We start from the raw sequence: 144,179 nt of genomic DNA, 5'->3' as shown, positions 1-144,179 counted from the left end.
TTTTTCAACAGGTGAGAGAAGTTTTGAAAAATAGCCCAAAATTCTCCACTCTTCTCCCTGTAATTGCAGTAACACAGCAGAAACAGATGTTCCTGATGTGTGCACTTGCAAAGCAAATGGAGCCGAAGGATCTACTGTGGACAAAGCAGGTGCATTTTGTAAATTCATTTTCAATTGTTCAAATGAGGTTTGCTGTTCATCACCCCAAGGACCAAAGTAATCACTGTTTTCACCTTTCAAAAGATCATATAAAGGTCTGGCCTTATCTGCAAAATTCTCAATGAAATCCCTTGAATAATTCATAAGACCTAAAAAATGTCTCAATGCCTTGTGTGATGTCGGAATTGGTAGGGAAGCAATTGCCTCAATTCTTTCCTGCAGTGGCTGCCTTTTTCCTGGACTCAACAGCACCCCTAAAAATCTGACCTCAGTCTGCATCAATTTGACCTTTTTGGTGTTCAATTTCAACCCTGCATCATGCAGCAACTCAAACAATTCTGTCAGAAGAGAAACATGTGTCTCTTTATCCTCTGTAGACAATAAAATATCATCCACATATTGCAGAATGCAATCAGGCCTCGAAAATCTGGATAATACCTTTGCCAATGCCTGATGAAAAACACTAGGTGACAAACGTGCTCCTTGAGGTAACCTGCAAAACAGATATTGCTCGTCCAAGAAAGTAAATGCAAACTTATACTGACAACTCTTTTCAAGAGGTATACTGAAAAAACCATTGCTAATGTCCAGTACAGAGAAGTATTTGGCCTTTGCATTTAACCTTGCCATCATGTCATGAGTATCTGCCACAATTGGCGCGACATTGGGTGTATGCTTATTGAACATCCGTAAATCCAATATCATTCGATAAGAACCATCAGATTTCAAAACACACCACAAAGGATTGTTACTTACAGAATTAGCCTTTCGGATAACACCTTGATCTAACAATTCCTGTATGATCTTTGACATAGAGTCAATTGATTCTGGAGGCAATTTATACTGACGCTGTGGCGGGGGATCACGCCCCTCCACATTCACGATAACGTCCTTCATTGTTCCAACCTGATTCCTGAACTGAGCCCAAAGAGAAGGAAAAAGCTGTACAATTTCTGTCAATACCTTGTCATCATTAGTGTCAGGCCACAAATGGTCAGATGACACCACATCATTCAAGCAAATACTTCCACCATGGCTATAATCATTAGGATCAATGACTACCGGTTTACAACCATTGGAATCTTTCCAGATCACTTGATTTCCTAGGTCAACTACCCATCCGAATTTCTGCATAAAATCTGTGCCAAGTATATTTTCAGAATCACGACAATACCAGATGTCAATTTCTGTTTTGAAAGAACTAGGTATTTCCAAAGTCACATTGGGAACTAAGGTTGCTTTAGTTCCACCTTTTCCACTGAAACCGACAATTGTACAAACTGGTGAATCTGGGTTTAGCTTCAAATCAAGGTTTGTAACACTTAACTGAGCTCCTGTGTCAATGAGAAATACAACATTCTGGCCTGCTAAACTTACTTTGATAAATGGTCTTCCACAGTCATCCAATGTAACTCGAGTCACAAATTCCAATGGATGTGGTACAGGAATAGTCTGTGATTGTCAGAAAGATGAAGGAGATGGGAGAAGACCAGTGTCCTTTTTAAAAGACCTTGGAATTCTATCCCTTGACTCTGTTTCCTTCACTGTCATCTCTCTGATCTGTCTGATTAATGGTGCATATGGTGACTGTGTTTGTCTGTTGGCAGTATGAGCAGGTGCAGATGATTGTAATGCAGGTGCGGAAGGTGTGTTGTATGATTTTGGCATGAGTCCGTTTTCCCTTCCAAGCTTACCTGTTCCTTGTGTACCCATCTCTGATTCTGCTCTCAAAAATTTCCTGCACTGCCACTTCAAGTGTCCAGGTATACCACAAAAATAACAATGGATATTGTTCCTTTGTGTAGTATTTTTACCTCTATGCTCAATGTAATCCCTGCTCTTGGAGATTACTGTGGCTCTAGGTTTCAGCTGACTGTCTTCCTTCTCATGAACTACCGCTATTTTAGCCTTGACCTGATTTTGTTTCATGGATCTCCTTATTCTGTCAATAAAAACTGTTGCTTCTTGCAATGATGGCTGAGTGTTAGCCAATTGCACTGAGGCAGGATCTAAGTACTTGAACTTCTTTACAAAAAATTTGATCATGGATGCTGGCTCTTCGTGAGGCCCGAGATCCATTACCATCCTATAGGCCTGTTCAAACTTTACCAAAAAAGAGAATGGGTCTTCAGAAATATTTGTTTGTAAACTCCCTAAAATATCAACTGTAGGCATGTCTTCTCCAGTTGTAAACAATACCAATTGTCTAAGTCTGTCTTCTTTTGTACTATGTGCCATTTCATTCTCATCATTTAATCTGGGTGTGGTCTGTAATCTTTTTCCCATATGTGAAGGTAACCAAACTTTGAATATTTTATTCTTTTGCTCATCATTCAGATTGTATTTGTCTGTGTTTGATTCAAAAGTGTCCGCATTATAAAAGGCATCCATCTTATCATTGTAATTTGGAATGTCTTTTACAATTTTCATTAGCTGATCGTGTATTTTCAGATTAATGCGTGCTGCTCTGTCATGTAATTTTTTCCGTTGTAATTCTACTGCCTCTAATTCCTCTACTGAAGCATCTGGATCCTGCATGTTTGGTACAAATGAAGAGGCAGCAACACTGTCCTCCTGTTTACCTGTTGATCTTGTGTTAGCAGAAACCCTCTTTATATCTTGTCGTAATTTAGACAATAACTCTGTCCTGGTATCTATTTGATCTTCCAATTGTTCTATGTGCTCTGACAAAATCAAACAATTTGGACAATCGAAGTAATCCCCGTCAGACTCTTGTGTGTCACCTGGTGTGTCAGTGTGATTAATGTCTTGTGTGACAATGCATGTTTTATAGGTGTTAGGTTCAGTTTTCTCAAAGACTAGGCTATTATACACATGGACTAGCTGCATAACATTCTGAAGTTTCCTTTGTAATTTTCTTACTGAGAAAAACCTTTTGTCAATTTTAACATTTTCTGCCTCACATTGATTATACAAACTAGACCATAATTGGGCATCCGTATGATTATGAACAAACTTGAAATCTATGTTACTTTTCTTAGCATAATCATGTATAAAATCCATTATATTTTTTTTCTCACCTATTGAGAGTCTTTCCCGTCAATGGATGGTCCTCTGTGTCCTTATGCAATCCTCAGATCTCCGTCTGGATGAGACGCATGCAGCTCTTTACGATCCTCACCCGTCGTCTTCAGGTTCAGTGTGATCCTTTGTGCCGTGAAATAGTGGAATTCCTGAGGAAGCTTGTACAACAGGTGGTTTTTTAGCAGAGTTCGTGCTCCCCCCTTGCACAATCGAGGAAGGAATGCCAACCAAAATCAGCACAAAAGATCAGTCTGGCTCAGGCTCGCCAAAATGTAGAAAAATATATATATATATTTTTCTTGCACGGTTGAGAATCAAAAGTAAAAGCAATGTTGAGGATAAAATAAATCTTGTTTTTAATTGTTCATTTCAAAAAGTGATTACAAAAATGAAGAAAAGTAAGTTCATGACATGCAGTAATTATTTGAAGAGAAAACGAGCATTGTTCTTACATATAGTCTTGAGCAGCTGTCCGGGTGTTCGAGAGTCTCAAGGGATATGAGATCTCCTGAACAAGAGTTAGGCCGGCTTTATATACTATTCTGACCTATAAACTACAACCACATATGGTGGCTTGCCACTATGTTCAGAAGTTCTTCCATATTAAGTGAACCGTAGTTATTTTAACAATATGCATACAGTTATTTATGCATTACCTTAGTCTGAGATATTTAAGCCTAAAGTCTGAGATCTTTAGAACCATTCATTATCTCTAAATAGTCACATTTTGACAGCTTTGACTATTTTGACCTATACATTTGACAAGAGAGACAGCTGTGTGAGCCAAGGAACTCAGAATAACTCAGTCACTTCTCTAAAGTAAGCAAAGCCTGTTAGCTAGATTCTGTATGAGAGAATTAATCCATATATTTTTTTATTATAGAAATACTGGTATTTTACAGCGAGACACAGGAGGGGGCAGAATGTGACAGCGAGACACAGGAGGGGGCAGAATGTGACAGCGAGACACAGGAGGGGGGCAGAATGTGACAGCGAGACACAGGAGGGGGGCAGAATGTGACAGCGAGACACAGGAGGGGGCAGAATGTGACAGCGAGACACAGGAGGGGGGCAGAATGTGGCACAGGAGGGCCAGAATGGACATGGGGGCAGAATGTGACAGTGAGACACAGGAGGGGGCAGAATGTGGCACAGGAGGGCCAGAATGGACATGGGGGCAGAATGTGACAGCGAGACACAGGAGGGGGCAGAATGTGACAGCGAGACACAGGAGGGGGCAGAATGTGACAGCGAGACACAGGAGGGGGCAGAATGTGGCACAGGAGGGCCAGAATGGACATGGGGGCAGAATGTGACAGCGAGACACAGGAGGGGGCAGAATGTGACAGCGAGACACAGGAGGGGGCAGAATGTGACAGCGAGACACAGGAGGGGGCAGAATGTGACAGCGAGACACAGGAGGGGGGCAGAATGTGGCACATGGGGGCAGAATGTGACAGTGAGACACAGGAGGGGGGCAGAATGTGGCACAGGAGGGCCAGAATGGACATGGGGGCAGAATGTGACAGTGAGACACAGGAGGGGGCAGAATGTGACAGCGAGACACAGGAGGGGGCAGAATGTGACAGCGAGACACAGGAGGGGGCAGAATGTGACAGCGAGACACAGGAGGGGGGCAGAATGTGGCACAGGAGGGCCAGAATGGACATGGGGGCAGAATGTGACAGTGAGACACAGGAGGGGGCAGAATGTGACAGCGAGACACAGGAGGGGGCAGAATGTGACAGCGAGACACAGGAGGGGGCAGAATGTGACAGCGAGACACAGGAGGGGGGCAGAATGTGGCACAGGAGGGCCAGAATGGACATGGGGGCAGAATGTGACAGTGAGACACAGGAGGGGGCAGAATGTGGCACAGGAGGGCCAGAATGGACATGGGGGCAGAATGTGACAGCGAGACACAGGAGGGGGCAGAATGTGACAGCGAGACACAGGAGGGGGCAGAATGTGACAGCGAGACACAGGAGGGGGGCAGAATGTGACAGCGAGACACAGGAGGGGGCAGAATGTGACAGCGAGACACAGGAGGGGGCAGAATGTGACAGTGAGACACAGGAGGGGGCAGAATGTGACAGCGAGACACAGGAGGGGGGCAGAATGTGGCACAGGAGGGCCAGAATGGACATGGGGGCAGAATGTGACAGTAAGACACAGGAGGGGGCAGAATGGGAGACTCAGGGCAGGATGGATACGATGTAGACAGATGGGGCAGGATCGGGAGATCATATGGGGGCATAATGGCTACTCATGAGGGCAGGATGAGAGAACATATGGCTGGAGCCAGGAATGAGACACACGGGGGACAGGATGGAGGATATTATTTCCATAGGGACTAATTAAGGGATATTATTACTGCGGGGATGTATTTTTTTATTTTTTTGAGGATACTGTTTTAAATGGGGGCGCAATCCTGTTACAGTGCAGAGCGACACTATGTCGCCTTTTTTTCATTCATCTGGTGTATTGTAGAAGTTGGGAAAAAAATAAGTAAAGTGTTTTGCAAATGGAGCTCTAGATAACTGTTATTTCCTGCAGAGACGAGCCCTGGCTGGAAGACGTGATGGCGGTCTGTGCTGGATGAAAGATGAAAAGCAAAGCTGAATGACTTCACCTAGAGACGTCACTGGTGAGTCAGTGTGTTACCTGTACACTGACACTATACACTGTTTACTATATACAGTGGTACTGTGTATAATGTCACCAGTGATCACTGTATTACCTGTACACTGACACTATATACAGAGTGCCTTTGTACAATGTCACCAGTGATCACTGTATTATCTGTACACAGACACTGCATACTAAGTACAGATCTCCTGTGATAGTGCTGTGTTTTTTTTTTTTATTAATGATCAGTATTGTAGTATTCAATCACCATGTGGTGGTAATATGTGGTTTGGACATGGTGCGGTGGTATTTGTTCCTTGCATGTGGTATTATAGGTCACTTTGTGGTGGTAATATGCGGTCTGGACATGGTGCGGTGGTATTTGTTCCTTGCATGTGGTGGTAATATGCGGTCTGGACATGGTGCGGTGGTATTTGTTCCTTGCATGTGGTATTATAGGCCACTATGTGTTGGTAATATGCGGTCTGGTCATGGTGTGGTGGTATTTGTTCCTTGCATGTGGTATTATAGGTCACTATGTGGTAGTAATATGCGGTCTGGATATGGTGCGGTGGTATTTGTTCCTTGCATGTGGCATTATAGGTCACTATGTGGTAGTAATATGCGGTCTGGACATGGTATGGCGGTATTTGTTCCTCTTATGTGGTATTATAGGTCACTATGTGGTAGTAATATGCGGTCTGGACATGGTGCGGTGGTATTTGTTCCTTGCATGTGGTATTATAGGTCACTATGTGGTAGTAATATGCGGTCTGGACATGGTGCGGTGGTATTTGTTCCTTGCATGTGGTATTATAGGTCACTATGTGGTGGTAATATGTGGTCTGGTCATGGTATGGAGGTATTTGTTCCTTGCATGTGGTATTATAGGTCACTATGTGGTAGTAATATGCGGTCTGGACATGGTGCGGTGGTATTTGTTCCTTGCATGTGGTATTATAGGTCACTATGTGGTAGTAATATGCGGTCTGGACATGGTATGGCGGTATTTGTTCCTCTTATGTGGTATTATAGGTCACTATGTGGTAGTAATATGCGGTCTGGACATGGTGCGGTGGTATTTGTTCCTTGCATGTGGTATTATAGGTCACTTTGTGGTGGTAATATGCGGTCTGGACATGGTGCGGTTGTATTTGTTCCTTGCATGTGGTGGTAATATGCGGTCTGGACATGGTGCGGTGGTATTTGTTCCTTGCATGTGGTATTATAGGCCACTATGTGTTGGTAATATGCGGTCTGGTCATGGTGCGGTGGTATTTGTTCCTTGCATGTGGTATTATAGGTCACTATGTCGTAGTAATATGCGGTCTGGATATGGTGCGGTGGTATTTGTTCCTTGCATGTGGCATTATAGGTCACTATGTGGTAGTAATATGCGGTCTGGACATGGTGCGGTGGTATTTGTTCCTCTTATGTGGTATTATAGGTCACTATGTGGGAGTAATATGCGGTCTGGACATGGTGCGGTGGTATTTGTTCCTTGCATGTGGTATTATAGGTCACTAGGTGGTAGTAATATGCGGTCTGGACATGGTGCGGTGGTATTTGTTCCTTGCATGTGGTATTATAGGTCACTATGTGGTGGTAATATGTGGTCTGGTCATGGTATGGAGGTATTTGTTCCTTGCATGTGGTATTATAGGTCACTATGTGGTAGTAATATGCGGTCTGGACATGGTGCGGTGGTATTTGTTCCTTGCATGTAGTATTATAGGTCACTATGTGGTGCTAATATGTGGTCTAGACATGGTGCGGTGGTATTTGTCCCTTTGGATGTGATATTATTGGTTATTTTAAAAATTGAAAAATAAAAAATATACCTAAATTGTAATGGATATTTTAACAAATGTTTAATAGAGTAGGGGGCGTGGCCTAGCTGAGCTGGAGAAAAGACACGTCTAGCAAGCGCTCCTACTGAAACTAAAAAATTATAAAGATTAAGGGTCCCCTTGGCTAGAAATCGTGCACCAGAGGAGTCCGGAGCTCACCCTTCTCTATTGGGAGAGGGAAATTGGCTCCTAGAGAGAACAGCAACTGCCCGGGTTTGAGAACTGGCCTGGCCTCAGGCGCTGCAGTGAAGAGAACGGACGCCATCTTCATAGAGTGTGCGGCTGTGGAGCAAGGACACCCAGCGCCACAGAGGTGCCACGTGTAGACTGTTTAGCGCTCCCTCTCCCCTCCGCACCCCTGCAAAGCGGTCACATCTCCCTCCCCCGCTCGCTATCTGAGGGCACCGGAGCGGGGGAGCTTCTGCAGCCGGACCCTTTCATCTCGCGCCACCCGCCTGCCTCCTCACAGGTGCTGCTCACAGCCCACCGACGGCGCTCGCTGTACACCTCTGCTGGGGAGCGTGATGAATCCCTCCTGTGCTCCTGACTTTCTTGGCGGCTCGACCGCTTCTGAGATATACCTGAGCAGGGACTGGAGGATCGGTGGCGTCCTAGACACTTCCCGCCTGTGGCCGGCGCCATATTGCATTTGGTGGCGGCGCCGGGGTCCGGGGCGGAGAGTGCAGCACTGACAGGCCCTGTAAGATAAAACTGCACCAAGAGCTGTGGCTGGGGGGGGGGGGGAGAATGCAAAAAATAATAAAAATCCGCTGCCATAAAAGACGCAGGAGACTAAGGAGAGAAGGGGACAATACAGTCTGGAGCGTTAACCCTCGCTGACCTGACCCCCACCTTCTTTGAGGGGCTTCTAATCTCCCACCTGTGTTTTTTTTTTTTCCTCTTATTTAGACTTGGGATCTTATAAACACCAGAAATAAAGATCCAGGACATTCTCTCTTTGGAATCTGACTCACTGCTAAGTTACAAGCGACACCCAGCGGCCATTTTAAAATCGGCACCCAATTGTCTCAAAATGAGAGAGGAGCCTATCGTTCTGCACATGCTTTAAAAATGTAATTTTTCCTCATGAAAATTTATATGGGGGGAGAGTGAATGGCGTTAAAATAGCTGCCAGACAACACTGAATTTCAACGTCTAACAACGGTCAAGATTGGTAGATCCACTTCAGTTTCTTCAGGACATAAGGCTTCTCCAACTCAAGTAGACATGAATAAATTCCTTAATAAAAAACAAATTAAAGCCACCGCAACTAAATCAACACCCCCTGGATCAACACTCGCAGGGTGACCTTGATACGAGCGACATGGATGATGATAGTACTATGGGGGACCAGCCTGTCTCTAGATCCTTCATAAAGAGGATTCTTACTAAATCTCTTGAACCAGTGGTACAAGAGTGATCTGACATTAAGCAAGAAATATCTCAACTAGGCCACAGGGTGGACACGCTCGAGGCCTCCAATTCCACCATAATTCAGCAAACCAATGAGGTCATAACTTGCTCCCAGAGTCAAGGGGTACATATCAACCAAATATATTCTATCCTTGAGGACCATGAGAATAGAGAAAGAAGGACTCATCTGCGGATAAAGGGCATCCCTGAATCAGTAGCTCCTGAAGCATTCATCGCAACCTTGATTGAAGTATTTTCTAAACTTCTGTCTCAAGACGACCCCTTGCAAATTGAAATGGTTAGGGCCCATAGGTCGCTAAAGCCACGACCCAAAATGGGAGACCCTCCCCGGGACGTCATTTGCCGTTTTTTGGATTATCGTACTAAGGACTTAATATTAAGACGGTCAAGAGAAGCAGAAGTTGTTACATTTGAGGATTCCCCAATCTTGATCTTTCAAGACCTAGCAACATCAACATGAAATAAGAGACGTCTTCTGCAACCCTTTACTGAGGCTTTACGACAGAACCAATACCGCTGGTGATACCCATTTGGCATTGCAATATCCTCCAAGGACAAACGCATCCAGGCCAGGACCTCGGCGGAAATTCAAGAAGCGTGCAAGGAGCTGGGGATCACCTTGGCAAAGTATCCAGATATAGAGGTATACCATTCAGTCCCTGCACTGTGCCCTCTCGCCCGGCCTGAGCCTTGGAGTATGGCCCAGTCTACAAAATCCACTCGAAACTGACGTAAAGCAGCAAAGCTAAATTCTAACCATCCGGATGAAGATAACTGAAGAACTGGCAGCCCAGGACAAAGACTTGTCCATGAGATAGAGACTGCTTGTCAGTCATGGCCGATCACTAAGGGTAGAGCCATCTAGAGGCCGCTTAGTTTGACTTTAATGTATACCTGTGTTCTTTTGTGTGCTTTAATTTTTGGTTTCAGGTAGAAAGATCGAGCTGCGGCATCGATCGTTTATCTATGGCAGATCCCATGGACTCCATGTGTGAGTAGAGTACTACTCGGAACAATGTATTGCTGTTTTCTCTCTCGGGGGGCCTGCCAATGTATACTGTCTGCAGGTGGGGGGGCGGGCATTGTCTCAGGAGATGGGAAAGAGTTGTTTATTCATGATGCCCGTGACATTGGCGCCATCCTACTCCCCTCTTTTGAAATGTTAATTGTTTCAACATAATATGGTTTGTGTTAAGGCCCTGTCACACTAAGCGATATCGCTATGTCTGATACCTCCGACCGCTCCTCCGCTGGTTGTCGCTGATCACGCGAGAACGTCCTGGACCGTTTCTCGTCGTCCTCTTCCTGCTGTGGAGACGAGCGACGCGTGGGCGCAGGCGGGAGGACGTCAGGATCGCCTCGTCTGACAGGTAAGTAGCGACTCCCGACCCCTGCGCTGTCGCTGGTGAGATCTGCCTGTGTGGCAGCTCACTAGCGACCACTTAGCGATGCACCACCGATCCTGACCAGGTCGTATCGCTGGTCGGGATCGCTGGTGCATCGCTAAGTGTGACAGCACCTTTACTGTTTTTAGCACTGGCCTCGACCAGTGTACTACCCCAGTTAAAGTAACCTTATCACCTTTATACACTAATTACCCCTTGTTCTTATCTCCGTCCTCCCCTGGTTGGTCCTGCGAGGTCGCGCTTCAGAATAATGGCACCCACTCCAACTCGTATGGAAGCTAAACAAGGTACACTAAAATTAGCAAGTTTTAACACGCACGGCCTAAATTCACCATACCAAGAACACAGACACTAAATTGGCTGAAAAAGGAAAATCTGAATATTCTTCTTTTGCAAGAAACGCATTTTCAAATTGAGAAACGTCCCTCTTTTGAGAATTCATATTACAACCAGTGGTACCACGCCACTTGCCCCCAGAAGAGTTCTAGAGGGGTGTCAATTGCATTTGATGATAAGAATACTTCTTTTTTACTATCTGATTTGTTGGTTGACACAGAGGGGAGATAGATTTTTATAAAAGGCCTACTGGGAGAAACCTTGGTCACTATTGGCACCCTATACGCCCCCAACAAGAAGCAAATTAAATGGATTACATCCAAGCTAAACCAATTCCGCTCCTTCTCAGAAGGTATACCGCTTATTGGAGGGGAATATTCCTCTAGACCCAATCTTGGATTCGTCCACGAAAAAATGTCAGATATCATACCAAAATATTATTAGGATAAAAAAAATCCCTACATAGTCTTTTCATTAATCGATGGATGGCGGCACATGCACCCTCATGACCTTGATTACACTTTTTATTCCTACCACAGAATTGACTATGTCTTCCTACCAAGATTAAATATTAGAAAAAACTTTTTGACAGTTAGAGTGATCAATGAGTGGAACAAGCTGCCACAAGAAGTGGTGAGTTCTCCTTCAATGGAAGTCTTCAAACAGAGGCTGGACAGACATCTGACTGGGATGATTTAGCGAATCCTGCTTTGAGCAGGGGGTTGGACCAGATGGCCCAGGAGGTCCCTTCCAACTCTACCATTCTATGATTCTATGATTAAGATCTTTGTTACCGAATCTCTTTAAAGCAGAAATTCTCCCCTCAGTACACTCGGACCACTCGATAGTCGCAGTGCGCTTTTCAACTTCATACCCCAGTCCGGGTATCGCTCGTGGAGACTAAACGACTCAATTCTAATCTCAGACGCTAATAAACAACGAATCAGGAATGCTTTCCTAGACTATCTCAAGAATAATGTCTCCCCAGAGGTGAGATTCCCAACAATATGGGAGGCCCACAAAGCAGTGGCCAGAGGGGAACTAATATCTATAGCTTCACACCTCAATAAACAGCGCAAAAAGAGGATACAAGATCTATATGAAGAGATAGTTAATTTAGAAAAGCAACACAAAAGAACCTTACTACGTCGGAGTCCGGAGGCACTGACACTGAATAAGCAGTCCGCAACGCAGTATATTAGTTGGAGAAGTCGTAGGTTTGTGCATGGAGATAAGGTCTCCAGACTTATGATGTCACTAATCAAAGACAAGCTAAGACCTATGATCACTCCCTGAAAACTTCTAATGGCAGTAAAACGTCTGACATTGACCAGATTTCTCAGGAATTTTTAAAATATTATTCAAGCCTTTATAGTCTGGTCAATCTGACGCCGACAGGTAACGAAAACAAACAGAAGTCCAGTCCTTGTTATCCGACCTCAAGCTCCCCAAACACATCAGAACAACGAAAATCGCTGACTAGGCCCTTCACGCAGGGGGAGGTGCGATCCACGCTGTGGAATAGCCCCTCCGGGAAGGCTCCTGGCCCCGATGGTCTTCCTGTTATATATTATAAAACCTTTTCGGAGATCCTAGAACCCTATTTTCTTATTCGCTGTAATGAAATACTTCGAGGCAAACCCTTCCCTCCCCAATCCTTGGAAGCTCATATCTCGCTCATCCATAAGGAGGGCAAAGACCCAGAGCTTGGCAGCAATTACAGACCCGTAGCATTACTGAACGTGGATCTGAAAATCTAGGCCAGTATGCTTGCGAGGCGCATTGCGGAGTATTTGCCCAAACTGACCTCCCCTGATCAGACCGGCTTCATTAGAGGTAGAGGAGGCAAAGAAAATGCATGGAGAGTTCTGCACTTGATGCAATGTTCTAGCTTACATAAGATACCCTTGGTGCTACTAGGCACAGACGCAGACAAAGCTTTCGACAGAGTGGATTGGATCTTTTTGCAGGAAACCCTCCTTAACTTCAATTTTCCTCCTCTGTTGGTAGAGGCCATATTGAAAATGTATTCACACCCTTCAGCCAGAATTAAACACAATTCCTTTGAGATTCATAACGGAACAAGACAGTGTGCCCTCTCTCACCATTACTATTCATAGCAGTGATGGAACCCTCATCAAAGCTATAAAAATGTGTCAAGATATAGAGGGAGTGAACCTTCAGGGTACTTCGCCTAAAACTATGGTATTAGTCGCCATGACTTGCCCTCATAGAGGTATACCAGCCCTCATGCGGATCCTACAGAGATACGGCTCTCTGTCCAATTTCAAAATTAACCCATCTAAGTCCGAAGCACTAGGCTAGCGCAACAGATGATTTCAAATCTCATTTCCCCTTCCATTGGCCGGGCAATTATATAAAGAATTTGGGCATAAAAATTAGTTCGTCCTTTAACCCCTTCCTGACATGAGACGTACTATCCCGTCCATGGGACCCGGGCCCGTATGACCGTGGACGGGATAGTACGTCTACCGCGATCAGCTCGCCCACGTGGTGAGCGCCGCTGATCGCGGCCGGGTGTCAGCTGATTATCACAGCTGACACCCGGCACAATGTGTCAGGGGCAGTCACGGACCGCCCCCGACACGTTAACCCCTTGCACACCACGATCAAACATGATCGCGGTGTACCGGGGGTTAAAGGGAAGCATCGGCAGGGAGGGGGCTCCCTCCGTGCTTCCCTGAGCCCCCCACGGCAGCGCAATGTGCAGCGTTGCTGCCAGGGCTCCTTTCCTGCAGGCCCCCGAATCCAAGATGGCGACGGGGGCCTGCAGGAAGCTGGCTTCCTCAGTGCCTGCAAAGTGATCTGTGATGTGACAGATCAGCGATCTGTCACAGAACAGTGATGTCCCACCTGGGACTATTTAATAAAGTTAAAAAAAAAAGTGTTATAATAATTAAAAAAAAAAAATCGCCAAATAAATTAGAAAAAAAAAAAATATTCCCCCAATAAATCCATTTTCTGGAAATAAAAAAAAACAAAACAATAAAAGTACACATATTTGGTATCGCCGCGTCCGTAACGACCCGCCCTATAAAACTGTCCCATTAGTTAACCCCTTTAGCAAACCCCTTAAAAAATAAAAAACGAAGCAAAAAATGATTTATCATACCACCAAACAAAAAGTGCAATAACGCGCGATCAAAAAGACGCATATAAATATCCATGGTACCGCTGATAACGTCATCTTGTACCACAAAAAACGAGCCACCATACAGCGTCATCCGCAAAAAAATAAAAAAGTTATAGCTCGCAGAATAAAGCGATGCAAAAATAATTATTTTTTATATAAAATTGTTTTCATTGCATAAAACCGACAAAACATAAAAAAACTACATAAATGAGGTATCGCTGTAACCGTACTGACCCAAAGAATAAAACCGCTTTATCAATTTTATCGCACGCGGAACGGTGTAAACGCACCCCCCCAAAAGAAATTCATGAAACACTGGTTTTTGTTCATTCTGCGTCCCAAAAATCGGAATAAAAAGCGACCAAAAAATGTAATGTGCCCGAAAATGGCAACAATAAAAACGTCAACTCGTCCCGCAAAAAATAAGACCTCACATGACTCAGTGGGTCAAAATACGGAAAAATTATAGCTCTCAATATGTGGTGATACAAAAACTATTTTTACAATAAAAAGCGTCTTTTAGCGTGTGACAGCCGCCAAACATAAAAACCGCCATAAATAGTAAATCAAACCCCCCGTTATCACCCCCTTAGTTAGGGAAAAATAATAAAACTAAAAAAAAAGTATTTATTTCCATTAGGGCTAGGGTTAGAGTTAGGGCTGAGATTAGGGCTAGGGCTGAGATTAGGGTTAGGGGTGTGTTGGGGTTCGGGTTGGAGTAATAATTGGGGGTTTCCACTGTTCGGGCACATCAGGGGCTCTCCAAATGCAACATGGCGCCTGATCTCAATTCCAGCCAATTCTGAGTTGAAAAAGTCAAATGTTGCTCCTTCCCTTCCAAGCTCTGCCATGCGCCCAAACAGTGTTTTACCCCCACATGTAGGGTGTCAGCCTACTCAGGACAAATTGCAAAACAATTTTTGGGGTCCAATTTCTCCTGTTACCCTTAGGAAAATAAAAAATTGGGGGCAAAAATATCATTTTTGTGGAAAAAAATGTTTTTTTTATTTTCAGGTCCGAGCGTTATAAACTTCTGTGAAGCACTTGGGGGTTCAAAGTGCTCACCACACATCTAGATAAGTTCCGTGGGGGTCTAGTGTCCAAAATGGGGTCACTTGTGGGGAGTTTCAATAGTTTAGGTACATCAGGGGCTCTCCAAACGCACATGACACCCGCAGACCATTCCATCAAAGTCTGCATTCCAAAACGTCACTGCTTCCCTTCCGAGCACCGACGTGTGTCCATACAGTGGTTCCCCCCCACATATGGGGTGTCAGCGTACTCAGGACAAATTGGACAACAACTTTTGGGGTCCAATTTCTCCTGTTACCCTTGGGAAAATGAAAAAATTGGGGACTAATTGATCATGTTTGTGGAAAAAATACGATTTTTTTATTTTCATGCCCGGGCATTATAAACTTCTGTGAAGCCCTTGGGGGTTCAAAGTGCTCACCACACATCTAGATAAGTTCCTTAGGGGGTCTAGTTTCCAAAATGGGGTCATTTGTGGGGGGTTTCCACTGTTTAGGTACATTAGGGGCTCTCCAAAGGCAACATGACACCCACAGACCATTCCATCAAAGTCTGCATTCCAAAACGTCACTACTTCCCTTCCGAGCCCCGACGTGTGCCCATACAGTAGTTTTCTCCCACATATGGGGTATCAGCATACTCAGGACAAATTGGACAACAACTTTTGGGGTCCTATTTCTCCTGGTACCCTTGGGAAAATAAAAAAATGGTGACTAAAAGATCATGTTTGTGGAAAAAATACGAATTTTTTATTTTCACGCCCGGGCGTTATAAACTTCTGTGAAGCACTGGGGGGTTCAAAGTGCTTACCTCACATCTAGATAAGTTCCTTGGGGGGTCTAGTTTACAAAATGGTGTCATTTGTGGGGGGTTTCTACTGTTTTGGTACATCAGGGGCTTTCCAAACGCGACATGGTGTCCGATCTCAATTCCAGCCAAAAACGTCAAATGGCGCTGCTTCCCTTCCGAGCTCTGCCATGTGCCCAAATAGTGGTTTACCCCCACATGTGGGGTATCAGCATACTCAGGACAAATTGCACAATAACTTTTAGGGTCCTGTTACCCTTGGAAAAATAAGAATTGAGGGTGAAAAGATCATTTTTGTGGAAAAAATATGATTTTTTAATTGTACGGCTGTATGTTATAAACTTCTGTGAAGCCCTTGGGGGTTCAAAGTTCTCACCACACATCTAGATAAGTTCCTTGGGGGTCTAGTTTCCAAAATGGTGTCATTTGTGGGGGGTTTCCACTGTTTAGGTACATCAGGGACTCTACAAACGTGACATGGCGTCCAATCTGAATTCCAGACAATTTTGCATTGAAAAAGTCAAACAGCGCTCCTTCCATTCTGAGCTCTGCCATGCGCCGAAACAGTCGTTCCCCCCCACATATCAGGTATCAGCGTACTCAGGACAAATTGCACAATAACTTTTGCAGTCCAATTTCTCCTGTTACCCTTGGTAAAATAAAAAAAATTGAACCTGAAGTATTTTTTTATGAAAAAAGGTTAGCTGTTCATTTTTTTTTTAAAATATTCAAAAAAATTCCTGTGATGCACCTAAAGGGTTAATAAACTTCTTGAATGTGGTTTTGAGCACCTTAAGGGGTGCAGTTTTTAGAATGGTGTCACTTTTGGGTATTTTCTATCATATAGACCCCTCAAAGTGGCTTCAAATGTGATGTGGTCCTAAAAATAAAATGGTGTTGTAAAAATGAGAAATCGCTGGTCAACTTTTAACCCTTATAACTTCCTAACAAAAAAAAATTTTGGTTCCAAAATTGTGCTGATGTAAAGTAAATATGTGGGAAATGTTAGTTATCAAGTTTTTTGTGTGCCGTATCTCTGTGATTTAAGGGCATAAAAATTCAAATTTGGAAAATTGCAAAATTTTCAAAATTTTCGCCAAATTTCCGTTTTTCTCACAAATAAACGCAAGTTATTTGAATGAAATTTTACCGCTAACATGAAGTACAATATGTCACGAGAAAACAGTGTCAGAATCACCGGGATCCATGGAAGCTCCGGAGTTATTACCTCATAAAGGGACAGTGGTCAGAATTGTAAAAATTGGCCCGGTCATGAACGTGCAAACCACCCTTGGGGGTGAAGGGGTTAAAGATTTATTCAACTTGAATTATAAGCCAATGCTTAACTTGGTTGCAGACCAGACTAAAGAATGGAGGGCCCCATACCTTTCTTGGATAGGCAGAAAAAATCTGGTTAAGAGCATCCTTTTACCTAAATCTATTTGTTTCAGATGCTGCCTATAGATTTGCCCAGATCAATAGTTCTATCTTTAGGTACATATGGAATAAACACAGGCCGAGACTTAACTCCCATACACTTTCATTACCTAGAGGGAAAGGTGGCATGGGAGCCCCCAACATTCGTACTTACTATTTGGCTGCTGTCCTGTCAAGGACTGTTGATTGGGTCAGGAGGACTGGAGAGAAACCCTGGCTCATTATTGAAGAACAGATGGCTCCGATTCAATTACGTTCTGTTATCCTCTCCTCTATGACTGCAGAGACCTGTGTGTCGTAAGCAGCGCCTTCCCGCCTCCCACCAGTCCCATAATAACAAGACTCCGACAAGCATGGATGGGGTGAACAGGTCGGTCACAGTTTATTAATAAGCAGAGAGAGGCAAGTACAATTCGCAACGGACTCACAGCTGTAGGCCCGCGACCGCTGGGCACGTCGGCTGATGAGAGGTTACGACCCTTGCCCCCCTCTACACTACCGCTGTGACATAATAACCAGATAACATGAATAATAAATGTGCAGAAAATCAAATATGTGTATATATATATATTTTTTTTTTTATAGAAATTATAGATATTAAACAAAAACCGCGCCGCAAATCTGCTAATCTATAAGGGAGGGAGGGTGGGACAAAAGCTTCTAGGTATCAGCCTGGGAGGAAAGAGACCCCCACCCCAGCACCTGAATTTAACCCCTGAGGGTGTGGCCGGACGCCCCTTCCTCTCACTTCCCGTTGGTCAGTGGGGCGTCCTAATTATGGCATCACCTGGGGGGGGAGTTGTGGGAGGGGGAGGCACTGCACGGAGTTCGCTTATCATCAAATCCATGGGGGCTCTACAGTCAGAGGCACGATCCTTATTCAGCACAGTGCCTGCCAGACTGCAGAGACCTGTGTGTCGTAAGCAGTGCCATCCCGCCTCCCACGAATCCCGTAATAACAAGACTCCGACAAGCATGGATGGGTTGAACAGGTCAGTCACAGTTTATTAATAAGCAGAGAGAGGCAAGTACTATTCGCAACGGACTCACAGCTGTAGGCCCGCGACCGCTGGGCACGTCGGCTGATGAGAGGTTACGACCCTTGCCCCCCTCTACACTACTGCCACGGAGGATCATGTGTATGACCTACACAGGACTCTGACCCCCACACAACATCAATAAGGTCTGTTCAACCCCGTCCTGCAAATTAGGTAAAAATATATCTAGCCCGATATCTGTTAGATGAACGCCGTCCGGTCTCAGGTATAGTGAGATGTTTTCTTCCAGGTTGTGGTGGTGAACCACGATGCCGTAGTTCTCTTTGACAAACTTTGCCATCTTTGCATTTATCTTTCTCCTTGACTTGTCGATGGCCTTAAGGTCTTTAGCTCCGTGCCAGACCGTTCGTGATATTATATCAGACCACACCACCACCATATCTGGTATCAAGCAAACAGCCCGCTTTATGTCGGTTTTCATTGTCGTGAAGAGCTCCGCACCTGTTGTCTTGCACAAATCATTACCACCAGCATGTAACACCAATATCAGCGGCCCTTTGGCCATCTTAGAAATTTTTACCACCTCCGGGAAGATCTGCTCCCACTGGATCCCTCTGATGCCTCTCAAGTTGACCTTTAGTTGTGGGAAGTAAAAATTCTTTCCACCCGGGCGTATCTCGGCTCTTTTGCACGCCCAATAAACAAGAGTGACCCAAAACCCAAACTGCGGGCTTCTGACCACCTGTAAGAAACAAGATGTGTTAGAGCAGGTCTGGTCTTATGTATCTTGCAAAGCATGCGGATTTCCAACGTCCCAATCTCTGTACTTCAGCTTCTGCTACACCGGCCCTAGCTTCTTCAGTGGCCGATCCGATTCTAAAAGAATGCGTCCCGTATTCTTTGGGGTCTACACCGACAGCTTGTAGACATTTCTTAAAGATTGTGTGAAATTGATATTTAGTAAGTGGGGACCTGTCGATGTGAGAGGAAAAAACGACTTCCGTGTCTTAAAACCGCGTAATGTTTTACTATTTTGACCGGGCATATGGGGCCGTCTAGGGCCTTGACCAGGACCCACGACCCCCTACCGGTGGGGTCACATTTGGATTTCCGCACTCTAATGCGCAGAGCGTCGCTGCATATTACAAGATCCTCATTAATTAACCCGCCTATTGATGCTGTTTTAGAATGCGGCATCAGTTCACTAATCCGCAGCGCCCCGAAGAATGCGATTGCAAACGCTGCATATATTAGGGCTGACTCGTATTGTGACTTGCATACCGTTCTAGATATTGTTATAATATCATGCAACAGACTTAAAGAAACGGGGCAACGACATTCCTGACTGGGTTGGAGCCTTTTCCAGTCTTTAACGGCTTGCTTTATGAAAAAATATTTAGCTACATCGGCCCATCCCACTAGCTGAAAGAAAAAGGCTACTCCCGATAAATGACGCTGCGCTAATGTGCCCGACGCGCCTCTACGCCTGAGCTGAATCAGGAGTTCTACCACCACGTCGCATCTCGCCCGATCACACATATCGACTGGCCTCCCTTATTAGCGAGCACCACTCTTCCCATGCCTTACCATAAACCTGCCAGGTAGCCGGTGTCACTGAGGCGCAGATCAAGGGCATCAGTGATTGGCCCCTGTGTCCCAGAGGGAGGGAGGACACAGTAGGCCCGTTGGTTCTGCGCTGGGAAGGAAGACTTTGAAGGCCTGCCAATCGGAAGACAACAGGGAGTTAACCATCTTATCATCCACAGTAGACGTCACTCTGGCTCGGCACCAGATGTTGTGTCTAAGGCATAATAGTGCAAGGTGGCGCAACAGCGCAAGAATCGGTGGCGATGAGGAAGACATGCTGTTTAAACATTTTGCACTTCCTGGGTTTTTGATTAGAAAACTGATATTAGCATTTTTTAGTTTATCACCCCATAGTTCGACAGATGTAACTATTGCAAATATCTCCCACAAAACGGGGTTGCGGCCCCAGTTGGCAGAGGTCCACGGGAACGGCCATCTGCTTTTGCACCATTGGTTGCAGTAGATTGCAACATAGTAACACAGTAACATAGTAACATAGTTATTAAGGTTGAAGGGAGACTTTAAGTCCATCTAGTTCACCCCATATCCTATCCTAACTTGCCCTAACATGTTGATCCAGAGGAAGGCAAAAAAACCCCATGTGGCAACAGTAAGCTTCACATTGGGGAAAAAAATTCCTTCCCGACTCCACATACGGCAATCAGACTCGCTCCCTGGATCAACGCAATATTAAGGAGACTAGTGTATATACCCTGTAATATTATACTTTTCAAGAAAGGCATCCAGTCCCTTCTTAAATTTTAGTAGTGAATCACTCATTACAACATCATATGGCAGAGAGTTCCATAGTCTCACTGCTCTTACAGTAAAGAATCCGCGTCTGTGAGTATGCTTAAACCTTCTTTCCTCCAGAGGTAGAGGATGCCCCCTTGTCCCCGTCACAGGTCTAAGAGTAAAAAGATCATTAGAAAGGTCTCTGTATTGTCCCCGCATATATTTATACATTGTAATAAGATCACCCCTAAGCCTTCGATTCTCCAAACTAAATAACCCCAAGTGTAATAACCTGTCTTGGTATTGCAGACCCCCTAGTTCCCTAATAACCTTTGTCGCTCTTCTCTGCACCCGCTCCAGTTCAGCTATGTCTTTCTTATACACCGGAGACCAGAACTGTACACAGTATTCTAAGTGTGGTCGCACTAGTGACTTATATAGAGGTAAAATTATGTTCTCCTCATGAGCATCTATGCCTCTTTTAATGCATCCCATTATTTTATTTGCCTTTGCAGCAGCTGCTTGACTCTGGCCACTAAATGTGAGTTTGTCGTCCACCCATACACCCAGGTCTTTTTCAGTGACTGTTTTGCCCAGTGTTTTACAATTAAGCACATAATTATACAACTTGTTCGTTCTACCCAAGTGCATGACCTTACATTTATCCCCATTAAAGCTCATTTGCCATTTATCAGCCCAAGCTTCTAGTTTACATAAATCCTCCTGTAATATAAAATTGTCCTCCTCTGTATTGATTACCCTGCAGAGTTTAGTGTCATCTGCAAATATTGAAATTCTACTCTCTATGCCCCCTACAAGGTCATTAATAAATATGTTAAAAAGAAGCGGGCCCAAAACTGACCCCTGTGGTACCCCACTGCTAACCGTGACCCAGTCCGAGTGTGCTCCATTAATAACCACCCTTTGTTTCCTATCCCTGAGCCAGCTCTTAACCCACCTACACATATTTTCCCCTATCCCCATTGTTCTCATTTTATGTATCAACCTTTTGTGTGGCACCGTATCAAAAGCTTTTGAAAAGTCCATGTACACCACGTCCACTGCATTCCCTTGGTCCAGTCCGGAACTTACCTCTTCATAAAAGCTTATCAGATTAGTCTGACAGGAACGGTCTCTTGTAAACCCATGTTGATATTGGGTCATAAGGTTATTCTTCTCCAGATACTCCAGTATAGTATCTCTTGGAAAACCCTCCAGGATTTTACCCACAGTTGAGGTTAAACTTACAGGCCTATAATTTCCAAGTTCAGTTTTTGTCCCCTTTTTGAATATTGGCACCACATTTGCTATACGTCAGTCCTGTGGTACAGACCCTGTTATTATGGAATCTTTAAAGATTAAAAATAGTGGTCTATCTATGACTGTGCTTAATTCCTGCAGTACTCGGGGGTGTATCCCATCCGGGCCCGGGGATTTGTCAATTTTAGTGATTTGTAGACGCCGCCGTACTTCCTGCTGGGTTAAGCAGGTGACATTTAATGGAGAATTTTTATCCCTGATCATGTTATCCGTCATGGGATTTTCTTGTGTAAATACTGTTGAAAAAAAGTCATTTAGCATATTGGCTTTTTCCTCATCCTCATCCACCATTTCACCCAGACTATTTTTAAGGGGACCAACACTATCATTTTTTAGCTTCTTACTATTTATGTAGTTAAAGAATATTTTGGGATTATTTTACTTTCTCTGGCAATGAGTCTCTCTGTCTCAATCTTTGCTGTCTTGATTTGCTTTTTACAGAATTTATTTAATCTTCTGTATTTAGTTAATGCCTCATCACTACCTACTTGCTGTAATTCTCTAAATGCTTTATTTTTGTCCCTTATTGCACCCCTTACAGCTCTATTTAGCCATAGTGGTCTCCTCCTATTTCTCGCAGGTTTATTCCCATACGGTATATATTGTGCACAGGTCCTATTCAGGAGGATAATAAACGTCTCCCATTGTCTTTGTGTATTTTTATGTCTCAGGATATCGTCCCAGTTAATTGCACCAAGATCATCTCTCATCCGTTGGAAATTTGCCTTCCTGAAGTTTCATGTCCTTGTAACCCCTCTACTACACATCTTATTAAAGGATACATGAAAACTTATTAATTTGTGATCACTATTACCCAAGTGACCCCCAACCCTTACATTTGATATGCGGTCTGGCCTGTTGGGTAATATTAGGTCTAGCAGTGCCCCCCCTCTTGTTGGTCCTGGACCAGTGGTGAAAGGTTATTGTCTCTCATAGTTGTCAGACACCTATCACCTTTGCTGAACTGCAGGTTTCGGTTCCCCAATGTATTTCGGGGTAGGTGAAGTCCCCCATAATAATGACCTCTCCTTGAGTCGCTGCTTCATCTATTTGCTTTATGAGGATATTCTCTGTAGCTTCCATTATTTTTGGAGATTTATAACAAACCCCTATCAGTAATTTATTATTTTCCCCCTCCCCTTATCTCCCCCCACAGGGACTCTACATTTTCATTAGATTCATATATATTATCACGCAGGATGGGTTTTAAGGATGATTTTACATATAAACACCCCCTCCCCCTCGCTTATTTGTACGGTCATTTCTGAACAGACTATAGCCCTGTAAATTATCCCCCGGTCACGGCTCTCGTCCGGCCATGTCTCAGATATCCCACCATGGCAGAATTATGCTCCAACAACATTAACTCCAGTTCCTCCATTTTGTTTTGTGAGATCCGCGCCCACCACTAGACCAAAGGCGCTGTTTAGCATCTCCTGAGACATGACACATGTATGCCCACTGTAGGATTCCAAGAATGTTCTCCAGACGGCCAAATCCGCTTTCATTGAGCGATTAATTCTGATTCGGTGGCCCGGCTGGGCGATGCCCTTTGTAGCGAATGATAATCTGCGTGAGAAAGCCCTGCCAACTGGCATAACGCGACAGGCAAAGTTGAGTAGACCTAGTAAGGACTGCATCTGCTGGAGGGTGACTTTCTTTACAACGAGGAAACTTTTAACCATTTGGAGTGTTTTTTCAATTTTATCCGCCGGTAAACGAAAAATCATCTCGTTTGTGTGTCTTTCGATACCGAGGAAAGGGAGAACGTTACACGGACCGATCGTTTTCTCCGGCGATAGTGGGACAACGAAACGCCTAGAAATAAATTTAAACTTTTGAAGAAGAACAGAGTTTAGATTCCCTAGGTCCCACAAACAAAAAATCATCGAGGTAGTGGATTGTTGAATTGCTGCCTGTTTCGTGACATACTACCCAGTCTAAGAAGGTGCTGAAAAGCTTGAAATAATGACAGGAAATGGAACAGCCCATTGGTAGGCACATGTCGAAATAAAAAAGCTGGCCCACCTTACAACCCAACTAATGAAAGCATTCAGGGTGCACGGGTAAAAGACGGAAAGCAGACTCTATGTCGGTCTTTGCCAGCAGGGCACCGCGCCCCGCCGCGCGCACAAGCTCAACTGCTCTGTCGAACGAAGCGTAGGTTACCGACGAGTCTTCCGGGGGAATTGCATCGTTGACCGAATCGCCTTTTGGGTAAGAAAGGTGATGTATTAGCCGATATTTACCGGGTTCTTTTTTGGGCACAATACCTAAGGGCAAAATTCTGAAATTTTTAAATGGTAATGATTGTAATGGGCCCGCCATCCTGCCGAGTTCTACCTCTTTTATGATTTTTTGCTGTAAGATCTCTGGGAACTCCCGAGCCGATTTTAGATTCTTAGCTGAAGTTGGTGTTCGGATAAATTTAAAGGGGATGAAAAAACCAAACTTAAAACCGTCAGTTAATTGTTGAGCAGCCTCTTTACTGGGGTAAAGGCTTAGCCGTGGGCCCATGGCGGCTACGCTTACCGGGGTTTTGCCTCGTAGCATTTCCGTTTGCGAAGCGTGTACACCTTGATGCAGGGTGTCCGCCACCGCAGGCTGCGCAATCGTGTCTATATCTGCATGCCGCCTGAAAGCGGCAGTTTCCATCATTGTATAACAGGCAGGCCCCTGGTCTCTGTACGACCACTGAGTTATGGCCTGCGGCTGCTGACAGACTAGTGGCCGATGATGACTGTGGAGACCTGTGTGTCGTAACCAGTGCCTTCCCCCCTCCCTCCAATCCCGTAATGAAACACAGACAATCCTAGGTGGGTTGAACAGGTCGGTCACAGTTTATTAATTACATAATCAGAGAAAGGCAATTACACTTCGTAACGGGCGGCTCGCGCCGAGATCCTGTCCACATTCGACAGGCATTTTGGCCCAACGAGCGGTTACGAACCTTTGCCCTCCTCTGCTTCTACCACTGTGACTTACTAAAGGTAAAAATAGTCAGACATATATTCACATATCTTTATATAATCTACAATTTAACATCTAAACCCCAGTTAGTATGGCCATACACACCCATTAACACTTATGAGGGTGGGACAATAGCACGATCGCTTCCAGGTGTCCACCGGGAGGGATAGAGGGAGTTAATGGCACGGACACCTGGCTTTAACCCCTGTAGGTGTGGCCGTAGGACCCTTCCCCTTTAAGAACCATTGGCCCGCAGGGTCATCCCAATTAGTGCATCACCAAGGGGCTTGGTGTGAGGGGGGGACTGGGCACTGGCCGTATTTTATTGTTAGATGGGCTCCACAGTCAGAGGTGCGCTCCTTATACAGTTCTACCAGACTGTGGAGACCTGTGTGTCGTAACCAGTGCCTTCCCCCCTCCCTCCTAACCCGTAATGAAACAGACAATCTTAGGTGGGTTGAACAGGTCGGTCACAGTTTATTAATTACATAATCAGAGAAAGGCAATTACACTCCATAACGGGTGGCTCGTGCCGAGATCCTGTCCGCATTCGACAGGCATGTTGGCCCAACGAGCGGTTACGAACCTTTGCCCTCCACTGCTTCTACTGCCACGGAGGATCCTGTGTATAGCCTACACGGGACTCCGACCCCCACCCATCAGCGTTAGGGCCTGTTCAACCCCCTCTTGTAAACCAGTCAGAAAAATATCGAGGCCAATGTCCATCAGGTGAACTCCATCTGGTCTTAATAGTCTTGTGTTATCCCGTTGCAGATGGTGGTGACGAATTACGATACCGCCTTTTCCTCTCACAAATTTTCCCATCTGGGCGTTGAATTTCCTCCTTGTGCGCTCTATGGCTTTTTTATCTCTTGCGCCACGCCAGACGGCCCGTGGTATCATCTCTGACCACACCAGTATCATATTTGTGAATAAACAGGGGAGCCGTTCTATATCGGTTGTCATCCATTTATACAGATCCGCCACCTTTTGCTTGCCAAGATCATTGCCACCCGCGTGTACCACCATTATCACCGGGCGCTTTGCCCTCCTTGAAATGTCAACCATCTCTTTGAACACCTGTTTCCATTGGAAGCCTCTGATACCCCTCCAGTTAACCTCTAGGCCCGGGAGGTAAAGATTCCTTGCTCGCGGACGCAGTTTGGCCCGTTTCCCGCCCAATAGACATAGGAATGTCCCACAACCAAAACTTCAACTCCTGCAAGAGACAACATATGTTAATTCAGCAAATCAGGTCTTATGTATCTGGCGAAGCATGCGGATTTCCAACGCCCCATTCTCTGCACCTCGGCCTCTGACACTCCTGCCCTAGCTGCTTCTGTGGTTGCCCTGATACGGAACAAATGTGTCCCGTACTCTTAGATTTGCGCCGATTTTCTCCAAGCACAGCTTAAAAATTGCTTGGAATTGGTACTTTGTCAGAGGGGACCCGTCTGTATGAGTGAGGAAAAATCTACCTGCGTGCCTTATTACGGCGTATCTTTCGACGATCTTTAACGGGCAAACGGGGCCGTTTGATGCGTTAACCAGAACCCATGAGCCCCTACCAGTGGGATCGCACTTGGATTTCCTCACCCGAATGCGCATAACGTCGCTGCATATAACTATGTCCTCATTGATTAGGCCACCTTCCGACGCGTTTTTGACCGTGGTAGTAATTCGCTGAGGCGCAGCGCTCCGAAAAAGACGATTGCAAAGGCTGCAGATATGAGGACGGCCTTGTATTGAGAAGTGCAGACTGATGGGGATACGGAAATAATGTCATGCAATAGTCTCAGTGATATGGGGCGGCGGCATTCTTGGCTTGGTTGTAGCCTTTTCCATCCTTTAATGGCTTGCTTTATGAAAAAATACTTTGTTACCTCTGCCCATCACATTAATTGAAAGAAAAAGGCTAACACCGATAATTTGCGTTGAGCCGACGCCCCGCTTTCTTTCAGCCACGTGAACGTGGCCTGCCCTGAATTAATGAGCACCGCTCCTCCCAAGCCTTACCATAGACCTGCCAGGTAGCCGACGACACGGAGGCACGGATTGGGGCATCAGTGATTGGCCACTGTGTCCCACAGGGATAGTGGGTCGGGCATGACCACCTGATGGAGTCTTGTCCAGATTTCTGTACATGTAGACCTCACTATGCCTGAAATGGTTGACTTTCCAATGAGAAACTCATGGTGGAGGGCGGCATAAGACAGGCCAGTGGACAGGAAGCTGTAGAACAACAGAAATAGTAAAGTTTAGAATGCCTAAAGTCCAAAAACATCAGTTACATGCCGACCAAACTTGGTAGGAAATGAGAGAGAATAACACACACATATTTGGTGGCACAATGACTGAGTGATATGCAGGACATATTAGATGTAACATTCTGCTGTGTCAGGTGAAACATATGTGGAGTAAGATGAGGGCATTAAACTTTGTCCAAGAAGGCAAAAAAACATAATTTAGCCCACACATTATGAACACAGAGAATGTGGTTGTGTAGTACATACCGTATTGTGAGTAGAAGTCGCTCCTCTGCAGATATGGCTTTGCGCATCCTTGTGTCCTGAAAGGTGATCCCAGGGCGCACTGTCTCCAAGAGTCGATCAAATGTGGAAATGCTCATGCGACAGTATTGGTAAAATTTCTCCGGATGCTCCCGCAGAGAAGAATAGAGGCGGTGAAAATGACCTCTTGTGAGTCGTTGCCTCAGAAGTGGATGGACCCACATGCGTCTCCTCCTCCGCGGATCCACTATCACTGGGTATGGTTGCCCAAAGCGCCGTGACAAAAGCCAGGTAAAGAGAACCTGCTCAGTTGTATTGAATCGCAGACCCTCTGCCATGCTGCACAAAGAACACCAACACACCTCGTGAAAGCAAGGTGACAAATGGACAGAATGTAGGCATCCACCTGTTTCTGAGTGTCTAAATAGGGTGCAGGCTAATGATTTAAATTGTTAGCAGGCCTCAAAACCGTTACATGTCCATTTTGCAAGGCTGCGAGAAAATCTCGCCATACGGATTACATACGGATTACATACGGAGACACACATGCGCAAAATACACGACCTCACCTTGCTTACGGATGACCTACGGAGCACTATTTAGGGGTCATTCATCCGTATTACGCCTGTAAACTACGGACCGTATTTTGCGCAGGTTAGTGTGACTCCAGCCTTAGCAATCTGACACACATGGCTGAGTATATGTTACACTGCCTTTCCTGTGACCCTCACGTTCTCTAAATTTTGGGTGACAGTCATTACGGGTTGGCGACACTTCTAGACCCACGCTACAAGAACTTTGTCTCTTATTCCCGAGGCGGACAGGTCTACTAAAACAATGCCGTACCAAAAGGCCCTTGTGGAATTATTTAAAAAATTCCCATCTGGAAACGCTGGTGGCAGAGGTCACAGTTCATTGGAAAACCAAAGAGTACAGGGTGAGAGAGACACAACTCCAATCCAGCAGAGGCAGGGGAACACTGGCAAAGTTCTGGGAGAGTTTTCTCAGACCCTCCCATCACACAGGTCCTTAGGCGCAGGGTAATGTCACAAGGAGTGCAATGTTTTGGAATTTGCTGAGGGAGTACCTTGCTGACCGTTCCAACGTCCTCCGTGCCTTATAATTATTGGGTATCCAAGCTGGACACGTGGCATGAACGGGCTCTCTACGCCTTGGAGGTCCTGGCCTGCCCTGCCGTTAGTGTTTTGTCAGAGCGGGTTTTTAGTGCCGCTGGTGGAATTATAACTGATGAGCTCATCCGCCTGCAACTGAAAATGCAGACAAGCTGACTCTTATAAAAATGAACAAGGGCTAGAGGGGGGCAGACTTCTCTACACCACCGAATGATAACACCGAAACATAACCTCAAATCCAGTGTCTTTTCTTGGGAGGTGTATTCCCATGCACCTCTTCACACCCACACATGGGTATACACTTCCTGATTTTGACTATTTGCTGTTGTCCTCCTCCTGCGGACCGTGGTCCATGATGCAACCCCCACATAATTTTTATAAAGGGTGTTTATGATGCCCGTAAAAAAAAAATTTGGTATACAGTATGTATACAACTAGGGGTAAATGTTTGTCAGCCCATACACTTAGTGCATGAGTATCACAAGTATAGGAGACCCGCTCCTTTCTAATGGGAACATTTTCTTTTATGAGACCCTGCTCCACGTCTCTTCCAATGGGTATTGGGTGCCTCCAAATTTTTGGCAGCCCTGCCACTCACTGCATATGCATACACTATGGGAGAACCACTTCCTAATAATGGGAACATTGCTTTTAGGAGGCCCTCCTCTACGTCTCTTCAAAGGGGTATTGGGGTGCACCCAAATTTTGAGCAGCCCTGCCACTCACTGCAGCAGTATAGGGGACCCACTGTTTAATAATGGGAACAACAAAGCATAGCCGGCTGATGGCTCTCTAAAGCCCCCGCGACACACAGCGATCTCACCGAGATCTCTGTGTGTGACACTGACCAGCGACCGGCCCCCCCGCGGGGTATCGCTGATAGTCCTGGAATGGCCAGGACATTTCTTCGATCGCTGGTCTCCCGCTGGCCAGCACGCATCGCTGCGTCTGACAGGCAGGAGATCGGCGAGCAGGAGCTGGTAACCAAGGTACACATCGGGTTTCTAAGTGCCGCGCGCCACTTAGAAACCCGATGTGTACCTTGGCTATCAGCGCGCTGGTAACTAAGGTACACAATGGGCAACTAAGCGACGTACGTCGCTTGTTACCCGCATGTCGCTCTCCTGATCGCTGCTGAGATCTGCCGGTTTGACAGCTCACCAGCGATCATGTAGCGTTACACCAGAGATCCTGACAAGGTGATATCGTTGTCGGGATCGCTGCTGCGTCGCTATGTGTGACGGACCCTAAGAATAGTAAAGGCCGCCTGCTGGCCCTATAAAAATAGACTTTGAGAGTCCCTCCTTCATAAATGAAACAGGATGTGTCTGATGATGTGTCACACACCACATGGCTAGATAAGGTTGTGAAATGACATTTCCCAGTGAATGCATTTGTCTTGGTTGAAAGCAATGCTAAAGTTCAAAAACGCTACGTGTGAACATAGCCCAAGGTGTGGAGGAGCATTTTTATTTTTGGTTATTTATTTTGCCTTCTATACAGGTCAATACCCTGGAAAGGATGTTCCTTAACATATTTCCCAGGAAAATCCATTTTGGTTTCGTTTTTGTATGTTTTATTGTGAGTCTGTAAAAATGGCGTGAAACTCGACATTATTCACAGCAGTGACCTGGGAGTCAGAAATGTCTCCAGGGGTCTTCCCCTTGATGTTCCCATCTCATTTGACCACTATTCCCATAGATTTCCACAATTTCTAGTCCCTCCGCAGACTGCCGGGGGGCCCGCCGGAAGAATGCTTTTTTCCAAGGACTTACATTGGGCTCGGTGCTCGGGTCAAGCACCAGAGCATTCCAATTTGCTCGACCCGAGCAACGAGCTGTTAGGCACCAGGTTTCTTCCCCTGCACAGGAGGAATCCCGAGCCTTGCCTTCTGCAGTCTCCCATTCATTCCCGGCCGCAGAGGAGGCTGCTCAGCAAAGACGTCGATCCCGACGTCTTGTCGGCTTGGTTGCTGCTGCCACCCCTGGTTCAGCCTTAGCAATCCACAATAGCCAGCAACGAGCAGCTCCTGGGACTGTCTTTTCGGTCTACTGAGCACGCCTATGGGACAACCTCTCATTGGAGGTCGGATGTCACATGCTCAGGTCCTGTTGGTGCACCGATTGGTTCACTAGGAAGGTCCCGGAAGGCTGCAACTATAAAAGGTTTGCATGGCCGCCCGAATGACTCATTAAGAAACCCCTACCCTTGGTACGCATGTGTTGTGTAGCCTTGCCTGTTAGCGCCCAGGCTGAGGGGCAGGTAGGAGGCAGAGTCAGACTAGCATCAGCTCCAAGTGGAGGATTGCCTGTACGCCACAGTGCACTTGGTCGGCACCCCACGGTCACCAGCGTCCATTAGTGGTGTCTGCAGGTGCGACGCCGCACACTTAGTAGGTCTAGAGGGACTCGGTGTCTCCGTGTCCGTGGAGCAGAGATCTGTGACCATATACTGAGCACTCACCTTGCCGAAGTCTGTGAGCTTTACCAGGCTCAGGCATTTATGCTTCGCGGTAGTGCGGCTCTGTGAAGTAACAAGAGTTCGCCCCTTTACACACCAGTGACGTTAACCCGCGTGTTCCTCTCTTATAGGGCCACATAGCGTCCGCTATTACCGAGCAGCAGTTTACCACCTCTGCATGGTGGACCCCGGGCTGTGAACACACCTTATCACCATCTTTTATTATCTGGTGCGTTCCGCCAGCCCTAACACGAGCACTCGAGCATTTTAGTGCTCGCTCGTCACTAGCCACCACCAATCCTTTATACAGGCCAATTGGATGCCCATTTACACTTATTTATTATTCTTGTATATATTACACTTGTCTATAATTCCCCTTTTGACATGTAAAGCGCCATGGAATAAATGGCGCTATATAAATGCATAATAATAATTAGCGTATGGTTTCAGAATGCGGTTAAAGAGCAAAAGATAGGCAATGTTTATAAAATATATATATACACATACAAGAGGATACCAAATGGGAACAAGCAATGTGATATATAATTACATATCATAAAAAGGAATAACAGAGAATTCCTAAACCTGATGTCACAGAAAAGGGAACTAGTGTCTTTCAACTTTTTTTTTATTAGCTCACTGCTATGCCCACACACCTCCCCTTGAAGGGCTAATTTGGGGCTATTTTAGAATTTTATCAGATCCACAACTTACAGGATATCTTCGCCCCTGAAGGTCTCAGGTGATAGATATTGTCTCATATTTCCTATTGTGAATTTGTTTTTATGGTAATAAAACATGACATATATAGCACCATCCATTGAACCAATATTAAGTTGGCGAGGTTAGAATGGCCTTATTGTGAAGTGAATGAGTGCGTGATGTTAGTCTCTTCACTACAAAGCCGAAAACAAATATCAGATCGATGCAAAACCCCAATATGCATATCCGAACATTTGTGAAAAAAGGTCTCAGAACAGTTCTTTGATCTTGGGACAGGTACTTCTCTGCATAAACTAATCTGAGACTTGTCTTTTTCTCAAAAGCATTTCTCTGCTGTTATTACCTGGACACTGCAGGAGGTCCCTCCTTTAATGGAAATTGAAGTGTTAGGAAGTGAGCACTAGTTAGAATTAGTTTCTCTCTTCCCAGCTATCCCACATGTTCAGTGTGAGGACATGTCCACTCCCTGGAGAGGTCTTATGGATTTTTTATTTTTCTCTATTAATCTGGTCCTTTTTAGTCTGGTTCTGCAGCTTACACTACAGAAACTGCCATCACTAAAGCCTCTGACTGCCTACCAATGGCACAATGTAAGTCAATGACTCTCCTGGATTTTGGCAGCTTCGGACACCATGGATCACCAGCTCCTCCACAGTATGCTCTGCCAGTCTTACGGAACCAATTCTCTCCTAGTTTTAGGTTAATGTTTCCCACCGCTTGCAGAGAGGGGTCACCAGGTTTGGTTATGTCAGAGGTGAATAGCAGCATGTTCAGGTTTTGGGTTAAGTTGTGGATAGCCAGTGGGGTCTTGAGGTGTCAGGAATGGAGAGTTGAGGGCAATGTTGTTGATGGACATCAGTAGTCAGAGGTTGATGTGCCCAAGTTGTAGCTGCATAGCCAGGTCTTCAGAGTTAGGTAGACAGCACCAGAGCCTGCACTAGAGAAGAAGCTGGACGTTTCTCACTACCCCACTGACCAATTGGCTGAAAACACAAGTCTTGTTTTCAAAGAATCTTTAATAATGTGGAGAAAATTACCAACTGCATAAAAAACTTCTAAAAACACAAACATTCTGCAACCAACACTGTATGCAGAGGAACAAACAGTTCTCACGCAGCAGAAATAAGAAGTCCGAGGCCAGGCTGTGGCGGGCGACGAGTAGTCCGAGGCCAGGCTGTGGCGGGCGACGAGTAGTCCGAGGCCAGGCTGTGGCGGGCGACGAGTAGTCCGAGGCCAGGCTGTGGCGGGCGACGAGTAGTCCGAGGCCAGGCTGTGGCGGGCGACGAGTAGTCCGAGGCCAGGCTGTGGCGGGCGACGAGTAGTCCGAGGCCAGGCTGTGGCGGGCGACGAGTAGTCCGAGGCCAGGCTGTGGCGGGCGACGAGTAGTCCGAGGCCAGGCTGTGGCGGGCGACGAGTAGTCCGAGGCCAGGCTGTGGCGGGCGACGAGTAGTCCGAGGCCAGGCTGTGGCGGGCGACGAGTAGTCCGAGGCCAGGCTGTGGCGGGCGACGAGTAGTCCGAGGCCAGGCTGTGACGGGCGACGAGTAGTCCGAGGCCAGGCTGTGACGGGCGACGAGTAGTCCGAGGCCAGGCTGTGACGGGCGACGAGTAGTCCGAGGCCAGGCTGTGACGGGCGACGAGTAGTCCGAGGCCAGGCTGTGACGGGCGACGAGTAGTCCGAGGCCAGGCTGTGACGGGCGACGAGCTCACTCTGTAGAACAGAGTAGTCCATGGCCAGGCTGTGATGAGAAGACTGAGGTCTTGACTGCAAGCACTGGCTATGTAAAATGGCCTACATAAGGGGTAGGCTCTAACCCCGCCAGCACCGATATGACCTTAATTGAGTGCAATGGCCAATCTGAATATATACAGGAAACACCCATTGTACATACAAGCCAATATCAGAAAGATTCACAGCCAAAAACTAAAGAGAAGAGCATAAAGCTGGTTACACACACAACAATACAGCCGCCGGCACTCCTCCTCTCACACGTCTGTCCCAGAAGAGATTTACAAAAGACGAGTACGGATCCTTTATGTACAATAGTCAGCGGCCGCTCTCCACGACCAATGGAAAAGTCTTTATAGCAAAGTTCCTGATATATAAGGAGCCAATCCATCAATGTCACCAGGTATTCTCAGCACAGGGAGAGGACCTCAGGCACCACAGGACAACACACGGGAGATTGCAGTGCACAGGGGAGGATCAGACAAAGGGCACGAGCTCCATAACATCCCGGGGCTCACGCTGGACGGAAATCATCCACATTAGCTGCACATCATCGAGGGCCTGAAAGAAGAGAAACCGGATTAGAGAGCAGAAAATCTGACGGGCTGAAATGTCTCCACAGTCCGACTCGCAGGAGATGAACCCGGCTGACTCATCCAGGACCCCACATACAGCAAACATGATGCGCCCTTACACGGCCAATCAGACCTGCAGACATGCAGTACAATTCCCATTCCTTGCAGCCAAAAAATAAAAACATCCTGCTTGCTGACAGTTTCCAGACAACTAATGCTAGCGGAATGATAATTAGGAAGAGTCTGTATCAGAGAAAGTCTTACCAATCACCACCGATGTGACCGGCTCCATCATCTTCCATTTCCTCTTCAAGATCCATATCTAGTTCTGAGCCCACATCAGCCCGTTTATAGGTGTACCCACTGAAAAACAAGGGGAACCGAGGTGAGATCCACTGGAGGCAAACAGGTGTCTAGGGGACGAGAGAGCTGACGTGTCAACAGAACGTAGCCAAATCCAGTGTACAGGTGACGCACGCGCGGTAACACTGCCAAAAAAAGGAGGAGAGGCGCACACGGTAAAAAACTGCCAACGAAAGGAGAGGCGCACACGGTAAAAAACTGCCAAAGAAAGGAGAGGCGCACACGGTAAAAAACTGCCAAAGAAAGGAGAGGCGCACACAGTAAAAAACTGCCAAAGAAAGGAGAGGCGCACACAGTAAAAAACTGCCAAAGAAAGGAGAGGCGCACACAGTAAAACTGCCAAAGAAAGGAGAGGCGCACACAGTAAAAAACTGCCAAAGAAAGGAGAGGCGCACACAGTAAAAAACTGCTAAAGAAAGGAGAGGCGCCCACGGTAAAACTGCCAAAGAAAGGAGAGGCGCACACAGTAAAAAACTGCCAAAGAAAGGAGAGGCGCACACAGTAAAAAACTGCCAAAGAATGGCGAGGCGCACACAGTAAAAAACTGCCAAAGAATGGCGAGGCGCACACAGTAAAAAACTGCCAAAGAAAGGAGAGGCGCCCACGGTAAAACTGCCAAAGAAAGGAGAGGCGCACACAGTAAAAAACTGCCAAAGAAAGGAGAGGCGCACACAGTAAAAAACTGCCAAAGAAAGGAGAGGCGCACACAGTAAAAAACTGCCAAAGAAAGGAGAGGCGCACACAGTAAAAAACTGCCAAAGAAAGGAGAGGCGCACACTGTAAAAAACTGCCAAAGAAAGGAGAGGCGCACACAGTAAAAAACTGCCAAAGAAAGGAGAGGCGCACACAGTAAAAAAACTGCCAAAGAAAGGAGAGGCGCACACAGTAAAAAACTGCCAAAGAAAGGAGAGGCGCACACAGTAAAAAAACTGCCAAAGAAAGGAGAGGCGCACACGGTAAAACTGCCAAAGAAAGGAGAGGCGCACACGGTAAAAAACTGCCAAAGAAAGGAGAGGCGCACACGGTAAAAAACTGCCAAAGAAAGGAGAGGCGCACACGGTAAAAAACTGCCAAAGAAAGGAGAGGCGCACACAGTAAAAAACTGCCAAAGAAAGGAGAGGCGCACACAGTAAAAAACTGCCAAAGAAAGGAGAGGCGCACACAGTAAAACTGCCAAAGAAAGGAGAGGCGCACACAGTAAAAAACTGCCAAAGAAAGGAGAGGCGCACACAGTAAAAAACTGCTAAAGAAAGGAGAGGCGCCCACGGTAAAACTGCCAAAGAAAGGAGAGGCGCACACAGTAAAAAACTGCCAAAGAATGGCGAGGCGCACACAGTAAAAAACTGCCAAAGAAAGGAGAGGCGCCCACGGTAAAACTGCCAAAGAAAGGAGAGGCGTACACAGTAAAAAACTGCCAAAGAAAGGAGAGGCGCACACAGTAAAAAACTGCCAAAGAAAGGAGAGGCGCACACAGTAAAAAACTGCCAAAGAAAGGAGAGGCGCACACAGTAAAAAACTGCCAAAGAAAGGAGAGGCGCACACAGTAAAAAACTGCCAAAGAAAGGAGAGGCGCACACAGTAAAAAACTGCCAAAGAAAGGAGAGGCGCACACAGTAAAAAACTGCCAAAGAAAGGAGAGGCGCACACAGTAAAAAAACTGCCAAAGAAAGGAGAGGCGCACACGGTAAAACTGCCAAAGAAAGGAGAGGCGCACACGGTAAAAAACTGCCAAAGAAAGGAGAGGCGCACACGGTAAAAAACTGCCAAAGAAAGGAGAGGCGCACACGGTAAAAAACTGCCAAAGAAAGGAGAGGCGCACACAGTAAAAAACTGCCAACGAAAGGAGAGGCGCACACGGTAAAAAACTGCCAAAGAAAGGAGAGGCGCACACGGTAAAACTGCCAAAGAAAGGAGAGGCGCACACAGTAAAAAACTGCCAAAGAAAGGAGAGGCGCACACAGTAAAAAACTGCTAAAGAAAGGAGAGGCGCCCACGGTAAAACTGCCAAAAAAAGGAGAGGCGCACACAGTAAAAAACTGCCAAAGAAAGGAGAGGCGCCCACGGTAAAACTGCCAAAGAAAGGAGAGGCGTACACAGTAAAAAACTGCCAAAGAAAGGAGAGGCGCACACGGTAAAACTGCCAAAGAAAGGAGAGGCGTACACAGTAAAAAACTGCCAAAGAAAGGAGAGGCGCCCACGGTAAAACTGCCAAAAAAAGGAGAGGCGCACACAGTAAAAAACTGCCAAAGAAAGGAGAGGCGCCCACGGTAAAACTGCCAAAGAAAGGAGAGGCGTACACAGTAAAAAACTGCCAAAGAAAGGAGAGGCGTACACAGTAAAAAACTGCCAAAGAAAGGAGAGGCGTACACAGTAAAAAACTGCCAAAGAAAGGAGAGGCGTACGAGCTAAAAAACTGCTGAAGGACAAGCACATGTGAGAAAACTGCTGAAGAAAGTTGGGGTGTGTGGGGAGGCTGACGGGTGTAAGGGGGCACTCATGCATTAAACGCTGCTGGAAGATGTGGCGGGTTGGGGTGTGAAATACGGGACACGACTTAGCCCATTACCTGATGGAGCGGCACGTGAAGAACACTATTCTTTTCAGCTTCTTATTGTAGAAGAAGTAGTTGAAGGACCACAGGTTCCCATCTTCTCCAAAGGGATCAGAGTCCAGGTCGGGGTTGTAGCTATGAAGAGAGACAGACATGGTTGGCACGGATGTATTCAGGCAGCTTCCCAGTGGCATGAAGGATCTGGAGGAAGCCTCAGAAACAGCAGAAAAGCCGACACTCGGGTAACGCGAGACAGAGGCTCCCTCACCGGGAGATCAGCAGGAGCCCAGAGGACAAGGTCATAGACGACGCTTTTGTCCATCTCTGGACCTTTGTCAAGGCCATCAGAACAGAGATCATCATATACAAAACAAACCCTTTCAAATAAAGATGAAGGACAAAGGAACCAAAATAACCCTTCTACTCTGGCTGATATGGCTATACGGTCATGGCCGAAATTACTGGCACCCTTAAAAATATTCAAGAAAATGAAGTATTATTACTCCTAGAAAATTATTCCAATTCCACATATTTCCTTTGTGTGTATTGGAACAATATTGGAAGAACACACACAAAAAAACAGAAGGAGAGGCAAATTGCACACAATTTCACACAAAACCCCAAAATGGGCAGGACAAAATTGTTGGCACCTTTCCAAATCTCAGGGAAAACAACTTTATTTCAAGCATGTGATGCTTGTTCAGACTCACCTGTGGCAGGTAACAGGTGTGAAAACCACACCTGAAACCAGATAACTGACTCATTTTGCACCAAGCATAAAGAACAGAAAGAGAAGAAGAGAATCGTCTAAGGACTTGAGAACCAAAATTGTTGAAAAATATCAATAATCTCCAGTTTACAAGTCCATCTCCAGAGATCTTATGTTCCTTTGTCCGGTGCACAACATAATCAAGAAGTTTACAACCTCCGACACTGTAGCTCATCTCCCTGGACTGCGGAAAAACAGTTATGAAAGGTTTTAATGCAGGATAGTCCGGATGGCAGATAAGCCCCAATAGAGTTCAAAAGAAATTCCAGCTGTCCTGCAGGCTCAGGGGGCATCAGTGTCAGGGCGAACTATCCGTCCACATATGAATGTAATGAAACGCTATGGTAGGAGACCCCGGGGGACCCACACTGCTGGCAGGAGACCCCGGGGGACCCACACTGCTGGCAGGAGACCCCGGGGGACCCACACTGCTGGCAGGAGACCCCGGGGGACCCACACTGCTGGCAGGAGACCCCGGGGGACCCACACTGCTGGCAGGAGACCCCGGGGGACCCACACTGCTGGCAGGAGACCCCGGGGGACCCACACTGCTGGCAGGAGACCCCGGAGGACCCACACTGCTGGCAGGAGACCCCGGAGGACCCACACTGCTGGCACAGACAAAGATAGACTGCTTGCCAAAACATACGCGATTAAGCCGAAATCCTTCTGGAAAAAGTGTTTGTGGACAGAGACCAAGAAAGAGCTTTTTGGTAATGTACTCCACATTACAGGTACAGAGCCGATCAATCCTCTCCAATACATCTGACCCGATTACTCCCCGTATAATACACCGTACTCCACATTACAGGTACAGCACCGATCAATCCTCTCCAATACATCTGACCCGATCACTCCCCGTATAATACACCGTACTCCACATTACAGGTACAGCACCGATCAATCCCCTCCAATACGTCTGACCCGATCACTCCCCGTATAATACTCCGTACTCCACATTACAGGTACAGAACCGATCAATCCTCTCCAATACGTCTGACCCGATTACTCCCCGTATAATACACCGTACTCCACATTACAGGTACAGCCCCGATCAATCCTCTCCAATACATCTGACCCGATTACTCCCCGTATAATACTCCGTACTCCACATTACAGGTACAGAGCCGATCAATCCCCTCCAATACGTCTGACCCGATCACTCCCCGTATAATACTCCGTACTCCACATTACAGGTACAGCCCCGATCAATCCTCTCCAATACATCTGACCCGATTACTCCCCGTATAATACACCGTACTCCACATTACAGGTACAGAGCCGATCAATCCTCTCCAATACGTCTGACCCGATGACTCCCCGTATAATACACCGTACTCCACATTACAGGTACAGCACCGATCAATCCTCTCCAATACATCTGACCCGATTACTCCCCGTATAATACACCGTACTCCACATTACAGGTACAGCCCCGATCAATCCCCTCCAATACGTCTGACCCGATCACTCCCCGTATAATACTCCGTACTCCACATTACAGGTACAGAACCGATCAATCCTCTCCAATACGTCTGACCCGATTACTCCCCGTATAATACACCGTACTCCACATTACAGGTACAGCACCGATCAATCCTCTCCAATACATCTGACCCGATTACTCCCCGTATAATACTCCGTACTCCACATTACAGGTACAGCGCCGATCAATCCCCTCCAATACATCTGACCCGATCACTCCCCGTATAATACTCCGTACTCCACATTACAGGTACAGTGCCGATCAATCCCCTCCAATACATCTGACCCGATCACTCCCCGTATAATACACCGTACTCCACATTACAGGTACAGCACCGATCAATCCTCTCCAATACGTCTGACCCGATTACTCCCCGTATAATACACCGTACTCCACATTACAGGTACAGAGCCGATCAATCCTCTCCAATACATCTGACCCGATCACTCCCCGTATAATACACCGTACTCCACATTACAGGTACAGAGCCGATCAATCCTCTCCAATACGTCTGACCCGATTACTCCCCGTATAATACACCGTACTCCACATTACAGGTACAGTGCCGATCAATCCTCTCCAATACGTCTGACCCGATTACTCCCCGTATAATACACCGTACTCCACATTACAGGTACAGCACCGATCAATCCTCTCCAATACGTCTGACCCGATTACTCCCCGTATAATACACCGTACTCCACATTACAGGTACAGAGCCGATCAATCCTCTCCAATACTTCTGACCCGATCACTCCCCGTATAATACACCGTACTCCACATTACAGGTACAGAGCCGATCAATCCTCTCCAATACATCTGACCCGATCACTCCCCGTATAATACTCCGTACTCCACATTACAGGTACAGAGCCGATCAATCCTCTCCAATACGTCTGACCCGATTACTCCCCGTATAATACACCGTACTCCACATTACAGGTACAGAGCCGATCAATCCCCTCCAATACATCTGACCCGATTACTCCCCGTATAATACTCCGTACTCCACATTACAGGTACAGCACCGATCAATCCTCTCCAATACGTCTGACCCGATTACTCCCTGGTCACTGGTACGATATATGAGGGGAGATACGTTGTCACTGCACATAATGGCTTTAGTGATGAGAAACCAGGATATTTTCCTCCGGCAGTGTTGAGAGGGTTAAAGTTGCAGACATGGGCATCCATAGAGGGGGTGGGAGGAAGACCACCTTATCTCCACCGGCAGGTGTACTGACAGGACCAGGGATGATGTCACGGTCATGGGATTATCACACGGCCTGACGTAAATGGCTTGACTTGAGAGTCCGTGTGTGCTGTGGTGTAATGAAGGAGTTACCGGAGGAGGAGAAAACAAAAATACAAGTTAAGTCAGAAAACCGGAGAGGTTGGTAGCTATCGGATTGCAGACCCCTGATCCTATTCACCACAACTAGCAGCAGCCGTGGAACGTTCCTACGATGCACTAGACCCCTCGTCACAGCTGGAGAACTACATAAGCTTAAAGAAGGAAAGGGGAAATCTAAACTGCCCCAGAGCAGACCCCAAAGCAATTGACAGCCCCCAACATGTATTGTCGGTGAAAAACAGATGAAAACACAAACAGACAGAAAGACAGGCTGAGCAAACGATGGGGCCCAACTAACTAGATAGGACAGGACAGAAAAGATGCTGGCTGCAATCCGCAAAAACCCTACCAAAACTGTCCCAACACGTCTGATAGAAAAGGCCCTGAAGTCGCTAGACTTCAAAATCACTATATCAGCACTCAGGTATATTCTGAAAACAGAGCAAAGAGATCAACTAATCAGAGACAAAAATGGAATTCAGCCAGTCCCAACCAGGACTAGCTGAATATAAACACTAAGGAAACCAGACAAAATCTCATGGAATAATAGCAGGCCAAAAACTTAGCTTTTAGTAGACAGGAACTAAACTGGATGCAAGAGCTCAGAGCAGAAAGGATCACCAGCAAACCCTGCAGGGCGTCGGCTGCCTTATATCTACTCAGAAATTCCAGATGTCCAATCACACTCCGCCTGTTCAGATGACAGGTTCTTCCCATCCCAATCAATTTCACCACCTCTCTTCACCAGCAGAGGGAGTATATCAGACATCAAAGGTGAAGGGGAGAATGAACTCACAACACTGTGGGTTGGAGAGAGCAAGTCTTCCATCGGAGGCTCCAGGCGGAGCGGAATACATCTAGTGATCGGAGGCCAATCCCTCAGACTAGTGGACTTTGTCACGTTATCTTTTGTTTTACTGTTATGCCAGAAATCCTCCGTTTATTTAGCTGAATCCTGCTAGGTCTACGCTGTCCATAATAAAGCAGATTTACTACAAGAAATGTTGCTGTATCCACCTTGGAAAGCAGCTGACTGTCAACCCCTCACAATATTTTATCATTTTTTTCTCTTTATAACCCAACCCTGACATTGACTTGTCTGGCCATCCCCCCCCTTGGGCCTTCATGGCCGTGTCTGGCCATCCCCCCCCTTGGGCCTTCATGGCCGTGTCTGGCCATCCCCCCCCTTGGGCCTTCATGGCCGTGTCTGGCCATCCCCCCCCTTGGGCCTTCATGGCCGTGTCTGGCCATCCCCCCCCTTGGGCCTTCATGGCCGTGTCTGGCCATCCCCCCCCTTGGGCCTTCATGGCCGTGTCTGGCCATCCCCCCCCTTGGGCCTTCATGGCCGTGTCTGGCCATCCCCCCCCTTGGGCCTTCATGGCCGTGTCTGGCCATCCCCCCCCTTGGGCCTTCATGGCCGTGTCTGGCCATCCCCCCCCTTGGGCCTTCATGGCCGTGTCTGGCCATCCCCCCCCTTGGGCCTTCATGGCCGTGTCTGGCCATCCCCCCCCTTGGGCCTTCATGGCCGTGTCTGGCCATCCCCCCCCTTGGGCCTTCATGGCCGTGTCTGGCCATCCCCCCCCTTGGGCCTTCATGGCCGTGTCTGGCCATCCCCCCCCTTGGGCCTTCATGGCCGTGTCTGGCCATCCCCCCCCTTGGGCCTTCATGGCCGTGTCTGGCCATCCCCCCCCTTGGGCCTTCATGGCCGTGTCTGGCCATCCCCCCCCTTGGGCCTTCATGGCCGTGTCTGGCCATCCCCCCCCTTGGGCCTTCATGGCCGTGTCTGGCCATCCCCCCCCTTGGGCCTTCATGGCCGTGTCTGGCCATCCCCCCCCTTGGGCCTTCATGGCCGTGTCTGGCCATCCCCCCCCTTGGGCCTTCATGGCCGTGTCTGGCCATCCCCCCCCTTGGGCCTTCATGGCCGTGTCTGGCCATCCCCCCCCCTTGGGCCTTCATGGCGGTATCTGGCCCTCCCCCTTGGGCCTTCATGTTTGGAGATCTCCTTGGCCTTCATGGCATTTGTGAAGAAACCTGATTATATCTTAAATTACCCAGACGCCTATGTTTAGCAAACCAAGAATAATTGACTTTTTATCTGTATGTTGGCTTTTGAATTTAAGTGTTGATTTCTGGTTGGTCAAGAAAACAGACTTTTTGTGTAAGTCTGGAATACTGACCTATAAGCCTGGAATATTGACTTGTAAGCTGATACTTGATGAATAGTGAGGGCTGCTTATATGCTATACATTGTCTAGCCCAGGGGTCCCCAACCACCGGTCCGCAGCCCAGCACCAGGCCGTTGCAGTGCCCTTGCCGGTCCGCGGACAGAAGGGGAGCCGGCGGCGGTGCAGCAGCTGATACTCACCCTGCATCCCGCGGCGGCTTCATCCAGGGCTGAGCGGTCAAGTGTATCGCTCATTTAAGGTCATGAATATGGACGCCACTCCTCTCCCATAGGCGTGGCGTCCATATTCATGCACCTTAATGAGCGGTAGCACGTGACCGCTCCGCACAGGAGCTGAAGCGCCGCGAGATGCAGGGAGGGAAGTTCAGCGACGGGAAGGAAGGTCAGCGATGTGAGGGTAAGTATGATGGGGGAGCCGAGTGGAGCCATATATACAAGGGAGGCTGGGAGACTGGGAGCGGAGCCATATACACAGGGGAGGCCGGGAGACTGGGAGCGGAGCCATATACACAGGGGAGGCCGGGAGACTGGGAGCGGAGCCATATATACAAGGGAGGCCGGGAGAGTGGGAGCGGAGCCATATATACAAGGGAGGCCGGGAGAGTGGGAGCGGAGCCATATATACAAGGGAGACCGGGAGAGTGGGAGCGGAGCCATATATACAAGGGAGGGAGAGTGGGAGCGGAGCCATATATACAAGGGAGGGAGAGTGGAAGCAGAGCCATATATACAAGGGAGGGAGAGTGGGAGCGGAGCCATATATACAAGGGAGGGAGAGTGGGAGCAGAGCCATATATACAAGGGAGGGAGAGTGGAAACAGAGCCATATATACAAGGGAGGGAGGGTGGGAGCGGAGCCACATACAAGGGAGGCCGGGAGACTGGGAGCGGAGCCATATATACAAGGGAGACGGGAGAGTGGGAGCGGAGCCATATATACAAGGGAGGGAGAGTGGGAGCGGAGCCATGTATACAAGGGAGGGAGAGTGGGAGCAGAGCCATATATACAAGGGAGGGAGAGTGGGAGCAGAGCCATATATACAAGGGAGGGAGAGTGGGAGCAGAGCCATATATACAAGGGAGGGAGAGTGGGAGCAGAGCCATATATACAAGGGAGGGAGAGTGGGAGCGGAGCCATATATACAAGGGAGGGAGAGTGGAAACAGAGCCATATATACAAGGGAGGGAGAGTGGGAGCGGAGCCATATACAAGGGAGGCCGGGAGACTGGGAGCGGAGCCATATATACAAGGGAGGCCGGGAGAGTGGGAGCGGAGCCATATATACAAGGGAGGGAGAGTGGGAGCGGAGCCATATATACAAGGGAGGGAGAGTGGGAGCGGAGCCATATATACAAGGGAGGGAGAGTGGGAGCAGAGCCATATACACAGGGGAGGCCGGGAGAGTGGGAGCGGAGCCATATATACAAGGGAGGGAGAGTGGGAGCGGAGCCATATATACGAGGGAGAGTGGGAGCGGAGCCATATATACAAGGGAGGGAGAGTGGAAACAGAGCCATATATACAAGGGAGGGAGGGTGGGAGCGGAGCCATATACAAGGGAGGCCGGGAGACTGGGAGCGGAGCCATATATACAAGGGAGGCCGGGAGAGTGGGAGCGGAGCCATATATACAAGGGAGGGAGAGTGGGAGCGGAGCCATATATACAAGGGAGGGAGACTGGGAGCGGAGCCATATATACAAGGGAGGCCGGGAGAGTGGGAGCGGAGCCATATACACAGGGGAGGCCGGGAGACTGGGAGCAGAGCCATATACACAGGGGAGGCCGGGAGACTGGGAGCGGAGTCATATATACAGGGGAGGCCGGGAGACTGGGAGCTGAGCCATATATACAAGGGAGGGAGAGTGGGAGCAGAGCCATGTATACAGGATGGGACAGGGGAGCCATGTATACAGGATGGGACAGGGGAGCCATGTATACAGGATGGGACAGGGGAGCCATGTATACAGAATAGAAGAGTGGGAGCAGAGCCATGCATGGATGGGAGGATGGGAGCGGAGCCATGTATACAGGATGGGACAGGGGAGCCATGTATACAACAGGGGGAGCCACACAGATCTGGACAGGACGGGGGGACCACACATACATTTTCTGATGATTAGAAAATAATCAGCATGTACAGTACTCCAGTACAATTTTTCCTAAGTGCTCAATGCTCCATTTCCTTGTAGGTTCCAATCATCATTAGCAGTGACGGTCATCAGTAGAAGTAGCCCAGTGCTCCCACTGAAACAGAGAAACAAGCCAGGTGCTCCCACTCATTCAAAACCTATGGTGAGTTGAGTCACATTAAAAATGTTATAATTAAATGATAAGTATGCACTGCTAAACTACAACCACGTCCATAGCCCCGCCCCCTTATGACCAAAGCCCCGCCCCTGTCACACCTCCATCCCCGCCCTGCCGGGCCATGGAAGAATGGTCTTGGTTCAAGCCGGTCCCTGGTGCAAAAAAGCTTGGGGACCACTGGTCTAGCCCACATAGTTTGTTGAGTTTTAAAACCTTAGACCGGATTCACACACAGCGTAATACGGCCGAGTCTTGCAGGTTAAAACCAAGCTCTGGTGCCAGCACTCCGGAGCGGAGCGTGCAGCCGCACAGCAATACATGGAGCTGCACGCTCCGCTCCGTAGTCCTGGTGCCAGAGCTTGGTTTTAACCTGCGAGACTCGGCTGTCTCTCGCTTTAGTGTGACTCCGGCCTTAGGGTACAGTTACACATAGTGATGCACCAGCGATCCCAACAACGATATGGATCGCTGGTGCATCGCTAAGTGGTCGCTAGTGAGCTGCCACACAGGCAGATCTCACCAGCGACATCGCTGGGGTCGGGAGTCGCTACTTACCTGTCAGACGTGGCAATCCCGACGTCCTCCCGCCTGCGTCCATGCCTCGCTCATCGGCGCCACAGGAAGCGCAGCAGGAAGTGGCCGAGAAGAAATGATCCATCCACCTTTTCGCGCGACCAACTATGAGCAGCGGGGGAGCCGGTCGGAGGTAAGTATCAGACATAGCGATATCGCTATAACGTCACAAAATAGAATCATAGAATCGTAGAGTTGGAAGGGACCTCCTGGGCCATCTGGTCCAACACCCTGCTCAAAGCAGGATTCGCTAAATCATCCCAGTCAGATGTCTGTCCAGTCTCTGTTTGAAGACTTCCATTGAAGGAGAACTCACCACTTCTCGTGGCCGCCTGTTCCACTCATTGATCACTCTGTCAAAAAGTTTTCTAATATCTAATCTGTGTCTCCTCCCATTCAGTTTCATCCCATTGCTTCTAGTCTTTCCTTGTGCAAATGAGAATAAAGTTGATCCTTCTACAATGTGACAGCCCTTTAGATATTTGTAGACAGCTATTAAGTCTCCTCTCAGTCTTCTCTTTTGCAGCTAAACATTCCCAAATCCTGCAACCTTTCCTCATAAGACAGGGTTTGCAGACCGGTCACCATTCTGGTCGCTCTTTTCTGAACTTGCTCCAGTTTGTTGATGTCTTTTTTAAAATGTGGTGCCCAAAACTGGACACAATATTCCAGATGAGGTCTGACCAAAGAGGAGTAGAGGGAAATAATGACTTCACGTGATCTAGACTGTATGCTTCTGTTAATACATCCTAGAATTGCATTTGCCTTTTTTGCTGCTGCATCACACTGTTGACTCATATTCAGTCTGTGATCTATTAGTATACCCAAGTCTTTTTCACATGTGCTGTCACTTAGCCCTATTCCTCCCATTCTGTATATGCTTTTTTCATTTTTATTTCCCAGATGTAGTACTTTGCATTTTTCCCTGTTAAAAACCATTCTGTTAGTTGCTGCCCACTTCTCCAGTTTATTTATATCTTTTTGAATCCTCTCTCTTCTCTAGTATTAGCTATCCCTCCTAGGTTTGTGTCATCAGCAAATTTAATCAGTTTACCCTCAATTCCTTCATCTAAATCGTTGATAAAGATGTTGAACAATACAGGGCCCAGGACAGAGCCCTGTGGTACCCCACTTGAGACATTCTTCCAACTGGATGTGCAGCCATTTACGACCACTCTTTGGGTCCGATCACTAAGCCAGCTATGAATCCACCTAACAGTTGCCTTGTCCATTCCATACTTAGTCATTTTTTCAATAAGGATTGTATGAGAGACTTTGTCAAATGCTTTCCTTGATCTACCCAATCAGTGATACCGTCATAGAAGGAAATTAAGTTAGTCTGACATGACTTATTAGTTACAAACCCATGCTGACTCTGTTTAATCACTTCATTCTTATCCAGATATTGACATACATGTTGTTTAATAATTTGTTCAAAGATCTTTCCTGGTATAGAAGTCAGACTCACCGGCCTATAGTTGCCTGGGTCCACCTTCTTCCCCTTTTTGAAGATAGGAACAACATTTGCTCTTCTCCAGTCTTCGGTGACTTTACAGCGATATTGCTAGCGATATCGCAGTGTGTAACGGGCGCTTTAGTGGAAAAATCTATGTAAATAGATTACATAATCAAACAAGGCAGCTTGGTTCAGCTTGGTTGTCACCATTCTACTCCTTATCTGTGAGGGTGGACTGAAGGACACTGGGTAAGTCTAACAATAGGCTACATGTCTCTGTATAAAGAGAAAAAAAAAAAAAAAAAAAAAAAATGGGATAAAAAGGTGGAATTACTCCGCGCTGCTTGAAAGATAGAAGTCCAAATGGATATTGAGATGTAAAAGTGGCTTTATTCCATGCGTTTCGGAGTACTATACCTAAGAGCTGTCAAACATGAGCCTAAGTCCCAAATTAAAAACATGGAGCCAATAGCATCACATGACATGTCAACCTTCATGTATATGAAAAGTCCATCATCATACAGACTTACTTACAAATGGAACATTTCTAACTATCTTTATTACAGCTTTTGTAGGAATAAGAAAAATCAGGAAGAAACCACAAAGAAAAATATTTTTTTTAAAATTCGTTTAAACATCAGGATAGAAAGAATGTAGAACATAGACGATGATTGTGATAATGGGCACGATACAAAGCACACGCGTCTCCGTCCACAGCAAAATAGAACACAGAAAACAATGGCTCACTCTTAGCTGACTGTCCGTCAGTGTGATCAGACACTCTTTAGTCTCCACCTGTTTGCAGTGCGCTCCGTCACCCGACCTTTCTCTCACCGGCCGGCTCTCCCAGTTCACACTGTCACGAGTCCCACGTCCAGCTGGGCCAACTGGCTGGTCTGAGTCTGACCCTCTGTCACTATGTCCACCACCGGGTCTCGTGCCTATGTTACTACGATTAGAACGGCCACTTGCGGACTCTCGACGTTCTTGCCTTCGACTACCTGTCCTTTCATTGCTTGGAGGATCCCTTCGGGTCCTTACACCTTGGGTTGGAGGTGGACGCCACCTGACGTTCTCTATCTGCTCATTCATCTGCAGTCGATCCTGTCTTAGCTGCTCAATCTCCTTCAGGTACGCTACCCGATATTCCAGGAGCATGCGGAGGTTCCCAATGCTTTCCACCGAACCAACCACAATGACAGGAACCATGTCATCTTCAATAACGGCTTGGATTTCACCAGCAGGTGGGATCCTCACTCTCTTCACACAGGACCGATTCACCATCTCCTGCATCACCTTTCCAAGTCTGCCAATGACTTTCCCCACCAGATTTCTGGGTACCGGAATTATGTCTTCCACAAAGCCCAGCCGACTTTGTGCTTCCCTTGCAAGCTCCAGACGTCGAGCGGCTTTCCTATTACGCTCCACGAGCATCTGTTTCGTGCGGAGACATTGTAGGTGCATCTCCTTCAGGACAGCCACCCTTCTCTCTGTGTCTTCCGTTTCTGCCAGTATCACCAACTGGTCTGTTTCTGGTGCCCAGCTCACACTATAGGCCTTTACTGCCTTTTTAAAGGTCTCATGCACACCTTCGCTGGCACACGCTTCTCGCACGTCTTCGGGTACCTCCATCACGCACTTGAAGGTCATGGACTTGCTCTCATCCTGGACAGATGGCTCTGGGTTCCCCACGGACACTTCCCTCAAGGTATCTGCCAAGACCGGGTGACTGTCTTGTGCAGCTCTTGGCTCACCATCTTCCTGAGATTTACAGTCTTCAGGACCCTTTTCCAAGATGGGCTTTGGCAGTTCTGCCTTGCTATCAGTCGGGCACGGCCGCTGTACGTCTTCACCCATCCACTTCTTCTGCAGAAGACCTTTTACTACTCCACTGAGTTCTTGCAGAACTTTATCTCGCTCCTCTGCCAGGTAGCGACGCTGATCCTCTCTCCTGAGAATCTCCTGTTGATGCTTCTCTTGGGCCTCTCTGAGCACCTCCATATCTTCCAACAGGGTCTTGTTCATGGTTTTACATGCTGACAGGTGACCTCTGAGCTCCGAGACTTCCTTCTCCAGCTCATCCACTCTGTGCTCAGCTGCTTGCCTTAGGACTCTTTCCCGTTCGACATGTTCTGTTACAGCCTCCTTTATCAGCTGTATCTCATGATCTTGTTCTCTTTTGGCCAGCACGTGTCTCACCACTACCTCTTTGATGATATAATTAAAGGGTACCACTGGGTCAGTCACACCAGTCGAGTGAACCCTCCAGTTACCGTCCAGCACCAATGTGTCTAGTCCAGTAGTCTCATCTCCCAGCCCACCATCTGTCTTATCACGAGACGTCAGGTCCGTCAGTTGGGCAGATGTACTTCTTCCTCTGGTCAGTTCTACCTGACCTGTCCATGTCAGGAGCCGTCACTGTCTCAGTGTCTGCTTGTCCCACAGTCGAAGCATCTCCATCGTCAGACCAAACGTCATCAAACAAAAGAAAGTCCCGGCCCCTCTCCCAGGCATAGACTAAGTCCCGTGGTATCCCTCTACCTTGGCACTCACCACCTTTGGTCCCCTCAAACACTACTGTGTCTACTGCGTAGTTCACCGTGACCCCGTGTTTACAGCGAACCCTGACGTTTTTCTCGGACAGAGAGAAAACGAGAGGAGTTCCTGTCAGTCACCTGACTCTCTGAGTCCAGCCGACCAAAGGCTCCTTCCCGGTGCAGCATCACTGTACACATCTGTGGCCCATCATTACTCCCCGGAAAGGATATTCCACATTCTGAAAAAGACCTGCACATACACTGCGGTACTCCAGACATACCTACTGAGTCACCCAGTGCTGTCACTTCTTCACACTTGGCCCCTTTCTGGACCACCACCCCGCTTTGGGTTGCCACCCCAATTTTGGTCACCGCCCCCTTTTGGAACTCCACCCCTTTTTGGGTTACCACTCCAATTTGGGTCACCGCCCCCTTTTGGGACTCCACCCCTTTTTGGGTTACCACTCCAATTTGGGTCACCGCCCCCTTTTGGGTTTCCACCCCTTTTTGGGTTACCACTCCAATTTGGGTCACCGCCCCCTTTTGGGATTTCCCCATGTCCGTCCTGCAGAACCTCTTAGGCCACAGTTCACACAGTACAGTTTGTCTTTTAACGATACCACACAAGTCTTTGCTGGCACCACCACAGCTCCTGCTGTCACTGATCACCGGCACCTCCGGCTGCTGTTCACACACATACACAGCGGCTGGTGTCACTGCAGCTCCTGCTGCGCCATCTTCGTGGACCCGCCGATCCACCGGAAGCCGCTTGTCACCTTCGTAACCCCGCCGGGTTACTGGCAGCCGCTTGTCACCCTCAAAGATAAAAAAGCCACAAAAGTGCGCCCATAGGGCCTTACCAGTGCAGGTATAATGGGTTACGCAGCAATAATACAGGGTACTCACCCTTAATAGTTGTGTAAAGCCACAACTACTGTATCCGCTTAGTCACATGCAATACAGCTGCAGCAGGATGGTGTAGACAGACAGCGTCTGCTACCAATGCTCCCAGGGCAGATCCCTTAAAGAAAACACCAGGTCCTTGTGCTGCGAGACCTTCGTGACCCCACAGAGCCACAGCAAGCACCTTCAGGTTTTGCAGAGGAAAAGAAAAAAAAAAAAAAAAACAGAAACACATGCACAGTCTCTCATGTCCTGTCCGTGTGCTGTTCAGGACGTACCGTCTCCACCTGAGACCGTCCACCACACAGGGCACACCGGGTGCTATTCAGGGAGCAGCCCTCCTCCCAGGGTTTCCCAACACACCGGTCTCACCAGGTCCAGGGGCTCAGCGGGTGCTCTTCAGGACATCCGTCTCGGCCTGAGACTGCCCAACACACGCCTCACCAGGTCCAAGGTCATAGCACGTGCTTCAGGGCTCCTCCCAACACTGACCCTCCAGGACCTTGCTCACTGACCCCTCCAGGAACACAGTTTCTCACTGACCCCAGTGCACCACAGACTCCTGTCTGTCACCTGTGTCGGCCACACAGGTTCCTGGACGCCTCTTCTCCTCAGAGGTATCCCACAAATTTTAATACAGTCACTTTCTCTGCCCTCGGTCAGTATTACTCACGGTTGTCAGACCGTCTGCTCTCCTGGCTCAGAATCGCCAGCACTGCCACACGTGCTTCTGGGAGTCGCTGCCCGCATTCTCCACCAATTGTAGGGATGTGACTCGCTCAGGTGCAGCGGGAGACAATCATGAGACAGGTTCTTCCCAAAGTTCATGAGGTTTATTTGCTCCATAAACCATAACTCAGCATATCACCAACATCGCCTCTAGCTTAGGCAAAAAAGAACATAAACGTCCGTGGCTTCAGACTCGGACCGAGAGTCTCAGCACATGCTGGGAGGTGTAGTCCTCCCCATATACAACTAATACATAGGCCAGGGCAATGTCCCGAGCAGCGCTCTATCTGCAGCCGCAGACCCAGGAAGGCTTCTCCTTCCTTAGCACACAGGCCACTCTCTGTAGTGTCCCACCTGGACACAGGGAAGTCTGTCCACACTCTGACAGACTCCCTCCACACTCTCACATGTGCCAAACACCTCCATTACATAGCCCTGTAACCACACCCACAGGGGATCACATGGCTATGACATCACCAAAGGTTGTATAGACACACAGGCTTCCCTGACACAGTGTAACAGAAAGATCAGCAGTACCTCTGCTGATCAATACACCCTGGAGCCTGCATCCCAAGGCCACCCACCTTGAGACCCACAATGGTCATTTAGGACCCTGCTCCTGTTACCACACTGAATGTGCCTGTACACCCGTCCTGGGACACCCACACAGCGCCCCCTAGCCGACACAGTGGTAACTACACCACACCAGGCATAAAGCCCGTTTGATCTGGATGTATGAGATTCAATATAATGGAATTCAGCCTGGTAGCTAGAATCTTGGTGAAAATGTTATAGTCCACATTCACTAATGAAATGGGACGATAGGATCCACATTCTAAAGGGTCCTTCCCCTCCTTCTGAAGCACTATAATAGGACTCAGGCATAGAATTCCCTTCCCATATTCCCCAAAATACCTTCACCAAAAGTGGCGTCACTATATCCCGATACTTCCTATATAGTTCAATAGGGAGCCCATCAGGTCCAGGTTCCTTCCCAGAGGCCATATCTGTCATAGCCTTATCTAGCTCCTCTGCGGTGAACGCAGCGTCCATAAGGGCTCGCTGTTCCGAATCTAATGTGGGGAATGATATATCTGACAGATAGTCTAAACACTCCAAAGCATCAAAGTCACTTTTACATTTATATAGTGACCTGTAGTAATCCTGAAAGCAGCCAAGAATCTCCTCGGTCGAAGACACCAGTGTGCCGTCCGACCTGCGAATCTGTAATATCGTATTAGAGGTGTTATGTTGGCGCACCAGATAAGCCAGGAATTTGCCCGTCTGGTTCCCCAATTCGAAATAGGATTGACGAGTAAAGAATAATTTACACTTAGATTTAGTGTCCACGTGCTGAGAAAATAACCTCTGGGCAGCCAGCCACTCACTCCTGTTCCCGCTAGTTTGGTCAGATATATATGTAGCCTCTGCATCTTTCAGTCGCTGCTCCACCTCGCCATCCTTCCTTGCGGTCACCCGCTTAATATAAGAAATCGTGGAGGACAAATAGCCCCTCAGGTATGCCTTAAGGGCATCCCAAAATAAGTTAATATCTTGGGGTTCCAGATGGGATGCGATGAAGCAATTCAACTGATCAATCGCTTTGTCAGGATTCCACTTCCAGGCTATCCCATTGTTCACATACCCAAATTTGAGTTTAAGGATAACTGGACTATGGTCTGAGATCCCCCTACTTCCATGCTCGTTATCAGCCACCCACATTGCCAAACCGCCAGAACCAAATATATAGTCTATGCGTGACAGAGAGCGTTTAGTGGATGAGTGGCAAGTGTATTCCCTTAACTCAGGGTGACGCACCCTCCACAAATCCACCCACCCGCCACCCCCCATAAATGACGACAACGGGGTTGTAGTCGTTGGAGAGGGCCCCCCAGTCGCTCCATCATCCAACCTCAATTTATCCAGGTGGTTGTTCATGACCATATTAAAGTCGCCCATACAAACATCTGCGTCTGGGTAATTAAGGGCAAAACTCATTGCCTTCTGCAGGATGGATATACGAGCTGGAGGGGGGTTATAAATACATAAGACAACATATTTCCTGGTATTTATCACTGCATGGACAAAAATAAAACGACCCTCGGGATCCCTCCGAGTCTCCCTCGCTTCCCATCTGATGTCCCCATGTACCAACAGAGAGACCCCTCTCGAGTAGCTGGTGTGGAATGTATGGACAGACCATTGTACCCAGGGCTTCTGCACGCACCGAGCTGTATCTCTAGTCAGGTGCGCCTCCACCAAGGCCACAATGTGAGGGCAATAATGTCTGACCTGTGAGAAGACCTTGATCTGTTTTCGAGGAGTTTTTATTCCCCTCACATTCCATGTCATACATATTAACTCCGACTCCATATTTTACTCCGCTGAACATGGTGCATATTATTACCCGGCCAAAATTTAGAGACATCACCTAGAGACTGAAATTGTTGTCGACTGCGAGAGAATAAAGAAATATTGCTGAGAGAAAAAAATAATTATCCATAGGGGACGAGAACCTACAGATGAGTGAATCCACTCTTGAGAAGTTCTTTTCTGTGTCATCGGCAGATGCGCCTCCAACCTTATGGACTCATATGAAATCAAAACGAGATGTGATAAAAACAATTAGGAAATACTACAAATAAAAAATATATATTAAGAGAGAAACGAGTGTTCTTTTGTGGTGTGTAACAATATATATTATAAATATAATAAAAAAACCAGGCATTGGGGTCAAGAAGGATTGCACCAAAAATAAAACATTTAGAATCATAGAACCGTAGAGTTGGAAGGGACCTCCTGGGCCATCTGGTCCAACCCCCTGCTCAAAGCAGGATTCGCTAAATCATCCCAGTCAGATGTCTGTCCAGCCTCTGTTTGAAGACTTCCATTGAAGGAGAACTCACCACTTCTCGTGGCAGCCTGTTCCACTCATTGACTACTCTGTCAAAAAGTTTTTTCTAATATCTAATCTGTGTCTCCTCCCATTCAGTTTCATCCCATTGCTTCTAGTCTTTCCTTGTGCAAATGAGAATAAAGTTGATCCTTCTACAATGTGACAGCCCTTTAGATATTTGTAGACAGCTATTAAGTCTCCTCTCAGTCTTCTCTTTTGCAAACTAAACATTTCCAAATCCTGCAACCTTTCCTCATAAGACAGGGTTTGCAGACCAGTCACCATTCTGGTCGCTCTTTTCTGAACTTGCTCCAGTTTGTTGATGTCTTTTTTAAAATGTGGTGCCCAAAACTGGACACAATATTCCAGATGAGGTCTGACCAAAGAGGAGTAGAGGGAAATAATGACTTCACGTGATCTAGACTGTATGCTTCTGTTAATATATCCTAGAATTGCATTTGCCTTTTTTGCTGCTGCATCACACTGTTGACTCATATTCAGTCTGTGATCTATTAGTATACCCAAGTCTTTTTCACATGTGCTGTTGCTTAGCCCTATTCCTCCCATTCTATATATGCTTTTTTCATTTTTGTTGCCCAGGTGTAGTACTTTGCATTTTTCCCTGTTAAAAACCATTCTGTTAGTTGCTGCCCACTGCTCCAGTTTATTTAAATCTTTTTGAATCCTCTCGCTCTCTTCTCTAGTATTAGCTATCCCTCCAGCTTTGTGTCATCAGCAAATTTAATCAGTTTACCCTCAATTCCTTCATCTAAATCGTTGATAAAGATGTTGAACAATACAGGGCCCAGGACAGAGCCCTGTGGTACCCCACTTGAGACATTCTTCCAACTGGATGTGCAGCCACTTACGACCACTCTTTGGGTCCGATCACTAAGCCAGTTATGAATCCACCTAACAGTTGCCTTGTCCATTCCATACTTAGTCATTTTTTCAATAAGGATTGTATGAGAGACTTTGTCAAATGCTTTGCTGAAGTCAAGATATACTATATCTACAGCATTTCCCTGATCCACCCAATCAGTGATTCCGTCATAGAAGGAAATTAAGTTAGTCTGACATGACTTATTAGTTACAAACACATGCTGACTCTGTTTAATCACTTCATTCTTATCCAGGTACTGACATACATGTTGTTTAATAATTTGTTCAAAGATCTTTCCTGGTATAGAAGTCAGACTCACCGGCCTATAGTTGCCTGGGTCCACCTTCTTCCCCTTTTTGAAGATAGGAACAACATTTGCTCTTCTCCAGTCTTCTGGCACTTCTCCTGTTCTCCAAGAATTTTCAAAGATTATGGAGAGGGGTTCAAAAATTTCTTCTGCTATCTCCTTCAGTACTCTGGGGTGTAATTCATCTGGACCTGGAGACTTGAATTCATTTAGGTTAGCTAAGTGTTTCCTCACTATCTTTCTGTTTATAGTTATCCTGGATTCCTCTATTCCCTTAATAGGACAGTGAATAACAGTTGATATTACATTTCCTTTCTGAGAGAAAACAGATGCAAAATAGGAATTTAAAAGTTCAGCCTTCTCAACATCCTGTCTTACCATTTCATCATTTTCATCCTGTAAAATTCCTATAGCATCTTTGACTTTTCTTTTACTTTTGACATATCCCCAAAATCCTTTATTATTGCTTTTGACATCTCTTGCAAGCCTCAATTCATTCTCAGCTTTAGCAAATCTGATTTGTGCCCTGCAGGTTCTGCAGACAGCATTATATTCTTCTTTAGATATGCCTCCCTCTTTCCATTTTATAAACATTTTTTTCTTCCTTTTTAGCATGTGCTTAAGTTCTGTGTTCATCCATCCTGGTTTCCTTAAATGCTTCCTATTCTTCCCTCTTTTCGGAATTGTTAACAATTGTGCTTTGAGAATTTCATTTTTCAAGATTTCCCATCCTTCCTGGACATTTTTGTCTTTAAGGATATCCAGCCATTGGATCCCTCCAATTCTCTTTCTGAATCCCTAAAAATCTGCCTTTCTGAAATCTAACCTTGACGTCTGAGTCTTCACAGGTCTTCCGCCTCTAGTTATCCAAAATTCTAAAATTACAACCATACAATCCTGTATTCATTGTAGAAGCATAAATATATAATATACTAGTAGATGCTAAAAAGACCTTTTAGAATCAGGGCTACCACCCAAGAACAACTGAAAACCAAATTACAAGAGCAGCCAGAATGTCAAGGAATCACCTGCTACATTACAAGGCTAAAGAAAATAACCGGGTGCCTCTGGTAGTCACCTACAACCCAAATCTGGAGCAGCACGGAAATTACAACCTTTACTACAAAAAGATGCCCGATTACAATCCATATTTCCAGACCCCCCACTGCTGTGTTTTAGGCAGCCCCCAAATCTAAGAAGCATCATTGTCAGAAGCTCCCTGTCCTCCCCAACAGCTGCGGGAACCTTTCCCTGCAACCAGAAAAAATGTAACACCTGTCCATTTATAATGACCACAGACACGATAAAGATCCCCAACTCACATCAGGACTACAAGATCCCAGGTACTCTCATCACATCTAATGGGGTTACTTTTTGTACTAAATGTCCAACTGGGGGTCTGAATGTGGGGGAGACCGGGCAAAAGCTTAGAACAAGGATGAATTCTCATCGCCACCCAATGAGAAAAAAGAATGGATCTACCTGTGGCAAAACATTTTTGTATCCCTGGTCATTGCATGATGGACATGAAATTACTGGTATTGAAAGAAGAGTCTGGGAGTACAAGCTCATGACGACCTTTGACACTCTCAATGCTGGAATGAATGTGTCACATGGATTTGTCTTTTTACATCAATTACGGAATTTGCTCCTAAGACCTTCTGGGGTCATCACACAACAAAGAACCAGACCCCAATCACAGGACAATAAAACATCCGGACTCCTCATCTATGAACTGGTCCAATATTTATGTTTCTCCCTCTCCCATAATGATAGTTCTGCTTCACGTCACTTGTCTTATCTATTGGGTTATTTCTGTGCCGTGTTGTGAATATGTGACTCTTCAGATTTTGTATAGGTACATGCCTGATGAAGAGACCTGAGGAGTCTGGAAAGCTGCAATGTGTCACCATCTTTTCAGTTAGCCATTAAAAGGCATCAACCACTGAGGACTCTCAATTCTGAATATTCTTCCATCTACTGGCTAACACGGTACAAAGATATATACAGGGGTTGGACAAAATAATGGAAACATCAACAAAAGTTAGGTTAATATGGAGTAGGTCCACCTTTTGCGGCGATTACAGCCTCAATTCTCCGAGGTCTGGATTCATACAAGGTGTGAATTGTTTCCAAAGGAATTGTAGCCCATTCTTCAGGTAAAACACCCTCCAGGTCTTTGAGCGACGATGGAGACGGAAATCGACGTCTAACTTGAATCTCTAAAATCGACCATAAATGCTCAATAATGTTGAGGTCTGGGGATTGTGGGGGCCAGACGAGATGCTCAACTTCATTACAATGTTCCTTGTGCCATGCTTTAACGATTCTAGCTGTATGAATTGGTGCATTATCCTGAATGAGGCGTTCCCCTCCGGGAACAGTGCTTGAACCATAGGATGCACTTGGTCGCCCAAAATGCCGAAATAATCGCGGCTGTTACTTCTTCCAGGAAATAGCACCCCAGATCATCACAGAACCTCCACCATGTTTTACGGTTGGGAGAAGGCAGTCTGGATGGAATGCTTCTTTCGGCTGTCTCCAAACGTACACTCGGCCGGAAATAGGGTAAAGGATGATTCGTCTGAGAAAATCACATGTTCCACTGCTCGAGGGACCAATTCAGGAGGTTTCTACACCACTCTAAACGCTTGGAAACATTTGTCATTGAGAGCAGTGGTTTTCGAATTCCAGCTCTTCCGTGGAATCCAGATTTGTGCAGCTCCCGATGAACATTTTTTGTGGAAACTGGGTTCTGTAGGTGTTCATTGAGCTCAGCAGTGATTTTCGGATTCGTGGTCTTGCGATCCTCTCTCACAGTTCGCTTTAGAGTCTGACGGACTCTCAGTCAACTTTGACTTTCGGCCGGACCTGTGCTTTGCTGCGGACGTTTTTCCTTCTCTTTCAAACGCAGTCATTACTTTGGAGCCAGCACCTCTTGACACGCCAAGCATTCCGTCACTTTCTGTTACACTAGCGCCTGCCATACGAGCACCAACAATTTGGCCTCTCTGAAAATCCGAGAGGTCTTCCATTGGTATCAGGTTCTCAATGTTCTTACAATTCTGCAAAACAAACCGTTAATTTACATACACATATCACATGACACAAATAATCAACTACAAAACATTACCATATGTCACGGTTTGCTTGTGTATAACATGTTCGAAGACTATGATGCCAAAACGTTAAGTGTTTCCATTATTTTGTCCAACCCCTGTATCTTTCCTGTATAGTAGATAATAGTCATTATAAGAGCTCATGGTGCTAGCTGTAGATACACAAGTCGGCACCCGAAAAAAGAAAGAATCCCACCACTCAACAGGATCGAGATCAACGGCCGTATCCCCCAGTAGACACATTGCACAATTTTGTGTAAGATGGAGACCTTTGTATAGTTGGTAGCAGCTTAAAGAGCCATGCATACTCCACCTCAGATAGCCAGAAGTACAACAAGGCACACACTGTCTGAACCAGAGCACACCCCCAATCTCGGGACCATAGAGCAGGCGATCACACACTGTCCGAACCGGAGCACACAACCAGTCGATCACACACTGTCCGAACCGGAGCACACAACCAGTCTCTGGACCATATAGCAGGCGATCACACTGTCCGAACCGGAGCACACAACCAGTCTCTGGACCATATAGCAGGCGATCACACACTGTCCGAACCGGAGCACACAACCAGTCGATCACACACTGTCCGAACCGGAGCACACAACCAGTCTCTGGACCATATAGCAGGCGATCACACACTGTCCGAACCGGAGCACACAACCAGTCTCTGGACCATATAGCAGTCGATCACACACTGTCCGAACCGGAGCACACAACCAGTCTCTGGACCATATAGCAGGCGATCACACTGTCTGAACCGGAGCACACAACCAGTCTCTGGACCATATAGCAGGCGATCACACACTGTCCGAACCGGAGCACACAACCAGTCTCTGGACCATATAGCAGTCGATCACACACTGTCTGAACCGGAGCACACAACCAGTCTCTGGACCATATAGCAGGTGATCACACTGTCTGAACCGGAGCACACAACCAGTCTCTGGACCATATAGCAGGCGATCACACACTGTCCGAACCGGAGCACACAACCAGTCTCTGGACCATATAGCAGGCGATCACACACTGTCCGAACCGGAGCACACAACCAGTCTCTGGACCATATAGCAGGCGATCACACTGTCCGAACCGGAGCACACAACCAGTCTCTGGACCATATAGCAGGCGATCACACTGTCTGAACCGGAGCACACAACCAGTCTCTGGACCATATAGCAGGCGATCACACTGTCTGAACCGGAGCACACAACCAGTCTCTGGACCATATAGCAGGTGATCACACACTGTCTGAACCGGAGCACACAACCAGTCTCTGGACCATATAGCAGGCGATCACACACTGTCCGAACCGGAGCACACAACCAGTCTCTGGACCATATAGCAGGCGATCACACACTGTCCGAACCGGAGCACACAACCAGTCTCTGGACCATATAGCAGGCGATCACACACTGTCCGAACCGGAGCACACAACCAGTCTCTGGACCATATAGCAGGCGATCACACTGTCTGAACCGGAGCACACAACCAGTCTCTGGACCATATAGCAGGCGATCACACACTGTCCGAACCGGAGCACACAACCAGTCGATCACACACTGTCCGAACCGGAGCACACAACCAGTCTCTGGACCATATAGCAGGCGATCACACTGTCTGAACCGGAGCACACAACCAGTCTCTGGACCATATAGCAGGTGATCACACTGTCTGAACCGAAGCACACAACCAGTCTCTGGACCATATAGCAGGTGATCACACTGTCTGAACCGGAGCACACAACCAGTCTCTGGACCATATAGCAGGCGATCACACACTGTCCGAACCGGAGCACACAACCAGTCTCTGGACCATATAGCAGGCGATCACACTGTCTGAACCGGAGCACACAACCAGTCTCTGGACCATATAGCAGGCGATCACACTGTCTGAACCGGAGCACACAACCAGTCTCTGGACCATATAGCAGGCGATCACACACTGTCCGAACCGGAGCACACAACCAGTCTCTGGACCATATAGCAGGCGATCACACTGTCTGAACCGGAGCACACAACCAGTCTCTGGACCATATAGCAGGCGATCACACTGTCTGAACCGGAGCACACAACCAGTCTCTGGACCATATAGCAGGCGATCACACTGTCTGAACCGGAGGACACAACCAGTCTCTGGACCATATAGCAGGTGATCACACTGTCTGAACCGGAGCACACAACCAGTCGATCACACACTGTCCGAACCGGAGCACACAACCAGTCTCTGGACCATATAGCAGGCGATCACACTGTCTGAACCGGAGCACACAACCAGTCTCTGGACCATATAGCAGGTGATCACACTGTCTGAACCGGAGCACACAACCAGTCTCTGGACCATATAGCAGGCGATCACACTGTCTGAACCGGAGCACACAACCAGTCTTTGGACCATATAGCAGGCGATCACACACTGTCCGAACCGGAGCACACAACCAGTCGATCACACACTGTCCGAACCGGAGCACACAACCAGTCTCTGGACCATATAGCAGGCGATCACACTGTCTGAACCGGAGCACACAACCAGTCTCTGGACCATATAGCAGGTGATCACACTGTCTGAACCGGAGCACACAACCAGTCTCTGGACCATATAGCAGGCGATCACACACTGTCCGAACCGGAGCACACAACCAGTCTCTGGACCATATAGCAGGCGATCACACTGTCTGAACCGGAGCACACAACCAGTCTCTGGACCATATAGCAGGCGATCACACACTGTCCGAACCGGAGCACACAACCAGTCTCTGGACCATATAGCAGGCGATCACACACTGTCCGAACCGGAGCACACAACCAGTCTCTGGACCATATAGCAGGCGATCACACACTGTCCGAACCGGAGCACACAACCAGTCTCTGGACCATATAGCAGGCGATCACACTGTCTGAACCGGAGCACACAACCAGTCTCTGGACCATATAGCAGGCGATCACACTGTCTGAACCGGAGCACACAACCAGTCTCTGGACCATATAGCAGGCGATCACACTGTCTGAACCGGAGCACACAACCAGTCTCTGGACCATATAGCAGGTGATCACACTGTCTGAACCGGAGCACACAACCAGTCTCTGGACCATATAGCAGGCGATCACACTGTCTGAACCGGAGCACACAACCAGTCTCTGGACCATATAGCAGGTGATCACACTGTCTGAACCGGAGCACACAACCAGTCTCTGGACCATATAGCAGGCGATCACACACTGTCCGAACCGGAGCACACAACCAGTCTCTGGACCATATAGCAGGCGATCACACTGTCTGAACCGGAGCACACAACCAGTCTCTGGACCATATAGCAGGCGATCACACTGTCTGAACCGGAGCACACAACCAGTCTCTGGACCATATAGCAGGCGATCACACACTGTCCGAACCGGAGCACACAACCAGTCTCTGGACCATATAGCAGGCGATCACACACTGTCCGAACCGGAGCACACAACCAGTCTCTGGACCATATAGCAGGCGATCACACTGTCTGAACCGGAGCACACAACCAGTCTCTGGACCATATAGCAGGCGATCACACTGTCTGAACCGGAGCACACAACCAGTCTCTGGACCATATAGCAGGCGATCACACTGTCTGAACCGGAGGACACAACCAGTCTCTGGACCATATAGCAGGTGATCACACTGTCTGAACCGGAGCACACAACCAGTCGATCACACACTGTCCGAACCGGAGCACACAACCAGTCTCTGGACCATATAGCAGGCGATCACACTGTCCGAACCGGAGCACACAACCAGTCGATCACACACTGTCCGAACCGGAGCACACAACCAGTCTCTGGACCATATAGCAGGCGATCACACTGTCCGAACCGGAGCACACAACCAGTCGATCACACACAGTCCGCACCGGAGCACACAACCAGTCTCTGGACCATATAGCAGGTGATCACACTGTCCGAACCGGAGCACACAACCAGTCTCTGGACCATATAGCAGGCGATCACACTGTCCGAACCGGAGCACACAACCAGTCGATCACACACTGTCCGAACCGGAGCACACAACCAGTCTCTGGACCATATAGCAGGTGATCACACTGTCCGAACCGGAGCACACAACCAGTCTCTGGACCATATAGCAAGCGATCACACTGTCCGAACCGGAGCACACAACCAGTCGATCACACACTGTCCGAACAGGAGCACACAACCAGTCTCTGGACCATATAGCAGGTGATCACACTGTCCGAACCGGAGCACACAACCAGTCTCTGGACCATATAGCAGGCGATCACACTGTCTGAACCGGAGCACACAACCAGTCTCTGGACCATATAGCAGGCGATCACACTGTCTGAACCGGAGCACACAACCAGTCTCTGGACCATATAGCAGTCGATCACACACTGTCTGAACCGGAGCACACAACCAGTCTCTGGACCATATAGCAGGTGATCACACTGTCTGAACCGGAGCACACAACCAGTCTCTGGACCATATAGCAGGCGATCACACACTGTCCGAACCGGAGCACACAACCAGTCTCTGGACCATATAGCAGGCGATCACACACTGTCCGAACCGGAGCACACAACCAGTCTCTGGACCATATAGCAGGCGATCACACTGTCTGAACCGGAGCACACAACCAGTCTCTGGACCATATAGCAGGCGATCACACTGTCTGAACCGGAGCACACAACCAGTCTCTGGACCATATAGCAGGTGATCACAAACTGTCGGCACCGGAGCACACACCCAATCTCGGGACCATATAGCAAGCGATCACACTGTCCGAACCGGAGCACACAACCAGTCGATCACACACTGTCCGAACAGGAGCACACAACCAGTCTCTGGACCATATAGCAGGTGATCACACTGTCCGAACCGGAGCACACAACCAGTCTCTGGACCATATAGCAGGCGATCACACTGTCTGAACCGGAGCACACAACCAGTCTCTGGACCATATAGCAGGCGATCACACTGTCTGAACCGGAGCACACAACCAGTCTCTGGACCATATAGCAGTCGATCACACACTGTCTGAACCGGAGCACACAACCAGTCTCTGGACCATATAGCAGGTGATCACACTGTCTGAACCGGAGCACACAACCAGTCTCTGGACCATATAGCAGGCGATCACACACTGTCCGAACCGGAGCACACAACCAGTCTCTGGACCATATAGCAGGCGATCACACACTGTCCGAACCGGAGCACACAACCAGTCTCTGGACCATATAGCAGGCGATCACACTGTCTGAACCGGAGCACACAACCAGTCTCTGGACCATATAGCAGGCGATCACACTGTCTGAACCGGAGCACACAACCAGTCTCTGGACCATATAGCAGGTGATCACAAACTGTCGGCACCGGAGCACACACCCAATCTCGGGACCATATAGCAAGCGATCACACTGTCCGAACCGGAGCACACAACCAGTCGATCACACACTGTCCGAACAGGAGCACACAACCAGTCTCTGGACCATATAGCAGGTGATCACACTGTCCGAACCGGAGCACACAACCAGTCTCTGGACCATATAGCAGGCGATCACACTGTCCGAACCGGAGCACACAACCAGTCTCTGGACCATATAGCAGGCGATCACACTGTCCGAACCGGAGCACACAACCAGTCTCTGGACCATATAGCAGGTGATCACACTGTCCGAACCGGAGCACACAACCAGTCTCTGGACCATATAGCAGGCGATCACACTGTCTGAACCGGAGCACACAACCAGTCTCTGGACCATATAGCAGGCGATCACACACTGTCCAAACCGGAGCACACAACCAGTCTCGGGATCATACAGCAGGCGATCACAAGCTGTCCGCACCGGAGCACACACCCAATCTCGGGACCATATAGCAGGCGATCACACACTGTCCAAACCGGAGCACACAACCAGTCTCGGGATCATACAGCAGGCGATCACAAACTGTCCGCACCGGAGCACACACCCAATCTCGGGACCATATAGCAGGCGATCACACACTGTCCAAACCGGAGCACACAACCAGTCTCTGGACCATATAGCAGGCGATCACACTGTCTGAACCGGAGCACACAACCAGTCTCTGGACCATATAGCAGGTGATCACACTGTCTGAACCGGAGCACACAACCAGTCTCTGGACCATATAGCAGGCGATCACAAACTGTCCGCACCGGAGCACACACCCAATCTCGGGACCATATAGCAGGCGATCACACACTGTCCAAACCGGAGCACACAACCAGTCTCTGGACCATATAGCAGGTGATCACACTGTCTGAACCGGAGCACACAACCAGTCTCTGGACCATACAGCAGGCGATCACAAACTGTCCGCACCGGAGCACACCCCCAATCTCGGGACCATAGAGCGGGTGATCATCCCGCACTAAACACAGAGCCTGCCTGAATCTCTGCTCAGATATCCCCAGAAAAAAAGTCAAATTATTTATAAAAGTTGACAAACATCAGAGTACGTAGTAAATATATCCAATCACTAATATTAAATAATTAATAAGTTGATTAAAACTTTAGTGTGTTTATAATAGTGGATTCAAATAGAAAGAAAACTTCATTAAAAAAAAAATGTAAAAAAAAAAAGTGTTATACTTGAAATATATACATATATTTGTGATCAAAATGATGATAAGTATATTCCAGAAGAAAGTGCTAATAATTTACCAAAATCTACAAATAAATATGACTTGAGTAACTGGAGAGAATAGATGTCAATCATCTTAGTGGAGACCCTCAGTGATCTCCGGGCCTTGATGTACGCCGTGTACCTCTCCCACACATCTCCGTACGGGTCACATTTGGACTATTGTTGGTGCCTCCTGGGATATGCTCAATAGGACGGAGCCTTGGTTCTTTATCATTGTTATTCTGTACAACATGTTCAGAAGTCCATGTAGTAGAACCCTTCCTCGATGTGAGCTGAGCCTCATCTGCTGCGGCTGCACACTTCTGCCAATACATTGCTTTCCACATTTGCACTCGATTAGACGGAGCACAATCGCTCCAGCAATTTAGGACTTGTTTATAGGACATCTCTCTTTGGTTACTGTTGACAATCAGTAGAGCCATGATTGATTGGCAGCATAAACCATTATTGGATCCACACTTAAAAATCCCAAATTTAGATGCGGTTTTGTCTTTGCTTTTAGCCGGCTGGGAGCTACAATATTCCTACAGGAGGTGCCCTCCGGAACGCAATACCTGGATTCCCGGGTATACATTATTATGCATTTCTATACAGCGCCATTTATTCCATGGCGCTCTACATGTGAAATCTAGACAAGTACAATAAACATGTGTAAGACAAGGGACACACAAGTACAGGAGAGGGGACCCTGCCTGCGAGGGCTCACAGTCTACAGGGAGGGTGAGGATACACAGCAGGTCGTGCGGTGGTGCAGTACATTTAAACTAGGGTCACTGAATAAAACCTGCCAATTCTTTTCCAAAGCCACCCTAATGTCTCCATGTTGAGAATTCGATCTCGGAACAAGATTCCGTGTAAATCTATCGTCCGTTTCAATTGTATTTCTTTTATTCATTAAGAGAGAATTTTGATTGGCAGACAATGACATTTAGAAGCCTATTCATCAATCTGTCCGGATATTTCTGGACAGAGAACCCCTCTTGTAAGATGTGCGCTCGGTCTCTAGAATCTTTCTCCAAGGTGCAATTCATTCTAAGGAATTAGTAGGAATATTGTGGAGCCATTTCATATAATGTCCACTTCTGTAATGAATATATCTGCATTGTCTGCTTCCTTAAAGTAGGTCTCGGTGGAAAAAACATTATCTGCTATAAAAATAGGAATATCCAAAAAATTAATATTCTGCACATTATAAATAGAAGGAGAGACCCCAATTATTGTTATTAATGTGAGAAGTAAAAATATCTAGATTATTGGCATTATTCCAAATAAAAAAAGGTCAATGAATCTTTTGTAAAAAATTAGCTGATCTCACCAAACAATTATCTATAAAAATACCCTCAAAGACCCCCATAAAAAGATTAGCATAAGCTGGTGCAACCTTCGAACCCATCGCGGTGCCCCTCATCTGGTGGTAAAAAAAACGCCATCAAAAAATAAAATTTTCTTTAAAATGATAAAGTATAAAGAGACACAGACTGGGAGAGAGTGACACAGCCGGACATTCTGCAAAACCCCCAACTGACGAGAGACAGGACTGCAGCCAATCCATCATGGCACCATCAGGATTACATGCCTCTGTATAAAGAGACTCCGAGACAGAGCGCCTGTGAGACAGACAGCCAGAGATTCTGCCAAGACATACACAGCCAAAGAACCAGAGACAGGACAGCAGTCAATATCATGTCACCATCACGAGGGGCACGGATCTTTCATTCTAAAGGAAACAGCCTAGGGGTTTTCGGACCCAGTTGTAAGACTACAGATCTGCTCCATTGACCATCGCTGAACCATGGATACGTTTGGAGAAAGCCAGGAATGGGACCCGCTGTGGTTCTTTGGATGTGTATGTCTTGGCAGAATCTCTGGCTGTCTCTCTCGCAGTCTCTCTGTCTCGGAGTCTCTTTATACACAGGCATGTAACCTATTTTAGATTTAACAAGTGTCCTTCAGTCCAGCATCAAGATAAGGGGAAGAATGGTGATGAGATCAAGTAGACTTACTTGATTAAATAATCTGTTTGCATAGTTTTTCCCTCGCTGCTGTCAAAAACAAACTGGATCCATAACACTAATATTAATTATTATTATTATTATCATCAAACATCACTAATCATCAAATATAGGCGCACACTGTGTTCTATGGACTATCGGCTCACAAGTCACTATTACAGGCTTAGTAAGTGTAGATAGCTAAAAATAGTTCTCTGGGTAATTAAGATATAAACCGGTTTCTTCACAGGACTTACAAAGGGAATTGCTTGCACCAGAAAATGTATAGGGCTTCATAGCAAAAAGGGTGAATATACAGTACAGACCAAAAGTTTGGACACACCTTCTCAAAGCGTTTTCTTTATTTTCATGACTATGAAAAGTGTAGATTCACTCTGGAGGCATCAAAACTATGAATTACCACATGTGGAATTATATCATTAACAAAAAAGTGTGAAACAACTGAAAATATGTCTTATATTCTAGGTTCTTCAGAGTAGCCACCTTTTGCTTTGATTACTGCTTTGCACACTCTTGGCATTCTCTTGATGAGCTTCAAGAGGTAGTCACCGGAAATGGTCTTCACTTCACAGGTGTGCCCTGTCAGGTTTAGTAAGTGGGATTTCTTGCCTTATAAATGGGGTTGGGACCATCAGTTGTGTTGTGCAGAAGTCTGGTGGATACACAGCTGATAGTCCTACTGAATAGACTGTTAGAATTTGTATTATGGCAAGAAAAAAGCAGCTGAGTAAAGAAAAACGAGTGGCCATCATTACTTTAAGAAATGAAGGTCAGTCAGTCCGAAAAATTGGGAAAACTTTGAAAGTGTCCCCAAGTGCATTGGCAAAAACCATCAAGTGCCACAATGAAACTAGCTCACATGAGGACCGGCCCAGGAAAGAAAGACCAAGAGTCACCTCTGCTGCGGAGGATAAGTTCATCCGAGTCACCAGCCTCAGAAATCGCAGGTTAACAGCAGCTCAGATTAGAGACCAGGTCAATGCCACACAGAGTTCTAGCAGCAGACACATCTCTACAACAACTGTTAAGAGGAGACTTTGTGCAGCAGGCCTTCATGGTAAAATAGCTGCTAGGAAACCACTGCTAAGGACAGGCAACAAGCAGAAGAGACTTGTTTGGGCTAGAGAACACAAGGAATGAACATTAGACCAGTGGAAATCTGTGCTTTGATCTGACGAGTCCACATTTGAGATCTTTGGTTCCAACCACCGTATCTTCGTGTGATGCAGAAAAGGTGAACGGATGGACTCTACATGCCTGGTTCCCACCGTGAAGCATGGAGGAGGAGGTGTGATGGTGTGGGGGTTCTTTGCTGGTGACACTGTTGGGGATTTATTCAAAATTGAAGGCATACTGAACCAGCATGGCTACCACAGCATCTTGCAGCGGCATGCTATTCCATCCGGTTTGTGTTTAGTTGGACCATCTTTTATTTTTCAACAGGACAATGACCCCAAACCCACCTCCAGGCTGTGTAAGGGCTATTTGACCAAGAAGGAGAGTGATGAGGTGCTACGCCAGATGACCTGGCCTCCACAGACACCAGACCTGAACCCAATCGAGATGGTTTGGGGTGAGCTGGACCGCAGAGTGAAGGCAAAAGGGCCAACAAGTGCTAAGCCTCTCTGGGAACTCCATCAAAACTGTTGGAAGACCATTTCCGGTGACTACCTCTTGAAGCTCATCAAGAGAATGCCAAGAGTGTGCAAAGCAGTAATCAAAGCACAAGGTGGCTACTCTGAAGAACCTAGAATATAAGACATATTTTCAGTTGTTTCACACTTTTTTGTTAATTATATAATTCCACATGTGGTAATTCAGTTTTGATGCCTTCAGAGTGAATCTACAATTACATGGTCATGAAAGGAAGGAAAACTCTTTGAACGAGAAGGTGTGTCCAAACTTTGGTCTGTACTGTATATACTGCTCAAAAAAATAAAGGGACCACTATTATTCCATTAGCAGCAGGCTGTTTGTGTTCCCTTTATTTCTTTGAGCAGTAGATATGACTTTGATCCCATAAATTTCGTTCATGCCTGCATTTTCTCACTTTACCATTTATGAATCACACACAAATCAGATTACAAAGAGGTTGTAATGTAACAAGATAGGTAGAAAGCCAAGGGGGTTGAATACTTTCAGAAGCCACTGTATATCCATCTCGCCACATAATTCGGAGTAGAAGGAGGGCTTGTCCCTCGCTCCTTACTCTTTAGCTCTATGGCTTTGTATGGTTATGTGGATTTTTATTGTGAAGGCCTTGACAAAGGTTCAGGGATGGCAAGAATGTTGTCCATGTACGACACAGCTGATCTACCAGGAAGGTGATGCTGACCTCACTTTACCCCAGCGGTGGACAGACTGGAGCAGGCAGCACACAGGCAATCAGACAACCCGCACATCGTCCCAGACGGCGCCAGTGTCAGCGCCTCATACCTGTAGATGTCACACTCCGACAGGCAGATCTCCTCATCCACAGCGTCCCACAGATCAGGCTTCAGGGAGGTGAAGTCTTCACCTAGAGCAGACACCAGACTGCTATTCACAGCATTCACCACCTGAGGGCGACACAGCAGGAGTCTACGTGAGGCATGCTGCATAAGGGAAAAGGGGCACCGGGCCTGCCCCTCACAGAGGACAAGGCAGCCCCCAATCACCAAGTGATCAGATACTTACCCAGTTCAGACTAGGCTCCCGACTAAACTCATGGCTCCGTGCTGCACTGAAGTCATAGTCTGGGCGGAAAGACTCATTCAGCGTGGCGATCAGATAAAACAGGGTCTTCCTACTGCACTTGTCGCTCAGCGGACCCTCCTCATCTCCGCCGAGACTCTTACCCAGCCTGCAATGCACAAGAATCAGACATGAGCCGTGCACCGGAGCCGTGGCATGTGGCTCCAGCCTGTTAGACCCCACACAGGAAGCTCGGACCACCCAAGAATGGCGGGTACCAAGTTCTGAAATATCAGCACCTCCAAAACAAGTACCTGCTGGGACTGACGCCGCCCGTCTGCGGAGGAGACAAGGCCTCCAGAACGTGTGGCTGCCCATCCTGGCAAAACTGCTTGAACAAGTGCTTGTCGTCCCCAGCCATCTTACATGAGTAGCTCTCAATCCTGCAAGACACAAGAGAAAGATGTCACCGCGAAGAGACCGCCAGGGGGAGGGAGACAAGGCCGCCAGAGGGAGCGGGGAGGGGCATAGCCAGAGAAGTCGCCGTAGGGAGCGGTGAGAGACATAGCCAGACGAGGCCGCCGGAGGGAGCAGGGGCAGAGCCAGACGAGGCCGCCGGAGGGAGCGGTGAGAGACATAGCCAGACGAGGCCGCCGGAGGGAGCGGTGAGAGGCAGAGCCAGACGAGGCCCCCGGAGGGAGCGGTGAGAGGCAGAGCCAGACGAGGCCGCCGGAGGGAGCGGTGAGAGGCAGAGCCAGACGAGGCCGCCGGAGGGAGCGGTGAGAGGCAGAGCCAGACGAGGCCGCCGGAGGGAGCGGTGAGAGGCAGAGCCAGACGAGGCCGCCGGAGGGAGCGGTGAGAGGCAGAGCCAGACGAGGCCGCCGGAGGGAGCGGTGAGAGGCAGAGCCAGACGAGGCCGCCGGAGGGAGCGGTGAGAGGCAGAGCCAGACGAGGCCGCCGGAGGGAGCGGTGAGAGGCAGAGCCAGACGAGGCCGCCGGAGGGAGCGGTGAGAGGCAGAGCCAGACGAGGCCGCCGGAGGGAGCGGTGAGAGGCAGAGCCAGACGAGGCCGCCGGAGGGAGCGGTGAGAGGCAGAGCCAGACGAGGCCGCCGGAGGGAGCGGTGAGAGGCAGAGCCAGACGAGGCCGCCGGAGGGAGCGGTGAGAGGCAGAGCCAGACGAGGCCGCCGGAGGGAGCGGTGAGAGGCAGAGCCAGACGAGGCCGCCGGAGGGAGCGGTGAGAGGCAGAGCCAGACGAGGCCGCCGGAGGGAGCGGTGAGAGGCAGAGCCAGACGAGGCCGCCGGAGGGAGCAGGGGCAGAGCCAGACGAGGCCGCCGGAGGGAGCAGGGGCAGAGCCAGACGAGGCCGCCGGAGGGAGCAGGGGCAGAGCCAGACGAGGCCGCCGGAGGGAGCAGGGGCAGAGCCAGACGAGGCCGCCGGAGGGAGCAGGGGCAGAGCCAGACGAGGCCGCCGGAGGGAGCAGGGGCAGAGCCAGACGAGGCCGCCGGAGGGAGCAGGGGCAGAGCCAGACGAAGCCGCCGGAGGGAGCAGGGGCAGAGCCAGATGAGGCCGCCGGAGGGAGCAAGGGGGAGGGAGGCGGAGCCAGACGAGTCCGCCGGAGGGAGCGGGGCAGAGCCAGACGAAGCCGCCGGAGGGAGCGGGGCAGAGCCAGACGAAGCCGCCGGAGGGAGCGGGGCAGAGCCAGACGAAGCCGCCGGAGGGAGCGGGGCAGAGCCAGACGAAGCCGCCGGAGGGAGCGGGGCAGAGCCAGATGAGGCCGCCGGAGGGAGCAAGGGGGAGGGAGGCGGAGCCAGACGAGCCCGCCGGAGGGGTGGCAGAGCCACACGGGTCACTGGTGGGAGGAGCCAGACGAGGCCGCTGGGGCACCATGGCTCCAGCCTCCATGGCTGCGCTTATCATTCACCTGCCAATCACATGCGAGTCTCCGGTCTCGGCACACAGTTGGGAATTGACAGCTTCAAAGTGAGAATTCTCCAGAAGCTTCATCCCCACGAGAGGCGGAGCCTGCAAAGGACAGAACCATTAAGATAATCAGGGGGAGGATAATAAACAGAGGAGACCACTTATGTGTATTGGGGGGGGGGGGGGGGGGGGGTAATATACAGTGTTTGCCCCTTTCCTAATTTCCCATTTTGCATCTTTGCCCCACTTAGATGTTTCCGGTGACCAAACAAATGTAAATATTAGACAAAGATAACACAAGTGATCACAAAATGCAGTTTATAAATGAAGGAGTTTATTAAGGGAAAAGAAATTCAAACTTACAGGGCCCTGTGTGAAAAGAAAAAAAAAAAAAAAAAAATAATAATATATAATAATGATTGCCCCCTTTCCCCTTAAAACATAGATTAACTGTGGTTTATCACATCTTTGGGAAGCAGAGTTCACATTCCCTAGCCACACGCAGGAATGATTACTGCCACACCTGTTTTCAAATCAAGAAATCACCTAAATAGGACCTGCCTGACAAAGTGAAATAGATCAAAAGTTCCTCAAAAGGTAAACATCATGTAGCGATCCAAAGAAATTCTGGAACAAATGACAAACAAACTAATGGAGATCTATCAGTCTACAAAAAGGTTATAAAGCCATTTCTAAAGCTTTGGGACTACAGAGAACCACAGTGGGAGCCATTATCCACAAATAGCAAAAACATGGAAGAGTGGTGAACCTACTGGCCTACCAAAATTACCCCAAAAGAGCAACAACAACTCATCCAAGAGGTCACAAAACACCCCACAACATCCAAAGAACTGCAGGCCTCACTTGCCTCAGTTAAGGTCAGTGTTCAAGTCTCTTCCATAGGAAAGAAACTGGACAAACATGGACGCACAAAAACCAATATTGAGCAATAAGAACACTAAGGCTCATCTCAGAATTGCCAGAAAACATCTTGATGATCCCTAAGACTTTTGGTAGAATACACTGTGGATGGAAAAGACAAAAGTTGAACATTCCATGTCACGATGAAAAGAATATGCCTATATTCAAAGTACACTTCTAGAACTAGACACTGCTTGACTGACACACACGCTGCCCTGCGCCCCACTAGGTGTCTACAGAACACACACAAAGCCTCTTGCAGACACACAGCTGCTTGCCCCCCCCCCCCCCAGAGTGCCTGCGTAATTCTATACCACTCTTCCCCCTTCCCTCAAGAATGTGTTGTGAGCAGCCCCCTCCGCCGTGTGCCTGAAGCACATGGCAAACCAAGAATTCTTTGTCCTAGTACAGTGTTCATTTAAGATCAAATATAATGGCACCAATTATAGGTGTGAATCTCACATTTCTGACATCTACAATAGCAGAACCACCACCCAGTGAATTTTCTAGATTCCAGCATCAGCACAATCCCAGAAGTGCATTTCTGCTTAACTGAGTCATGCATCCACTCCATGTGTAGATTTAATGGAGCGCTAACCTCAGAACAAGACTATTGATAGTCCCGCCGTCGCTCTCTGAGGTTTCCATCCCAAGATATGAAGTTAATAAGGTGTTAGCAAGTCTTCAGTCCTTGTGAAAAGGGGAGTGTATTCCATAGCTCCGCACACCCCATGAGGTCATCCAGAGGGGAGAGAACCTTACTTTTGGGCAAGGGTATAAAACTCAAAGAGGCCAAGACAAGGGGGTGGGGCTTTTGCCCTCGAAGTCAGCTACCAGAAGCTGTGCAACCTGACATGATGCATTGGGTCGTATCCCCTCCCCCATACCACATGGCTGCCAGTAACTGCAATATGCAAGTCTTCATTTTAATCCCTTTTGTTTTATAATTGTCTGCACACATTGTAATGGTCTCATTTTGTAACATCTTTTTATACTTTTGTAAACACTGCCTATTCTTTTGGAGTAAAATATAAAACATTACTAGCTTTGTTCTCCTTGCTGTAATCGTATCCCCATGTCCTACGACTAAGTCAACGCTACCGATTGGATCCTGAAACGATATTAATTAAAATCAGGAGCTGGTGGCAGCGAAGTGTTCTGGGGTATTTGGTAGACCCAGGCAGTGACGGACGGAGGTTTATAAGGTGCATTTCCCCGCTGAGAGTGGGAATAGTTATAGCGCCCTCCCTGCAGAGTATCCAAAAAGCCAGTACACGACCAGGTGGCCCGTCTTGCGACTATCCTAGGTGCAGATCCCTGACCTGAAGGTAAGGGGGGCGCCAGAGAGCTGCAAGTTCCAAACCAGAACTGGAAAGTGGGATATACTAAAATCACTTCTGAAGAAGAACTGGTGACAACCAAACACCACCAGTTCTTCACATCCAATTGTACCTGGTGTAGAAGTAACAGCATTTCAGAAATGGAGCATCATACCAACAGTAAAATATGGTGGTGGTGGTAGTGTGATGGTCTGGGGCCATTTTGCTGCTTCAGGACCTGCAAGACTTGCTGTGGGTAAATGGAAACATGAATTCTGCCGTTTACCAAAAAATCCTGAAGGAAAATGTCCGGCCATCTGTTTGTGACCTCAAGCTGAAGTGCAATTGGGTTATGAAGCAAAACAATGATCCAAAACACACCAGCAAGCTCACCTCTGAATGGCTTAACCCCTTTACCCACCCAAGGGTGGCTTGCACATTCATGACCGGGCCAATTTGTACAATTCTTAGGAGCGCAGGAAAGACGGGAGATGGGTTTAAACCACAACGCGTTTCGACGGAGGATCCGTCTTCACCAGGTAGAAGTTTTGCGCTCCTAAGACTGTTTTCCATTTTCTCCTTGCTACTATCCTCCATTGGAGGTTTTTGGCTGGAGCTGTGGTGGAGACCTGACATCCTTGTCTGCCCCTGGGTTGCTTCCTAAGCGCTCCTGTATGACCGCTTATCACTGACTCTTAATTTGTACAATTCTGACCACTGTCCCTTTATGAGGTAATAACTCCGGAGCTTCCATGGATCCCGGTGATTCTGACATTGTTTTCTCGTGACATATTGTCCTTCATGTTAGTGGGAACATTTATTTGATATGACTTGCATTTGTGAAAAAGAAGGAAATTTGGGGAAAACTTTAAAAATTTCAAAACTGTCCAACTTTGAATTTTTATGCCCTTAAATCACAGAGATACGGCACACAAAAAACTTAACAATTCACACATGTCTACTTTACATCAGCACAATTTTGGAACCAAATTTGTGTATGTTAGGAAGTTATAAGGGTTAAAAGTTGACCAGCGATTTCTCATTTTTTCAACAGCATTTTTTTTGTGCCTGCTAAAGCTTTGGTATAATTCATTTGTTGCACTGTATTTAATACTTAGGGCCCCGTCACACATAGCGACGCACCAGCGATCCCGACAACGAAATCACCTTGTCAGGATCACTGGTGTGACGCTACATGATCGCTGGTGAGCTGCCAAACCGGTAGCTGTGTCAGCAATCAGCACCAGGAGGGTAACAAGCGACGCACGCCGCTTAGTTACCCACTGTGTACCTTAGTTACCAGCGCCAGCTCGCTGATCTCCCGCCTGCCACATGCAGCGATGCGTGCTGGCCAGCGGGAGACCAGCAATCAAAGAAAATGTCCTGGCCATTCCAGGAAGATAAGCGATACCCAGCAGGGGGGCCGGTCGCTGGCAAGTGTCACACACAGCGATCTCGCTGGCGAGATCGCTGTGTGTGCCGGGGGGGGGGGGGGCTTTACATCCATGACTGGGGCCTCTCTAGATCTTATCAGGTGGAAGGTGCTATAGCAAATAGATGCAGCCTGGTCTCGTGCCTTTAGCCCCCGTTACACACTGCGATATCGCTAGCAATATCGCTGCAAAGTCACCGATTTTGTGACGTTGCAGCGATATTACTAGCGATATCGCTGCATGTGATACTTACCGCCGACCGGCTCCCCCGCTGGTTATCGCTGATCGCGCGAGAAGCTGCTGGACCATTCCTCGTCGGTCACTTCCTGCGGCGCTTCCTGCTGTGACGACGAGCGACGCGTGGAGCCGGGCGGGAGGACGCAGGATCGCCTGGTGTGACATGTAAGTAGCGATCCCCGTCCCCAGCGATGTCGCTAGTGAGATCTGCCTGAGTGGCAGCTCACTAGCGACCACCTAGCGATGCACCAGCGATCCTGACCGCGTCATATCGCTAGTCGGGATCGCTGGTGCATCGCTAGGTGTAACGGTACCCTTTGATCATCCAACCACCACCTGGTGTGCTGGCCCCAGCTGCCAAATTATCCCAAACCAGCTCCCACAATCCCTTTCTCCTGACCCTGTAGTGTGGCCTATATATGTAGAGGTTCCTAAGGGGAAGCACGCAGTGTGGGGTGCAGCACACAAGCATCCCATAAGCAAAGCATCACAGAAGCTAAGCATCAGGAACATGGTAGTTATACATGGCCATCAGGGCAGGAGTCAGGTAACCCACAATTTACTTTCCCCTTTAACCATGTGCTTTATTTCCATCTGCCTGTGCTCTCTTGCCATCCACATTCAGCACCCCATCCCGACTCATACACATCAGCCCCTCTATACTTCCCTCTCCCATGTACAGCTCCCATGCACTCACCTTCCTGAGAAACCTCAGCCAATCTTGCCCAAACACATCGCAGAAAAAAACTACTTACAATTCCAACAACTATTTGCTCTTTATCTTCCTACTCCTACTGATTTCAGGGGACATCTCCCCAAACCCTGGTCCACCATCCCCCCACCCTCAACCCCTACCCTACCTCATATCGAAACCACAATAATCTAATTATTACTTGCACTCCCTCATCTCCATCTTTTAATTGTGCCCTCTGGAATCCACGGCCTGCTTGTAACAAGCTTCCTTTCCTACACAACTGCTTTCTGAACAACTCTCTTAATCTGTTGGCCCTCACTGAAACCTGGATTCAGGATTCTGACACTGTCTCTCCTGCTGCCATTCCCTATGGTGGCTTACAATTCTCTCACTCCCCGAGACCCACAAACAGACATGGTGGCGGAGTCGGCATACTCCTGTCCCCACAATGCACTTTCCAGGTCATCCCCCAGTTCCATCACTCTCATTCCCTTCTTTTGAGGTCCACACCATCAGGCTCTTCCATCCCCTCTCCCTCAGGGTAGCGGTCATATTCCGGCCCCCAGGCTCACCCACCCACTTCCTTGACCATTTCTCAGCCTGGCTGCCGCACTTCATGTCCTCAGAACTTCCAACCCTCATCCTGGGAGACTTCAACATCCCGATTAACAGCCCTACTTCCACATCTGCATCCCAGCTTCTATCACTAACCACCTCTCTAGGTCTCTCGCAGCTCTCAACCTCTGAGACACACAAGGACGGTAACACCCTTGATCTGGTCTTTGTCCGGCTCTGTCCAATCTCCCACCTAAATAACTCACCGCTTCCCCTCTCTGACCACAACATTCTCTCCTTCACAAATCCTCGCCCACCCCAGCTCACTCCTACCTACCAGTCAGAAATCTACAAGCCATTAACCCTCAGACACTTTCAGACTCCCTAAACTCATCACCAGGGCTGAGGAGTCGGTAAGCCAAACCTGCGACTCCAACTCCCACATATATTGCTTATATTTAAATGAAAAATGTATTGTACAATGTGAACATCAGACAGTTAATCATTTCTATGATACAATAATCAAGATATTTAGACAGAACATAATATATTGGAATACAACTATAGAACACAAAAAACTAATAAATTGTAAATATGCAATACACCATGTAATATCGATTATACATATTTTCAAATTCAAAGAAGCTTTATTGGCAGGACTAAATACACATTAGTTTTGCCAAAGCAAGTGTACAGAAGGGAATGGGGATAGGGATTGTAGGGATGTTGGGTGGGGCTGTAGGAAAGGTGGATGGGGGGATGGGGCAGATCCAGGATGGGGGCTATAGAAGTCCATGGCATAGGGAAGGTTGATGGGGGGGGGGGGGATGTGGGCAGATCCACGGTGGGGATATAGAAGTCCATGGCATGGGGAAGGTGGATGGGGGGGGATGGGGCAGATCCATGGTGGGGGCCATAGAAGTCCATGGCATGGGGAAGGTGGATGGGGGGGATGGGGCAGATCCATGGTGGGGCTATAGAAGTCCATGGCATAGGGAAGGTGGATGGGGCAGATCCAGGGTGGGGGCTATAGAAGTCCATGGCATAGGGATGATGGATGGGGGGGATGGGGCAGATCCATGGTGGGGCTATAGAAGTCCATGGCATAGGGAAGGTGGATGGGGCAGATCCAGGGTGGGGGCTATAGAAGTCCATGGCATGGGGAAGGTGGATGGGGGGGGATGGGGCAGATCCAGGGTGGGGGCTATAGAAGTCCATGGCATGGGGAAGGTGGATGGGGGGGGATGGGGCAGATCCATGGTGGGGCTATAGAAGTCCATGGCATAGGGAAGGTGGATGGGGCAGCTCCAGGGTGGGGGCTATAGAAGTCCATGGCATATCAGTTCTCTTTCTCACAGTCTATGACATGCGCTCACATATTGCGCTGCTATCTCCACTGCTCTCTCTTCTTCCCCCAGCAGGATGTATGTTTTCTCTTCCTCCTTCATGGTGGTGAAATCCGGGAAGAGATGTGAGAGTCTCCTGAAGTGAGTGTCCCTCACTGCTGAGTACTTGGAGCAGTGTAGCAGGAAGTGGGTCTCATCCTCCAGGGCCTCCTGGTCACAGTGTTGGCACAGTCTTTCCTCCCTGGGCTTGTAGCTCTGCCTGTGTCGGCCGGATTCGATGGCCAGACTGTGGGCACTGAGTCTATACCGGCTCAGGATCTTGCGGTCTTTGGGGTCCTGGAGTTTCTCCAGGTATGGAGCCAGTCTGTAGTCTCTCTGTAGACTCCGGTACATGGTCAGTTTCTGTGAGCTGATGATGTCGTTCTTCCAGTCACTCACGTACCTCTCCTGGCCTTCGTCTACCATCTTCCTGATTCCGGCTTTTGTCAGGTTGTTGTGATTGGTGTTCTGGTCAGGTTTGGGTGGGCTGTTCCGAGGGTCCTGGTTTTTCTGCTTCCCCTACATGTGTCAGGGCTTTAAGGTGATGGGAGCTTGGATTGCTCCTACGCAGGTGAGCCGGAATGACAGTGCCCTCTTTAGAACCGTTAGGTGTAGAGGGAATCTGCCCAGCAAGCACTGTTGGAGGTGCTCCGATGGACGTGTAGAAGGTGCTGCAGAATTCCAGGTGGAATATTTCTGTTGGGCTGGAATCCCACCTTGACCAGTCTGGGCAGGTGTTAGGACCCCAGACTTCGCTGCCATACAGGAGGATTGGGGCGATGATAGAGTCGAAGATTTTTAACCAGACCCTCACTGGTGGCTTCAGATGGTAGTTTCCTTCGGATGGCATAGAAGGTTTTGCAGGCCTTGTCTTTCAAGGTCTCTATGGCTTGAAAGACAAAATATATATATATATATATATATATATATATATATATATATATATATATATATATATATATATATATATATATATTGTGGCAGGGCTAAGGGTCGTGTAATTGATGGGAGATATGTGTCTCATAAATGGCTTATCTCCATAATGTAAGGCAGAAGTAAAGCATACCAGATATTGTTATTGTTTTTGTTTGAAGGACCTGTGGTGAGGTCACAGTCATGTGACCAGTCCGCTGCTGGGAACGTGGGTGTGGCTACAGCCTTATAATGTGACCTGCTCCTGAACCAGGGAGCTGTATGTGGGGAGGACTACACCTCCCAGCATGTGCTGAGACTCGTGGTCTGAGTCTGCAACCATGAAGGTTTATGTTTTGTTTGCCTAAGCTAGAGGCTATTTTTGGTGATACGCTGTTTTATGGTTTATGACAGAAATAAACCTCATGAACTTTGGAAGAACCGGTCTCCTGATTGTCTCCCGCTGCACCTGAGCGAGTCACATCCCCACTATATATATATATATATATATATATATATATATATATATATATATATATATATATATACATACATACATACATACATACATACATACATACATACATACATACATACATACATACATACATACATACATACAGTACAGACCAAAAGTTTGGACACACCTTCTCATTCAATGAGTTTTCTTTCTTTTCATGACCATGTAATTGTAGATTCACTCTGAAGGCATCAAAACTATGAATTACCACATGTGGAATTATATCATTAACAAAAAAGTGTGAAACAACTGAAAATATGTCTTATATTCTAGGTTCTTCAGAGTAGCCACCTTTTGCTTTGATTACCGCTTTGCACACTCTTGGCATTCTCTTGATGAGCTTCAAGAGGTAGTCACCGGAAATGGTCTTCCAACAGTCTTGAAGGAGTTCCCAGAGATGCTTAGCACTTGTTGGCCCTTTTGCCTTCACTCTGCGGTCCAGCTCACCCCAAACCATCTCTATTGGGTTCAGGTCTGGTGACTGTGGAGGCCAGGTCATCTGGCGTAGCACCCCATCACTCTCCTTCTTGGTCACATAGCCCTTACACAGCCTGGAGGTGTGTTTGGGGTCATTGTCCTGTTGAAAAATAAAAGATGGTCCAACTAAACGCAAACTGGATGGAATAGCATGCCGCTGCAAGATGCTGTGGTAGCCATGCTGGTTCAGTATGCCTTCAATTTTGAATAAATCCCCAACGGTGTCACCAGCAAAGAACCCCCACACCATCACACCTCCTCCTCCATGCTTCACGGTGGGAACCAGGCATGTAGAGTCCATCCATTCACCTTTTCTGCGTCGCACAAAGACACGGTGGTTGGAACCAAAGATCTCAAATGTGGACTCATCAGACCAAAGCACAGATTTCCACTGGTCTAATGTCCATTCCTTGTGTTCTTTAGCCCAAACAAGTCTCTTCTGCTTGTTGCCTGTCCTTAGCAGTGGTTTCCTAGCAGGTATTTTACCATGAAGGCCTGCTGCACAAAGTCTCCTCTTAACAGTTGTTGTAGAGATATGTCTGCTGCTAGAACTCTGTGTGGCATTGACCTGGTCTCTAATCTGAGCTGCTGTTAACCTGCGATTTCTGAGGCTGGTGACTCGGATGAACTTATCCTCCGCAGCAGAGGTGACTCTTGGTCTTCCTTTCCTGGGCCGGTCCTCATGTGAGCTAGTTTCTTTGTAGCGCTTGATGGTTTTTGCCACTGCACTTGGGGACACTTTCAAAGTTTTCCCAATTTTTCGGACTGACCTTCATTTCTTAAAGTAACGATGGCCACTCGTTTTTCTTTACTTAGAATTTGTATTATGGAAAGAAAAAAGCAGCTAACAGTCTATTCAGTAGGACTATCAGCTATGTATCCACCAGACTTCTGCACAACACAACTGATGGTCCCAACCCCATTTATAAAGCAAGAAATCCCACTTATTAAACCTGACAGGGCACACCTGTGAAGTGAACGCCATTTCCGGTGACTACTTCTTAAAGCTCATCAAGAGAATGCATATATATCTGAAGAGCCCAGCGCTGCCCGGGCATAGTAACTAACTGTGGTTATAACAAATTATAATTATCCTCCATCCCATAGTCCCGTGCCCATATACCCATCATACATATCCACCATACCATAGGCCCGTGCCTATATACCCATCACACATCCTCCATCCCATAAGCCCGTGCCCATATACCCATCATACATATCCTCCATCCCATAGTCCAGTGCCCATATAACCATCCTTCATCTCAGTCCCATGCCCATATACCCATCATACATATCCGCCATTCCATAGTCCCGTGCCCATATACCCATCATACATATCCTCCATCCCATAGTCCCGTGCCCATATACCCATCACACATCCTCCATCCCATAGTCCCGTGCCCATATACCCATCATACATATCCGCCATCCCATAGTCCTGTGCCCATATACCCATCACACATATCCTCCATCCCATAGTCCCATCACACATCCTCCATCCCATAGTCCCATGCCCATATACCCATCATACATATAGTCCATCCCATAGTCCCATCACACATCCTCCATCCCATAGTCCCATGCCCATATACCCATCATACATATAGTCCATCCCATAGTCCCGTGCCCATATACCCGTCATACATATCCTCCATCCCATAGTCCCGTGCTCATATACCCATCACACATATCGTCCATCCCATAGTCCCGTGCCCATATACCCGTCATACATATCCTCCATCCCACAGTCCAGTGCCCATATACCCATCACACATGCTCCATCCCATAGTCCCGTGCCCATATACCCGTCATACATATCCTCCATCCCATAGTCCCATCACACATCCTCCATCCCATAGTCCCATGCCCATATACCCATCACACATATCGTCCATCCCATAGTCCCGTGTCCATATACCCATCATACATCCACCATCCCATAGTCGAGTGCCCATATACCCATCACACATGCTCCATCCCATAGTCCCGTGCCCATATACCCGTCATACATATCCTCCATGCCATAGTCCCGTGCCCATATACCCATCACACATCCCATAGTCGAGTGCCCATATACCCATCACACATGCTCCATCCCATAGTCAACCATTATGACATGATAATGAGGGGCGGGGCTTGATACGCACACACTTTTTCCCCAGTATGTAGATAGGGGCAAAATTGTTTGGTGAATTGGAACGCGCAGGGTTAAAATTTTGCCTCACAACATAGCTTAGGACGCTCTCGGGGTCCAGACGTGTGACTGTGCCAAATTTTGTGGCTGTAGCTGCGACGGTGCGGATGCCTATCCCGGACATACACACATTCAGCTTTATATATTAGATAACACTGACTTATCTCAGCTAAGATAAAGCCTAGATCCTCAGGCTACATTCACACCATGGGCATAGCCAGGATCAAACCTAAGGGGGGGGGGGGCAGAACCTCATACTGTCCCACAGAACCTCATACCGCACACCTCAGCTGCTGCAGAACCTCATACTGCACACCCCTACACTTGAAAATAAAGCCTGCACCTTAAGAAGATATGATGAATGCCGTCTATTTATTCCAACTATCAGTTGATGTTACTGAAGACGAGCAATGCCTGTCCTGGGCGTCCTTTTGGGCAGCTATGAGGTGTACCTGACTGGTGCTAAAAAAAAGGAGTGTTAGTCTATGTGCTATCCGGCTTTCATTCTTTTTGGTACAGATATGATATGGATAGACAGATATGGATAAATGGATATATAGAGCAGATTTCTAATCTGCTTTTGCTATTGAAAACATCTATGAGCTCAAAAACCTTTCAGGTGATGCGGTTTTTTAAAAAGCTGATCGGCTTTTGCAGCTGAAAAACATTCTCCAAATCCACAGGAAAAACGCTGTGTGTGAATGTAGCCTTAGATCAGGAATAGAACAGCCATTTATAGGACATTTAATAACTTTCCCAAACTCCTATGAAAAAATATTCAGCACATTCTGCATTGAATTACTGTACCCAATTTTATATTTTAGGAGTCGGTCCATTTTATACCGACTCCACCAAAATGAGCTCCGACTCCACAACCCTGCTTATCACTGTCCCCAATCTCCTCTTTTTCCTGTCCTGATCTGGCTGTTCACATCACTACAACAACGCTCTTAGAAGCACCCTTGACCAAGCAGCGCCCCTCACCCTCAGAACCTCCAAAACACAGAGTAAAACAGCCCTGGCTCACACCGCAAACTCAACTTCTCCAGCGATGCTCTAGGAGTGCTGAACACGCATGGAGAAAAACCCATCACAGAAGAAGTCTCCAGACTCTTCCGACCACATGCACTAACGACCCCATTCCCTGACATCTCCTCCAGTCGTCACATACAATCATTAATCTCTCCCTCTCCTCGGGCGTTTTCCCATCCTCCTTCAAACACTATCATTACTCCATTACTAAAGAAACCCGCTCTCGACCCATCCTGCACAAACAACTACAGACCAGTCTCCAATCTCCCCTTCATCTCTAAACTTTTGGAACGCCTAGTTTACTCCCGCCTTACCCGTTACCTCTCCACTCACTCCCTCCTAGACCCTTCACAGTCTGGCTTACGCCCCCTACATTCGACTGAAACTGCACATCAAAGTGACCAATGACCTTCTGACAGCAAAACGTAACGGTGACCACTCTCTGCTCATTCTTCATGACCTTTCTGCAGCTTTCGACACTGTTGACCACCATCTCCCACTCTCTAGGCTCCAGTCACTAGGCATTAAGGACACTGCTCTCTCCTGGTTCTCTTCCTATCTCTGACCGATCATTCAGTGTTTTGTTCGCTGGCTCCACTTCATCTCCTCTTCCTCTTGCTGTCGGGGTACCTCAGGGCTCGGTCCTTGCCCCCTTCTCTTCTGTCTCTACATGGCCCCAATTAGTCAGACCATCAGCAGATCTGACTTTCAGTACCATCTTTATGCTGATGACAAACAACTATACACGTCATTCCCAGACCTTACCCCCGCTGTACTACAGAACGCCAGTGACTGTCTGTCCACAGTCTCCAATATCATGTCCGCTCTCTATCTGAAACTCAACCTCTCCAAAACTGAACTTCTTCTGCTCACGGCGTCTACTAACCTCCCTAAATCTGACATTTCCCTCTCCGTGGGTGGTACCATAATAACTCCCCGGCAGCAGGCGCGTTGTCTGGGTGTTATGTCTGACACCAATCTCTCCTTCACATCCCATATACAATCTCTTGCCCGCTCTTGGATCAAGGAAATGCTGTAGATATAGTATATCTTGACTTCAGCAAAGCATTTGACAAAGTATCTTACACCACCGTTATTGAAAAAATGGCTAAGTATGGAATGGACAAGGCAACTGTTAGGTGGATTCATAACTGGCTTAGTGATCGGACCCAAAGAGTGGTTGTAAATGGCTGCACATCCAGTTGGAAGAATGTCTCAAATGGGGTACCACAGGGCTCTGTCCTGGGCCCTGTATTGTTCAACATCTTTATCAACGATTTAGATGAAGGAATTGAGGGTAAACTGATTAAATTTGCTGATGACACAAAGCTAGGAGGGATAGCTAATACTAGAGAAGAGAGAGAGAGGATTCAAACAGATATAAATCATAGAATCATAGAATGGTAGAGTTGGAAGGGACCTCCTGGGCCATCTGGTCCAACCCCCTGCTCAAAGCAGGATTCGCTAAATCATCCCAGTCAGATGTCTGTCCAGCCTCTGTTTGAAGACTTCCATTGAAGGAGAACTCACCACTTCTCGTGGCAGCCTGTTCCACTCATTGATCACTCTGTCAAAAAGTTTTTTCTAATATCTAATCTGTGTCTCCTCCCATTCAGTTTCATCCCATTGCTTCTAGTCTTTCCTTGTGCAAATGAGAATAAAGTTGATCCTTCTACAATGTGACAGCCCTTTAGATATTTGTAGACAGCTATTAAGTCTCCTCTCAGTCTTCTCTTTTGCAAACTAAACATTCCCAAATCCTGCAACCTTTCCTCATAAGACAGGGTTTGCAGACCGGTCACCATTCTGGTCGCTCTTTTCTGAACTTGCTCCAGTTTGTTGATGTCTTTTTTAAAATGTGGTGCCCAAAACTGGACACAGTATTCCAGATGAGGTCTGACCAAAGAGGAGTAGAGGGAAATAATGACTTCACGTGATCTAGACTGTATGCTTCTGTTAATACATCCTAGAATTGCATTTGCCTTTTTTGCTGCTGCATCACACTGTTGACTCATTCAGTCTGTGATCTATTAGTATACCCAAGTCTTTTTCACATGTGCTGTCACTTAGCCCTATTCCTCCCATTCTATATATGCTTTTTTCATTTTTATTGCCCAGATGTAGTACTTTGCATTTCTCCCTGTTAAAAACCATTCTGTTAGTTGCTGCCCACTTCTCCAATTTAAATCTTTTTGAATCCTCTCTCTCTCTTCTCTAGTATTAGCTATCCCTCCAGCTTTGTGTCATCAGCAAATTTAATCAGTTTACCCTCAATTCCTTCATCTAAATCGTTGATAAAGATGTTGAACAATACAGGGCCCAGGACAGAGCCCTGTGGTACCCCACTTGAGACATTCTTCCAACTGGATGTGCAGCCATTTACGACCACTCAGCCAGTTATGAATCCACCTAACAGTTGCCTTGTCCATTCCATACTTAGCCATTTTTTCAATAAGGATTGTATGAGAGACTTTGTCAAATGCTTTGCTGAAGTCAAGATATAGTATATCTACAGCATTTCCTTGATCCACCCAATCAGTGATACCGTCATAGAAGGAAATTAAGTTAGTCTGACATGACTTATTAGTTACAAACCCATGCTGACTCTGTTTGATCACTTCATTCTTATCCAGGTATTGACATACATGTTGTTTAATAATTTGTTCAAAGATCTTTCCTGGTATAGAAGTCAGACTCACCGGCCTATAGTTGCCTGGGTCCACCTTCTTCCCCTTTTTGAAGATAGGAACAACATTTGCTCTTCTCCAGTCTTCTGGCACTTCTCCTGTTCTCCAAGAATTTTCAAAGATTATGGAGAGGGGTTCAAAAATTTCTTCTGCTATCTCCTTCAGTACTCTGGGGTGTAATTCATCTGGACCTGGAGACTTGAATTCATTTAGGTTAGCTAAGTGTTTCCTCACTATCTTTCTGTTTATAGATATCCTGGATTCTTCTATTCCCTTAATAGGACAGTGAATAACAGTTGATGTTACATTTCCTTTCTGAGAGAAAACAGATGCAAAATAGGAATTTAAAAGTTCAGCCTTCTCAACATCCTGTCTTACCATTTCATCATTTTCATCCTGTAAAAATCCTATAGCATCTTTGACTTTTCTTTTACTTTTGACATATCCCCAAAATCCTTTATTATTGCTTTTGACATCTCTTGCAAGCCTCAATTCATTTTCAGCTTTAGCAAATCTGATTTGTGCCCTGCAGGTTCTGCAGACAGCATTATATTCTTCTTTAGATATGCCTCCCTCTTTCCATTTTATAAACATTTTTTTCTTCCTTTTTAGCATGTGCTTAAGTTCTGTGTTCATCCATCCTGGTTTCCTTAAATGCTTCCTATTCTTCCCTCTTTTCGGAATTGTTAACAACTGTGCTTTGAGAATTTCATTTTTCAAGATTTCCCATCCTTCCTGGACATTTTTGTCTTTAAGGATATCCAGCCATTGGATCCCTCCAATTCTCTTTCTGAATCCCTTAAAATCTGCCTTTCTGAAATCTAACCTTGACGTCTGAGTCTTCACAGGTCTTCTGCCTCTAGTTATCCAAAATTCTAAAATAGCATGGTCGCTACCTCCTAGGGTCCCAGCCACTTTTACCTCCTCAACCATTCCCTCCCTGTTTATAAGGATTAGATCCAAGGTAGCAGTTCCCCTTGTTTTCTCCCCTACCTTTTGGAAGATAAAGTTGTCAGCAAGAGAGGATAAGAATTTCCTTGACCTGTTAGTTTTGCCTGAGAGAGATTCCCAACAAATGTCTGGATAGTTGAAATCTCCCATGACAACTATGTCATATTTTTTGGAGAACTTGGCCATTTGATGCATAAAGAGTTCATCCATATCTTCAGCTTGCACAGGCGGCCAGTAGTAAATGCCTACAATGGTGTCCTTTCCATTGTTCTGTCCTTGTATTCTTACCCAAACAGTTTCCACAGAACTCCCAGTCTCTGAAGCTTGGATCTCTGTGCAGATATACGCGTTTCTAACATACAATGCGACACCCCCTCCTCGTTTATCAAGTCTGTTTCTTGCAAATAAGTTGTATCCTTCTAGTCTTGTATTCCAATCATGTGTATTGTCCCACCAAGTTTCAGTGATTCCAATGACATCATATTTCTTTTCCTGTGTTAGTAGTTCCAATTCTCCTTGTTTGTTGCCCATGCTTTGTGCATTAGTATAGAAACATTTTAGTTTGTGATTGGTTTCTCTTTCTCCAATATTTTTATTTACTGGAGCAGTGGGCAGCAACTAACAGAATGGTTTTTAACAGGGAGAAATGCAAAGTACTACATCTGGGCAATAAAAATGAAAAAAGCATATATAGAATGGGAGGAATAGGGCTAAGTGACAGCACATGTGAAAAAGACTTGGGTATACTAATAGATCACAGACTGAATATGAGTCAACAGTGTGATGCAGCAGCAAAAAAGGCAAATGCAATTCTAGGATGTATTAACAGAAGCATACAGTCTAGATCACGTGAAGTCATTATTTCCCTCTACTCCTCTTTGGTCAGACCTCATCTGGAATATTGTGTCCAGTTTTGGGCACCACATTTTAAAAAAGACATCAACAAACTGGAGCAAGTTCAGAAAAGAGCGACCAGAATGGTGACCGGTCTGCAAACCCTGTCTTATGAGGAAAGGTTGCAGGATTTGGGAATGTTTAGTTTGCAAAAGAGAAGACTGAGAGGAGACTTAATAGCTGTCTACAAATATCTCAAGGGCTGTCACATTGTAGAAGGATCAACTTTATTCTCATTTGCACAAGGAAAGACTAGAAGCAATGGGATGAAACTGAATGGGAGGAGACACAGATTAGATATTAGAAAAAACTTTTTGACAGTTAGAGTGATCAATAAGTGGAACAAGCTGCCACGAGAAGTGGTGAGTTCTCCTTCAATGGAAGTCTTCAAACAGAGGCTGGACAGACATCTGACTGGGATGATTTAGCGAATCCTGCTTTGAGCAGGGGGTTGGACCAGATGGCCCAGGAGGTCCCTTCCAACTCTACGATTCTTGCCGCTTACACCTCAAGAACATCTCTAGAATCCGCCCTTTTCTCACCATGGAAACAACAAAAACCCTCACTGTCGCATTGATCCAGTCCCACCTGGATTACTGCAACGCTCTATTAATTGGCCTCCCCGTAAATCAACTATCCCCTCTCCAGTCCATACTTAATGCAGCGGACAGGGTCATCTATCTGGGTAATCGGTACTCGGACAAGTCTGCTTTTCAGTCCTTACACTGGCTGCCCATTCATTATAGGATCCAATTCAAAGTACTTGTTCTCACCCACAAAGCTCTCCACAGTGCAGCACCCCCCTACATCTCCTCCCTCATTTCTGTCTATCGGCCTTACCGACCGCTTCGCTCTGCCAACGACTTTCGACTCACCTCTGCACTAATCCGTACCTCACATTCCAAGACTTCTCCCGCACTGCGCCAATCCTCTGGAATGCTCTACCCCAAGAAATTGGGACTACCCACAACTTGCAGTTTTAGGCGCTCCCTCAAAACATCTGTTCAGAGCGGCCCATCACGTTCACTAATCACAGTCATTCTATGTGTAAGTGTGCGTGTGTAGCCCATTCACTATCTCCATCCCTCACTCCCACAAGATGGCTGGACCGTCACTGTATATACACACCTGTACTCTATCTCTCCCACCTCATTGTAGACTGTAAGCTCTCACCAGCAGGGGCGGCTGATTGTGCTTTAATTACTGTATTGTTAACGTTGTTACTTATGACTTGTGTTTGAAACTGTTAAACTGTAAAGCGCTGCGGAATATGTTGGCGCTATATAAATAAAGATTGTTATTACTATTTTTTTTTTAGGGACCAAATCACATTTGAAGTCACTTTGAGGGGTCTATATGATAGAAAATACCCAGAAAATACCCAAAAGCGACACCATTCTAAAAACTGCACCTCTCAAGGTGCTCAAAATCACATTTAAGAAGTTTATTAACCCTTCAGGTGCTTCACTGGAAGTTTTGGAATTTAAAAAAAAAAATAAAAAAAAAATTTAACATTAACTTTTTCAGAAACAATGTAATCCAGATCCATTTTGTTTTATTTTACCAAGGGTAACAGGAGAAATTTTACCCCAAAAGATGTTGTACAATTTGTCCTGAGTGCGCCGATACCTGATATGTGGTGGGGAACCACTGTTTGGGCGCATGGCAGAGCTCAGAAGGGAAGGAGCGCAGTTTGAATTTTTAATTCAAAATTGGCTGGAATTGAGATCAGACGCCATGTTGCATTTGGAGAGCCCCTGATGTGCCCAAACAGTGGAAACCCCCAATTATAACCCCAACCCGAACCCCAACACACCCCTAACCCTAATCTCAGCCCTAACTCTAACCCTAGCCCTAATGGAAATAAATACATTTTTTTATTTTATTATTTTTCCCTAACTAAGGGGGTGATAACGGGGGGTTTGATTTACTATTTATGGCGGTTTTTATGTTTGGCGGCTGTCACACGCTAAAAGACACTTTTTATTGTAAGAACAGTTTTTGAATCACCACATATTGAGAGCTATAATTTTTCCGTATTTTGACCCACCGAGTCACGTGAGGTCTTATTTTTTGCGGGACGAGTTGACGTTTTTATTGGTGCCATTTTCGGGCACATTACTTTTTTTGATCGCTTTTTATTCCGATTTTTGGGAGACAGAATGAACAAAAACCAGCGTTTCATGAATTTCTTTTGGGGGGGTGCGTTTACGCCGTTCCGCGTGCGGTAAAATTGATAAAGCGGTTTTATTCTTCGGGTCAGTACGGTTACAGCGATACCTCATTTAGGTCGTTTTTTTATGTTTTGTCGGTTTTATACAATAAAAACTTTTATATAAAAAATAATTATTTTTGCATCGTTTTATTCTGCGAGCTATAACTTTTTTATTTTTTCGCTGATGACGGCTCGTTTTTTTGCGGTACAAGATGACGTTTTTAGCGGTACCATGGATATTTATATGCGTCTTTTTGATTGCGCGTTATGGCACTTTTTGTTTGGTGGTATGATAAAGCATTGCTTTGCCTTTTTTTAATGGTGTTCACTGAAGGGGTTAACTAGTAGCACAGTTTTGTAAGGCGGGTCGTTACGGACGATACTAAATATGTGGACTTTCATTGTTTAGATATTTTTAATTCAAATATTGATATAATGATAAAATAGAATAATTTTTTATATTTCATTCTTCCTTTTATACTTTGTCCCACTATGGGACACTCATTGTTTGCAGGCTGATCGCTTCTATAGCGAGCAGATAAGCAGTATCGCCATGCCATGTAAGCTGTCAGCGCTGCAGCTTCTATACACTGACCTGAGCTCTGGTAACCCAGGTGTCGTCATGACATCGGGTTACCATGGGAGCGACTGGGACCCTGCGTCATGCCGCGGGGGTCTCTAATCCAAAGGCAGAGCGGGCTGTCAGAGATGCCTGCTCCCGGCACGCTGCAATCATGTTTGATCGCAGTGTTCCAGGGATAAAGTGTCAGGAGCGCTCCATGACCGCTACTGGCACTTAGTGCCGGGTGTGAGCTTTGAGAAACAGCTGACACTCAGCTGCGATCCACCGCGCTCCCCCCTGAGCGCGGCTGATCGGTATGATGTACTATCCCGTCCATGGTCATAAGGGCCCAGGACACATGGACGGAATAGTATGTCCAATGTCACAAAGGGGTTAAGAGAAAACAAAATTAAGACTTTGGAGCGGCCTAGTCAAAGTCCTGACCTTAATCCGATTGAGATGCTGAGGCCTTAGAAAGGCGGTTCATGCTCGGAAACTTCCAACGTGGCCGAATTACAACAACTCTGCAGAAAGGAGCAGCCAAAACTCCTCCAGAGCGCTGTGAGACTCATCGCCAGTTATCACAGGCTCGGAATAGTAGCTGCTGCTAAGGGCGGCCCAACCAGTCATTAGGGTTAGGGCCAGTCACTTTCTCACACAGGGACCTGGAGGTTTGGATTTCTTATATCCTGAATAATAAAGACCTTCATTTATAAACTGCATCTTGTGAATATTAGAATAAGACAAGACATCTATACAGCGATCAGAAACATTCAAGTGTGACAAACAATCTATGGAGGGGACCACCGATGTATGGAGAAGGGGGGGATAATATATGGAGACCACCGATGTATGGAGGAGGGGATAATATATAAAGGAGACCACCGATATATGGAGAAGGGGGAATAATGGAGGAGACCACCAATGTATGGAGAAGGGGTGATAATATATGGAGGAGACCACCGATGTATGGAGAAGGGGGGGATAATATATGGAGACCACCGATGTATGGAGAAGGGGGGGATAATATATGGAGGAGACCACCGATGTATGGAGAAGGGGGGGATAATATATGGAGGAGACCACCGATGTATGGAGAAGGGGGGGATAATCTATGGAGGAGACCACCGATGTATGGAGGAGGGGATAATATATAAAGGAGACCACCGATATATGGAGAAGGGGGGATAATGGAGGAGACCACCAATGTATGGAGAAGGGGTGATAATATATGGAGGAGACCACCGATGTATGGAGGGGGGGGGATAATATATGGAGGAGACCACCGATGTATGGAGAAGGGGGGATAATATATGGAGGAGACCACCGATGTATGGAGAAGGGGGGATAATATATGGAGGAGACCACCAATGTATGGAGAAGGGGGGGATAATATATGGAGGAGACCACCAATGTATGGAGAAGGGGTGATAATATATGGAGGAGACCACCGATGTATGGAGGGGGGGGGGGGATAATATATGGAGGAGACCACCGATGTATGGAGGGGGGGATAATATATGGAGGAGACCACCGATGTATGGAGAAGGGGTGATAATATATGGAGGAGACCACCGATGTATGGAGGGGGGGCATAATATATGGAGGAGACCACCGATGTATGGAGGGGGGGGGGATAATATATGGAGGAGACCACCGATGTATGGAGGGGGGGGATAATATATGGAGGAGACCACCGATGTATGGAGGGGGGGGGGGGTTAATATATGGAGGAGACCACCGATGAATGGAGGGGGGGGTAATATATGGAGGAGACCACCGATGTATGGAGGGGGGGGTAATATATGGAGGAGACCACCGATGTATGGAGAAGGTGGGATAATATATGGAGGAGACCACCGATGTATGGAGGGGGGGGATAATATATGGAGGAGACCACCGATGTATGGAGGGGGGGGATAATATATGGAGGAGACCACCGATGTATGGAGGGGGGGGATAATATATGGAGGAGACCACCGATGTATGGAGGGGGGGCATAATATATGGAGGAGACCACCGATGTATGGAGGGGGGGGTAATATATGGAGGAGACCACCGATGTATGGAGGGGGGGGGGTAATATATGGAGGAGACCACCGATGTATGGAGGGGGGGGGGTAATATATGGAGGAGACCACCGATGTATGGAGGGGGGGGGGTAATATATGGAGGAGACCACCGATGTATGGAGAAGGGGGGGATAATCTATGGAGGAGACCACCGATGTATGGAGGAGGGGATAATATATAAAGGAGACCACCGATGTATGGAGGGCGGGGATAATATATGGAGGAGACCACCGATATATGGAGAAGGGAGGGGGGGATAATATATGGAGGAGACCACTGATTGTACGGAGAAGGGGGGGATATATGAGGGAAAACAGGACTATTGTAGGAGAATCTGCTCCCGAAGTGGAGCTTGTCCCACATGTGCAGCCAGACACGTTCTGAGGCAGATTCACGCATTGTACCTTGTAAAAACAGAATATACACAGTGTGACCAGCGTCCTGCTCTCCTGACATACTCTGTGCTGCGTGGTCTTACCGGGCTGGTAGGAATCTGGGGTCTCTTCAACACTTGGACGCCGCTCAGAATCTCGGGGCTATTGTCAGTCTGTGGTGTAACGAGGATTCAATGACACACGGAGCACAAAGCACGAAGACCCCCCAAGACGCCATCCTGCACCGACACCGAGGAACGAACACTGGGGAAACAAAGGAGAACACAACTGCTGAAACACTCTACGCTGCTGAGGGGCCGCTACTCCCCCAGACCGCTCCACCCCCGCGCCACGCCGGGCCCCGGACCGCTCCACCCCCGCGCCACGCCGGGCCCCGGACCGCTCCACCCCCGCGCCACGCCGGGCACCGGACCGCTCCACCCCCGCGCCACGCCGGGCACCGGACCGCTCCTCCCCCGCGCCACGCCGGGCACCGGACCGCTCCTCCCCCGCGCCACGCCGGGCACCGGACCGCTCCTCCCCCGCGCCACGCCGGGCACCGGACCGCTCCTCCCCCGCGCCACGCCCCGGACCGCTCCTCCCCCGCGCCACGCCCCGGACCGCTCCTCCCCCGCGCCACGCCGGCTCCCTGCTGTGAATGAAATGAGCCGGCTCTGCAGGGTGAATGAGCCGTTTTTTGTTTTTTTTTTTCCTGGCGCCTCAGCAGCTTATCAGACCCAGCTTACTGACTGTGACTCATCTGGGGGAGGAGCAGTCAGGAGAGGACTGTGAATAAATGCAGGGGAGTTAACCCTTCAGTCCCAAATATACACTGCCAGTTCCTCCATGGCATATATGGCATAGAGGGACTCAGCACATCGTCATCATCATCTGCAATGACCTGTGCGTTACCGTTAGTCCCGAATAAAGATCTACTTCACGGTCCCCTCCTCCATGGCGTATACATACAGTATATGGTCTGTGCAGGAGGAGAGGCTCCGCACATTGTTTGGTATATCATCTTCTCATAGTGTTCGGCCGGGTTCACATTGCGTTAATGGCCCTGCGTTCAATGGGATCCGTCACATAGCAAGCGGCACTAACGCTATGTAACGGCCGCGTTAACGCACCCATTGGCTGCAATGCTACTAGCGCATCCAAACGGATGCCAAAATGGGCATGATGCGTTACTTCATGACGCCCACCCCCCGACTGCTGCAGACCGCGTTCAAGGGGACGTCATGACGTAACGCATCATGCCGATTTTGGATGCGTTAGTAGCATTGCAGCCACAGGGGGCGTTACCGCATCTGCTACACAGCGTTAGTGCCGCTACGTAACGTTGAACGCAGGGCCGGGAGGATTCAGGACAGCACTACAGGGAGGAGGACAGACGGCGGCAGGTGTTGCTGCTAAGGGCCCATACTCACTAGCGAGACAGTCGCGTGATTCTCGTGTGAGTCTCTCGCATGGAAACCCGGCGCTGCCGCCGGCACTCGGACCGGAGCGTGCGGCTACATGTACTTCTATGCAGTCACCCCCTCCGGTCCGAGTGCCGGCGGCAGCGCCGGGTTTCCATGCGAGAGACTCACACGAGAATCACGCGACTCTCTCGCTAGTGAGTGTGAGACCTAAGGGTGAGGGAAGTAATATAAAGTGATTTTAGGTAAAGCCTGTGGAGAGATCACGTCCGGCCCCAATCACTATATAGGGGTAAGCTGGTGTCACACTTGCATATTTTGGCTGCACACGGGTCCGTTTTCGGCTCCATTGACTCAGTGGTGACGGATGGGACTGTGCGTACAGGTGTCACCGTTTTCCCACGGATCGCTGTGTCTGCATATTTTATCAGATGCACAAAAACGCAACTTGTTGCAGTTTTGTATCATCTGGAAAACACACAGGGACACGCTCGGATCTGCGGCTACAGGTCTGGAATTAACATGGAGCTCTATGGAGCACGGATCCAGGACAACACAGATCCATGTGCAGGGATCCGCTTTGCGGCACCGAGCATGCTCAGAAGCGAGGGATGTGCTGTCAGGGATTTTCTATGTATGGGACCAGTCTGCAGACATAATCTAGACTATGCCGCATGCTGCTCTGTCATACAGTGATCTCTCCCGCCTCACAAGAAGGGCTGGTGCCCCGTGTTACAGTGTGGTAATGATAATAACATGTATTGGGAGCCTGTATATGACATGGGGGCACCTGGTTAAGGGCTGCACAAGTGGGGCTGCGTTCACACTAGCGCTGTGGTACGGTGCGTTATGATGCATCCTGATCCCGATCACATCCCTATACTTAACATAGGGAGGCACGGAGCTGCGTTTGCATCAGGATTCATCATGTGCACCGACATAACACAACATTTACTAATTCACAACGCACATGAACAAAAAATGCCACAACACATGGTAACACTACAACCGAGGAGGAGCCGGGCCTGATCACAAGAGCTGACAATCTGAGGACACAGCAATGCGTCACTAGATCCTTATACAGGGGTATAATGAGGCCTCACTGTACAGGAGAGACCGGAGCGAGGAGCAGGGGCCTGATCACAAGAGCTGACAATCTGAGGAGACAGCAATGCTGAATAACAGTCTAGACTGTGTCACTATATCCTTATACAGGGGTATAATGAGGCCTCACTGTACAGGAGAGACCGGAGCGAGGAGCGGGGGCCTGATCACAAGAGCTGACAATCTGAGGAGACAGCAATGCTGAATAACAGTCTACACTGCGTCACTAGATCCTTATACAGGGGTATAATGAGGCCTCACTGTACAGGAGAGACCGGAGCGAGGAGCAGAGGCCTGATCACAAGAGCTGACAATCTGAGGAGACAGCAATGCTGAATAACAGTCTACACTGCGTCACTAGATCCTTATACAGGGGTATAATGAGGCCTCACTGTACAGGAGAGACCGGAGCGAGGAGCAGAGGCCTGATCACAAGAGCTGACAATCTGAGGAGACAGCAATGCTGAATAACAGTCTACACTGCGTCACTAGATCCTTATACAGGGGTATAATGAGGCCTCACTGTACAGGAGAGACCGGAGCGAGGAGCAGGGGCCTGATCACAAGAGCTGACAATCTGAGGAGACAGCAATGCTGAATAACAGTCTACACTGCGTCACTAGATCCTTATACAGGGGTATAATGAGGCCTCACTGTACAGGAGAGACCGGAGCGAGGAGCAGGGACCTGATCACAGGAGCTGACAATCTGAGGAGACAGCAATGCTGAATAACAGTCTACACTGCGTCACTAGATCCTTATACAGGGGTATAATGAGGCCTCACTGTACAGGAGAGACCGGAGCGAGGAGCGGGGTCCTGATCACAAGAGCTGACAATCTGAGGACACAGCAATGCTGAATAACAGTCTACACTGCGTCACTAGATCCTTATACAGGGGTATAATGAGGCCTCACTGTACAGGAGAGACCGGAGCGAGGAGCAGGGACCTGATCACAGGAGCTGACAATCTGAGGAGACAGCAATGCTGAATAACAGTCTACACTGCGTCACTAGATCCTTATACAGGGGTATAATGAGGCCTCACTGTACAGGAGAGACCGGAGCGAGGAGCGGGGTCCTGATCACAAGAGCTGACAATCTGAGGAAACAGCAATGCTGAATAACAGTCTACACTGCGTCACTAGATCCTTATACAGGGGTATAATGAGGCCTCACTGTACAGGAGAGACCGGAGCGAGGAGCAGAGGCCTGATCACAAGAGATGACAATCTGAGGAGACAGCAATGCTGAATAACAGTCTACACTGCGTCACTAGATCCTTATACAGGGATATAATGAGACCTCACTGTACAGGAGAGACCGGAGCGAGGAGCAGGGGCCTGATCACAAGAGATGACAATCTGAGGAGACAGCAATGCTGAATAACAGTCTACACTGCGTCACTAGATCCTTATACAGGGGTATAATGAGGCCTCACTGTACAGGAGAGACCGGAGCGAGGAGCAGGGGCCTGATCACAAGAGCTGACAATCTGAGGAGACAGCAATGCTGAATAACAGTCTACACTGCGTCACTAGATCCTTATACAGGAGTATAATGAGGCCTCACTGTACAGGAGAGACCGGAGCGAGGAGCAGAGGCCTGATCACAAGAGCTGACAATCTGAGGAGACAGCAATGCTGAATAACAGTCTACACTGCGTCACTAGATCCTTATACAGGAGTATAATGAGGCCTCACTGTACAGGAGAGACCGGAGCGAGGAGCGGGGGCCTGATCACAAGAGCTGACAATCTGAGGAGACAGCAATGCTGAATAACAGTCTACACTGCGTCACCAGATCCTTATACAGGGGTATAATGAGGCCTCACTGTACAGGAGAGACCGGAGCGAGGAGCAGGGGCCTGATCACAAGAGCTGACAATCTGAGGAGACAGCAATGCTGAATAACAGTCTACACTGCGTCACTAGATCCTTATACAGGGGTATAATGAGGCCTCACTGTACAGGAGAGACCGGAGCGAGGAGCGGGGGCCTGATCACAAGAGCTGACAATCTGAGGAGACAGCAATGCTGAATAACAGTCTACACTGCGTCACCAGATCCTTATACAGGGGTATAATGAGGCCTCACTGTACAGGAGAGACCGGAGCGAGGAGCAGGGGCCTGATCACAAGAGCTGACAATCTGAGGAGACAGCAATGCTGAATAACAGTCTACACTGCGTCACTAGATCCTTATACAGGGGTATAATGAGGCCTCACTGTACAGGAGAGACCGGAGCGAGGAGCAGAGGCCTGATCACAAGAGCTGACAATCTGAGGAGACAGCAATGCTGAATAACAGTCTACACTGCGTCACCAGATCCTTATACAGGGGTATAATGAGGCCTCACTGTACAGGAGAGACCGGAGCGAGGAGCAGGGGCCTGATCACAAGAGCTGACAATCTGAGGAGACAGCAATGCTGAATAACAGTCTACACTGCGTCACTAGATCCTTATACAGGGGTATAATGAGGCCTCACTGTACAGGAGAGACCGGAGCGAGGAGCAGAGGCCTGATCACAAGAGCTGACAATCTGAGGAGACAGCAATGCTGAATAACAGTCTACACTGCGTCACCAGATCCTTATACAGGGGTATAATGAGGCCTCACTGTACAGGAGAGACCGGAGCGAGGAGCAGGGGCCTGATCACAAGAGCTGACAATCTGAGGAGACAGCAATGCTGAATAACAGTCTACACTGCGTCACTAGATCCTTATACAGGGGTATAATGAGGCCTCACTGTACAGGAGAGACCGGAGCGAGGAGCAGAGGCCTGATCACAAGAGCTGACAATCTGAGGAGACAGCAATGCTGAATAACAGTCTACACTGCGTCACTAGATCCTTATACAGGGGTATAATGAGGCCTCACTGTACAGGAGAGACCGGAGCGAGGAGCAGGTGCCTGATCACAAGAGCTGACAATCTGAGGACACAGCAATGCTGAATAACAGTCTACACTGCGTCACTAGATCCTTATACAGGGGTATAATGAGGCCTCACTGTACAGGAGAGACCGGAGCGAGGAGCAGGGGCCTGATCACAAGAGCTGACAATCTGAGGAGACAGCAATGCTGAATAACAGTCTACACTGCGTCACTAGATCCTTATACAGGAGTATAATGAGGCCTCACTGTACAGGAGAGACCGGAGCGAGGAGCAGAGGCCTGATCACAAGAGCTGACAATCTGAGGAGACAGCAATGCTGAATAACAGTCTACACTGCGTCACTAGATCCTTATACAGGGGTATAATGAGGCCTCACTGTACAGGAGAGACCGGAGCGAGGAGCAGAGGCCTGATCACAAGAGCTGACAATCTGAGGAGACAGCAATGCTGAATAACAGTCTACACTGCGTCACTAGATCCTTATACAGGAGTATAATGAGGCCTCACTGTACAGGAGAGACCGGAGCGAGGAGCAGAGGCCTGATCACAAGAGCTGACAATCTGAGGAGACAGCAATGCTGAATAACAGTCTACACTGCGTCACTAGATCCTTATACAGGAGTATAATGAGACCTCACTGTACAGGAGAGACCGGAGCGAGGAGCAGGGGCCTGATCACAAGAGCTGACAATCTGAGGACACAGCAATGCTGAATAACAGTCTACACTGCGTCACTAGATCCTTATACAGGGGTATAATGAGGCCTCACTGTACAGGAGAGACCGGAGCGAGGAGCAGGGGCCTGATCACAAGAGCTGACAATCTGAGGACACAGCAATGCTGAATAACAGTCTACACTGCGTCACCAGATCCTTATACAGGGGTATAATGAGGCATCACTGTACAGGAGAGACCGGAGCGAGGAGCAGAGGCCTGATCACAAGAGCTGACAATCTGAGGAGACAGCAATGCTGAATAACAGTCTACACTGCGTCACTAGATCCTTATACAGGGGTATAATGAGACCTCACTGTACAGGAGAGACCGGAGCGAAGAGCAGGGGCCTGATCACAAGAGCTGACAATCTGAGGACACAGCAATGCTGAATAACAGTCTACACTGCGTCACTAGATCCTTATACAGGGGTATAATGAGGCCTCACTGTACAGGAGAGACCGGAGCGAGGAGCAGAGGCCTGATCACAAGAGCTGACAATCTGAGGACACAGCAATGCTGAATAACAGTCTACACTGCGTCACTAGATCCTTATACAGGGGTATAATGAGGTCTCACTGTACAGGAGAGACCGGAGCGAGGAGCAGAGGCCTGATCACAAGAGCTGACAATCTGAGGAGACAGCAATGCTGAATAACAGTCTACACTGCGTCACTAGATCCTTATACAGGGGTATAATGAGGCCTCACTGTACAGGAGAGACCGGAGCGAGGAGCAGAGGCCTGATCACAAGAGCTGACAATCTGAGGAGACAGCAATGCTGAATAACAGTCTACACTGCGTCACTAGATCCTTATACAGGGGTATAATGAGGCCTCACTGTACAGGAGAGACCGGAGCGAGGAGCAGGGGCCTGATCACAAGAGCTGACAATCTGAGGAGACAGCAATGCTGAATAACAGTCTACACTGCGTCACTAGATCCTTATACAGGGGTATAATGAGGCCTCACTGTACAGGAGAGACCGGAGCGAGGAGCAGGGGCCTGATCACAAGAGCTGACAATCTGAGGACACAGCAATGCTGAATAACAGTCTACACTGCATCACTAGATCCTTATACAGGAGTATAATGAGACCTCACTGTACAGGAGAGACCGGAGCGAGGAGCAGGGGCCTGATCACAAGAGCTGACAATCTGAGGAGACAGCAATGCTGAATAACAGTCTACACTGCGTCACTAGATCCTTATACAGGGGTATAATGAGGCCTCACTGTACAGGAGAGACCGGAGCGAGGAGCAGGGGCCTGATCACAAGAGCTGACAATCTGAGGAGACAGCAATGCTGAATAACAGTCTACACTGCGTCACTAGATCCTTATACAGGGGTATAATGAGGCCTCACTGTACAGGAGAGACCGGAGCGAGGAGCAGGGACCTGATCACAGGAGCTGACAATCTGAGGAGACAGCAATGCTGAATAACAGTCTACACTGCGTCACTAGATCCTTATACAGGGGTATAATGAGGCCTCACTGTACAGGAGAGACCGGAGCGAGGAGCGGGGTCCTGATCACAAGAGCTGACAATCTGAGGAAACAGCAATGCTGAATAACAGTCTACACTGCATCACTAGATCCTTATACAGGGGTATAATGAGGCCTCACTGTACAGGAGAGACCGGAGCGAGGAGCAGAGGCCTGATCACAAGAGCTGACAATCTGAGGAGACAGCAATGCTGAATAACAGTCTACACTGCGTCACTAGATCCTTATACAGGGGTATAATGAGGCCTCACTGTACAGGAGAGACCGGAGCGAGGAGCAGAGGCCTGATCACAAGAGATGACAATCTGAGGAGACAGCAATGCTGAATAACAGTCTACACTGCGTCACTAGATCCTTATACAGGGGTATAATGAGGCCTCACTGTACAGGAGAGACCGGAGCGAGGAGCAGGGGCCTGATCACAAGAGCTGACAATCTGAGGAGACAGCAATGCTGAATAACAGTCTACACTGTGTCACTAGATCCTTATACAGGGGTATAATAAGGCCTCACTGTACAAGAGAGACCGGAGCGAGGAGCAGGGGCCTGATCACAAGAGCTGACAATCTGAGGAGACAGCAATGCTGAATAACAGTCTACACTGCATCACTAGATCCTTATACAGGGGTATAATGAGACCTCACTGTACAGGAGAGACCGGAGCGAGGAGCGGGGGCCTGATCACAAGAGCTGACAATCTGAGGAGACAGCAATGCTGAATAACAGTCTACACTGCGTCACTAGATCCTTATACAGGAGTATAATGAGGCCTCACTGTACAGGAGAGACCGGAGCGAGGAGCAGAGGCCTGATCACAAGAGCTGACAATCTGAGGAGACAGCAATGCTGAATAACAGTCTACACTGCGTCACTAGATCCTTATACAGGAGTATAATGAGGCCTCACTGTACAGGAGAGACCGGAGCGAGGAGCGGGGGCCTGATCACAAGAGCTGACAATCTGAGGAGACAGCAATGCTGAATAACAGTCTACACTGCGTCACCAGATCCTTATACAGGGGTATAATGAGGCCTCACTGTACAGGAGAGACCGGAGCGAGGAGCGGGGGCCTGATCACAAGAGCTGACAATCTGAGGAGACAGCAATGCTGAATAACAGTCTACACTGCGTCACTAGATCCTTATACAGGGGTATAATGAGGCCTCACTGTACAGGAGAGACCGGAGCGAGGAGCAGGGGCCTGATCACAAGAGCTGACAATCTGAGGAGACAGCAATGCTGAATAACAGTCTACACTGCGTCACTAGATCCTTATACAGGGGTATAATGAGGCCTCACTGTACAGGAGAGACCGGAGCGAGGAGCAGAGGCCTGATCACAAGAGCTGACAATCTGAGGAGACAGCAATGCTGAATAACAGTCTACACTGCGTCACTAGATCCTTATACAGGAGTATAATGAGGCCTCACTGTACAGGAGAGACCGGAGCGAGGAGCAGGGGCCTGATCACAAGAGCTGACAATCTGAGGAGACAGCAATGCTGAATAACAGTCTACACTGCGTCACCAGATCCTTATACAGGGGTATAATGAGGCCTCACTGTACAGGAGAGACCGGAGCGAGGAGCAGAGGCCTGATCACAAGAGCTGACAATCTGAGGAGACAGCAATGCTGAATAACAGTCTACACTGCGTCACTAGATCCTTATACAGGAGTATAATGAGGCCTCACTGTACAGGAGAGACCGGAGCGAGGAGCAGAGGCCTGATCACAAGAGCTGACAATCTGAGGACACAGCAATGCTGAATAACAGTCTACACTGCGTCACTAGATCCTTATACAGGGGTATAATGAGGCCTCACTGTACAGGAGAGACCGGAGCGAGGAGCGGGGCCTGATCACAAGAGCTGACAATCTGAGGGAACAGCAATGGTGAATAACAGTCTACACTGCGTCACTAGATCCTTATACAGGAGTATAATGAGACCTCACTGTACAGGAGAGACCGGAGCGAGGAGCAGGGGCCTGATCACAAGAGCTGACAATCTGAGGAGACAGCAATGCTGAATAACAGTCTACACTGCGTCACTAGATCCTTATACAGGGGTATAATGAGGCCTCACTGTACAGGAGAGACCGGAGCGAGGAGCAGGGGCCTGATCACAAGAGCTGACAATCTGAGGAGACAGCAATGCTGAATAACAGTCTACACTGCGTCACTAGATCCTTATACAGGGGTATAATGAGGCCTCACTGTACAGGAGAGACCGGAGCGAGGAGCAGGGGCCTGATCACAAGAGCTGACAATCTGAGGAGACAGCAATGCTGAATAACAGTCTACACTGCGTCACTAGATCCTTATACAGGAGTATAATGAGACCTCACTGTACAGGAGAGACCGGAGCGAGGAGCAGAGGCCTGATCACAAGAGCTGACAATCTGAGGAGACAGCAATGCTGAATAACAGTCTACACTGCGTCACTAGATCCTTATACAGGGGTATAATGAGGCCTCACTGTACAGGAGAGACCGGAGCGAGGAGCAGGGGCCTGATCACAAGAGCTGACAATCTGAGGAGACAGCAATGCTGAATAACAGTCTACACTGCGTCACTAGATCCTTATACAGGAGTATAATGAGACCTCACTGTACAGGAGAGACCGGAGCGAGGAGCAGAGGCCTGATCACAAGAGCTGACAATCTGAGGAGACAGCAATGCTGAATAACAGTCTACACTGCGTCACTAGATCCTTATACAGGAGTATAATGAGACCTCACTGTACAGGAGAGACCGGAGCGAGGAGCAGGGGCCGGATCACAAGAGCTGACAATCTGAGGACACAGCAATGCTGAATAACAGTCTACACTGCGTCACCAGATCCTTATACAGGGGTATAATGAGGCATCACTGTACAGGAGAGACCGGAGCGAGGAGCAGAGGCCTGATCACAAGAGCTGACAATCTGAGGACACAGCAATGCTGAATAACAGTCTACACTGCGTCACTAGATCCTTATACAGGGGTATAATGAGGTCTCACTGTACAGGAGAGACCGGAGCGAGGAGCAGAGGCCTGATCACAAGAGCTGACAATCTGAGGAGACAGCAATGCTGAATAACAGTCTACACTGCGTCACTAGATCCTTATACAGGGGTATAATGAGGCCTCACTGTACAGGAGAGACCGGAGCGAGGAGCAGGGGCCTGATCACAAGAGCTGACAATCTGAGGAGACAGCAATGCTGAATAACAGTCTACACTGCGTCACTAGATCCTTATACAGGGGTATAATGAGGCCTCACTGTACAGGAGAGACCGGAGCGAGGAGCAGGGCCTGATCACAAGAGCTGACAATCTGAGGACACAGCAATGCTGAATAACAGTCTACACTGCGTCACTAGATCCTTATACAGGGATATAATGAGGCCTCACTGTACAGGAGAGACCGGAGCGAGGAGCAGAGGCCTGATCACAAGAGCTGACAATCTGAGGAGACAGCAATGCTGAATAACAGTCTACACTGCGTCACTAGATCCTTATACAGGGGTATAATGAGGCCTCACTGTACAGGAGAGACCGGAGCGAGGAGCAGGGCCTGATCACAAGAGCTGACAATCTGAGGACACAGCAATGCTGAATAACAGTCTACACTGCGTCACTAGATCCTTATACAGGGATATAATGAGGCCTCACTGTACAGGAGAGACCGGAGCGAGGAGCAGAGGCCTGATCACAAGAGCTGACAATCTGAGGAGACAGCAATGCTGAATAACAGTCTACACTGCGTCACTAGATCCTTATACAGGAGTATAATGAGGCCTCACTGTACAGGAGAGACCGGAGCGAGGAGCAGGGGCCTGATCACAAGAGCTGACAATCTGAGGAGACAGCAATGCTGAATAACAGTCTACACTGCGTCACTAGATCCTTATACAGGGGTATAATGAGGCCTCACTGTACAGGAGAGACCGGAGCGAGGAGCAGAGGCCTGATCACAAGAGCTGACAATCTGAGGAGACAGCAATGCTGAATAACAGTCTACACTGCGTCACTAGATCCTTATACAAGGGTATAATGAGGCCTCACTGTACAGGAGAGACCGGAGCGAGGAGCCGGGCCTGATCACAAGAGCTGACAATCTGAGGAGACAGCAATGCTGAATAACAGTCTACACTGCGTCACTAGATCCTTATACAGGAGTATAATGAGGCCTCACTGTACAGGAGAGACCGGAGCGAGGAGCAGGGGCCTGATCACAAGAGCTGACAATCTGAGGACACAGCAATGCTGAATAACAGTCTACACTGCGTCACTAGATCCTTATACAGGGGTATAATGAGGCCTCACTGTACAGGAGAGACCGGAGCGAGGAGCAGAGGCCTGATCACAAGAGCTGACAATCTGAGGACACAGCAATGCTGAATAACAGTCTACACTGCGTCACTAGATCCTTATACAGGGGTATAATGAGGCCTCACTGTACAGGAGAGACCGGAGCGAGGAGCAGGGGCCTGATCACAAGAGCTGACAATCTGAGGACACAGCAATGCTGAATAACAGTCTACACTGCGTCACTAGATCCTTATACAGGAGTATAATGAGGCCTCACTGTACAGGAGAGACCGGAGCGAGGAGCAGGGGCCTGATCACAAGAGCTGACAATCTGAGGAGACAGCAATGCTGAATAACAGTCTACACTGTGTCACTAGATCCTTATACAGGGGTATAATGAGGCCTCACTGTACAGGAGAGACCGGAGCGAGGAGCAGAGGCCTGATCACAAGAGCTGACAATCTGAGGACACAGCAATGCTGAATAACAGTCTACACTGCGTCACTAGATCCTTATACAGGGGTATAATGAGGCCTCACTGTACAGGAGAGAGCGGAGCGAGGAGCAGGGGCCTGATCACAAGAGCTGACAATCTGAGGAGACAGCAATGCTGAATAACAGTCTACACTGCGTCACTAGATCCTTATACAGGGGTATAATGAGGCCTCACTGTACAGGAGAGACCGGAGCGAGGAGCAGGGGCCTGATCACAAGAGCTGACAATCTGAGGAGACAGCAATGCTGAATAACAGTCTACACTGCGTCACTAGATCCTTATACAGGGGTATAATGAGGCCTCACTGTACAGGAGAGACCGGAGCGAGGAGCAGGGGCCTGATCACAAGAGCTGACAATCTGAGGAGACAGCAATGCTGAATAACAGTCTACACTGCATCACTAGATCCTTATACAGGGGAATAATGAGGCCTCACTGTACAGGAGAGACCGGAGCGAGGAGCAGGGGCCTGATCACAAGAGCTGACAATCTCAGGAGACAGCAATGCTGAATAACAGTCTACACTGCATCACTAGATCCTTATACCGGGGTATAATGAGGCCTCACTGTACAGGAGAGACCGGAGCGAGGAGCAGAGGCCTGATCACAAGAGCTGACAATTTGAGGACACAGCAATGCTGAATAACAGTCTACACTGCGTCACTAGATCCTTATACAGGGGTATAATGAGACCTCACTGTACAGGAGAGACCGGAGCGAGGAGCAGGGGCCTGATCACAAGAGCTGACAATCTGAGGAGACAGCAATGCTGAATAACAGTCTACACTGCGTCACTAGATCCTTATACAGGGGTATAATGAGGCCTCACTGTACAGGAGAGACCGGAGCGAGGAGCAGAGGCCTGATCACAAGAGCTGACAATCTGAGGAGACAGCAATGCTGAATAACAGTCTACACTGCGTCACTAGATCCTTATACAGGGGTATAATGAGGCCTCACTGTACAGGAGAGACCGGAGCGAGGAGCAGAGGCCTGATCACAAGAGCTGACAATCTGAGGACACAGCAATGCTGAATAACAGTCTACACTGCGTCACTAGATCCTTATACAGGGGTATAATGAGGCCTCACTGTACAGGAGAGACCGGAGCGAGGAGCAGGGGCCTGACCACAAGAGCTGACAATCTGAGGAGACAGCAATGCTGAATAACAGTCTACACTGTGTCACTAGATCCTTATACAGGGGTGATAATGAGGCTCACTGTACAGGAGAGACCGGAGCGAGGAGCAAGGGGCCTGATCACAAGAGCTGACAATCTGAGGACACAGCAATTCTGAATAACAGTCTACACTGCGTCACTAGGATCCTTATACAGGGTATAATGAGGCCTCACCTGTACAGGAGAGACCGGAGCGAGGAGCAGGGGCCTGATCACAAGAGCTGACAATCTGAGGAGACAGCAATGCTGAATAACAGTCTACACTGCGTCACTAGATCCTTATACAGGAGTATAATGAGGCCTCACTGTACAGGAGAGACCGGAGCGAGGAGCAGGGGCCTGATCACAAGAGCTGACAATCTGAGGAGACAGCAATGCTGAATAACAGTCTACACTGTGTCACTAGATCCTTATACAGGGGTATAATGAGGCCTCACTGTACAGGAGAGACCGGAGCGAGGAGCAGAGGCCTGATCACAAGAGCTGACAATCTGAGGAGACAGCAATGCTGAATAACAGTCTACACTGTGTCACTAGATCCTTATACAGGGGTATAATGAAGGCCTCACTGTACAGGAGAGACCGGAGCGAGGAGCAGGGGCCTGATCACAAGAGCTGACAATCTGAGGAGACAGCAATGCTGAATAACAGTCTACACTGTGTCACTAGATCCTTATACAGGGTATAATGAGGACTCACTGTACAGGAGAGACCGGAGCGAGGAGCAGAGGCCTGATCACAAGAGCTGACAATCTGAGGAGACAGCAATGCTGAATAACAGTCTACACTGTGTCACTAGATCCTTATACAGGGGTATAATGAGCCTCACTGTACAGGAGAGACCGGAGCGAGGAGCAGAGGCCTGATCACAAGAGCTGACAATCTGAGGAGACAGCAATGCTGAAATAACAGTCTACACTGCGTCACTAGATCCTTATACAGGGGTATAATGAGACCTCACTGTACAGGAGAGACCGGAGCGAGGAGCAGAGGCCTGATCACAAGAGCTGACAATCTGAGGACACAGCAATGCTGAATAACAGTCTACACTGCGTCACTAGATCCTTTATACAGGGGTAAAATGAGGCCTCACTGTACAGGAGAGACCGGAGCGAGGAGCAGAGGCCTGATCACAAGAGCTGACAATCTGAGGAGACCAGCAATGCTGAATAACAGTCTACACTGTGTCACTAGATCCTTATACAGGGGTATAATGAGGCCTCACTGTACAGGAGAGACCGGAGCGAGGAGCAGAGGCCTGATCACAAGAGCTGACAATCTGAGGAGACAGCAATGCTGAATAACAGTCTACACTGTGTCACTAGATCCTTATACAGGGGTATAATGAGACCTCACTGTACAGGAGAGACCGGAGCGAGGAGCAGAGGCCTGATCACAAGAGCTGACAATCTGAGGACACAGCAATGCTGAATAACAGTCTACACTGCGTCACTAGATCCTTATACAGGGGTATAATGAGGCCTCACTGTACAGGTGAGACCGGAGCGAGGAGCAGAGGCCTGATCACAAGAGCTGACAATCTGAGGAGACAGCAATGCTGAATAACAGTCTACACTGCGTCACTAGATCCTTATACAGGGGTATAATGAGGCCTCACTGTACAGGAGAGACCGGAGCGAGGAGCAGAGGCCCTGATCACAAGAGCTGACAATCTGAGGAGACAGCAATGCTGAATAACAGTCTACACTGCGTCACTAGATCCTTATACAGGGGGTATATTGAGGCCTCACTGTACAGGAGAGACCGGAGCGAGGAGCAGAGGCCTGATCACAAGAGCTGACAATCTGAGGACACAGCAATGCTGAATAACAGGTCTGTCACTAGATCCTTATACAGGGGTATAATGAGGCCTCACTGTACAGGAGAGACCGGAGCGAGGAGCAGAGGCCTGATCACAAGAGCTGACAATCTGAGGAGACAGCAATGCTGAATAACAGTCTACACTGCGTCACTAGATCCTTATACAGGGGTATAATGAGGCCTCACTGTACAGGAGAGACCGGAGCGAGGAGCAGAGGCCTGATCACAAGAGCTGACAATCTGAGGAGACAGCAATGCTGAATAACAGTCTACACTGCGTCACTAGATCCTTATACAGGGGTATAATGAGGCCTCACTGTACAGGAGAGACCGGAGCGAGGAGCAGAGGCCTGATCACAAGAGCTGACAATCTGAGGAGACAGCAATGCTGAATAACAGTCTACACTGCGTCACTAGATCCTTATACAGGGGTATAATGAGGTCTCACTGTACAGGAGAGACCGGAGCGAGGAGCAGAGGCCTGATCACAAGAGCTGACAATCTGAGGAGACAGCAATGCTGAATAACAGTCTACACTGCGTCACTAGATCCTTATACAGGGGTATAATGAGGCCTCACTGTACAGGAGAGACCGGAGCGAGGAGCAGAGGCCTGATCACAAGAGCTGACAATCTGAGGACACAGCAATGCTGAATAACAGTCTACACTGCGTCACTAGATCCTTATACAGGGGTATAATGAGGCCTCACTGTACAGGAGAGACCGGAGCGAGGAGCAGGGGCCTGATCACAAGAGCTGACAATCTGAGGACACAGCAATGCTGAATAACAGTCTACACTGCGTCACTAGATCCTTATACAGGGGTATAATGAGGCCTCACTGTACAGGAGAGACCGGAGCGAGGAGCGGGGGCCTGATCACAAGAGCTGACAATCTGAGGAGACAGCAATGCTGAATAACAGTCTACACTGCGTCACTAGATCCTTATACAGGGGTATAATGAGGCCTCACTGTACAGGAGAGACCGGAGCGAGGAGCGGGGGCCTGATCACAAGAGCTGACAATCTGAGGAAACAGCAATGCTGAATAACAGTCTACACTGCGTCACTAGATCCTTATACAGGGGTATAATGAGGCCTCACTGTACAGGAGAGACCGGAGCGAGGAGCAGGGGCCTGATCACAAGAGCTGACAATCTGAGGAGACAGCAATGCTGAATAACAGTCTACACTGCGTCACTAGATCCTTATACAGGGGTATAATGAGGCCTCACTGTACAGGAGAGACCGGAGCGAGGAGCAGGGGCCTGATCACAAGAGCTGACAATCTGAGGACACAGCAATGCTGAATAACAGTCTACACTGCGTCACTAGATCCTTATACAGGGGTATAATGAGCCCTATCACTATCACACCGAGTCCCGGGCCGCTCCTCCCCCGGTCACAGCCGCCGCTTCCTTCTCGCCGCCCAGGACTCTCCGTTACCTGCTTCCTCTCTGGTTTCCGGATAACAGTTCTGTGTGACGTCACTTCCGTTATAAACAGACTAAGGATTAACGTCCGAGCACGTAAGGAGCGTCATGACGTCAGCGGACCGCGCCCGCTGATTGGTTGATAACTGATCACAGGGCGGGAAATCCTGTCATTACCGACAAAGCAAGAAAACAACATTGACACCGGCTCCATCTGGTCCACACCACCTCCCCTATCATGTGACACCCGCTCCATCTGGTCCTCACCGCCTCCCCTATCTTGTGACACCAGCTCCATCTGGTCCACACCACCTCCCCGATCTTGTGACACCCGCTCCATCTGGTCCACACCGCCTCCCCTATCATGTGACACCGGCTCCATCTGGTCCACACCGCCTCCCCGATCATGTGACACCCGCTCCATCTGGTCCACACCGCCTCCCCTATCATGTGACACCCGCTCCATCTGGTCCACACCGCCTCCCCTATCATGTAACACCTGCTCCATCTGGTCCACACCGCCTCCCCTATCATGTGACACCCGCTCCATCTGGTCCACACTGCCTCCCCTATCATGTGACACCGGCTCCATCTGGTTCTCACCGCCTCCCCTATCATGTGACACCGGCTCCATCTGGTCCGCACCACCTCCCCTATCTTGTGACACCCGCTCCATCTGGTCCACACCGCCTCCCCTATCATGTAACACCCGCTCCATCTGGTCCACACCGCCTCCCCTATCATGTAACACCTGCTCCATCTGGTCCACACCGCCTCCCCTATCATGTGACACCCGCTCCATCTGGTCCACACTGCCTCCCCTATCCTGTGACACCGGCTCCATCTGGTTCTCACCGCCTCCCCTATCATGTGACACCGGCTCCATCTGGTCCGCACCACCTCCCCTATCTTGTGACACCCGCTCCATCTGGTCCACACCGCCTCCCCTATCATGTGACACCCGCTCCATCTGGTCCGCACCACCTCCCCTATCTTGTGACACCCGCTCCATCTGGTCCACACCGCCTCCCCTATCTTGTGACACCCGCTCCATCTGGTCCACACCACCTCCCCTATCATGTAACACCTGCTCCATCTGGTCCACACCGCCTCCCCGATCTTGTGACACCCGCTCCATCTGGTCCGCACCACCTCCCCTATCTTGTGACACCCGCTCCATCTGGTCCACACCGCCTCCCCGATCTTGTGACACCCGCTCCATCTGGTCCACACCGCCTCCCCGATCTTGTGACACCCGCTCCATCTGGTCCACACCGCCTCCCCTATCATGTAACACCTGCTCCATCTGGTCCACACCGCCTCCCCTATCATGTGACACCCGCTCCATCTGGTCCGCACCACCTCCCCGATCTTGTGACACCCGCTCCATCTGGTCCACACCGCCTCCCCTATCATGTAACACCTGCTCCATCTGGTCCACACCGCCTCCCCTATCATGTGACACCCGCTCCATCTGGTCCGCACCACCTCCCCTATCATGTAACTCCCGCTCCATCTGGTCCACACCGCCTCCCCGATCTTGTGACACCCGCTCCATCTGGTCCGCACCACCTCCCCTATCTTGTGACACCCGCTCCATCTGGTCCACACCGCCTCCCCGATCTTGTGACACCCGCTCCATCTGGTCCACACTGCCTCCCCGATCTTGTGACACCCGCTCCATCTGGTCCTCACCGCCTCCCCTATCATGTGACACCCGATCCATCTGGTCCTCACCGCCTCCCCTATCATGTGACACCAGCTCCATCTGGTCCTCACCACCTCCCCTATCATGTGACACCCACTCCATCTGGTCCACACCGCCTCCCCGATCTTGTGACACCCGCTCCATCTGGTCCACACTGCCTCCCCTATCATGTGACACCGGCTCCATCTGGTCCTCATCGCCTCCCCTATCATGTGACACCAGCTCCATCTGGTCCACACCGCCTCCCCGATCTTGTGACACCCGCTCCATCTGGTCCACACCGCCTCCCCGATCATGTGACACCGGCTCCATCTGGTCCACACCGCCTCCCCTATCATGTAACACCCGCTCCATCTGGTCCACACCGCCTCCCCTATCATGTGACGCCCGCTCCATCTGGTCCACACCGCCTCCCCTATCATGTAACACCCGCTCCATCTGGTCCACACCGCCTCCCCTATCATGTAACACCTGCTCCATCTGGTCCACACCGCCTCCCCTATCATGTAACACCTGCTCCATCTGGTCCACACCGCCTCCCCGATCTTGTGACACCCGCTCCATCTGGTCCACACTGCCTCCCCTATCATGTGACACCCGCTCCATCTGGTCCACACTGCCTCCCCGATCTTGTGACACCCGCTCCATCTGGTCCACACTGCCTCCCCTATCATGTGACACCGGCTCCATCTGGTTCTCACCGCCTCCCCTATCATGTGACACCCGCTCCATCTGGTCCTCACCGCCTCCCCTATCATGTGACACCGGCTCCATCTGGTCCTCACCGCCTCCCCTATCATGTGACACCCGATCCATCTGGTCCTCACCGCCTCCCCTATCATGTGACACCAGCTCCATCTGGTCCTCACCGACTCCCCTATCATGTGACACCCACTCCATCTGGTACACACCGCCTCCCCGATCTTGTGACACCCGCTCCATCTGTTCCACACTGCCTCCCCTATCATGTGACACCGGCTCCATCTGGTCCTCACCGCCTCCCCTATCATGTGACACCCGATCCATCTGGTCCTCACCGCCTCCCCTATCATGTGACACCAGCTCCATCTGGTCCTCACCGCCTCCCCTATCATGTGACACCCACTCCATCTGGTACACACCGCCTCCCCAATCTTGTGACACCCGCTCCATCTGGTCCACACCACCTCCCCGATCTTGTGACACCCGCTCCATCTGGTCCACACCACCTCCCCTATCATGTGACACCCGCTCCATCTGGTCCACACCGCCTCCCCTATCATGTGAAACCCGCTCCATCTGTTCCACACCACCTCCCCGATCTTGTGACACCCGCTCCATCTGGTCCACACCACCTCCCCTATCATGTGACACCCGCTCCATCTGGTCCACACCGCCTCCCCTATCATGTGAAACCCGCTCCATCTGATCCTCACCGTCTCCCCTATCATGTGACACCGGCTCCATCTGGTCCACACCGCCTCCCCGATCATGTGACACCCGCTCCATCTGGTCCACACCGCCTCCCCGATCATGTGACACCGGCTCCATCTGGTCCACACCGCCTCCCCTATCATGTAACACCCGCTCCATCTGGTCCACACCGCCTCCCCTATCATGTGACGCCCGCTCCATCTGGTCCTCACCGCCTCCCCAATCATGTGACACCCGCTCCATCTGGTCCACACCGCCTCCCCGATCATGTGACACCCGCTCCATCTGGTCCACACTGCCTCCCCGATCTTGTGACGCCCGCTCCATCTGGTCCACACCACCTCCCCTATCATGTGACACCAGCTCCATCTGGTCCTCACCACCTCCCCTATCATGTGACACCCACTCCATCTGGTCCACACCGCCTCCCCGATCTTGTGACACCCGCTCCATCTGGTCCACACTGCCTCCCCTATCATGTGACACCGGCTCCATCTGGTCCTCACCGCCTCCCCTATCATGTGACACCAGCTCCATCTGGTCCACACCGCCTCCCCGATCTTGTGACACCCGCTCCATCTGGTCCACACTGCCTCCCCTATCATGTGACACCCGATCCATCTGGTCCTCACCGCCTCCCCTATCATGTGACACCAGCTCCATCTGGTCCTCACCGCCTCCCCTATCATGTGACACCCGCTCCATCTGGTACACACCGCCTCCCCGATCTTGTGACACCCGCTCCATCTGGTCCACACTGCCTCCTCTATCATGTGACACCGGCTCCATCTGGTCCTCACCGCCTCCCCTATCATGTTACACCCGCTCCATCTGGTCCTCACCACCTCCCCTATCATGTGACACCCACTCCATCTGGTACACACCGCCTCCCCGATCTTGTGACACCCGCTCCATCTGTTCCACACCACCTCCCCGATCTTGTGACACCCGCTCCATCTGGTCCACACCACCTCCCCTATCATGTGACACCCGCTCCATCTGGTCCACACCGCCTCCCCTATCATGTGAAACCCGCTCCATCTGTTCCACACCACCTCCCCGATCTTGTGACACCCGCTCCATCTGGTCCACACCACCTCCCCTATCATGTGACACCCGCTCCATCTGGTCCACACCGCCTCCCCTATCATGTGAAACCCGCTCCATCTGATCCTCACCGCCTCCCCTATCATGTGACACCGGCTCCATCTGGTCCACACCGCCTCCCCGATCATGTGACACCCGCTCCATCTGGTCCACACCGCCTCCCCGATCATGTGACACCGGCTCCATCTGGTCCACACCGCCTCCCCTATCATGTAACACCCGCTCCATCTGGTCCACACCGCCTCCCCTATCATGTGACGCCCGCTCCATCTGTTCCACACCACCTCCCCGATCTTGTGACACCCGCTCCATCTGGTCCACACCACCTCCCCTATCATGTGACACCCGCTCCATCTGGTCCACACCGCCTCCCCTATCATGTGAAACCCGCTCCATCTGATCCTCACCGCCTCCCCTATCATGTGACACCGGCTCCATCTGGTCCACACCGCCTCCCCGATCATGTGACACCCGCTCCATCTGTTCCACACCGCCTCCCCGATCATGTGACACCGGCTCCATCTGGTCCACACCGCCTCCCCTATCATGTAACACCCGCTCCATCTGGTCCACACCGCCTCCCCTATCATGTGACGCCCGCTCCATCTGGTCCACACCGCCTCCCCTATCATGTAACACCCGCTCCATCTGGTCCACACCGCCTCCCCTATCATGTAACACCTGCTCCATCTGGTCCACACCGCCTCCCCTATCATGTAACACCTGCTCCATCTGGTCCACACCGCCTCCCCGATCTTGTGACACCCGCTCCATCTGGTCCACACTGCCTCCCCTATCATGTGACACCCGCTCCATCTGGTCCACACTGCCTCCCCGATCTTGTGACACCCGCTCCATCTGGTCCACACTGCCTCCCCTATCATGTGACACCGGCTCCATCTGGTTCTCACCGCCTCCCCTATCATGTGACACCAGCTCCATCTGGTCCGCACCACCTCCCCTATCTTGTGACACCCGCTCCATCTGGTCCACACCGCCTCCCCTATCATGTGACACCCGCTCCATCTGGTCCGCACCACCTCCCCTATCTTGTGACACCCGCTCCATCTGGTCCACACCGCCTCCCCTATCTTGTGACACCCGCTCCATCTGGTCCACACCACCTCCCCTATCATGTAACACCTGCTCCATCTGGTCCACACCGCCTCCCCGATCTTGTGACACCCGCTCCATCTGGTCCGCACCACCTCCCCTATCTTGTGACACCCGCTCCATCTGGTCCACACCGCCTCCCCGATCTTGTGACACCCGCTCCATCTGGTCCACACTGCCTCCCCGATCTTGTGACACCCGCTCCATCTGGTCCACACCGCCTCCCCTATCATGTAACACCTGCTCCATCTGGTCCACACCGCCTCCCCTATCATGTGACACCCGCTCCATCTGGTCCGCACCACCTCCCCGATCTTGTGACACCCGCTCCATCTGGTCCACACCGCCTCCCCTATCATGTAACACCTGCTCCATCTGGTCCACACCGCCTCCCCTATCATGTGACACCCGCTCCATCTGGTCCGCACCACCTCCCCTATCATGTAACTCCCGCTCCATCTGGTCCACACCGCCTCCCCGATCTTGTGACACCCGCTCCATCTGGTCCGCACCACCTCCCCTATCTTGTGACACCCGCTCCATCTGGTCCACACCGCCTCCCCGATCTTGTGACACCCGCTCCATCTGGTCCACACTGCCTCCCCGATCTTGTGACACCCGCTCCATCTGGTCCTCACCGCCTCCCCTATCATGTGACACCCGATCCATCTGGTCCTCACCGCCTCCCCTATCATGTGACACCAGCTCCATCTGGTCCTCACCACCTCCCCTATCATGTGACACCCACTCCATCTGGTCCACACCGCCTCCCCGATCTTGTGACACCCGCTCCATCTGGTCCACACTGCCTCCCCTATCATGTGACACCGGCTCCATCTGGTCCTCACCGCCTCCCCTATCATGTGACACCAGCTCCATCTGGTCCACACCGCCTCCCCGATCTTGTGACACCCGCTCCATCTGGTCCACACCGCCTCCCCGATCATGTGACACCGGCTCCATCTGGTCCACACCGCCTCCCCTATCATGTAACACCCGCTCCATCTGGTCCACACCGCCTCCCCTATCATGTGACGCCCGCTCCATCTGGTCCACACCGCCTCCCCTATCATGTAACACCCGCTCCATCTGGTCCACACCGCCTCCCCTATCATGTAACACCTGCTCCATCTGGTCCACACCGCCTCCCCTATCATGTAACACCTGCTCCATCTGGTCCACACCGCCTCCCCGATCTTGTGACACCCGCTCCATCTGGTCCACACTGCCTCCCCTATCATGTGACACCCGCTCCATCTGGTCCACACTGCCTCCCCGATCTTGTGACACCCGCTCCATCTGGTCCACACTGCCTCCCCTATCATGTGACACCGGCTCCATCTGGTTCTCACCGCCTCCCCTATCATGTGACACCCGCTCCATCTGGTCCTCACCGCCTCCCCTATCATGTGACACCGGCTCCATCTGGTCCTCACCGCCTCCCCTATCATGTGACACCCGATCCATCTGGTCCTCACCGCCTCCCCTATCATGTGACACCAGCTCCATCTGGTCCTCACCGCCTCCCCTATCATGTGACACCCACTCCATCTGGTACACACCGCCTCCCCGATCTTGTGACACCCGCTCCATCTGTTCCACACTGCCTCCCCTATCATGTGACACCGGCTCCATCTGGTCCTCACCGCCTCCCCTATCATGTGACACCCGATCCATCTGGTCCTCACCGCCTCCCCTATCATGTGACACCAGCTCCATCTGGTCCTCACCGCCTCCCCTATCATGTGACACCCACTCCATCTGGTACACACCGCCTCCCCGATCTTGTGACACCCGCTCCATCTGGTCCACACCACCTCCCCGATCTTGTGACACCCGCTCCATCTGGTCCACACCACCTCCCCTATCATGTGACACCCGCTCCATCTGGTCCACACCGCCTCCCCTATCATGTGAAACCCGCTCCATCTGTTCCACACCACCTCCCCGATCTTGTGACACCCGCTCCATCTGGTCCACACCACCTCCCCTATCATGTGACACCCGCTCCATCTGGTCCACACCGCCTCCCCTATCATGTGAAACCCGCTCCATCTGATCCTCACCGTCTCCCCTATCATGTGACACCGGCTCCATCTGGTCCACACCGCTTCCCCGATCATGTGACACCCGCTCCATCTGGTCCACACCGCCTCCCCGATCATGTGACACCGGCTCCATCTGGTCCACACCGCCTCCCCTATCATGTAACACCCGCTCCATCTGGTCCACACCGCCTCCCCTATCATGTGACGCCCGCTCCATCTGGTCCTCACCGCCTCCCCAATCATGTGACACCCGCTCCATCTGGTCCACACCGCCTCCCCGATCATGTGACACCGGCTCCATCTGGTCCACACCGCCTCCCCTATCATGTGACACCCACTCCATCTGGTCCTCACCACCTCCCCTATCATGTGACACCCACTCCATCTGGTCCTCACCGCCTCCCCTATCATGTGACACCCGCTCCATCTGGTCCACACCGCCTCCCCGATCATGTGACACCGGCTCCATCTGGTCCACACCGCCTCCCCTATCATGTGACACCCGCTCCATCTGGTCCACACCGCCTCCCCTATCATGTGACACCCGCTCCATCTGGCCCTCACCGCCTCCCCTATCATGTGACACCCGCTCCATCTGGTCCACACCGCCTCCACTATCATGTGACACCCGCTCCATCTGGTCCTCACCGCCTCCCCTATCATGTGACACCCGCTCCATCTGGTCCACACCGCCTCCCCTATCATGTGACGCCCGCTCCATCTGGTCCTCACCGCCTCCCCAATCATGTGACACCCGCTCCATCTGGTCCACACCGCCTCCCCGATCATGTGACACCCGCTCCATCTGGTCCACACTGCCTCCCCGATCTTGTGACGCCCGCTCCATCTGGTCCACACCACCTCCCCTATCATGTGACACCAGCTCCATCTGGTCCTCACCACCTCCCCTATCATGTGACACCCACTCCATCTGGTCCACACCGCCTCCCCGATCTTGTGACACCCGCTCCATCTGGTCCACACTGCCTCCACTATCATGTGACACCGGCTCCATCTGGTCCTCACCGCCTCCCCTATCATGTGACACCAGCTCCATCTGGTCCACACCGCCTCCCCGATCTTGTGACACCCGCTCCATCTGGTCCACACTGCCTCCCCTATCATGTGACACCCGATCCATCTGGTCCTCACCGCCTCCCCTATCATGTGACACCAGCTCCATCTGGTCCTCACCGCCTCCCCTATCATGTGACACCCGCTCCATCTGGTACACACCGCCTCCCCGATCTTGTGACACCCGCTCCATCTGGTCCACACCGCCTCCCCTATCATGTGACACCGGCTCCATCTGGTCCTCACCGCCTCCCCTATCATGTTACACCCGCTCCATCTGGTCCTCACCACCTCCCCTATCATGTGACACCCACTCCATCTGGTACACACCGCCTCCCCGATCTTGTGACACCCGCTCCATCTGTTCCACACCACCTCCCCGATCTTGTGACACCCGCTCCATCTGGTCCACACCACCTCCCCTATCATGTGACACCCGCTCCATCTGGTCCACACCGCCTCCCCTATCATGTGAAACCCGCTCCATCTGTTCCACACCACCTCCCCGATCTTGTGACACCCGCTCCATCTGGTCCACACCACCTCCCCTATCATGTGACACCCGCTCCATCTGGTCCACACCGCCTCCCCTATCATGTGAAACCCGCTCCATCTGATCCTCACCGCCTCCCCTATCATGTGACACCGGCTCCATCTGGTCCACACCGCCTCCCCGATCATGTGACACCCGCTCCATCTGGTCCACACCGCCTCCCCGATCATGTGACACCGGCTCCATCTGGTCCACACCGCCTCCCCTATCATGTAACACCCGCTCCATCTGGTCCACACCGCCTCCCCTATCATGTGACGCCCGCTCCATCTGTTCCACACCACCTCCCCGATCTTGTGACACCCGCTCCATCTGGTCCACACCACCTCCCCTATCATGTGACACCCGCTCCATCTGGTCCACACCGCCTCCCCTATCATGTGAAACCCGCTCCATCTGATCCTCACCGCCTCCCCTATCATGTGACACCGGCTCCATCTGGTCCACACCGCCTCCCCGATCATGTGACACCCGCTCCATCTGGTCCACACCGCCTCCCCAATCATGTGACACCGGCTCCATCTGGTCCACACCGCCTCCCCTATCATGTAACACCCGCTCCATCTGGTCCACACCGCCTCCCCTATCATGTGACGCCCGCTCCATCTGGTCCACACCGCCTCCCCTATCATGTAACACCCGCTCCATCTGGTCCACACCGCCTCCCCTATCATGTAACACCTGCTCCATCTGGTCCACACCGCCTCCCCTATCATGTAACACCTGCTCCATCTGGTCCACACCGCCTCCCCGATCTTGTGACACCCGCTCCATCTGGTCCACACTGCCTCCCCTATCATGTGACACCCGCTCCATCTGGTCCACACTGCCTCCCCGATCTTGTGACACCCGCTCCATCTGGTCCACACTGCCTCCCCTATCATGTGACACCGGCTCCATCTGGTTCTCACCGCCTCCCCTATCATGTGACACCGGCTCCATCTGGTCCGCACCACCTCCCCTATCTTGTGACACCCGCTCCATCTGGTCCACACCGCCTCCCCTATCATGTGACACCCGCTCCATCTGGTCCGCACCACCTCCCCTATCTTGTGACACCCGCTCCATCTGGTCCACACCGCCTCCCCTATCTTGTGACACCCGCTCCATCTGGTCCACACCACCTCCCCTATCATGTAACACCTGCTCCATCTGGTCCACACCGCCTCCCCGATCTTGTGACACCCGCTCCATCTGGTCCGCACCACCTCCCCTATCTTGTGACACCCGCTCCATCTGGTCCACACCGCCTCCCCGATCTTGTGACACCCGCTCCATCTGGTCCACACTGCCTCCCCGATCTTGTGACACCCGCTCCATCTGGTCCACACCGCCTCCCCTATCATGTAACACCTGCTCCATCTGGTCCACACCGCCTCCCCTATCATGTGACACCCGCTCCATCTGGTCCGCACCACCTCCCCGATCTTGTGACACCCGCTCCATCTGGTCCACACCGCCTCCCCTATCATGTAACACCTGCTCCATCTGGTCCACACCGCCTCCCCTATCATGTGACACCCGCTCCATCTGGTCCGCACCACCTCCCCTATCATGTAACTCCCGCTCCATCTGGTCCACACCGCCTCCCCGATCTTGTGACACCCGCTCCATCTGGTCCGCACCACCTCCCCTATCTTGTGACACCCGCTCCATCTGGTCCACACCGCCTCCCCGATCTTGTGACACCCGCTCCATCTGGTCCACACTGCCTCCCCGATCTTGTGACACCCGCTCCATCTGGTCCTCACCGCCTCCCCTATCATGTGACACCCGATCCATCTGGTCCTCACCGCCTCCCCTATCATGTGACACCAGCTCCATCTGGTCCTCACCACCTCCCCTATCATGTGACACCCACTCCATCTGGTCCACACCGCCTCCCCGATCTTGTGACACCCGCTCCATCTGGTCCACACTGCCTCCCCTATCATGTGACACCGGCTCCATCTGGTCCTCACCGCCTCCCCTATCATGTGACACCAGCTCCATCTGGTCCACACCGCCTCCCCGATCTTGTGACACCCGCTCCATCTGGTCCACACCGCCTCCCCGATCATGTGACACCGGCTCCATCTGGTCCACACCGCCTTCCCTATCATGTAACACCCGCTCCATCTGGTCCACACCGCCTCCCCTATCATGTGACGCCCGCTCCATCTGGTCCACACCGCCTCCCCTATCATGTAACACCCGCTCCATCTGGTCCACACCGCCTCCCCTATCATGTAACACCTGCTCCATCTGGTCCACACCGCCTCCCCTATCATGTAACACCTGCTCCATCTGGTCCACACCGCCTCCCCGATCTTGTGACACCCGCTCCATCTGGTCCACACTGCCTCCCCTATCATGTGACACCCGCTCCATCTGGTCCACACTGCCTCCCCGATCTTGTGACACCCGCTCCATCTGGTCCACACTGCCTCCCCTATCATGTGACACCGGCTCCATCTGGTTCTCACCGCCTCCCCTATCATGTGACACCCGCTCCATCTGGTCCTCACCGCCTCCCCTATCATGTGACACCGGCTCCATCTGGTCCTCACCGCCTCCCCTATCATGTGACACCCGATCCATCTGGTCCTCACCGCCTCCCCTATCATGTGACACCAGCTCCATCTGGTCCTCACCGCCTCCCCTATCATGTGACACCCACTCCATCTGGTACACACCGCCTCCCCGATCTTGTGACACCCGCTCCATCTGTTCCACACTGCCTCCCCTATCATGTGACACCGGCTCCATCTGGTCCTCACCGCCTCCCCTATCATGTGACACCCGATCCATCTGGTCCTCACCGCCTCCCCTATCATGTGACACCAGCTCCATCTGGTCCTCACCGCCTCCCCTATCATGTGACACCCACTCCATCTGGTACACACCGCCTCCCCGATCTTGTGACACCCGCTCCATCTGGTCCACACCACCTCCCCGATCTTGTGACACCCGCTCCATCTGGTCCACACCACCTCCCCTATCATGTGACACCCGCTCCATCTGGTCCACACCGCCTCCCCTATCATGTGAAACCCGCTCCATCTGTTCCACACCACCTCCCCGATCTTGTGACACCCGCTCCATCTGGTCCACACCACCTCCCCTATCATGTGACACCCGCTCCATCTGGTCCACACCGCCTCCCCTATCATGTGAAACCCGCTCCATCTGATCCTCACCGTCTCCCCTATCATGTGACACCGGCTCCATCTGGTCCACACCGCTTCCCCGATCATGTGACACCCGCTCCATCTGGTCCACACCGCCTCCCCGATCATGTGACACCGGCTCCATCTGGTCCACACCGCCTCCCCTATCATGTAACACCCGCTCCATCTGGTCCACACCGCCTCCCCTATCATGTGACGCCCGCTCCATCTGGTCCTCACCGCCTCCCCAATCATGTGACACCCGCTCCATCTGGTCCACACCGCCTCCCCGATCATGTGACACCGGCTCCATCTGGTCCACACCGCCTCCCCTATCATGTGACACCCACTCCATCTGGTCCTCACCACCTCCCCTATCATGTGACACCCACTCCATCTGGTCCTCACCGCCTCCCCTATCATGTGACACCCGCTCCATCTGGTCCACACCGCCTCCCCGATCATGTGACACCGGCTCCATCTGGTCCACACCGCCTCCCCTATCATGTGACACCCGCTCCATCTGGTCCACACCGCCTCCCCTATCATGTGACACCCGCTCCATCTGGCCCTCACCGCCTCCCCTATCATGTGAAACCCGCTCCATCTGGTCCACACCGCCTCCACTATCATGTGACACCCGCTCCATCTGGTCCTCACCGCCTCCCCTATCATGTGACACCCGCTCCATCTGGTCCACACCGCCTCCCCTATCATGTGACACCGGCTCCATCTGGTCCACACCGCCTCCCCTATCATGTGACACCCGCTCCATCTGGTCCACACCGCCTCTCCTATCATGTGACACCGGCTCCATCTGATCCACACCGCCTCCCCTATCATGTGACACCCGCTCCATCTGATCCACACCGCCTCCCCTATCATGTGACACCAGCTCCATCTGGTCCACACCGCCTCCCCTATCATGTGACACCAGCTCCATCTGGTCCTCACCGCCTCCCCTATCATGTGACACCCGCTCAATCTGGTCCTCACCGCCTCCCCTATCATGTGACACCAGCTCCATCTGGTCCTCACCGCCTCCCCTATCATGTGACACCGGCTCCATCTGGTCCTCACCACCTCCCCTATCATTTGACACCCGCTCCATCTGGTCCTCACCGCCTCCCCTATCATGTGACACCCGCTCCATCTGGACCGCACCACCTCCCCGATCTTGTGACACCCGCTCCATCTGGTCCGCACCGCCTCACCTATCATGTGACACCCGCTCCATCTGGTCCACACCGCCTCCCCTATCATGTAACACCTGCTCCATCTGGTCCACACCGCCTCCCCTATCATGTGACACCCGCTCCATCTGGTCCACACTGCCTCCCCTATCATGTGACACCCGCTCCGTCTGGTCCTCACCGCCTCCCCGATCTTGTGACACCCGCTCCATCTGGTCCACACTGCCTCCCCTATCATGTGACACCCGCTCCATCTGGTCCATACCGCCTCCCCTATCATGTGACACCCGCTCCATCTGGTACACACCGCCTCCCCTATCATGTGACACCCGCTCCATCTGGTCCTCACCGCCTCCCCTATCATGTGACACCCGCTCCATCTGGTCCTCACCGCCTCCCCGATCTTGTGACACCCGCTCCATCTGTTCCACACCACCTCCCCGATCTTGTGACACCCGCTCCATCTGGTCCACACCACCTCCCCTATCATGTGACACCCGCTCCATCTGGTCCACACCGCCTCCCCTATCATGTGAAACCCGCTCCATCTGTTCCACACCACCTCCCCGATCTTGTGACACCCGCTCCATCTGGTCCACACTACCTCCCCTATCATGTGACACCCGCTCCATCTGGTCCACACCGCCTCCCCTATCATGTGAAACCCGCTCCATCTGGTCCTCACCTCCTCCCCTATCATGTGACACCGGCTCCATCTGGTCCACACCGCCTCCCCGATCATGTGACACCCGCTCCATCTGGTCCACACCGCCTCCCCGATCATGTGACACCGGCTCCATCTGGTCCACACCGCCTACCCTATCATGTAACACCCGCTCCATCTGGTCCACACCGCCTCCCCTATCATGTGACGCCCGCTCCATCTGGTCCTCACCGCCTCCCCAATCATGTGACGCCCGCTCCATCTGGTCCACACCGCCTCCCCGATCATGTGACACCGGCTCCATCTGGTCCACACCGCCTCCCCTATCATGTGACACCCACTCCATCTGGTCCACACCGCCTCCCCGATCATGAGACATCCGCTCCATCTGGTCCACACCACCTCCCCGATCTTGTGACACCCGCTCCATCTGGTCCACACCGCCTCCCCTATAATGTGACACTCGCTCCATCTTGTCCACACCGCCTCCCCTATCATGTGATACCCGCTCCATCTGGTCCACACCACCTCCCCTATCATGTGACACCCGCTCCATCTGGTCCACACCGCCTCCACTATCATGTGACACCCGCTCCATCTGGTCCACACCACTTCCCCTATCATGTGACACGAGCTCCATCTTGTCCACACCGCCTCTCCTATCATGTGACACCCGCTCCATCTGGTCCACACCGCCTCCCCGATCATGAGACATCCGCTCCATCTGGTCCACACCACCTCCCCGATCTTGTGACACCCGCTCCATCTGGTCCACACCGCCTCCCCTATCATGTGACACTCGCTCCATCTTGTCCACACCACCTCCCCTATCATGTGATACCCGCTCCATCTCGTCCACACCGCCTCTCCTGTCATGTGACACCAGCTCCACCTGGTCCACACCGCCTTTCCTATTTATGTAACACCAGCTCCATCTGGTCCACACCTCCTCCCCTATCATGTGACACCCGCTCCATCTGGTCCACACCGCCTTTCCTGTCATGTGACACCAGCTCCACCTGGACCACACCGCCTTTCCTATTCATGTAACACCAGCTCCATCTGGTCCACACCGCCTACCCTATCATGTGACACCCGCTCCATCTGTTCCACACCGCCTTTCCTGTCATGTGACACCAGCTCCACCTGGTCCACACCGCCTTTCCTATTCATGTAACACCAGCTCCATCTGGTCCACACCACCTCCCCTATCATGTGATACCCGCTCCATCTGGTCCACCACCGCCTCCCCTATCATGTGGCACCCGCTCCATCTGGTCCACACCGCCTCTCCTGTCATGTGACACCAGCTCAATCTGGTTCTCACCGCCTCCCCTATCATGTGACACCCGCTCCATCTGGTCCACACCGCCTCCCCTATCATGTGACACCCGCTCCATGTGGTCCACACAGCCTCCCCTATCATGTGACACCCACTCCATCTGGTCCTCACCGCCTCCCCTATCATGTGACACCCGCTCCATCTGGTCCACACAGCCTCCCCTATCATGTGACACCAGCTCCATCTGGTCCTCACCGCCTCCCCAATCATGTGACACCCACTCCATCTGGTCCACACCGCGTCCCCTATCATGTGACACCCGCTCCATCTGGTCCACACCGCCTCCCCTGTCATGTGACACCAGCTCCATCTGGTCCACGACACCTCCCCTGTCATGTGACACCAGCTCCATCTGGTCCACACCGCCTCCCCTGTCATGTGACACCAGCTCCATCTGGTCCACGACACCTCCCCTGTCATGTGACACCAGCTCCATCTGGTCCTCACCGCCTCCCCTATAATGTGACACCCGCTCCATCTGGTCCACACAGCCTACCCTATCATGTGACACCAGCTCAATCTGGTTCTCACCGCCTCCCCTATCATGTGACACCCGCTCCATGTCGTCCACACCGCCTCCCTTATCATGTGACACCCACTCCATCTGGTCCTCACCGCCTCCCCTATCATGTGACACCCGCTCCATCTGGTCCACACCGCCTCCCCTATCATGTGACACCCGCTCCATGTGGTCCACACAGCCTCCCCGATCATGAGACATCCGCTCCATCTGGTCCACACTGTCACGCGGCGGCTGCCGCGGACCTCCTCTCTTACCTCCCTCCGGCCCCGGCTCACCCGCTCTCCGGGGGTCACCTCTCTGCCTCACCGGCCTCTGCGGGCCTCGGCGCGGTCTCTCCCGGTCCCCCGTCCACGGCCCACGCCTGCCTCTGTCCGGCCCCCTGGTGCGCGCTCCCGCTCCTCCTCCTCGGCGGGTGCGTCTCCTCACTATGGCCGGGCGCGCGCTCTCCCCCGCCTGAGGACGCGCGTCTCCTCCTCCAGCTGGAGGTCATGACCCGGCAGGCCTTCGCTCTCCCTATATCAGGCCGCCTCCTTCTGGAGGCGATGCCTGACTATCATTAGTATTTGCTAGTGACTCTGGCCGCTCTCCTAGCGCTCTCCTGCCTTTTCCGTGCATTTACCTTGCTCCCCTTGTGTTTCCTCTCCTAGGTTCAGTGGCTTCAGTCCTCGCCCGTTTCTCTCCTGTGTCTTCAGCCTTGCCATTCCTCCTGTCTCGCCAAGACTTGCCGTCTCTCCTGTGTCTCCGAGCCGTGTCGTCTGTCCAGTGCCTGCCCTTCGGATCCACCTCTCTGACCGCCCTGACCTTCCCGGGTACCGGCTACCGTGGTGATAGTCCCCCGTGGGCCTGCCCCATACACTCCCTGTATAGGGGGTGGTCCACCTGGTCAGCTCGCCCTTGGGGGGTTCGTTGCCACGGTCTAGTGGGTCCACCCCAGGAGTACCTTACAGTATAGTCAGGCCATGGATCCCGCTGGTACCTCGACCCCGACCCAAAAGGAACTTTTGTTCCTTCGTGAGAACCAGGCGAGGATCATGTCGTTCCTCAAATCGATGGATTCCCGACTTTCCGCTTTGCAGACCTCCGATCCGGGAGTTGCCTCCCAGATCTCCGGCCTGCAGCAGGAACTGGCCCAGCAGCGCGACACCCAGGCCCATATTTTGAACTACATCGCCTCTGTAGATAACCGCTTACTAGCCCTACAGGCGGCAGCCGCAGTACCGGCACCTGTGGCAGTCCCACACGCCTCTCCCCGGTTGGCTAAACCCCCACGTTATAGCGGAGATCCCAAACTCTGTCGGGGGTTCATCAACCAGTGCCAGTTGCATTTCGAGTTGGCTCCCCTACAGTATCCCTCCGACCGGGCCAAAGTGGCCTTTATGATTTCCCACTTTGAGGGTGAGGCACTGTCCTGGGTGAATCCCTTGTGGGAACGCGATGACCCGATTGTCTCCCAGCTCGCGACTTTCTTGGAGACCTTTCGTAAGGTCTTCGATGAGCCCGGTCGCCTGGTCTCTGCTACCGAGTCTTTGTTCTGCCTGCGCCAGGGTACCCTCTCGGTTGGACAATACGCCATCCAGTTCCGTACGTTATCCTCGGAGCTGGGGTGGAACAATGAGGCCCTGGTTGGGGCTTTTTGGCGAGGCTTATCATCCCGAATCAAGGACGAGCTGGCAGGCCGGGATACACCCTCGACTTTGGAGGACCTCATCTCGCTGGCAACACGAGTTGATCTGCGTTTCCGGGAGCGTTCCCGCGAGATCGCCAGGGAGAGAAGGCCCAATCGTTTTTCTCCTCCTACACACAGCCCACCACGCTCACGGTCCTCCGCCGCAGCCACAGCTCCCGAACCCATGCAAGTGGACCGACTAAGGCCCGCGGAGCTTCGCCGCCAGGACAGACTCGCTCATGGCCTTTGTCTCTATTGTGGCAGCGCCTCCCATCTCCTACGTTCCTGTCCTGTGAGGCCAGGAAACTCCTCCGCCTAGGACAGGTAAGAGAGGCCTCCCTAGGTGTCACTGACACCTCTCTACCCTTGACCCTTTCTGTTGTGTTTTTCCTGGGCTCCAAACGTTTTTCGGAGTTAGCCTATATTGATTCGGGGGCTGCGGGAAACTTCATCCAACTCGAGGCGGTGAAGAGATTAGGGATACCTGTCAGGTCCTTGGAGGTTCCCCGGCAGTTAGCCTCTGTCGACGGTGCTCCCTTGCGCGAAGCCGTTACCCTGGTCACTGAAGAGCTGGACTTACAGATCGGGGTCTTGCACCGTGAAAAGATAACCTTCTTCGTGCTGCCGTCTTTGTCCCACACCGTGCTTCTGGGTCTTCCGTGGTTGCGGATGCATGAACCTGTTCTGGATTGGCGCTCCGGAGACATCCTTCGTTGGGGCCGTTTCTGCCAGACCAGATGTCTCCGCCCTGTACGACCCCTCAAATGCTCGTCTCCTGTCTCGGGCCCTGCGGACTTGCCTTCGGCTTACTGGGCCTTTGCGGACGTCTTCGATAAGAAGGAAGCAGAGGTCCTTCCTCCGCACCGGCAATATGATTGTCCCGTCGAGCTTGTTCCTGGCTCGACTCCGCCCCGAGGGCGGATCTATCCGTTGAGTCCACTCGAGTCCCAGGCCATGACCGAATATGTACAGGAGAATTTGGCTAGGGGCTTCATCCGAAAGTCTTCCTCCCCCGCTGGAGCGGGCTTCTTTTTTGTCAAGAAAAAAGAGGGGTCCCTGCGCCCCTGTATTGACTATCGTGGTCTCAACGAGATTACCGTTAAGAATAGATATCCGCTACCTCTCATCCCTGAGTTGTTTGACCGGCTGCGTGGGGCACGAATCTTTTCTAAATTGGATCTCCGTGGAGCCTATAATCTCATCCGTATTCGCTCTGGAGATGAGTGGAAGACCGCCTTCAACACCAGAGATGGACACTATGAGTATCTCGTCATGCCCTTTGGGTTATGCAACGCTCCCGCAGTCTTTCAGGAATTTGTGAACGACGTCTTCCGAGACCTTCTGTATTCCAGCGTGGTTGTGTACCTCGACGATATCCTGGTCTTTTCTCCTGATCTGTCCACTCATAGAAGAGATGTCCGGCGCGTCCTGTTCCGTTTGAGGGAGAATCGTCTGTACGCCAAGTTGGAGAAGTGTGCCTTTGAGCAGTCCTCTCTCCCATTTCTGGGCTATATCATCTCCGACTCTGGTTTGCGTATGGATCCTGAGAAGGTTTCGGCCGTGCTTAACTGGCCACGTCCTCAAGGGGTGAAAGCCATTCAGCGTTTTCTCGGCTTCGCAAACTACTACCGGCAGTTCATCTCCCATTTCTCCTCTTTGACTGGCGCTATCTCATCTTTGATCCGTAAGGGAGCCAACCCACACGTCTGGACCCCTGAAGCAGAAGAAGCCTTTCTATCTCTGAAACGTGCCTTTGCCACGGCCCCCGTACTCCGTCGCCCTGAGGTCAACAAACCATTCGTCCTTGAGGTGGATGCATCCGCAACAGGAGCCGGAGCTGTTTTGTCTCAGAGGTCCTCCTCCGGCAGGCTCGTTACGTGCGGTTTCTTTTCAAAATCATTCTCCACCCCAGAGCGGAATTATTCCATCGGAGACCGAGAACTGCTTGCCATCAAGTTAGCGCTAGAAGAGTGGAGGTACTTGTTGGAGGGCGCCGCACATCCCTTCACGATCTACACAGACCATAAGAATCTGGCGTACCTGCGGTCTGCACAAAGACTCAACCCTCGGCAGGCCAGGTGGTCTCTGTTCTTTGGCCGATTCGATTTTGATCTGCATTTTCGTCCAGGCAACAAGAACCTCAAAGCCGACGCCTTGTCCAGGTTCCTCTCTTTCCACGGATGTCGAGGAGGAACCTGCACATATTTTGGATCCATCCAGGTTCATCACCGTGGCTCCGCTTTCTCTCCTCGCTACCCCACCTGGTAAGACTTTTGTTTCTGAGACGGACCGAAGACGAATCCTCCACTGGGGCCATGCTTCTAAACTGGCAGGTCATCTCGGCCATAAAAAGACACTTCTTCTGGTGTCCCGCTATTACTGGTGGCCGACCCTTTCCCAGGATGTCCGGGATTTCGTCGCCTCCTGTCTCTCGTGTGCCAAGATCAAGGTGCCTCGGCAGCTGCCTTCTGGTCTTCTACATCCACTTCCAGTACCCTCGTCGCCTTGGCAACACATTGCCATGGACTTTATTACGGACTTACCCTCCTCTGCCAAGTGTACTGTCGTCTTAGTAGTAGTGGATAGATTCTCTAAAATGGCCCACTTCATCCCTTTGCCTGGCTTGCCATCGGCTTCCGCCTTGGCGAAGATTTTCGTCCAGCACATCTTTCGTCTCCATGGTCTGCCCCAACATATTGTCTCGGACAGAGGAGTCCAATTCACCTCTCGCTTCTGGAGAGCTCTATGCAAATCGATGGATGTCACCCTTGACTTCTCCTCATCTTATCATCCACAGTCCAACGGTCAGGCAGAACGGACGAATCAGAGTTTGGTGAACTACCTCCGGCACTTTTCTAATATCCACCAGAACGACTGGTCTGAATTACTCCCGTGGGCTGAGTTTTCCTATAATAACCACATCAGTGAATCTTCTGGCAAATCCCCGTTTTTTTGTTGTCTACGGTCTACATCCTGGTGTACCTCTACCAATTCCCCCCGCCTCGGGTGTACCGGCGGCTGATCTTCTGTCCGGCGAATTCTCCAGGATCTGGCAGGAGACCAAGACCGCTCTCGAGTTGGTACGTAACAGGGTAAAAGGATTCGCAGACAAGAGGCGCCTGGATGTCCCACCATATCAGCCAGGTGACAAAGTTTGGCTAGCCTCCAAGTTTATTCGCCTCAAGGTCCCATCCCACAAACTGGGTCCCCGCTATATTGGACCTTTTGAGGTCTTGTCCCGTATTAATGATGTCTCCTATAAATTGCGTCTTCCCGCCTCTCTCCGCATCCCTAATGCTTTCCATGTGTCTTTGCTTAAGCCAGTTATTTTCAATCGTTTCCTTTCTGAAGCTCCTCACTCACCTCCGCCTGCCGCCGCAGACGATGTATTTGAGGTGAGAGATATTTTGGCCATGAGAAAGCAAAAAGGGAAAACCTTTTTCTTGGTTGATTGGAAGGGCTTTGGTCCTGAGGAGAGATCCTGGGAACCCCAGGAGAATATCCAAGCTCCTCGAATCCTGGCTAAATTTTTGTCCGGTCTGCAGGGGAGGGCGCGTAAGGGGGGGGGTACTGTCACGCGGCGGCTGCCGCGGACCTCCTCTCTTACCTCCCTCCGGCCCCGGCTCACCCGCTCTCCGGGGGTCACCTCTCTGCCTCACCGGCCGCTGCGGGCCTCGGCGCGGTCTCTCCCGGTCCCCCGTCCACGGCCCACGCCTGCCTCTGTCCGGCCCCCTGGTGCGCGCTCCCGCTCCTCCTCCTCGGCGGGTGCGTCTCCTCACTATGGCCGGGCGCGCGCTCTCCCCCGCCTGAGGACGCGCGTCTCCTCCTCCAGCTGGAGGTCATGACCCGGCAGGCCTTCGCTCTCCCTATATCAGGCCGCCTCCTTCTGGAGGCGATGCCTGACTATCATTAGTATTTGCTAGTGACTCTGGCCGCTCTCCTAGCGCTCTCCTGCCTTTTCCGTGCATTTACCTTGCTCCCCTTGTGTTTCCTCTCCTAGGTTCAGTGGCTTCAGTCCTCGCCCGTTTCCCTCCTGTGTCTTCAGCCTTGCCATTCCTCCTGTCTCGCCAAGACTTGCCGTCTCTCCTGTGTCTCCGAGCCGTGTCGTCTGTCCAGTGCCTGCCCTTCGGATCCACCTCTCTGACCGCCCTGACCTTCCCGGGTACCGGCTACCGTGGTGATAGTCCCCCGTGGGCCTGCCCCATACACTCCCTGTATAGGGGGTGGTCCACCTGGTCAGCTCGCCCTTGGGGGGTTCGTTGCCACGGTCTAGTGGGTCCACCCCAGGAGTACCTTACACACACCACCTCCCCGATCTTGTGACACCCGCTCCATCTGGTCCACACCGCCTCCCCTATCATGTGACACTCGCTCCATCTTGTCCACACCGCCTCCCCTATCATGTGATACCCGCTCCATCTCGTCCACACCGCCTCTCCTGTCATGTGACACCAGCTCCACCTGGTCCACACCACCTTTCCTATTTATGTAACACCAGCTCCATCTGGTCCACACCACCTCCCCTATCATGTGACACCCGCTCCATCTGTTCCACACCGCCTTTCCTGTCATGTGACACCAGCTCCACCTGGTCCACACTGCCTTTCCTATTCATGTAACACCAGCTCCATCTGGTCCACACCACCTCCCCTATCATGTGATACCCACTCCATCTGGTCCACACCGCCTCCCCTATCATGTGGCACCCGCTCCATCTGGTCCACACCGCCTCTCCTGTCATGTGACACCAGCTCAATCTGGTTCTCACCGCCTCCCCTATCATGTGACACCCGCTCCATCTGGTCCACACCGCCTCCCCTATCATGTGACACCCGCTCCATATGGTCCACACAGCCTCCCCTATCATGTGACACCCACTCCATCTGGTCCTCACCGCCTCCCCTATCATGTGACACCCACTCCATCTGGTCCACACCGCGTCCCCTATCATGTGACACCCGCTCCATCTGGTCCACACCGCCTACCCTGTCATGTGACACCAGCTCCATCTGGTCCACGACACCTCCCCTGTCATGTGACACCAGCTCCATCTGGTCCTCACCGCCTCCCCTATCATGTGACACCCGCTCCATCTGGTCCACACAGCCTACCCTATCATGTGACACCAGCTCAATCTGGTTCTCACCGCCTCCCCTATCATGTGACACCCGCTCCATGTGGTCCACACCGCCTCCCTTATCATGTGACACCCACTCCATCTGGTCCTCACCGCCTCCCCTATCATGTGACACCCGCTCCATCTGGTCCACACAGCCTCCCCTATCATGTGACACCAGCTCCATCTGGTCCACACCGCCTCCCCTATCATGTGACACCAGCTCCATCTGGTTCACACCGCCTCCCCTATCATTTGACACCAGCTCCATCTGGTCCACACCGCCTCCCCTATCATGTGACACCCGCTCCATCTGGTCCACACCGCCTCCCCTATCATGTGACACCCGCTCCATGTGGTCCACACCGCCTCCCCTATCATGTGACACCGGCTCCATCTGGACCACACAGCCTCCCCTATCATGTGACACCCGCACCATCTGGACCACACCGCCTCCCCTATCATGTGACACCCGCTCCATCTGGTCCACACCGCCTCCCCTATCATGTGACACCCGCTCCATGTGGTCCACACCGCCTCCCCTATCATGTGACACCGGCTCCATCTGGACCACACCGCCTCCCCTATCATGTGACACCAACTCCATCTGGTCCTCACCGCCTCCCCTATCATGTGACACCCGCTCCATCTGGTCCACACAGCCTCCCCTATCATGTGACACCAGCTCCATCTGGTCCTCACCGCTACCCCTATCATGTGACACCAGCTCCATCTGGTTCTCACCGCCTCCCCTGTCATGTGACACCAGCTCCATCTGGTTCTCACCGCCTCCCCTATATTGTGACACCAGCTCCATCTGGTCCTCACAGCCTCCCCTATCATGTGACACCAACTCCATCTGGTCCTCACCGCCTCCCCTAACATGTGACACCCGCTCCATCTGGTCCATACAGCCTCCCCTATCATGTGACTCCAGCTCCATCTGGTCCTCACCGCCTCCCCTATCATGTGACACCCTCTCCATCTGGTCCTCACCGCCTCCCCTATCATGTGACACCCGCTCCATCTGGTCCACACAGCCTCCCCTATCATGTGACTCCAGCTCCATCTGGTTCTCACTGCCTCCCCTATCATGTGACTCCAGCTCCATCTGGTCCTCACCTCCTCCCCTATCATGTACCACCAGGTCCATCTGGTCCTCACCGCCTCCCCTATCATGTGACACCAGTTCCATCTGGGCCACACCGCGTCTATGTAGCTGTCGACATCATAGGTCCTCTGGCCCACCCCAGCCGGTCGGGGAAAAAATATATCCTGACTGTGGTGGACTATGCCACTAGGTATCCTGAAGCTGTGGCCCTGTCCAGTATTACAGCAGTAAAGGTAGCCGAGGCCCTTGATACCATCTTTACCCGGGTAGGGTTTCCTAGTCAAATATTGTCAGATCAAGGCACTCAGTTCATGTCAGATCTTGTCCAGTCCCTATGGCATACCTGTGGTGTTCGAGCCATTCGCACCACCCCATACCACCCGCAGACCAACAGACTATGTGAACGCTTTAATGGAATCCTAAAAAATATGCTGAGGGCTTTTGCTGACATTGAAAAAGACTGGGAAAGATACCTGCCACCAGTTGTCACGGGGTCCTCCGATACCACACAATCAACAGAGCGAGGGAAGGGTGAACAATCCCAAGACCTTTATTACGGGCAAAATTAGAAGGTCCATAAACAATCCACCACACTGAGGATACAATAGAGCAGAACAAGAATGTAGTCCAGTAACAGGATAAAATGTCCAAGGAGACGAGATTCCAAAACTAGCACCAGAAGATAAAATGGGTCCTTCTCTCTGGGGTGCAGTCTTCACGAAGCTCCCCACACAGGATCTGACTTGTCCACCTCCTCTCCTCCCCACCCCCTTCCTTGTGTACAGCTTCTGTCCTCCCCAGCCCCCTCCTTATGTCCAGGAATAGTCAGACAGGTTGAGGAGACAAAGGAGCGTTGGGGATTAAGGAACTGCAGTGGGTCATCAAGAGACAGATACAGTCAGGCTATAGACATACAAAGCAACAAGAAAAACACTATGAAAATCAGTGAAATAGAAATGTACACAAAATGATATCCACATAGCCTATCACACCTTCTCCTTTGGCAAGGCTAAAAGTTATTTTTTCATTCCTATTACTTTTGGGATATTACTAGCACTTGTTTTGCCGTCCAGCTTGTCCTATTGCAGGAGGATTGTGAACACCACAGCAGGGTTTTTCATACTTTCCCTCGTTAAATAAGATTTGGTTCAGGTGCAGCGTCGGACCAGAGAACCTTGGGCCCACCAGAGAAAATCATTCATGGGGCCCACTATGTACCTACATAGAAATAAATACAAGACCACCAATTGTGCGGTAAAACACGCTAATATCCAGGTATAATATAAGGTAGTGCGAATCTTAATTATGTAGCAGGAGTTGGGGTAGCCTCCCTCATAGAATATAATGTAGCCCCCCTCATAGGGTATAACGAAGCCCCCTCATAGAATATAATGAAGCCCCTCATGGAATATAATTCCCGCCCCCCCCTCATAGCGTATAATGTAGCCCCCTCATAGAATATAATGCAGCCCCCTCATAGAATACAATGTAGCCCCCTCATAGAATATAATGTAGCCCCCTCATAGAATATAATGCTGCCCCACTCATAGAATATAATGTAGCCCCCTCATAGACTATAATGGAGCCCCCTCATAGGGTATAATGTAGCCCCTTCATAGAATATAAAGAAGCCCCTCATAGAATATAAAGCTGCCCCCCTAATAGCGTATAATGTAGCCCCCTCATAGAATATAATGCAGCCCCCTCATAGAATATAGTGAAGCCCCTCATAGAATATAGTGAAGCCCCTCATAGAATATAATGAATCCCCTCATAGCGTACAATGTAGCCCTCTCATAGAATATAATGCAGCCCCCTCATAGAATATAGTGAAGCCCCTCATAGAACATAGTGAAGCCCCTCATAGAATATAATGAATCCCCTCATAGAATATAATGTAGCCCCCCTCATAGGGTATAATGTAGCCCCCTCATAGAATATAAAGAAGCCCCTCATAGAATATAAAGCTGCTCCCCTCATAGCGTATAATGGAGCCCCCTCATAGAATATAGTGAAGCCCCTCATAGAATATAGTGAAGCCCCTCATAGAATATAATGCTGCCCCCCTCACAGCGTATAATGTAGCCCCCTCATAGAATATAATGCAACCTCCTCATAGAATATAATGCTGCCCCCCTCATAGAATATAATGTAGCCCCCTCATAGAATATAATGTAGCCGCCTCATAGAATCTAATGCAGCTCCCTCATAGAATATAATGCAGCCCCCTCATAGAATATAATGTAGCCTCCTCATAGAATATAATGCAGCTCCCTCATAGAATATAATGCAGCCCCCTCATAGAATATAATGCAGCTCCCTCATAGAATATAATGCTCCCCCCTCATAGAATATAATGTAGCCCCATCATAGAATATAATGTAGCCCCCTCATAGAATATACTGCAGCCCCCTCATAGAATATAATGCTGCCACCCTCATAGAATATAATGCAGCCCCCTCATAGAATATAATGCAGCCTCCTCATAGAATATAATTCAGCTCCCTCATAAAATATAATGCAGCCCCCTCATAGAATATAATGCTGCCCCCCTCATAGAATATAATGCAGCTCCCTCATAGAATATAATGCTCCCCCCTCATAGAATATAATATATCCCCCTCATAGAATATAATGTAGCCCCCTCATAGAATATACTGCAGCCCCCTCATAGAATATAATGCTGCCCCCCTCATAGAATATAATGCAGCCCCCTCATAGAATATAATGCAGCCTCCTCATAGAATATAATGCAGCTCCCTCATAAAATATAATGCAGCCCCCTCATAGAATATAATGCTGCCCCCCTCATAGAATATAATGCAGACCCCTCATAGAATATAATGCAGCTCCCTCATAGAATATAATGCAGCCCCCTCATAGAATATAATGTAGCCCCCTCATAGAAAATAATGTAGCCCCCTCATAGATTATAAAGCAGCCCCCAAATAGGAGATAATGCTGCCCCCCTCATAGAATATAATGCAGCCCCCTCATAGAATATAATGCAGCCCCCTCATAGAATATAACGCAGCCCCCTCATAGAATATAATGCAGCCCCCTCATAGAATATAATGTAGCCCCCTCATAGAATATAATGCAGCCCCCTCATAGAATATAATGCTGCCCCCCTCATAGAATATAATGCAGCCCCCTCATAGAATACAATGCAGCTCCCTCATAGAATATAATGCAGCCCCCTCATAGAATACAATGCAGCTCCCTCATAGAATATAATGCAGCCCCCTCATAGAATATAATGCAGCCCCCTCATAGAATATAATGCAGCCCCTTCATAGAATATAATGTAGCCCCCTCATAGAATATAATGTAGCCCACTCATAGTGTATAATGTGGCTCCCTCATAGAATATAATGTAACTCCCTCATAGAATATAATGTAGCCCCCTCATAGTGTATAATGTAGCCCCCTCATAGAATATAATGCAGCCCCCTCATAGAATATAATGCAGCCCCACAAAGAATATAATGAAGCCCCTCATAGAATATAATGCTGCCCCCCTCATAGAGTATAATGTAGCCCCCTCATAGAATATAATGAAGCCCCTCATAGAATATAATGCTGCCCCCTCATAGCGTATAATGTAGCCCCCTCATAGAATATAATGAATCCCCTCATAGAATATAGTGAAGCCCCTCATAGAATATAATGCTGCCCCCCTCATAGAATATAGTGAAACCCCTCATAGAATATAATGAATCCCCTCATAGAATATAATGTAGCCCCCCTCATAGAGTATAATGTAGCCCCCTCATAGAATATAAAGAAGCCCCTCATAGAATATAAAGCTGCCCCCCTCATAGCGTATAATGTAGCCCCCTCATAGAATATAGTGAAGCCCCTCATAGAATATAGTGAAGCCCCTCATAGAATATAATGAATCCCCTCATAGAATATAATGCTGCCCCCCTCACAGCGTATAATGTAGCCCCCTCATAGAATATAATGCAGCTCCCTCATAGAATATAATGCTCCCCCCTCATAGAATATAATGTAGCCCCCTCATAGAATATAATGTAGCCCCCTCATAGAATATACTGCAGCCCCCTCATAGAATATAATGCTGCCCCCCTCATAGAATATAATGCAGCCCCCTCATAGAATATAATGCAGCCTCCTCATAGAATATAATGCAGCTCCCTCATAAAATATAATGTAGCCCCCTCATAGAATATAATGTAGCCCCTCATAGAATATAATGCAGCCCCCTCATAGAATATAATGCTGCCCCCCTCATAGAATATAATGCAGGCCCCTCATAGAATATAATGCAGCTCCCTCATAGAATATAATGCAGCCCCCTCATAGAATATAATGTAGCCCCCTCATAGAAAATAATGTAGCCCCCTCATAGATTATAAAGCAGCCCCCACATAGGAGATAATGCTGCCCACCTCATAGAATATAATGCAGCCCCCTCATAGAATATAATGCAGCCCCCTCATAAAATATAACGCAGCCCCCTCATAGAATATAATGCAGCACCCTCATAGAATATAATGTAGCCCCCTCATAGAATATAATGCAGCCCCCTCATAGAATATAATGCTGCCCCCTCATAGAATATAATGCAGCCCCCTCATAGAATACAATGCAGCTCCCTCATAGAATATAATGCAGCCCCCTCGTAGAATATAATGCAGCCCCCTCATAGAATATAATGCAGCCCCTTCATAGAATATAATGTAGCCCCCTCATAGAATATAATGTAGCCCACTCATAGTGTATAATGTAGCCCCCTCATAGAATATAATGTAACCCCCTCATAGAATATAATGTAGCCCCCTCATAGTGTATAATGTAGCCCCCTCATAGAATATAATGCAGCCCCCTCATAGAATATAATGCAGCCCCACATAGAATATAATGAAGCCCCTCATAGAATATAATGCTGCCCCCCTCATAGAGTATAATGTAGCCCCCTCATAGAATATAATGAAGCCCCTCATAGAATATAATGCTGCCCCCTCATAGCGTATAATGTAGCCCCCTCATAGAATATAATGAATTCCCTCATAGAATATAGTGAAGCCCCTCATAGAATATAGTGAAGCCCCTCATAGAATATAATGCTGCACCCCTCATAGAGTATAATGTAGCCCCCTCATAGAATATAAAGAAGCCCCTCATAGAATAAAAAGCTGCCCCCCTCATAGCGTATAATGTAGCCCCCTCATAGAATATAGTGAAGCCCCTCATAGAATATAGTGAAGCCCCTCATAGAATATAATGAATCCCCTCATAGAATATAATGCTGCCCCCCTCACAGCGTATAATGTATCCCCCTCATAGAATATAATGCAGCTCCCTCATAGAATATAATGCAGCCCCCTCATAGAATGTAATGTAGCCCCCTCAAAGAATATAATGTAGCCCCCTCATAGAATATAATGCAGCCCCATCATAGAATATAATGCTGCCCCCTCATAGAATATAATGCAGCCCCCTCATAGAATATAATGCAGCCCCCTCATAGAATATAACGCAGCCCCCTCATAGAATATAATGCAGCCCCCTCATAGAATACAATGCAGCTCCCTCATAGAATATAATGCAGTCCCCTCATAGCATATAATGCAGCCCCCTCATAGAATATAATGCAGCCCCTTCATAGAATATAATGTAGCCCCCCCATAGAATATAATGTAGCCCCCTCATAGTGTATAATGTAGCCCCCTCATAGAATATAATGTAGCCCCCTCATAGAATATAATGCAGCCCCCTCATAGAATATAATGCTGCCCCCCTCATAGCGTATAATGCAGCCCCTTCATAGAATATAATGCAGCCTCCTCATAGAATATAATGTAGCCCCCTCATAGAATATAATGCAGCCCCCTCATAGAATATAATGTAGCCCTCTCATAGAATATAATGCAGCCCCCTCATAGAATATAATGCTGCCCCCCTCATAGCGTATAATGTAGCCCCCTCATAGAATATAATGCAGCCTCCTCATAGAATATAATGTAGCCCCCTCATAGAATATAATGCAGCCCCCTCATAGAATATAATGTAGCCCCCTCATAGAATATAATGCAGCCCCCTCATAGAATATAATGCTGCCCCCCTCATAGCGTATAATGTAGCCCCCTCATAGAATATAATGCAGCCTCCTCATAGAATATAATGTAGCCCCCTCATAGCATATAATGTAGCCCTCTCATAGAATATAATGCAGCCCCTTCATAGAATATAATGCTGCCCCCCTCATAGCGTATAATGTAGCCCCCTCATAGAATATAATGCAGCCTCCTCATAGAATATAATGTAGCCCCCTCATAGAATATAATGCAGCCCCCTCATAGAATATAATGTAGCCCCCTCATAGAATATAATGCAGCCCCGTCATAGAATATAATGCTGCCCCCCTCATAGCGTATAATGTAGCCCCCTCATAGAATATAATGCAGCCTCCTCATAGAATATAATGTAGCCCCCTCATAGCATATAATGTAGCCCTCTCATAGAATATAATGCAGCCCCCTCATAGAATATAATGCTTCCCCCTCATAGCATATAATGTAGCCCCCTCATTGAATATAATGCAGACCCCCTCATAGAATATAATGCTGCCCCCCTCATAGCGTATAATGTAGCCCCCTCATAGAATATAATGCAGCCTCCTCATAGAATATAGTGAAGCCCCTCATAGAATATAATGAATCCCCTCATAGAATATAATGCTGCCCCCCTCATAGCGTATAATGTAGCCCCCTCATAGAATATAATGTAGCCCCCTCATAGAATATAATGTAGCCCCCTCATAGAATATAATGCAGCCCCCTCATAGAATATAATGCAGCCCCCTCATAGCGTATAATGTAGCCCCCTCATAAAATTTAATGTAGCCCCCTCATAGAATATAGTGAAGCCCCTCATAGAATATAATGCTGCCCCCTCATAAAATATAGTGAAGCCCCTCATAGAATATAATGAATCCCCTCATAGAATATAATGCTGCCCCCTCATAGCGTATAATGTAGCCCCCTCATAGAATATAATGCAGGCCCCTCATAGAATATAATGAATCCCCTCATAGAATATAATGCTGCCCCCCTCATAGAGTATAATGTAGCCCCCTCATAGAATATAATGCAGCCCCCTCATAGAATATAATGCTGCCCCCCTCATAGCGTGTAATGTAGCCCCCTCATAGAATATAATGCAGACTCCTCATAGAATATAATGTAGCCCCCTCATAGAATATAATGTAGCCCCCTCATAGAATTTAATGAAGCCCCTCTTAGAATATAATGCTGCCCCCCCTCATAGCGTATAATGTAGCCCCCTCATAGAATATAATGCTGCCCCCCTCATAGCGTGTAATGTAGCCCCCTCATAGAATATAATGCAGCCTCCTCATAGAATATAATGCTGCCCCCTCATAGCATATAATGTATCCCCCTCATAGAATATAATGCAGCCTCCTCATAGAATATAATGCAGCCCCCTCATAGAATATAATGTAGCCCCCTCATAGAATATAATGCTGCCCCCCTCATAGTGTATATTGTAGCCCCCTCATAGAATAGAATGTAGCCCCCTCATAGAATATAATGCTGCCCCCCACATAGTGTATAATGTAGCCCCCTCAAAGAATATAATGTAGCCCCCTCATAGAATATAATGTAGCCCCCCTCATAGCGTATAATGTAGCCCCCTCATAAAATATAATGAAGCCCCTCATAGAATATAATGCTGCCCCCCTCATAGCATATAATGTAGCCCCCTCATAGAATATAATGCAGCCCCCTCATAGAATATAATGAAGCCCCTCATAGAATATAATGTAGCCCCCTCATAGAATATAATTCTTCCCCCCTCATAGTGTATAATGTAGCCCCCTCATGGCGCATAATGTAGCCCCCTCATAGAATATAATGTAGCCCCCTCATAGAATATAATGCTGCCCCCCTCAAAGTGTATAATGTAGCCCCCTCATAGAATATAATGCAGCCCCCTCATAGAATCATAGAATATATTGAATTCCCTCATAGAATATAATGCAGCCCCCTCATAGAATATAATGTAGCCCCCTCACAGAATATAATGTAGCCCCCCTCATAGCATATAATGTAGCCCCCCTCATAAAATATAATGAAGCCCCTCATAGAATATAATGCTACCCCCTCATAGCATATAATGTAGCCCCCTCATAGAATATAATGCAGCCCCCTCATAGAATATAATGAAGCTCCTCATAGAATATAATGTAGCCCCTTCATAGAATATAATGCTGCCCCCCTCATAGTGTATAATGTAGCCCCCTCATGGCGCATAATGTAGCCCACTCATAGAATATAATGTAGCCCCCTCATAGAATATAATGCTGCCCCCCTCATAGTGTAAAATGTAGCCCCCTCATAGAATATAATGCAGTCCCCTCATAGAATCATAGAATATAATGAAGCCCCTCATAGAATATAATGCTGCCCCCCTCATAGCGTATAATGTAGCCCCCTCATAGAATATAATGAAGCCCCTCATAGAATATAATGCTGCCCCCCTCATAGCGTATAATGTAGCCCCCTCTTAGAATATAATGCAGCCCCCTCATAAAATATAATGTAGCCCCCTCATAGAATATAATGCTACCCCCCTCATAGTGTATAATGTAGCCCCCTCATGGCGCATAATGTAGCCCCCTCATAGAATATAATGTAGCCCCCTCATAGAATATAATGCTGCCCCCCTCATAGTGTATAATATAGCCCCCTCATGGCGCATAATGTAGCCCCCTCATAGTGTATAATGTAGCCCCCTCATAGAATATAATGCAGCCCCCTCATAGAATATAATGTAGCCCCCTCATAGCATATAATGTAGCCCCCTCATAAAATATAATGAAGCCCCTCATAGAATATAATGCTGCCCCCCTCATAGCATATAATGTAGCCCCCTCATAGAATATAATGCAGCCCGCTCTTAGAATATAATGAAGCCACTCATAGAATATAATGTAGCCCCCTCATAGAATATAATGCTGCCCCCCTCATGGTGCATAATGTAGCCCCCTCATAGAATATAATGTAGCCCCCTCATAGAATATAATGCTGCCCCCCTCATAGTGTATAATGTAGCCCCCTCATAGAATATAATGCAGTCCCCTCATAGAATCATAGAATATAATGAAGCCCCTCATAGAATCTAATGCTGCCCCCCTCATAGCGTATAATGTAGCCCCCTCATAGAATGTAATGAAGCCCCTCATAGAATATAATGCTGCCCCCCTCATAGCGTATAATGTAGCCCCCTCATAGAATATAATGCAGCCCCCTCATAGAATATAATGTAGCCCTCTCATAGAATATAATGCTGCCCTCCTCATAGTGTATAATGTAGCCCCCTCATAGAATATAATGCAGCCCCCTCATAGAATATAATGCAGCCCCCTCATAGAATATAATGAAGCCCCTCATAGAATATAATGTAGCCCCCTCATAGAATATAATGCTGCCCCCCTCATAGTGTATAATGTAGCCCCCTCATGGCGCATAATGTAGCCCCCTCATAGAATATAATGTAGCCCCCGCATAGAATATAATGTTGCCCCCCTCATAGTGTATAATGTAGCCCCCTCATAGAATATAATGCAGCCCCCACATAGAATCATAGAATATAATGAAGCCCCACATAGAATATACTGCTGCTCCCCTCATAGTGTATAATGTAGCCCCCTCATAGAATATAATGTAGCCCCCTCATAGAATATAATGTAGCCCCCCTCATAGCATATAATGTAGTCCCCTCATAAAATATAATGAAGCCCCTCATAGAATATAATGCTGCCCCCCTCATAGCACATAATGTAGCCCCCTCATAGAATATAATGCAGCCCCCTCATAGAATATAATGAAGCCCCTCAAAGAATATAATGTAGCCCCCTCATAGAATATAATGCTGCCCCCCTCATAGTGTATAATGTAGCCCCCTCATAGAATATAATGTAGCCCCGTCAGAGAATATAATGTAGCCCCCTCATAGCATATAATGTAGCCCCCTCATAAAATATAATGAAGCCCCTCATAGAATATAATGCTTCCCCCCTCATAGCATATAATGTAACCCCTCATAGAATATAATGCAGCCCCCTCATAGAATATAATGAAGCCACTCATAGAATATAATGCTGCTCCCCTCATAGCATATAATGTAGCCCCCTCTTAGAATATAATGCAGCCCCCTCATAGAATATAATGTAGCCCCCTCATAGAATATAATGCTGCCCCCCTCATAGTGTATAATGTAGCCCCCTCATGGCGCATAATGTAGCCCCCTCATAGAATATAATGTAGCCCCCTCATAGAATATAACGTAGCCCCCTCATAGAATATAATGTAGCCCCCTCATAGAATATAATGAAGCC

At 49.4% G+C, this 144,179-nt stretch overlaps 1 protein-coding gene across 1 annotated transcript; it reads right to left on the bottom strand.

The window, feature by feature from the left end:
* Nucleotides 1-32,722: 32,722 nt before the first annotated feature.
* MAF1 (MAF1 homolog, negative regulator of RNA polymerase III) lies at nt 32,723-110,151 on the bottom strand. The gene is made up of 9 exons (XM_073556553.1): nt 110,023-110,151; nt 93,248-93,407; nt 71,711-71,811; nt 70,102-70,230; nt 69,791-69,956; nt 69,551-69,672; nt 36,956-37,075; nt 34,291-34,389; nt 32,723-34,012 (listed from the first exon to the last, which is right to left on the bottom strand). The coding sequence occupies exons 3-9, from the start codon at nt 71,791-71,793 to the stop codon at nt 33,991-33,993; spliced, it is 741 nt and encodes a 246-aa protein (XP_073412654.1). The 5' UTR covers nt 71,794-71,811; nt 93,248-93,407; nt 110,023-110,151; the 3' UTR covers nt 32,723-33,990.
* Between the last annotated feature and the right edge of the window lie 34,028 nt (nt 110,152-144,179).

The sequence above is a fragment of the Dendrobates tinctorius genome, unplaced genomic scaffold (genome assembly GCF_039654945.1).
Source record: "Dendrobates tinctorius isolate UK_male_01 unplaced genomic scaffold, ASM3965494v1 ptg000235l, whole genome shotgun sequence".
Classification (NCBI taxonomy): Eukaryota; Metazoa; Chordata; class Amphibia; order Anura; family Dendrobatidae; genus Dendrobates; species Dendrobates tinctorius.
The sequence above is the reverse complement of the archived record's forward strand: the minus strand, read 5'-3'. Positions and strand labels throughout refer to the sequence as shown.

Coding starts and splice junctions, on each gene's coding strand:
- MAF1 (XM_073556553.1), bottom strand. CDS start 71,793: ATGAAGCTTCTGGAGAATTCTCACTTTGAAGCTGTCAATTCCCAACTG. Junction 70,231..71,710: donor GACTCGCATGTGATTGGCAG/GTGAATGATAAG, acceptor TGTGTCTTGCAG/GATTGAGAGCTACTCATGTA. Junction 69,673..69,790: donor GGGAGCCTAGTCTGAACTGG/GTAAGTATCTGA, acceptor TGTCGCCCTCAG/GTGGTGAATGCTGTGAATAG.